The following is a 123028-nucleotide window of genomic DNA, read 5'->3' as shown; positions in this document are numbered from 1 at the left end:
AAAAATAAGTATCTTAAAATGAGTAAAAATGACTTTTCATTATAAGTAGAAAAAATAGATTCCATAATAAATGTCATTTCACACTGATTATCTCCTTCCAACCATCTAACACATCCCACCCTCACCCCTCCCATGACCTCGGTGATCTAGCTATATAGATCGAAGCATAGTCGAACACTCTTTATTGAAAGTTATATATAGAAAATTGTATTGTATATAAGTCATATATATATATAATATATATTAAATTTTGGGCACTTTTAGCAAAATTCTAGATTCCACTACTGAATAAACCCCACCCCCACACCCCTTAGCTCGACCCCAATCCCCAAAGTGTTTGCCTAGATTATAAATATAATATATTTTTGAGATAATATTTTTTATTTACTTATCAAATACAAACAAAGATTTTCTTACTACCAAACACACCCTTAATGATCATGTTTGAAGATGCAAAAAAATCTAAAGGGTTTTTATTTGGATATGGTTGGTCTTTTTAATTAGTTGAAACTTTATGGCTGGAGTCCATTAAATAAATTGATCTTTTTTGTGTGTGTATAAAGCTTAGACATATTCTTGGTCTTCATTTCTTTTACTTATAAATTGCATAATATTTGACTTTTTAAATAAAACTTTATTGCCAGAATGTATTAATAATTGCGCCATTCATGCCAACTACATTGGACGAATTTGGTACCTACTTGAAATATTAATTCATTAACAAAAATAAATAATTGTGTACCTGTTAATAATAAACAAAAACAAATAATCCTTAAATTGTCACAAGTTAATTTCATCTCTCTTGAAAATAAAATTTTGATTCACAAACTAGATGTGTCAATTTTTTACGATGTATTTTATTATACCTTCAATTAATCGAATTGTGCATTTTTAATTTGATTCCCTTTACTTGTGGATATTCATAAACCTACCATAATTATTGACTGGTTCACCACTTAATTACTCATGAGTTATCGTTAAGTTTACACTATGAAAAAATAAATCTATAAATAGTCAAATAAAACATATTTTATGCATGAAGGGACCAATAATACACATTTTAATTAATGAAAAATTAAATATGCTGAGTTATATATAAAAAGAATTAAGGTAAAATTTACCAATAATTTTTCCAACATCTAGTTTTAACCAATAAAAAGAAGCATTAAAAAATTGATCTCGAGTATTATTAGGGTCAATCAACAACCTTTTCTCTCAATGTTTTAGAATATTAATATTGGTGGTCAAGAATAGTAGATACGACTCACCAGATAATTACATCAAGAAGTTACTAATTTTTTGGCAGATGAAATAATCATTTTTAATACATAAATATTGGGGATCCCATATTGTTATTGGGGTTCAACTAATTCAAATTGGGCAGTGTAAGATCCATTAAAGGGAATCATTTCTACGTATTAGGATTTTTCAAATACTCATAATTCAAATCGGAAGGTTCTGATTAAAGATGGATGGATTCTAACCATGCTAACCCTTAGCGGAAAACAAAAATTCATCGCTATTCTATTTAATACTCCCTCCGTCCCATTTTAATTGTCATGTTTACTAAATATACTTGTCCCAAAATAGTTGTCAATTTAAACAATCAAGAGAGAATTAATTTTTTTTTTCAACTTAGCCCTTAACATTAATTATTCTAGAATTAAGAGGCATGTAGATAGATAAAAATTAAAGAATTAATAAGGGGTATATTAATCAAATAATACTCCTAATTAATGTTTTTTTAAATGTTGTGCAAAACTTTATCATCACAACTAAAATGTAGTTAATTTTATAGTTAATTTTTATTTTGAAAAATAAATAAATATCACCTTACTAAGATAGTTGTGGAAAGTCCACAAATAATGGGCCATATTCAAATTGGGAAAATGTCCCCTCAAATGACTTCAATTTCTAATTATTTTTTTCTTGCCTTGGAAAATTAGGGAAACAAATTAAAGAATCAATAAAAGACTTGGAAAAAGTGAAACAATATCTATATATTACAGCTTTCTTCTCATGGGTATTGTCCTTTTCTTGTTACTCCTTTATTACACAATATTAGCTATACTAGCTAGCTTTCATAGTGAAAATTATCTATATATTCATTGATCATTGTTGACTTAATGATTGTAAATATACAATTCTTTTAATACAAATAGCCCTTTAATTTGCATTATAATTGTGGGATTGTTGGGATCTCTTCACTCTTAATTAGTGAAAATAAAATAAATCTTGTTGGAAGCGTCACGCCTCCCAAAAATGAGTGTTGTACTGTTATAATAGGCGAATTAATTTGAACTTAGTCAGATCTTAATATAAGTACTAAACACTAGGTGAAAATCCCAAATAAATAAATAAATCCTAACCCATGTTTTTTTTTCTTCCTTTCTTTCCTTTAATTGTCTAATGTTAATTTAGTGTATAGTAGTCTTTGTGGTTGGATCATGGACAGACAAGAATATAAAGGTGAAAGGTCTCTTTTACTTTTTAAAGGAGCTTACAACACTAACAAATTGCATATCTTGCAATTAAAAAAATAGAATACCTATTTTGAGTTTATAGATTTTTGATAGTTTATTTATATATATTAAATAAATTTTTAAACATAAATATAGAGATTTGAGCTAATACTATTGAATTCTGCCGAATCTATAAGCAAAGGTCTTGCTCCACCTTTGCATATTGTATGTGCAATCTAATTTTAATAGAAAGTTTAAAAGTTTATTCACTGCAACTTGTTTGTGTTTTAGTTTAGGTTTCTTTAGCGTTACACAGCACTTCCACCGTTCATCTATTATCTCTAATCAGAAGAGGTATCGAGTAACTCTATTTGCTAGTTGCTATATATGGCCCAATATCGATCCCACCACCATGATGCCCCTAATTGGGTTACAAGCCCATGTTGTAAAGCTATTAGTAGTCGAGTTTAATAGACGAATCGTTCAAACATATTTTGAAGCGAAAAAAAGAAAAGAAACTTGATCTATTAATAAATAAAAACAATTAACTCTAAATACAATACCACACAAGATATTACAATAGACCTGATTAATATGGTCACTCAATTAACAGAAATATTAATACAACTAAAACAAGTCAGACATTATCAAACAGAACGTAGTAATACATATGATCAATTGGGGAAAAATGCTTCATCTTTCCTCACAATTCTTAGCCTCTTCACTCGATCTGCGAACTCACTGTATTAACAATAAAGATTTGAGTTTTATGTATTCATAATCCAAATAACCAACTTTTAAATGAGTTGAATTCGACAATTTTGAAATAAATTGAGTGACTAATGAATAGATCATTAACTTGTTCAAATTTAAACAGATCAGACCGATTATATTTGCATAGGCTAATTTTATCGTCCTTAATTACCTACATTTTAATAATATGGGGAAAAAAATACTCACTTCCATGGAACATCACCAACAGTCCTCCATTGGTCATTCCTGTCCTTGTAAAATAAGGAAAACTCTGAACCATCTTGGAATAGCCTTAGCCCATCCATACTTTGTTTTCCTACATAAACCAAATTAAAAAATAATAATAAAAATTCAACACTTCATTTATTTTCAAGATAGATTTTTGTAATTAGTGTGATTTAATCTATTATAAAAACTTACTTTTCTTAATTTTCAGGTTACTACTTTTACTTATTATGAATAGCTAACTAAAATTAAATTAGATGAAAAGGTTAGCACAAAAAAATTATGACCTGCACAATATATCCAAATTTAAAGTGGTCATTAACCCACTCATTGCATAACATAATTCATCTAAAAGTTGAGTGATTTGGGTTAAATATGTTAAGTTGACCCATGAAAAAAAATTGTCAAGATATTTTAAACATTTAATTCTTTTGTTTAGTATGTTATATATAGTTATAAAAAAGAAAAGACATTATGAGGTTATTAATTGCCCACCTTTCGGCTACCTTTGTTTTAGGTAGATTTTACTTAAATCTCATAGTGATTCTTTTCAATTACACTTTATTCTTATACTTTTAAAAATTACCTCGAAATTCCTCAATTTTGGTGGAATTCAGACATATTACGTACATCCTGATACATCACGTAAAGTGATGTACCCGACTAATTCATCGCGTAAAGTGATGTATCTGACGTCTTGATACATCATGTAAATAATGTATCCGACCGTTACATTGCATAAAGTGATGTATCTAACGTTCTGATACATCGCGTAAAATAATTTATCTGATTGATACATAGCGTACATTGATGTATCAAAGAATAAGAAAGAGTAGGGATTTTTGTTATTTTTTCAAATGATAGAAAATTTTAGAGAATATGATAAAATAAGTTGTGTATTTAGATAATTTTTTCTTATTTTAGCCCACCTCACACCAATCCAACTCAACCCAAATTTCGTTTGGATGGGTCATTAAACGACTTATTTATTAACTCAATTCGTTTTGATATTCTCAAATTCAATCAAACTCACCTACTAGATATATCTGCCTACAATTACGTTTTAAATGACAATATTGCGTAAAAATAAATAGGAAACTAATTGAAATAACCGTTCGCCCAATAACATAACCGACTGAGATGTATACAACCACAATAATATATTAGTGTAATCCACAAGTGAAGTATGAGGAGGATGGTGTATGCAGATCTTACCCCTACCTTGTGCAGATAGGTAGATTGTTTTCGATAAAACCTCGACTAACCGAAAGTGATAATATATACATATATAAAATGGGTCAAAATTTTTCCCCCCCCCCCCCCCCCGAAGTTTGGATTAAAAATCAAATCCCCCCCCCAAACCAACTTTCAACAATAATCATCCCCCCCCCTTCCTCTTATCCCATGAAATATCTATTTTGCCCTTGATTATCTATCTCCCATCAACTATTTATACAACTAAAAATAATAGGTAATATGTAGCTTTTAAATATATTTCAAAAATAATACAAAAATATTAATAAAAATAAATGTATATCCTATTAGAAAAATTAAAAGATTATCTATTTGTATTGTAAGTAATTTTTTATTTTTTAATTTAAAAAATACTTCATTATTGACAAACAAAAATTGTTTATCTATTCAGACATTTAAGAATAAGAGAGAATCGAAACATGCATTTATATATATATATACATATTAAATGCATGTAATATTAAAATAATAATCATAAATAATAACATAAATTTTCATTACAAACTGATAAAAAAATTATTCTACTTATAATTTTAATGTGCTTAAATAAAAATCTATAAATACTTAGATTAAGAAAGATAAATAGTATACATTAGAGTTTTAATTATTATTAAAATATTTACTTTTTACTCTATTCATTTATTTTCATTATAGAACGTCAATAATTTATATATTCAATTAGGATTTTTTTACTTTAGTTTTTTTGAATAGAAAAAATAATTTTTGTTTTTAATAGAAAATTTATTACCTAGAATAAAAAAAATCATGATTTTAAAGAAGTAAAAAAAAGACAAAGATTGATAATATAAAGGATAAAATAGGCATTTTAAAAAATTAATTAGGATAAGGAAGGAAAAATAATTATTATTGAAAGTTGGGGGGAGTTTGATTTTTAAACCAAACTTAGAGGGGAAATGATTTTGCCACTATATAAAATTAGTGTATAATATATTTATATTGGAACATACCAAACATGTCTTCTAGTTGAGTTGCAAGACTAGAATATCCTGATTGTTGAAGAATGCAAATCTTTCTTCCAACAATAACTCCATCCATGTTAACTTTCACATATCCCCAACTCTCTTTGCTTTGAGCCCCTTCACCTTCATCATCATAATTTTCAATAAAATTTGTAGGATATTCACTTCTTGAATTATTCCTTAGTTGTGGATGCAACTGTTGCCAATCTATAAGTTCATCATACCCATCTGCATTCATGAGTACTTAATAATAATTCCCCTTATTAATTTCAAGGATACAAGCATTTTCACGACTCTACCATCCAGTCAATTATTACTAGAAAACAAGAAATTAGCGACATAAAATTTCATAGCTAAATAACAAAAAATTTATGCTAATTCTATTTTAGCTACAGATTAGCTAGGGATTATCGATAAATTCTGTAGGAATTTCCATGTTTTCTTGTAGTGAATTCTTTTCGATTTTAATTACTTTTCACGGTCACATATCTTTCTGGCTAAGGAATTGAAAATCTTTCTTCTATTACATGAATCCAATTTTCACTTCATCTGAGAAAAACTATCATTTTCGGACTGTACTACAGATATCAGACACACGGTGAAACTAAACAATAGATTAAAGAAAAGATTTGAGAAACAAAAGATGAAATTGGAAGAAATGGAAAAATAAAATAAACATACCGTGACTAGATGGATAATAGGCCTCAGGTTGTAAAGCTCTAAGACTTAGCCCCAAATCAATAAAGTTACCATCATCCTTATTGTTTCCTTGATAATAAACAGAAGGAAGAGTTGTATGGTTTAGAAGATATTCAGAAGAATTTGAATCCATATTTGATTCTTTCACAAAATAAATATTGCTATGTCAATGTAGAGATATATAGAAGCAAGATATATGATTGAAACAAAGAGAGACATATAAGCTCTATATAGTAGTTCTAATTGTGCATGGTGAGTCCAGAATTTAGAAGTTTCGGGTTCAAAATAAGTTTAGACTCATTAATTTATGCATTTTTTTGGGTCTTGGAGTAATAGTTGGTGAGTCGAGAATTTAGAAGTTTCGGGTTCAAAATAAGTTGACTCATTAATATATGCATTTTTTTGGTCTTGGTGTAATAGTGAAGTTATCTATATAGGTCATTAGTTCAAGCCGTATAATTAATTATTGATGTTTGGGTCAGAATAGACTGCCCACGTAGGGGTGTACCTAATCTTTTTCGAACTATGTGTGAACTCATTATGCTTTGTGCACCAAAATATCTTTTTTTATACATGAACAATTTGAAAAAGAAAAAAAAACAATGAATTCAGTTGAAGTCACATAACACACCGCGTACTCCCTTGTACTTTTCATGTCCATGCAAAACAAAACACACTTCTTGCAAGAAAAGAAAGAAATCTAGCTATATGCTTGAAACGAAGAGACATGTAATTATGCTCTATATAGTATATAGTACTATTCATTGGTGAATTCAAAATTTAGACATATCAGATTTACCATAGGTTTGGACCTATATATTATATGTATGCACTGTTTTCATCATAGTTGTATATTAAAGTTATCTATGATCTATATGTTAGGAATTCGAATTGCGCAATTAATCATTGATAATTACGTCAGAATAGACCACTTACATCATCACACCCTTCTTCGAACTCATGTTTTGTGTTCCAAGCTAGCTATCCTTTTTTAAAATAATGAATTTAGTTGAACTCACGAAACGCGTCTTACCTTGTACTTTTCATGTCCATGCAAAACAAAACACACTTGTTGCAAGAAAAGAAATAAATCTAGCTAGGCTAAGAGAAATGCAAACATGGGTGGTGGACATGGAAAGAGAAGGAACTCATTTCCCATAATCAATCATTTAAGTGTTAGTTATTTTTGTATATTTAAATTTTCTGACATTTATTACATGGAAAATCTCAATGGATAACAGAAAAAGAACAAGATATGGGCAAAAAAAAATCCAATAAAAGTAGGGTTCATATGTTTTATACTTCCAACACTTCAAAGATCTTTGTAATATTGGATTTTCACATTAAAATTTTTGTTGTCCTGATTCAGAGACGGATTTAAAATTTAAATTGTTTGTGTTTTATATATGTTGCAGCTAAATCTACTGACCAGAAGTGGAATCACCTTTTTCATTTTTCATCGAAAAATTATACTTGTTGATAAGTCAATTTTTTTAATGTATATATATTAAATTATTAATGTTGAATAATAACCTTAGCTTTCTTGTATATTTACTTTTAATATTCTGGATCGTCTTAGTGAAAATCATAACTTCGCCACTCATATTACTGACAATTTGAATTACTAGGTTCGAAATTTAATATTTTTACACATATTTAATAAATTTCTTGACACATAATATATTAGATTTGAATTAAAGCGACTCAATTTTATCGAATCCGTAGATAATACTATGAATCCACCCCTATCTTGTTTCTCTTTTATCCTTGTTATTTATCGTGTGTTGGTGTTCATTATTATTTATCGCAAATTTTATTTTTGTGTGCTATTGTTTTTCGACATATCTGACACAATTAAATACATATGTATGTCTATGGCTCAACAGGCCTACATGAATCAACAGAATTTGACTAAGATATTATGCAGTATTTCAGAAGAGGATAAACAAAATTAATTAATTCCAGAAATTGTCTGACTTTGGATTTTTATTTTCTCATTTGTTTATTTTTGGTATATATATATATATATATTTCTATTTTTCTTCCTTTTTAATCCTTGTTATTTTCTTCTTATCTTGTGAATCCCAACCCATATTGTATGACCATTGATTTAGTGACACGTCATGGATTGAATGTATGCAACTCAATAACTTTTGATTAAATTTAATTGTGTATTTATTTTAAGAATTCATTAAATATGTACGATGGTTAATCATTTTCACAATTTAAAATCCATAAAAATTAAAATCCTAAATCCGCTTATGTATATACAAAGCCTAACATAAAACCAAGACATCATCACTCATGGCATGTTTTGCCAAATGTTCAAAATCTGTTTATTTTACAAAGTACTTTTTTTAAAATTAAAATATCTTATTTTTTTCAAACTATTTAATTTTTAATTAGTATGGGCAAATTAATTTCAGATAAAAACTTGTTTGTTTTTCCTCTTCTTCTCCCCTTCCTCCTTTTTAACAGGAGCGAATATCTCAAAATTATGATGCACGTGAATTCATGATCTTTAAAAATCGATCAAAAAGATTGAATGGTACGTGTAGTTGACTGTTGAGTTATTTGTTCAAAGAAATAGTGATTGATCCTCACTTAAGATACATAAATGTTTCAAACTTCAGATATGCTAATCTAATATTTGATTATATTTTAAATAAAGATCCGGCCTATATGTGCACTTTCCTCCAAAGTAAGATTATACTTACTTGACACAAAAAATAAATAATTAGCCATCCATAGCCTATTCTTAATTAACTCTCTTAAATGTCCATTCGATCAAAATAAATTACACTCTGTGCTCTTCTTCTAGCGTAGATCCAATTCGCTTATTTGATATCGTCATGTGATACCATCACAGTTTATATATATATATATATATATTGTGATGATATAATTTAATATTTATGTTATTTTTTCTGAATATATGTTATGGTATCATTGAGAAATTTAAAAGTGTCTCATTAAGTATTGAGGATTGACTTGGTGAAATAGTGGTTGTTCCTCATTTATATAATTTCAATATTATAATAATATATAAATGTATCGTGATAGTATCAATCATGTACCATCAATGATGAGACGGAATCTGAAGACAGTAGCGATGAGGATGACATTCGGAATAGCAACACCAGCAAAAGGATTCTCCTAAGATATTTGTCCGATCAAATAATTCTTATGCTATGAAATTCAGTGCAAATCGAGCTATACAAACTGAAGAGTGTCCGTTAATACATTGATTGGTTCGATTTGGTTTTATGTATTATCGGTTTGCTTTATCGATTTTCGATTTTTAAATACACTAAGTTAATAACTAAATCAATAAGATATTTTTTAATCGATTTTGGTCCTTCGGTCTTCGATTTAACCAATAATAAAATGCTCATAAAATAATTAACGAGATAAAAATTTAATAAATAAGTTTAAGTTTTGTGCCCGTGTTCTATTTTTTTAACTTTTTCATACCATCAAGTAATTTTATATTTAACCATGTTTAATACTATACTTTTAGATATACTTCTGATTTTTACAAAAAAAAAAAAAAAAACTTAATAAAGGTGAGTTCTATTTGTACTCTTAACCAAAATCAATTCTTAGTTATACTCATTTGACGGAAATGCCCTTACGGAAGGAAGAAGTGTAAAACGCAAATCACCAATACGATTTACAGTCTCATATGCTTTTCCTTTCCCTTTTCTCTTTTCTTTTCATTTTTTTTTAAGTCTCATTTACATATAAGACTCTATGATGGGTTTAGGAGAGATAAAGATAGGTTGACATAACACACTTACAGTATATTGAGGTTGAGAATTAAGATAGAAGGCTAGTAATAGATAATCGAGCATTGTTTATTTTTTTATTTTTTTTATTTTATTAGTACTTATTGTTTTCTTTCCTTCTATTGTCGTACTATTTTTGCGTTCGACTATGTTTTTCTACTCCCTTCATTTTAATTTGCTTATATGATTTTGATCCGGCACAAATTTTTAGAAGTAAAGAAAGACTTTTGATTTTTTTGATCTTAAATAAGGATATGTAAAATATACTAAAATATGTTTTAATCTTGTGCCGTTAAACATGTAATGGAAAAAGTTGAAATTAAAAATTTACCAAAAAAGAAAAGAAACATTATGTTTTAAATCGACTAAAAAGAAAAGTAAGACAAACAAATTGAAACAAAGAGAGTATACAATTTATTCACTATTGTTTCTCCTTTCAATACTTGATTTTGATATATGTTACTTGAATCGGGGATCTATAGGAGACAACATATTAATTTAACGATAACAACATGTCATATACCATTATGGTAGCATTGAGAATTTAGAAGTTCCACATTAAGGATTGAAGATTGGCTTTGTGAAATAGTGATTGTGGGCAATCACCAGTGGATATGAAGTAATTTCAAGCTTTTTCTTCAACTCAATGTAGACTTTATGCTCATATTATTAAATATTTTCAATGGCAGAAATTCAGATGCATTTACATATTTGATCTTGATGTTTTTCGAAGCAACAATTTTAATTTGATTTGAGATTTGTATGGAATCGAGTGTTGTGGAATCGAATATTGATTTGAATTGGAGAAGAAGAAGAACGAGGAAGAAGGAAAATTAGAAAAGAAAGAGCGAACTAGAGAAGAAGAAGAACTGGGAAGAAGAAGACTTGGGGAACAAGGAGCGAACTGGAGAAGAAGAAGAAAAAAATTGGAGTATGAATTGCAAAAGGATATTTATTTGTAATTATTTTGCTTTTATGGGGGTATGAACTTAGTTTTCCTTTTTTACTACTCCTTCTGAAGAAAACCACTTTGAAGTGTTTAACCATTTTCATAATTAAATAAAAATTTTAAAAATTCCACTTAATTTTTGAAAAGAAATTAAAAAAAACTTAAATTTAAAAAGATTCTAACAGATAAATGCTTCAGATTTTTTCAAATAACGGGTAAGAGATTTCTATTTTCATTTTAAAGTCTTTATTAACACTTGAAATATCTGCTAACATGTTGTTATCCGACAATTTAACTAAAGCTGTTTGATTCACCTGAACAATTAATTTTTAAGTAAAGGGAAAAGCACATTTGAGTCCTTTTTGAAAGGCTTTTAACTCGAACAATCTAAATTAATCAAGGGTTAAACAAAACTTTAGCCAAATTAGCTGATTAGTGAAGAAATGAAGTAAATCAACACAAAAGAAATTAGTTCATCTTTTGGAGAGTCCGATTAAATTTTAAAAATGAAAGTATGTGTGCCCAAAATCAGTTTCTATACTGATATTTGGGCCGATATGCTGCTTCTCTTTTGTAATGTATGGACTTGGTCCATTTTTCTATTAGTGAATTGTGACATTAGTAAGTTTCTATTAGTGAATTAATCTTACAAAAGCAGAGGAATTTCATGGAATAACATGTAAACTATGGACATTTAGTACAAAACTATTATGAGTTCAAAAATTAGAGTCCTAAAGCTGAAATCAATATAAAAAGCAACATGGTCTTACTGGAAAGAAAATGAGATGCAATGTGGCTCGGAAGTCTTCAAAAATGTCACCAGAACCTCCAAAAATAGTGTATTTTTGGAGGATCCAAACGCATGTGGTAGCTTTTTTTGAGAGTTTGAACAACATGGGATGTGGTATATATGTTATGGGCTTATCCCAAGTCAGTAGTTTTGATTCAGAACTTATATATGTGTTACAGAAAATCATGAAACAAATACAAATAGTCGATATCGACCTACCAAATCTACTTTAAAATAATAATATATATATATATATATATATATATATATATATATATATATATTAAAATATTAGTAAAAGTAGATAAATTTGACTCTTCAAAATAAAATGTGATAAGCACTTTCGGCTTCATCATCAATGATAGCTGTACCTCAAAAAAATTACAGACCGTCATTGTATTCGTCGTGTTTTTTTGTTAGCTCATTGTGTTTTTTTGTTTTATTTACCGTTGCTATTTTGTGTTTCAAGGCGGTGGTATTGCACAATCACCGACTTCCGTAATGTCACCGCTAATCTTTTTCGTTTTTTATTCGTCCTTTCAGTTCGTATTGTTTCCGTTCCAATGTGATTTTTGTTCTTTTTCTTCTTCGTCTTTATCATCTTTTTGGGTCCCATATGGGATGAATCTCTCCTTTGTTCTCTCATATTCATTTTCTTAATTTCTTCTTCTTTCCTTCTCTGTTTTAGATGTGACTTTGGCTTGTGGGTCTTCACTTCATGAAATTCAAATAAAAGAAATTGAGTACTAGTAAAAGAAATTGAGTACTAGCATGTATGGCTATGGATGCTGCAAACAGGCTTTCTGCAATTGCTGCCGAAATGGGGCTTTCGTCGTGTCCACGATCATGACAGGACTCGAGGAAAAAGTCCCGGCTAACTCCGTGCCAGCAGCCGCGGTAAGACGGGGGAGCCTAATCGCGTTTGGTCCCAAATCTTAGAGGTTGCTTTAACCAATAAACGCTGGTTACATTTCATTATGTTATTTGTAATAACTAACCAGTTTATGGATGAGTGCTCTTTGAGTAGTTGGTCCGGCTCTGAACCTACGTGTCAATGATTGGGATAGCTGACTTACCTTCTTAGTTAGGACATTCAAGCTTCTAGTCTCTAAAAAGGAAAATGTTAATTGATATATATGTAGAATATAGTGTTCTCAAATCTTATTCAGCATACTGATTAATACAGTTTCTGTTTTTGTGTACTTAATTTGTCTTTGTTTTTCAAGTTATGTTTCATCTTTCATTTCTCAAATCTTATTCCGCATAATTTTTATTTCATGTAGGTGTAGGTTGTGGCGTTTCTGCTCTGGCATTTTGTTGACATTTAGGATGGGTCTACACGGAGAAGATCAATTAGAAATCTCTTCTTTTGTTGATGAAACAACAGCACTTTGGTTTTGGTTCATGTGTATTTTGGCCCAATATGAAGTGTGTGTCACATTCCAAAACGCCAAAGGCATTATATATACATATACTACTGCACATGAAAAAAAGGATTGAATCCAAAGGATTATCCAAAGAAATGTTCTTATAAATTAATCATTTGTTGCAATACAATACCTTGATTCTTGTTCTCAAAAATCTTATTGATAGATAATAATTTTATTAGTTTGATCCAAAGTTCTAAAATATTAGACAAAGTTATATTTCATTTAACTACAAACTTAAACATTTGTTTTTTTTTACTGCATTCCTAATGTCATGACTTGATAAGAAAATAATGATTTTTTTTAAGTATCAATAGTAACTATTATAATACACTAGATACAAAAGCCCAGGTAAGCACGAGCTCAATATATATTATTATGTGAGGAAATTTTCAAAATAATAATATTTTAGTATTTAATAGGGCTCTCTAGCTACATTTTAATATTTATTGAAAATGACCATAATTTGACTTGCTATTTAGACACTTTTTATATATCTTTTGTTTTTTACATAATAAAATACAAGTAATTGAAAATTGATTGGAGAAAATTATGGGAGAGTATCTTTCAAATATGATAAATGCTAATTACGTTACTTATTAGGAGATCCAAATAGACGAATTCAATTATTAGTTTTTTCTCTTCCTTCATTAAGGAGTTTCAATCTTCTTCCTCATCCTTCATTAACGATATTCAATTCTTGTGTAAATGCAATTCGTGTGTTAAAATTTGTGGCTACAAAAAGGAGATCGATCTGAAAAGCACAATAAGCATGCTTATAGAAAATGAATATAACTTGAGAAATGATACATAAAACAAAAAGATGGTCTGATGATAAAAAATTGGACCATAGTTCAGAAAAGATACAAAAATTAAATGAAATACAAAACAGGTTGAATGGAATACAGATCTACTAGCCTATAAATATTCAGAAAGGATACAAAAAATGTAATGAAATACAAATCAGGTAGAATGGAATATAGATCTACTTGTCTATAAATATTCAGCTACAAAAATGTAATGAAATACAAATCATGTATAATGGAATACAAATTTACTTGCCTATAAATATTCAGAAAGGATACAAAAATTCAATGAAATACAATTTGCATGAAAAATATACAATACTAAATGATAAATACAAAATAAATGATAGATAAAGGATATCATTTTCGGTTAAACTATAAATATAATTAAAGGATACAATTACTATTAACAAAAATACATATTTAAAAGACATCAAATTATTATAACTAATTAAATGACATACATTGGGATTGAATACATTCTAATATTGTAGATAAAATTTCAAAATATAAGTGGCATACATCTGGATTGAACACATACTAATATGAATACAACTATAATAAGCCTATATATTGGAATGGATACTGTTTATTAAAGGATACAATAATCCTAAAATCTATAGATATAATGATAATAGTAATGAATACAAAATATTATTAAGAACATACTAAATATAAAAAGAGATTTAGTAGGATGCAAATAATGGAAAATGATAGATAATACAAGTAAATAAAAATTTATCATAATATATGATGAATATGATGTATAATCGCGTGAATTATACAAAACTCAAGCTGATTGTCATTCATTGTTTCAAGCTGAGTTCTATTTGTACTCTTAACCAAAATTAATTCCTAGTTATACTCATTTTCACGAAAATGCCCTTACGGAAGAAAGAAGTGTAAAAAGCGTTTGCAGAATGCGATTTACGCTCTCATATTCTTTTCCTTTCCATTTTCTTTTTTGTTTTTGTTTTTCAAGTCTCATATGTTTTTCTTTTCATTTTTTAAGTCTCGTTTACATATACGACTATGAGTTTTAGGAGAGGTAAAGGAAGGTTGACATAACACGCCTATAACTTACCGAGGTCGAGAAATTGGATGGAATGCTAGTAATAGGTAATCGAGTATTGTTTAGTTTCTTTTGTATTCTTCGATTTTATTAGTATTTGTTGTTTTCTTTGCTTCTATTGTCATACTATTTTTGGTTTTGACTATGTTTTTCTATTCCCTTCATTTTAATTTGCTTGTTTGGTTTTGACCTGATACGAATATGTAGAAGTAAAGAAGACTTTTTAATTTTTTGGTCTTAAATTAAAGATATGTAAAAAGTACTAAAATATGTTTTAATTTTGTGGTGTTAAACATGTAATGGAAAAAGTTGAAATTGAAAATTTACTAAAAAAGAAAAGAAACATGCTGTTTGAATCGGCTAAAAAGAAAAGTAGGACAAACAAATTGAAACAAAAAAAGTATATGGTTTATTCACTATTGTTACTCCTTTAAATATTTAATTTTGATGTATTTTACTTGAATCGGGGATCTATCGAAAGCAACAGATTAATTTAACGATAAATTTCATAACCAATTAATTACTAAATTTTTTAGTGATTCAAGAGAAATATGTATTTATTTTCTTTTGTAATAGAAGGAACACTAAAACCTAAAACATTCTTAGGAAAGATCAAAAATATTTTTTCATCAACCTTCTTAAATTGTTGTGAATTTATGACTGAATTTTTAGAAAGCAACCTTTTTTAAAAAAATTTAAAAATATACTATATGATTTGTGGATTTAACCATGTTCAAATGATGTTAGCTCATATAAAGGAATGAAATAGACTTAAAGTTAGTTATTATAATTATGAATTCAACTCCAAAATAGTACTGAACAATGACTAAATTGATTAAAGATGTTGACAGCAAAACCAAAAGGTAAAAACAAATATAATTTAGGTTCACTTTTTTATATTTAAGCTAGGTCGCGAAATACCTCAATTTATAACCAGTGACAAATACCTAATAATAATAATAATTAAAATATATATTTTTTATTAATATTATAGGTTAATATCCTTCTGTTTCCCCAGAATTCAAATTTACCTAAAAACAAAGTTGCCAGTCAAGACTGACTTTAGACAAAATATCTCTCAAATAATTATTAAAAAGCGTAAAAAGGCAAGGTGAAAAAGTACAAAAGGAATATTTACAAAATAAAAGTACTAATAATAAAAACAACAGCACATAGAAAAGGACAGAAAACAACTGTAATTTGAAAAAATCAATAATTTTGCCACCCTCCAAGAGATCCAAAATATGAAGAAAAAAAAAAAAAAATTCAATAAAAAACAACAGTTCCATATAGTTATTTCTCCATTTTATTTTATGTGTGTGTTATCATTTACAAAGACATATTTTATTTCTTTGATTATGGCGCTTTTAGTTGTTGGCGATATTTACTTATAGTAAAATTCGTATAATTTTCAAAAATATCAAAATTCATATAAATAATTAAATAATTTAACCCTTTTATTCTAAGCTCCCTCACATTAATTGAACAATCGATTTTATGCAAATGAGTCTTTTTAAGTCACTATTTAGATTTTGTTTATATTTTCAAAAGTTATGTAGACGAAATATTAAGTAATCGTCTAACATCTACATCAATCTAATATTTTCTCATTCAATTTGCTCAATAAATAGGGTTTTTAGACGGTGATCTATAAGAACCATAAATTACGAGAATAAAAATAAAAACGAGAGTCATTTACTAAACAATTGTCAGACACTAAAATTTCCTAATAGGACAAAGAGAGAGGCACCTAAATTCAAATATTTCAAAAGCATAATATACAAATGAACAAAACCATTGAAACAATAATTCATTTGTTCTCCTCCTCTTCTTCTTCTTCACAATGCCAATATCAACAGTTGATCATCAATATTCAAGATTCAAAAATTCAAAAAACAAAACCAACACACATTCTACTCCTAATCATCAATTTTCCAACACAAATGTCTCAAATGAATCAAAAAACAAGAAGAAATTTATGTCTATGAGCTTTGGAGGTCTAGGATGTAAGGGGAAATTAAACTCATGGACTGCGTCGACGCCGGAAGTTATTAGATCAGCAGCACAATGGGAGAGTAGTACTAAGCAAATGAGGAAAAATAGAAGGAGAAAGATGACAATATTGTCAACAAGTACTAGGAATTCAACTAATGTTGTTTGTTGTGCTCCTCCTGGTATTGGTTCTGCTTTTGATGTTGCTCCTAGGGCAAAAACAAGATCAAATAACAAAGAGGTAAATGGATTTAAGTTATATATACTAATCAGTGTAATTTACTTCCTTCGTTTCAAAATAAGTGTCTTTCAGGACCATTATGAAAAACAAATAAATATAAGGTATAGTTTATTAAGTTACTCTTGTTTATTAGATGTTTCTTGAGAATTAAGCACTATTAAGAAGTAGTTTTTTTTTAATATAAGGATATAGTTGGAAACAATTACTATTTTTGTCTTGAATTTCTTAAACCACACTTATTTTGAGGCAATTGTTTTTGCTAAAACGACACTTTTTTTTGGGACGGAGGGAGTATATGTTATAGTAGGTTTCTTACCAATGTAAGTTGTTTACGAGTCGGAGTTGCTTGGGAATGTAGCCTAAATCAGGCAGTGAATTCCGTCCAAGGCTAAAAATAGGCGAGAGATGGATAGTGGGGGAAAACTGACTTATTTAATAGAGTTATTTCTAGTTACATTTTAAAGGACTTTATCGTGTAAGTATTTAATTTACATCGCCAGTGCATAGAACTTACATTCGTTTATTTTATGTATAGTAAATTGTGACTTGTTTAGACAGAAAGAGCCTTTTAAAAGAAGTGAGATTGTCTCCCCTGTTGCCCCTGGTTACAGGTATACGAAAGTCAGTCCTGTTATGGACTTTATAGGTTACAGCCAAAAACGATTCAGAATTTGAACTTTATGGATTTGAGTTTGAAATTCTACCACGCCCCATTTTATTTACTGGCGTGGAAAATCGACTATTCGTACTTTCTCAGTGTCTAAGCCAAAGTTACTGACTTGGAATGAACCCGTAAACTCTTCAAAAATGTTATCATATATGTGTTGGATACTCTAAAAGCACACTACTTTTGGAGGATATGATGACATTTTCGAAGACTCCAAGCAACATTGCATTCCATTTTCTTTCCAGTAAGACCATGTTGCTTTTTTACATGGATTTCAGTTTTAGGATTGATATAACTCATAATATTTTTGTACTAGATGTCTGTAGTTTCCATGTTGTTCCATAAAATTTCTCTGTTTTTGTAAAATAAGTTCATCTCAATGTCATAATTCACTAATAGAAACTTACTAAATTGTGTATGTTTTGTATTTATTGCATTTGAATAGCACTCTCGTGTCATGAGGAGAACTGTGAATGGTGAAGCAATTTCTAGGTTACATCCGTCTAATATGAGACATCAACTCCCTCGTTCTCATCATCGTCCTCATGTATGTAAAAAAAACTTATCCGCACCTAGTGTTTACACCAATCATGTCCTTATTTACTATATGATCAAATTGTTATTTTCGTTGGAGTATTGTAGATTATGATCCTCAGACAGAACTTGCAATTTGCTAGAGACTTAGAAGGGGATGATCAATATGGATCCTGGAGACTAGATGTAGATGATATGTCATACGAGGTTCGTCTATTAAATATACTGATAGTGTAAAAATTCTTTATGCTGACAATATATATAAGTTAATTTCTCTTTACAGTATACATTATATGCAAGAATAGAACTAATTTGGCCTTTTATTTTTGCAGCAATTGGTTGAACTAAGTGATAAGATTGGGTATGTGGGAACAGGTTTAGCAGAAGAGAAGATAATTCAATATATAAGAAAGTTTAAGCTCTCAACAATTGACTTATATTCAATGCTCATATCTACTGATAAAACTTGGAGATGTACCATTTGCCAAGTGAGTTACTATTCCAATTTTTCCCCTGCTTTTGTTTATTTTTAAGTAACAATAAGAGTTGTCGTCCTGTGACCAAGAGGTCACATGGTGTTCAAGTTGAGGAAACAATCTCTTTACAAAAATTCAAGGTAAGGTTGTGTACAATCGACCTGATCTGACCCTTTTCCGGATTCGTACATAGCAGAAACTTAGTAGACCGGACTACCTTTTTTTCCCTCCTTTTTATGCATTGAAAAGAGTGGTCGGTATGTGACTCAGAGGTGACGAGTTCAAGTTATAAAAATAGTCACTTGCAGCAATGTAAGGTAAGGCTTTATACAAAATAGACTCATTGTGGTCCGACTTGCCTGAGATCCCCCACATAAAGAGAGCTTAGGGCACATGTCTGCCCTTTGTTTTATTCTTTACACAATGATAAGAGTTGTTGCCGTGGTACATAAGGTCACAAGTTCAAGATGTAGAAACAATCTCTTGCAGAAATGTAAGGTAAAATTGTGTACAATAAACTTGATATGGTTCGACAGTAGGAGCTTAGTGCACCCCGTTACTCTTTTATTATTGTTTACGCAATGATAAAGAGTTGACTTCATTAGGTTCAAATCATGGAAACAACCTCTTACAAAAATACAAGGTTGCATACAATACACCCAATTATATGGTCCCACCCTTTTCCTGACCCCCCACATAACGAGAGCTTAGTGCGCCGAGCAGCCTTACTACTTTTCTGAAAAAATTTAGAATACAATAACAGAAAACTACTGACATTAGCATACTCATTTACAAATTACAATAAATATCATCTTTGCAGGAAGGATACAAAGTTGATGATGAAATTGGGAAACTAGAATGTGGACACTACCATCACATTGAGTGCATAAAGAAATGGCTAATGCATAAAAATGCATGTCCTGTTTGCAAAATTGCAGCTGTCCATGAAAATTGATTCTTGACAAAGATTTCTTTCGCTTTTCTCTATTTATATATAGTCAAGAACATTAAATTTCAGAGGCATATATTGATTTTTTTGTTTTAATTTTTTTCCTATTTTTGGTTTGTTATGAGTGATATTGAATGATGTTCCTCTACTTCAACTATATATGTTGGTTTTGGAAATTTTTATTGATAAACTTGCTATCCAAATTCCCCTTATTTACTTAGAAGTTACTATGAAATAGTCATATTTGATGAATATTTGTTAATGTAGTTGTAATGAGTCAATTTTAATCCAAAAATGGTATTGAACGTGTGTAGTCTTGCACTTTTGATCTCACTTGCCTCATGAAAAAACTTAGAAGTGTAACAACTTGTGATTTTTTGACCTTGAAAGTTTACTATAAGCGGAGACAAAAAGTTCAAGACCACTCATTTTTAAGATCATTGTACGTGATTTCCCGAATGAACGGTGTGCCACTTCTCTAAATTATAGCTATTTTCAAGCTTGGGTTATATTCTAAATAGAACTCTTGAAAAGCCAATGGTCCATAGAGATTTTGGGCTTACAAGCTTTGGGCCTATTGTACTTTTGAAAATAAGAACTGTAAGCTCTACTTGTCGAGTGGCCAAATGTGTAACTTTTCCTAAAAACCTAGCCTCGTTATTCCCTCTATTGAAAACAAGGATCAAGCTGGCCCTCAATGTAGAATTTATTTTTTAAAAATAAAATACTTACTTGTCATATATAACAGGTGAATATGATTTAATAATATAAACTTTTATATGGTGGGGGTCGAGGAGGGTGTAGGTTGGAAGTCCAAATCACAAGGATAGTATCTATGCTACTAAGTCAATAAAAGCAAAACAAAGACATGAAGATTTAATTATTGATAAAGATATTCACAAAATGCACAATGATATCGAAGGTTTCACGTTAGGAGTAAAGTGTTTCTTAACAAAGATGAATATACATAGGATTCGAACCTGATTTCTAGTTACGAATAAATGAATACTTATCATTTCATCACAATAGTTCGTGGTGCACAATGAAGATCACCTTTGGTTGTAGTGCAGTGTGATAACTACTCATTCATCCTTTATTAGAGGTTTCGTGTTTGAATTTTGGGTATGAAATCATCTTTGATAAGGAACAATTTACCTTCTAAATAGATCTTTTCAATGCGAATTCAAATTTAATCGGACTCCGAAACGAATACCAAAAAAGTCAAATTTATCATAATTGCAATTCAAAAGAAGTAGTTGAAAAAACAACAAAAGAAAATGGTGCTGGCTGTGCAATGGCAAGGAGTCAGCAACAAGGACACTTGATGGCTAAGGTTAGGGGTATACATGAATCGGATTGATTCGGATTTTTTACAAACTAAACCAAATTATTTGTGTCAGATTATTAAATCTATAAACCAAATCAAACCAATAAAAGTTGGGTTTTTTTATATCAATTTTTCTCAAGTTTTTTGAGTTTTTTTGGGTTTCTCGGATTTTTCATAGTATCTAATAAAAAGCACAGAGCAGTGCTTCTTAAAAAGAGTTCTAGTACAAAATATCAACATATAAGATGGAGGCAGAACATTATTTGAAGTTTTAACTTTATAATATAACTTTATAAGATGAGCTTTTTTGTATATTATTTAGATGGGCTTCTCAAGTCCAAATCGAAATATAAGAAAGAAAATAAAAATTATGAAAAAAATTTAAAAAATATTTATAAATTACATTTTAATAAATATTTTTATGTATAACATAATTTAAAAGTAGTATATCTATAATCGGATCAGTTTGGGTTTGGTTTGACTTTTTTTAGTTAAAATCAAACCAACCTTATAATGGTCGGGTTTTTTTTTCAAACACCAAACCAAGTCAAATCAAACCACTAGTCGGGTTTTTTTTCGGTTTGGTTCGGTTTGTCGATTTGGTGCGGTTTATCGATTTGCCCTGTACAGCCCTAGTTAAGGTTAACAAAACGTGTAATCAATGATGGATTCAAAATTTTAAATTTTTTGTTGATTTGTATTCAAAAGTTTATCACATTTCGTTTATAAATATTTGAACGTGAACTCAATTGTTATTATTATATATGAACTTTTATTAATATAAATAACTTTAAATTCTGAATCCGTCTATGTCAAAAATTATTTGGTACCAATCTCATACAAAAGTTGCAAAAACCTCCTACTGTATACCATTTAAATAATATACACTTTTGATATAAGTAATTTTTATATCATTATACGATCATAATTACGTGTTAAAGCAGATAACTTATCTTACTTTTAAGATTATAAATCTCACATTTTTAAGAGTCTTATGCAGATTACTCACTCTTTTTTTTTTAAAAAAAGGAAAATTTAGGGATAAACGATCTACTACTTCAAGAGCACTCATTCTTGAGTTATTTTTTAATTACAAATATTAGCTTTATCATTTTGGTCCGCCAAAATGAAAGTTGAATAATAATATGTTGAATTTAATAGGAATAAAATGTAGAAATGTTAAATGTACAATTGATGTTGACTCAACATGTGTGTCTTTTTCAAGAAAAGGAAAGGTGGTGGACTAGAATTGTAGTAGCATATTTATGGCTAAACCAAGGGTGCTTCATTGTGTTTTTGTGTCTTATACAAATAACTCTATGGGTTGATACCGATACGAGTTGTGGTAGGATAGTTGAGATTTCTTCATTGTAAATTAAATGTTCGGTTTCAAGTAACTAGGAATACAAAAAGTCATGTTGGGAGCATCGCCGCCTCCAGAAATAAACTTTACAATGTACGAATTCGAATTTAGTCAGGCTACAATGTGAACACCGGATGAAAAAACAAGAAAAAACTCTATGGCCTAATACCAACACGGGTTATGGTGAGATGATAGTAATCTCGATCTTCACTATTCACCAAAGATCTTGGATTCGAGTCTTAGGAAATAGAAAAAATCATGTTGGGAGTATCGTCGCCTCCAGAAATGGACTTTAAATTTTGTAATGTGCGAGTTTTAATTTAGTCGAGTTCTAATGTGGATATCAGATGATACCAACATATATAATAATGGGATGGTTATGATCCCTTCACCCTTAATTAAATATCTTAAATTTGAGCTTCTTAGAATGAAAAAAATTATAATTAAAGTGTCATTCCCAGAAATAGACTATACAATATGCTATTTTAGTTTAGTCAAATATAAATATAAATATAGAATATTGAGTGAGAAAATTGTGTAGTGAGAAATCAAAAGAGAAAACTCTATGGGCTAAATAAGTCAGAGTTACCATTTGATGATTTGCAGTGGCCACAGTTGTGAACATTTAATACATATACATTCAATGTTGGACCATTTATACAGTCATGAATTTATTTTAACATAAAAATATAATTTTCAAAGAGGGGAGAAGTCTTAGCGGTTCATATTTTAAATAAAGATTGTCTCATAAAAAAATATTATTATTTTGTTTCGAAGATTTTAATGAAAAAAATTTATAATATAAAAAAGTAATATGTAAAGAACTAAGAAAATTCGGTATCAATCATTGTTTGGTTGATGAAATATAATATAAATTTTTTGTATAATGTATATATATATATATTAATACCCCTAACGTCAATCATTGCATTAATGATAAATCAATTATTTGTGTCATGTACGAAAAATCAAATACTATATTATGTTAGATAAAATTTTATATTGAGTTTAATTTTTTCAATACTTTTAAACAAATAAGTGAATAACCCTTAATAAATTATGATAATGATAAGCAAGAAAAGAATTTCAAATTGGCCTCAAAACTATAATATGAATATGAAAGAACAAATAAGAATAACAATGACCAAAAATTTAGCCATTTTGTCCTGTTAGGCATTCGTATAAATTTGAATTATTTTTTAATACAATTATATGATATTCAATTCACTAGTTTGATTAATTTAGATTTGTATTGAATAAAATCTATTAAAAAATAATTTTTTTATCAGATTTTTATTAATTTAATATCTTGAATTCAAATTTTTTTAATTAACAGTAGAATCGAAAATACATTTTTTTATTAGAGTTTCACCAAATTGACATTATCTTTATTTCTTTATTTATTTAAAAAAACATTTTATTACCTTTGTCATGAGTATTTAGAAATTGGAAAGGGTCAAAAAAGTATTCTTAAACTATGTAAAATTGAATAAAAATGTACTTAATTAATAGTTTGGTCCAAAAAATACCCTTATTATTACTATTTAAAAATCAAAATGACATATTGGATAAAAACAAAATTAGGTTTTAAAAAATTATTAAAAAGGGAAATTAAAACTTTGAAGCATGGATAATAAACTTGTAATATACTATATAGTTAATTTGACTCCTTGATCAATAATGGCTTGAGGAATAAATGTTCTCAATTAGTAATATGAACCTTTGGTTGAAGCAAAAAGATCAAGATGACTGCTGACCAAACTCAAAATTAGAACTTCACCTAACTATCTCATGTCCAAATTTATTTATTTTTTAATTTCTCGGTGTTCAGTACTTATATTAGAATTTGTATTATTGATCATGCCTAAGTTTGTTCTTTTCATGTACTTCATTTGTAAACTTATTTGACAGGAAAAGAAGTTCTAAAGAGAAACAAAAACTTATATTAATTTGTATTAAAATACTTTCAAATTTTAAAAAGTAAATAGAGTCGTATAAACTGAAACAAAAGAGCAATTTATAGTAAAGGATAGGAGGTGGATGTGTTGGAAGTGAATATATATATATATATATATGTATAATATTTAACTGTAAACAAAACTATTATTATTATTATATATTAATTTGATGTTATTACAAAACGTCATATATTTTAAATTTTAAATTTGCCTCATATAATTCAGGATAAAAGCATATTCACATCAAATGTTTTACATCAAAACACTTTAACTTACTATAGATAATTAATTTAGTGAGATGTTACTATATAATTATATATATATTCCTTCTGTTTCAGTTTATATGACTCATTTTTTTTAGTCAGTTTTTTTAAAATGTAACATTTCTATATATAATAACAATTTAATTTTAAAAATGTCTATCTTATCCTTAATAAAATAATTTATAGTCACACAAACATATATGACTTCTTCTACACCACAAAATTTTAAAAACCTATCCTTTTTTCTTTCTTTCTTGACTCGGTATCAAGTTAAATACATCACATAATTAGGACGAAAAGAATATTAATTAACCTGATTTATGAAAAGACGTATATGTAAACACATCAAATTTGTATTAATTTGATATAAACATCTAATGTGAATAAACTTTTACCGTTCAAGTTATAGTTGAGAACACATAGAAGATGAACCATAAATGACCAATAAGAGTTGTAGAGGAGTGGTAAGTATTCCTTCATCCTTAATCAAGAAGTTCGGGTTTGAATCCCTTTGGGTATGAAATCACATTTGTTAGAGAGCGCTCTACCTGTTAATGTAAATGAAATTTTCCAACGTGAATTCAAATTTAGTCGGATTTAATGTGAATATCGCAGGTGGAAAAAAAACCCATAAATTAAGATTCCCAAGAAGGTCAAATTTGTTATAATTGCAGTTTCAAAATGAGACATAAACATGTGCTGGCTATGACATGGCAAGGACTCAACAAACAAAACTACTTTGCCTAAAACTTCAACTAAAAATAAAAAAAAATTGCCAACTTTTGACACACAACATTGGGAAAGACATCCAAATCTTGCATAAAACTGATTGGCACTAAACAGACAATTATGTCATAAACCTTGTACCATTTTTAAGTATAATATAATCTTAATTAACTATGTTAATGAAGATTAAAGAAACCAAATGAAAAATAACATGAGAATCAGTGAACAAATATTATTTTTATGTGATTCATTTGGAGCAGGTTGTTTTGTTACACATGAGGAACTAATCAGCTTTCTTGAAATGCAACATTATTTTGATAATTGAAAAATTCACAAAGTTCGGAGCACAGTTCGAAACTCGATGTATAATAAACTCGTCCCTCTACTTTGCATTGCTTAAATATCAGGTTTTTGTCTGTGGCAATACTTGAATCTGTGACATGTACGTAATCTACATTGCGCTCTTACTGCTTGACTCAATAGCATTTTTACAATTAGAAAAAGACAAGAATGTGACCTCGTGATCAATGAATTAAATTGAGAATCATAAAGTCTTGAGTACTTAATCTCAACGGAGGCAAGAAAAATAGGTCTTTTCTTCCCGTTAGACTAAGTATTGGGGGATAGAGTTCTCCGGTGCCTGTGCTTTTGGGTGATAACAGATATCCATGAGGTTAGTCAAGGTGCGTGCAAGCTGGCCGTGACATCATGGTTATAAAAAAAATTGTGCAAGGCATCTTGGTTAAATAAAAGTTAATAAATAATGGCCCGTGTGATGATGCTTTGGTTTATTTCACATCTCAATCCCAAAGAAACAAGGGATTGATTTATTTAAAAACACTATTAGCATAAGCATATTATATTATCAAAAGAACTAACACCTTAGAACATGTAATTAAACAGAATAATGATACTAATTTGGTTCTTACTACCATAACATGAAAATCAGTGTACAGAATACAGTTGCTAAAAAACAGGAGGACTTTAACAGCCCCAGGATTCAAATACCACCTTTGTAAACAATAATAGACTGAAAATGATGCTGCAGAAATCACAAATCACGAGATAATACAGTCAGACCTATCTTAGGTCTATAAGAATATTTCTTTTTGTAACCGACTTTTCTTGTCATGTTATATTATATAAACTTAATAAGAACATTTCGCTATGGTAGCCAAAGAATATCCGGATGAAAACACTGTTATAGAGAGGTTTGACTGTATATTGTAGAATGAGTTATGTCGTCCTTCATGAACAAAGAAACAACAAGATTCAGAGGAGTGAAATCAAGAAATCCCTCAAATCACTACTTTATATTTGTTCTGAGAATCATACATAGAACTGAGGATGTACCATGAGTTTGAAATTTTACAGCAAGATCTTGTAGCATTATGCTTTCATGGGTAATAACAACATTACTTACAGAAGAAAAGAAAAGAAAGACCCCAACTTTCTTATTACGTATAACTTACACATTCGACAAACCAATAACAATAAGAATTCAAACATTTAACAGAAAATTCAAGACAAACCGAACCAACATTTCAAAATTGCTTCTTTATGATCAACTCACAATTTCATGCCTGCGAAGTTCTAATTTGCTGCTTCGAATTCTCCACGGGGAGCTGAGAGGAAGTTTCTGTGAAGCTAACTGCAGGGGCAGATGTCATGGTTTGATATTGCGCAGCCAATTGGGGAGCAAGAGGCTGACTATAGTACATCTTAGCATGTGCTGGATCAGCAAAATCATAAGCATAATTGGCGGTAGTGGCTGAAGTAGGACGGATCGACTGAGAAGGATAATGAATCTGAGAGTAGTTCATGTATTGTGGCTGATGTTGCCCTGGAGTGATCTGAACCAATTGTGGAGCCGCTGCAGCTAAAGTTCTGTATGTACCAGCAACCATTTCAGGATTGGATGACGGAGGATTTCTAGGTGGATTATAAGCTGCTGAGGGATTGACCATAGTAGGAGGTGTTTGGGAACAAGTGGGAGGGACTGTTTGAGCAGGCTCAGTATAATTTGTTTGTTGCAATGGCAAACTGTAACCTTGGCCAGGCCTAGCAGGAATGAAGTAAACGGGATACTGGTGCTCAAGATTCGGATGTTGCATATGTGTTTGGTGCTGTGAAGGGTACATAGGATAGTAGGACGTCACAGGCACATGCCCGGAAGGTGTACGTTGTATATACTGCCCAGCATGAACATATTGTTGGGGTTGGAGCATTTGAGGGTGCTGATCATATTGTACTGGCAATGCATATCCACCACCACCATCCTGAACCTGTTGTTTCACCTGAACCCTTCCGATCGAATCACTCATATTCAGATCAACTGAATTACCTGAAATCCTACCGCTCCCCGACTGGAAATGAACCCCTGGTTCTTGATAAAAGTAATGTCTTTGCCTACCACTACCCTCACTGCACCAAATTAAATCAAGATCTCAAAAACAGTCCAAAGCTATCCCGAAAAAGAATTAACGGAAGTACAAGAAACAAGAGATAATAAAAAATAGTAACAAAGCAGAAACTACAACAAAATAATACGATAATCTAGATCCAAGGAACAAAATATAGCAACAGAAATCGAAGGACAAGATACTACAAGAGCAATACTACTAATATGAAAAGACAACAAGACAACGCCCTACTTCATGCTAACCTTCTACACTAATAATTTGTATCCTCCACACCCTCCTATCTACCTCCGAGATAGGTAGAGACTACACTAGGTATGTTGTTGTCGTTGTAAACTTGCATAAAGTAAATACACCATTTCTCAGTCTCAGGCAATTGATATGTTTCGACAAACATATATATTATGATTCTTGCAAAAAGATCAGCTTTTTTTAAAAATTTTTTTACCTTGAAACTGAATCAGGGGAAGGCAAATCAGATGGAATAACAGGATTTGGCTGCAATTGCTGAGGCTGCTGCTGTTGCAGTGTCTGCTCAACCACCGGCACGCCGGAAACAACAGTCGCCGGCACTACGACAGTCGGAGCTGCCGGAGACGAAGCTAAACCCAAAAATCCTCCTTCCTCATTCTTCTGCTTAACCCCAACAGTCATCTGTGAAAATTGCTCCTCAATTCCACCTCCCTTTTGATTCTCCTCAACATGAACCCTTATCGGCGGCAAATTCGCCAACGACGGCATAGACGAACCCGACCCAAAAGACGACGTCGTTTCAACCATCGGAGAATCCGGCACTGATTGAACATCATGTATATTAACTTTCACATTATTCCCACGATTTTTCATATCTAATTGTGGTTCTACTTCTTTAAAATTCGCATTTCCTAAATCATCGTCTAAACCCAGAAGACAATTAACTGAAGAAGACTCAGAAAATACCTTTGTTGAAGCAGTAGAATTATTCGCCCCATTTAAAATATTAACAAACCAATCTTCAGATTTCACTGAACTATCTCTAATTAACCCACCAATTGAAGGATTCCATGAATCGATTTTACTTGGAAACAGAAATAAACGAAGACGACTAATCTTAGAAGATGAACTCATACGGTCGTATTCATCAATCATGTTTTCCAGGTCTTCATCGGAAGTAACGGAGATAAGTGAATCAAGGTCCTCGTTCTGAAGCTGATACTTTAAGCAAAATGGTTGGCCTCCGAGTAGTGTTTTGGAGAGTCGATCGGAGAGCTCAGTGAGTGAGGTGTTACGATTGGCGACGAAAATGCGGGTGTCACCGCCGACGTAACAGAGAGTTTTGTCGTGGGGACGAGGGAATATGTGTCCTCCATAGCTACACATTAACCGGAGTTTTCCACCGGTGCCGGTGACGGCGGCGGCTGTGTGTGACGGCGGGTGCTGATCGTCCCAGGAATCAGTGTGGTGGGATCCCGGTGAGGAATCTGCTGAGTCAGCATAATTGACGGTTCCCGACGGTGTCACGGCTGCTGTCGCCGCCGTGATTGGTCCGCCGGAAAACGGTTGAGTGTCCATATATATATATGAAAGAGACGAAAAAAAGGAAGAAGAAAAAAAAAAAGATAGTTTTGCCAAAGAAGGCTGTTTTTTTCCTTTATAGTTCTCACACAGCTGTTTTTAATAATTTTTTTATTTTTTTATTTTTAAAAAAAAATTAATTACTTCTACTTTTTAATATTTTAAAGAGATTAAAAAATATATTTCTATATTATTTTTAGTATGCTTAATACATGTTTTAATTAAGAACTTGAACATTTGTTCCTATTCTCGCACGTTACGTAAATAAATTAATTACTTAAAATATTCAGTATTGACTTTAATTTACACCTCAAAAATCTGGTAGAGTCTAATAATCTTATCCCTTATTGATGTGGTTTCTTTTTCTATTTATCAATACGTATTAGCTTTAGTAAGTTATAAAACTTAAAAACTTGCTCAATTATGACTGATATATATAATTAAAGTAGATAATGTGCTTAATATGATTAACTTAATTACTTAATAGATGCTTGAAAATGTGCATAATTTTTTAGTGTCTAAAAAAATACTTATCATTTTTCTTGTTAAGGCAGAATCCATAGGTCGTAAAAAAAAACATCAAAATGACACATCGGGATTCAACATAAGGTGTTTGAAATGAATAAACATTAGTTGAGGTATCTAAGCGAAAGTTAATATCAATTTTAAGTGTTCACCAATAAATTTCGCCTTAATTAAAATACTAGTATATTTTGCAACTTGCAAGTTTAGACTTGGGAGTTTACCTATATAAAAAGGTACTAATAATGTAAGTTATAGATATTAAATTGTGCAAAGATTTAATTTATTATTTAATTGTGATCGAATAAATGAGATTTCTTTATATATTTAAGATTTGAAAATGAAGAAATTCTCATATATCTTGATTTTTCCTTTAATGAACCACACACTACTTAAAATTGGACCATAATTCGTTTGACCAATCTTTCAAAATCAACTTATTTTGAAAATTATTATTTTGTCACACATATATTTAAAAAATTATTGGTCAAGCTCTCAATAAGTGTGTTGAATAAGCTATATTTTTCTTTTCAGCTTTTATTATTATTTAATAAAAATATCTTTTTTCTTAGAAAGGTCAAACTTGCTATTAATCAGCCAATAATATTCTGATACTAGAGAATTATAAGTGGAAAATGCATGAAATTTTAATTATTAATGTAGTTTAATAAATTATAATAAATTATCACTCTATTTCTAATAGATATCAAACTTGATAGGTAAAGTTATATTTTGAAAATTAATTTAACTTGGTTAATGTTAAAAAAAAAAAAGATTACACTATCGATGCCCGAAATATATGAAGTCCATTCATATGTCCCACCACCTTCAAATCCTGAATCTAATATTTCAATTTGGGTTTAAACTAAAACTCATATAGACTAATTCGATTCCACTTGCATTTATTCTCAATTTAGTAAAAGTTAATCAAGATTACGTGATAATATATCATTGATGGCATATACCCCCCTCAGTTCTTCATCATTACTATTTGAAGGATTAAAATAATTCTTTTTATGACTATGACTTTTTTAAAACATGAAAATATTGACTTAAAATAATTTATGTTTTTAGAAACAAACTCAATGTGGATATATATAAAAGGCTCTTTCTTAAATATGATAAATAAAATCCAGATTTCTGATACATAGGAATGATGCTGATACATTGCGATTTGATACATAAGGTTTTTACATGATACATCGCTAGTTGATACAAACCAAACACAAAATGTATAGCTGTGGAGCACAGATGACCATTTCTGTCACTATTGAATTCCAACTTAGAGCTCCTTTCCTTACAATCAAGTGGTCATATTTTTACAATATTTGACTCTTCTCAAGCATTTGTTTTCTCTTAAAATATTCGAGGAAAAACAGAAAAGATAGTAATAATTATATTTCAATCTCAAATAAATTGGAATCAATTATATGAAATCTCATTAATCATAAAAGAAAAATCAGAAAAATATATTATTGTCTTAAAAAAAATAAGCTAACTAACTTACCACTAAAATTATAGTTTCTTGTGTGTTTTAGCATCTCCAAAAATTGGATTACCTACATGCATGTCCAACAACTCCTTGGTAAGACCTATAGAAAATATAATTTATATACATTGACAATATTAAAAAATTTATACATTGTTAAGTGTAATTCGATCAATAATTTATTTAGCTTTTATGTTTTAAGAAGTTATCCATCCACTTTTTTTAACAAAAACATTTCATGTTGGAGGTTGGTATGAGGCCCATATAGATTGGAAGAATCCATTTGTTGTATTGGTCCCACTAAGAATAATAACCAACATTACCTAAGGTTGATCTCAACAACATGTTTTAGGCGTAATGGATGAGTTAGATTGAATTTGAATAGACTAAAACAGGAAAAACTATATGATATAGCAAACATGTGATATGTATTAGAGTGTCTAGCTATAGTTTATACATGGATATCTTAATTATAGTCACATTAAACAGATTTCTTTTTTGACTCTGATTCTCCCTTCTAAACTCTCTCTCTAATCCCTAATTTAAAGGGATTTTTTTTCCATCTTTGATAAATTGTATTTGTATAATTCATTTTTTAAAGTTCTATAGAAGCTTGTGTTTTCACCATTACATATTTCTTTGCAAATCTCCTTGTAGATCACGAATTTTTTGCACGATTTCAGCCTCTAAATCGTGATCCTATACAGTTGAATGAAGCTATAAATACAGTATTCCATATTGTAACAATAGGTGTATTCAATGTATGTATATACACTGTAACAGTAGAGATAATCACTGTATTGTATTCACTATAATAATAGTATATTCACTATATATGTATTCATTGTATTTGTTGTGATTTTCATCAATATGCTAACTGTATACATAATACATTCTTTGAATAATACTTAAATTAATGAGCTAACATATTTATCAATGAATTTCAGTAGCATCTATTTCTAAATATCTGTATCAATTATGACAAAGAATATTAGAGAAAATTGAACAATAAAGTATATTGCATCTCAATTTTTGTTAAATCGATAAGAATTTCAACAGGAGAAAGTGTTGAATGAGTAATTTTTAGATGGTAACTTGGTTAGTGGACGTGATTTAAGGACTTAACATTTTAAAAAGGGACTCTACCATGTTTAGTGCCTTAAAATTGAATATGTATACTAGTATACAATAAAAACAAACCTTAATACATTAAATACTACAAAATAGCTACTGAAGATATAGTTACGTAGGGTAATTAACATAATTATAGCTATTAAAATCTATTAACCCTTAAACTATAGTCATTCTTGTAAGTTTCTCATTGAAATATGTTAAGTTAATAAATGAGTCGGTCAATGCTAAAAATTACTTGAAAGTTGAAATAAGTTGGGCTAAATGAACTAAAAAATGGATCATAGTCGTCTATTCCGTTCAATTCTTACTAAATTGTAATTTATTTGTTTGTTCTTTTATAATTTTCTAACTACCTAGTAAATATTTTTCTCGTCATTATGATTATATATAACATATCAATGACAATTGACAAAGTTTTTCATTGGTCAATAACTACATATCAAACTTAATATTTTTGATGAACTGAATTGGGCGGATCAAATGAACTGAACTTATTAATGAGCGGATCATGGATTGATCCAAACTTGAACGGTTTGGACAGGTCATGTTTTTATGAGCAAATTTTGACACCGCTAACATAGTAGAGAGTAGAAATTCATAATTGATCATGTTGTTAAATAATATTCGATCTTCTAATCAAAGGGAGAACCAAATATACTTAGTTTACATAATGTGATTATTGACAGGAAATAACGTGCAACACACGTTCATATCGACTAGTTACTATTACTATGAGCATGTATCTCGAGGCCTCTTAGTAGCCTCGAGCTCCTTCACAATCAGGGGCGGAGCCACTATTTTAGCTATGGGTCTCTTAGTTGCTATTTGATATGTATGAATAATTTGTTCATACATAAGAGTACAATGTCTATGTCTTCACATTCTGCCATACTCCACATCCTCAGTAGAATTGGTAGTTGTACCAGATTGCTGATTTAGTTGTACCTCGGGACGTTCTACCTCTACTCCTCCGTTAGTAGGCTGGACGTGTTGTCTGCTACTACGGACCTCCTCCACTGCCCGGAAATATGCATATGGCCCCCATCCTGAGAACAGCGAAAAAAATGAACATATCAAGTTCATTTCAGAATTTTATCTACTATAACAGTAAAGTCACGTAAAGGAGATTTTCTGAAATGCCTTCTCCTAGATCATTAGCAACGAAAAGGAAAAGAACTCGTAGGAAATTAGAAGAAAACGCGATTGTGCTTCTGGACTTCTACTGATACAATATGTAGCCAAAAACAAAAGCCTATTAATCTGAAATGTATTGAAGCCTAAGGTACACTAATTGACTACGAGTGTAATAAGAACATCTGTTGACAAAAGGATCACTCTAAGATGATCGGAGCTTCCTTGTTTAAAGAAATGCGTTGAGAAAGAGCAGATGAACTATAGAACCTTTCAACGAGATAGTGCTTTTTCAACTCTCTCAAAATGGAATATATTCTAAACAAAAGCTAGATTAGTCGAACATTAACAAGATTTTTTTTGTAACGAGTGATTTTGTTGGTTGGTGACTTAACTTGGTATTAGTCTGGATACGACGAAATAATTCTAAGTACCTTCAGTATGGTATGGAGCTGGGAAGAACTGCAGATAACAGAACGTTGCAACCAAAAGACCTGAAATGTTAAAGACATGGAGTTAGTATTTATCAAATGAAACGCAGCCCTCGTTTACTTCAAATTGTAGAATTTCAAGATGAACCTATCAGTCCTCCGGCGAACACATCTTGCCAATGATGCCAGTAGTCATCCACACGTGAGATCCCAACAAGAGATGCCACTAGGAGAGGAAGAAGAACTATGCATAGTTTAGCCACATGCCCTCGTCGATCAAATGCTTTAATCTTCCCTGCTAAATACAACGATAGAAACCCGAGACCAGCAAATGAACCTGCAAAGAAGAACCCGAATTCTGTTACATCAAAACTCTCTCATCACACTAAAGAAAGAAAGGTTTCACAAGAACTCAGACCACTTGTATGCCCACTTGGGAAACTCTTATGTCCTTCCTTAATATCACTTTCTTTACCATGACATTTCACGTTTCCCCACCGATCATACTCCTAAAACGAGAACAACGAACTAATCAAGAAACATGTTTTCACTATCAGATAAACGTCAGGATACATACATCTTTACCATCAGGAAAGCAACGCCAGAAAAAGTCTGGTCGAGGACGTCCTACTCCATTCTTGATGGCTTCAGTTATTACAGCTGTAATTAGCATGGCATATAAGAGCCCTGCAATATTTGGACAAAGGCTTGACGCAATTAGTAAAGTTACTTCTACTCGATATTCCAATCCGTACTAAAGGGGGAAAATAACTCTGAAATGAAACTTACCTAAAATGCTGTGGTGCAGATCATAAATGTCCCTCTTCCGAACATAGATGAAAACGAAGATGATAATAGGCAATACAACTGCATATAGCTGTTCATGATTAGAGAAATCTGTTAAAAACACTAGAAACTCCGGGATTTCATAACAAAAATTTGAACTTATTGAAATTTGCAAGTGTAATCAGCATATATCCTTACAGGAATGGACCACCCTGGGACTGTATTATCTTTCATTGGATATTTCAGATCAGTCAACATATCCTTCCCAACAAACCGATGAAATGGACCGATGACATAAAGAACTATACATATAACAAGAAGCAGAAGCAATATAAGCCAGTCATGGATGTGAATTCTTGCAACTGATAAACCATGAGACTTAATAGTATGTCCACATCCGCGCTCAATCTCATTTGTATTTCCCTGTTCCACACGCGTAATCAGCAGAGATATTGGGAATATAGCAACAACAAACATCTACGCCTCAAAAACAAGCAACTTTGGGTTGGCTATATGAATTCTCGTTGTCCATATCAGTCCATTTAAGCTAATCTTAGTCTAGTTTTGTATAGGAGAAGAATTAAGTATAAAGTTAGTAATATTTTCAACTGGCAAATCAACAAAAATGAGAATGTGTAACATCAAATATCACCACACCAAAATGATCTTTAGCAGCAATTAATTAACGACAATAGCTTCATTGCCACTAAATATGTTTTTTTAGAGGCATTACTAGTGACGATTACACTTTATCACTGTTTGTAAATGTTGCTAAAACCTATAGCAACATTGGATCTAATGACAATTAACTAATATCAATAAGACTTTAGCACTCGTAAGGCTTTGTTAATATAGATATTTATTGCCGTTAAAAGTTATTTTTGTTGTATGTATGATGTTCAAAAGTTTTCATCATAAAATTTCGATTTTTTCTCCTAACCCCATACAAAATTTGAATTTATTTCATCATAAAATCCGCAGATTGTGCTAAACAACAACATATACTCATTGTAATCCCACCAGTGAGCTATGGGGATTGGGGAGCATAGAATGTACGCAGAATTTACCCCTACCTAGAGAGGTTGTTTTCAATAGACCTCGGTTCAAAAGAAAAGTTGTTGAAGTAGATTTGCAAGAAAATATGACAACAAGAGAACAACAGCAGCTAAACAAGACAATCAAAACAATTAAGTACCATACACCATATAAGTAAAGGACAATTGGAACAACAACATACATAGTGTAATATCACGAGGGGGTCTGGAGAGAGTATAGTCTACACAGACCTTACCACTACCTTAGAAAGTATACCTTAGAAAGTATAGAAGGGTTGTTTCCGATAGACCATCGACTAAATATAATTGCAAGAGAGTGAAAATAGAAAGAACAATTCATAAGCAGAACCAGAAATCAAAAACTAGATATATATAGTATCATGAAAAATAGGAAAAGATAAGACAGGAAAAAGGCCAACAAACCTGAAACAGAGTCCTGATCTTATCTTTCCAACCCATTTAAGCACTTTTGATACTTCAATTACAAAGAGCAGAATCCAAACTCACAAAGAATCTTGAAGGACCTAAATTAATTAAGGAAACAAGATTTTTCAGCCAAAATAAAATAAAATAATCTAGATATGATATCAAGACTGACTAGTAGCATCATAATAAGAACAAATTTGACTTTTAGAAAACAAATTACCTTATATATATATAGAGAGAGAGAGTATCTATATTGAAGCTCCATTAAAATTCTCATTCGAGTGTAGCAAGGCCTATTTCTAGGGCAACAATCCTTCCAAATAAGATTATTTTATTTGGAGGAATGTCGGATGTTAATCGCCCACCATAATAATCCAATTCCACAAAGATCAAATTATTTAATGTTTTGTCAAACATGTTAAATTACTTGGTCAAATGATGATGGCTTGGTTGTTTGGTTACGGGGAGCTTTAGTGTAATTGGTAAAATGGTTGATTTTAGCTAAGTAATTGATAAAAAAATTATAATTCGACCTTTCTTCGAATCTTGCGTATAACAATAGGTTATTAAACTGACTTTTTTTTTTATACATTATTTACCCTAAATATAAAAGATTATATAATCTTGTATACCAAAAACATTTGGCTATATAAGTGTAAAACTTAATGAAAATGATTGGATAAGAAAGTTGGGGACAGGTGACGTCTAAGCTTTTCTACTTATTGGAGAATAGAGACACATTGCTATTTTAATTTTTGGATTATATCTTTTTCTCACTTAATAATGACAAACAGAATTATGATTTTAATTTTATAAGCTCTGAATTTTAGAATAATAATCTCGTGTAGTAATAATTTGGTTTTTACTAAATTTAATAATTATATATATTTAATTTTTTAATATAAATATATTATTTAAGCAAAAAATTATTAAATTTAATTGAACCCGTATTAGGATTTCTACCTCCACACCTGTTAATAATTGATATTCCATCTTTAATCATCCATGTTGAGTCATTGCCATTTTTAATTAAAATAATAATAATAATCCATTTTTCAATCAATTGATAGCTAAAATGATGAAAATAATAATTGGTCGAGTAGCCTACTAAGGTCACCAACATATCCTCAATTACAACAAAGGAGAGATCTTAGACTATGTATTTAAGAGAGGACTTCTCTCGTTACAAAATTCTAAAAATACATAAATGAGAGAGACTCTCCCTTTACATAAAGCGACTCTCTATTCCTATTCAAATAAGCGATAATCTAACCAAGGCATAGCTAAAATGAAAAAGGAACAAGTATACATCTTAGGCATAAAATAATTCCACAGAAATAACATATGTAAAGAGCTCACAATGTTGTAGAATAAGAGTTCCAATGGATATACTCTACTCCACTGCAGTCCGTTTCCCATAAAAAAACAAAAAAAAAAACACAATAATTAAATAAATTGTAAGAAGAATTTGCTTATGATTATGTTACTTAAAAGTTTGACACATGTTTCCTCAAAAATAAATATAACATAAATCGAGGATTATGGTGGGACAAACATGATCCCTGTGAATACAGATTTGGATTTTAAAATTTATAAATTTCTACCGTAACCTAAAATTAATACTATAGTAATAAATAAGTTTATAATTAAATATTTATATGCAGTTAGTAAATCTATATATATAATAAAGTTAGATATAGATCAGGTGATATGACACATCTCTATGACCTTCATTTCTATTTATCTTTTTTCTCCTTTTTTTGAGTATTCATTAGTTTTTCTCCTCATTTTAGTGTAGTTATTATTTATAAAATTGTTGAATAATTAATATTTTGTTGTAAATATATTATATTAATGTTGATGTCCATAACTTCAAGGTGTAATTCGATCATTATGTGTAATAATACCCACACCTCCACTACCTCCTCATTTATTTTCTATATACACCCCTTGATCTTCCCTACATTCTTAAGGATTAATGTCACGTTTATTGTTATCTTTTTGTATGCATCTATGTAACAATATAAATAGAGGTCTTGAAGATTTTGTTATACACTTGAAGATTTGGGAAACACTTGAACATAGTTGGAAGAATAAAAAAACTTTCCTCTCTTGTCTCTCTTCATTTTTTTTGTAAACTGGTATTACTTATGATGCATTTCTCATAGTTATTGGATATTGTTAATATTTTTTACTTTTGGTTTAAAGTTTCAATATGTATTTATACTTTTGTAATAACTTTGAATAGTGATTGTTTTCTATGTTGAATTGAGACTATGATATACGTGTGTTTTTGTCGTACATTTATTATTTTTGTATAGAGAAAAATTTTATATGCTCTTGCTTTGCCTTTATTTTTTTTCTTAAATAATTTCTTTGTAATTTTTCATGGTTATAATTATTTTCTATCAACTCTTTTGAATTTATAAATTTTTCATCAAATAAGTGAGGTAAATTTATAATATATTAATCTCAAAATATTTTTTTCCTCAAAATTTTTAGTTGCTTTCCATTTTTTCATTCATAATACTTAATAATTTATTTTTTCAATAAAAAAAACCTAATCTTTTTCATTTGATTTTCAAAAAAAAAAAGGAAGGAAGAAACTTAATAATACGAAAAATATCAAAAGACGAATGCTTTCAGAGAGAGAAAAATATATCAAAACAGAAATAATGACAATTTCATCACCATCCATATCATCATCATCTTAAAACTTGACTTGTATTAGAAAGGCTATGCCAACACATTCCTATTAATAAGCCAAATATATGCATTGACAATTTTCAAATATTTTTAAGTTAATGCATAATCTTATATAGATAGGCATAGATAAGATGATATGATACTTCTCTATAAATTAAAATATCATTACACCCTCCGTTCACTCAACACTATAATTATGAAACAAATTGGTACTTAATATTTATAATAGAAGGTTTAATTCAATTTATTTTATTAATATGCCATAAAATTCTTCTACTAATTTGGATTAATAACTTATATACCGAGTTAATGAAGCATATATATCTTGCCCATTGCCTTTTCTAAAATTCCTCAAATAGATTGAACATATTATTTTCTTTATAGTAGTAAAAACTTCATAACTTGATCAAAAATTTTGAACACCGCTATATTTACACCTACTCACTAAATGAATATCCACATTTAACGAAACATCTTCATTTAATCTGTTTATGTCATAAATTCATAATATTAGACAAGTGAATATGAGTAAAAAACTAATGAAAATTTGTTGTGTTTATATTTTTTGGGGGGTGATACAATGAGGTGTATTTTTTGAGAAATTTTTGATATCATGTTTTCATTCAATTATTTCTTGAGTAGCAAAGGCTAAATAAACAGGTAATTTGGATGGACAAATATATAGACAAAGATTTGCCAACAAGTTATTTTTATACATATTATGTCATATTTACTTAAAATAAAACATTGATAATGTTTTTATGTAACTATTGGTTTAATATTTGAAAATTTAAAATTCGGAGAAGACTTTTGGTGGATGTTATGATTTCTTCTATTTGGATAACACGTTTGAAAGAAATATTTAAAATAAATTGATTCTAATAAAAGTATATTTTTTGATAATTTTAATATTCGAGTATTAGAAAAAAAAATAGATCATGAATTTGATGGGGGCATTTGTCCATATATAATTAGAAATCAAATATTTTTCACTTTACAAGAAATTTTTAAAATTGGTGTTGTGTTTGGTTATACTTTTTCACAAATGATAGAAAATAGCAATTTATTTGAAATTCTGAATATGGAGTAGTTGAAAAGTTTTTCAAATTCATATTTCAACTTCAAGTTTAATTTGAAATTTTCATGGTCAAAATTAATTTTCAAATAACGTAAAAATTATTTCAAAAAGAAGGTTAATTTATAATTTTTATGGACAAACGGGTGATATGGTTCTTTTACTCAGTGCGAAGCGCGAATAAATTCACTAGCTTTTTATATTTAGTGAATCTGTAACCGGCCCTCTAGATCCGCATTGACCCCCTCCACCCTTAATCACAAGTATTAGATTCTAAACTTAGAAATAAAACATTTATAAACGCAGCATGATTTTAATTTGTTGTCATCATATATTATCTAGAATTTTTAGAAAATTACTGCAGAAATTAATTAATTTATAATATCCCACCAATATTGTGCTAAATTTTAGCATGTGCTATGTTCACCTACTCCAATGGCTTAATTGATAGAGTCGACCCCCACCCCATACCAACAATAATTATAAAACTAATATAATTTTATAGACGGAGTTTGAAAAAGATAGAATATATATAGATATTATCAGTATCTTTTATAGGCAAGAGACTTTTATGAAAAGATTCACGATTCATATAACGTATATAATAAAATATACACGAGTATATATTAAGTTAAAGTCTTTTACTAATATCACAAATATAACTTTAGTGATTCCTACTTTTTTTTTACTTTCATAATTGTGGTGTTTGAGTTACCTTACACACTTTGATTAATTTAACACATTTCTATTTTTTACTATCAAATATATGTATGAGGTAAGTAATTCATATTATAATGAAATAAAAGAAAAAAGAAGAATTTATTTTACATCTATTATGTGAAAGTCTTTTGATACTGATATAAATATTTTTATTATAAATTTATTATTTCATATGATAGATAAAATAATTTGCAAATATTATTTCAAAATTCAAATATTTGACACAAAATCTTTAAACTTTTTGGCATTTTTTTTTTGGTAGACTAGTACAACAAAAAATATTTTCAAATACAATATTTTACAATATAGGAGTATTATTTTAAATAACTTTAAGACAACTAATTAAAAATCTAAACACATATTTTAAGGAAACAATTATTATACTTTAAAACGAAAATTCAACTACGTGATGACCTCGAGCAACAAAACTTAATTATGTTTCAAAATGCTCTACCTAACCTTTATTTTATTTTATTTTTTCTAGATTAGTCAAAGGAATTAAACAGAAAATGCCACAATATTTTTGTTGACAAAAGCAATTGTTCTAGAACTTATTTGAATTCAATTAGCCATAACATTTATATTTAAAGGATTTAACTCTCAATTATCGATCATTTAGAATTTCAAAATAAAATTAATAAGTTTTTTCTCATTTTATCATTCGTAGAAATTATTCTTGAAAACTATAAATACGTTAATTATGAGGTAATATAACACATAAATAAAGTAGATATTCAAGAAATATATTCTACGACGCAAAATCAGGAGAAACGAATCTAAATTTCTCTTAATTAATATTTTGAAATGCGTAGATGAAAAGCACCACATAATTTGAGATATATACTTAATAAACTCAAAAAAAAATACTAGAATTTATTGGAAAATGTGGAAATGAGCTGGACCAATTATTTATCATGTGTGGGTCCCACACGTATCGACAGTTATAGCCTGGAAACCCACAATAACCAACCAAGCCATCATCATCTTACCAAGTAATTTAACATGTTTGACAAAATCAAATAATTTAATAGTTATCGACGTGAATTGTAGTGAGATAATTTTTATCGATTCACAAAGTCTTGTGTCGAAATTTTTTTAAAAAAGAAAAAGAAAATCCTTTTAGAAAGGTGTGGACTCCAGAAATAGGTCTTACAAGACTTTAATTGAATTTTAATACGAATATTAATAAGGAGTGGAAAATCGAAAAAATGGTTTGATCATTGGGATCTCCTTCCATATTTTAAAAATTCAATTTTCAAAATAAAAAGGTTGTGCACTTTCCTTCTACCTCGGCACCATCTTACATATAGTTGTTGAACTTTTTTTTTTTTTTAACTCTTAATAAAAGCTGTCTTCTAAGAAGAATCCATTATTCAAAATTCTTTTCATACTTTTCTTTTTTCCTCTTTGCCTTGTGTAGTTATGGTCTGCCATTGCTAAAGATTGAATCTTTATCTTCTTTTGGGGGGACCCATTTGAACTGTTCTTTTGCTTCCCCACAAAATCTCTGCTAAAAAGGGTATCTTTCAGTGCCTAATATTTGATTTAACACCATTAATTTCTTTTTAAAAAGTCAAATTTGTTCTTATTATGATGCTATATTAGTCAGTCTTGATATCATGTCTAGAAGGGTTTGTTTTGGCTGAGAAATCTTGTTTCCTTTCTTAATTTTGGTGGGTTTTTTTGTTTCTGTTTATTTTGAAGTGTACTGTATTTTGTTCTCCATTTTCTTGCTGAAAAATTGAATCTTTACACAGAAACTTGATGAAGAATTGAATCTTTAATTAGTCAAAATTGTTCTTATGAGTTATGATGATAGTATTAGTCAATCTTGGTATCATTTCTAGAATGAGTATTTGCTGAGAAATATTGTCTCCTTTCTTGATTTGGGGGGGGGGGGGGGGGGGGTTGGAATTTAGGTCCCACGCTTCTATGTGATTTTAATATTTTGAATCCGGTGTCTGGTACCCACAATAGAGTCCGACTAATCCGGATTCACACTGCGTTAGCCTCATCTTTTGGAAGCGCTCCCTATCAAAGAATTGTATATACCCAAGGGTACTGTTCAATGTTTAATGTTTGATTTACCACCATTAATTTCTTTTTAAAAGTCTAAATTGTTCTTATGATGAGGCTACTAGTCAGTCTTGGTGTCATATCCAGAAGGATTTTTTTTTCCTAATAAATGGTGGGGTTCTGGGTGAGGTCTTTCGTAAACAACGTGTCGCTATCTCCACGAAGTAGGGATAAAGTCTACGTACACTCTATCCTCTCCGGATCCCTCCTGCAGGATTTCATTGGGTACGTTATTGTCGTCGTTGTTTCTATCTTGAAGTCTTTTATTTCATACTGTATATTTTTCTTAATTTTCATGTCTTTTATTTCATACTTTATATTTTTCTTAATTTTCATCTTTCTTGCCTTATGTTCTTCCATTGCTAAAGTTTGAAGCTTTCTCCTGTGGGGGACCCATTTGAATTATTCTTTTGTTTCCTTAGAAAATATCTGCTAAAAAGGGTACCTTTCAGTGCTTAATGTTTGATTTAACACCATTAATTTCTCTTAAGAAAACTGAAGTTGGCTGCAAAATTGAAGCTTTACGGCATAAACTTGAGGGAAACCATATAAAAATCTTGTCTTTTTTGTTAATTTTAGTGGGTTTTTGGATTTTAGGTCCCAAGATTCTCTGTGAGTTTGGATTCTGCTCTTGGTAATTGAAGTATCAGCAGTGCTTAAATGGGTTGGAAAGACAAGATTCGGACTGTGTTTCAGGTTTGTTGACATTTTTCCTGTCTTCTTTTCCCATTTTTCATGATATATATTTTTAGTTTTTGATTTCTGGTTCTGCTTATGAAATGCTGTTTCTTGCAATTGTCCTTTACTCATATGGTATATAACAACATACCCAGTGTAGTCCACAAGTGGGATCTGGAGAGGGTGGTGTATACACAGTCTTCCACAAGTGGGATCTGGAGAGAGTGGTGTATACACAGTCTTACCCCTTCTTTATGAAGGTAGAGAGATTGTTTCCCTGGGCTCAAGTAAAACAAATCAAAATAGTAAGAAAAAGGAAATACTGTAGTGAAGAAGCCATGTAAAAAATAATGGAGAAAAGAACAATAGCAACAACAAATAATACAATAACCAAAGCAAAGGAAACAACAGGTAATAATGAAAATGAAGAATAAGAAAATAGGAGAAGTAATAATATAATATGTCCTTTACTCATATGGTGTATGGTGCTTAATTCTTTTGACTGTCGTGTATAGCAGCAATCTGCGGATTTTATTTTGAAAAAATCCAAATTTTGTATGGAATGAGAAGAATTGTGGGGTTCTTGATCTTGATTCAATCAGTGCAATTTAGTGCTCCACTAAGATAATCCGAAATTATATTAACGAAACCTGTAGTGATGCAGATACTGTTTCTTTCGTTGGTATCTTTAACCATTTTTTCCTGCAGGATCATAGTTTCTCGAAATCTCAGCATGTTGTGGTCAAAGAGGTCTCGTTTTCTCCTGAAAACGTTTGAACACATCATATTTGATTAACAATTTTTTGTTACTCATTCCTGTTTCTGTTGATTTGCCAGTTGAAAGTACATTAAAAAATTATGTTTATTCTTAATTCTTCTCCGATACAAAACGGGACCAAGATTAGCTTAAATGGACTGATATGAACAGTGAGGATTCATAGCCGACCCTGACTTGCTTGTTTTTGAGGCATAAATGTTTGTTGTTGCTGTATTCCCATTTCTGAAGATTATGTCGTGTGATTCAAACGAAGTGCTTATTCATTCTGTTTTGCTAACTTCTAAATACTTTTGCTTTTTAGAATGTTTTATCAAATGAATACTAATTTGGTTTTGCAACAGTACATATTAATATTTCCATTTCAAATGAAACAGGGTAATAGAAATGAGATTGAGCTCGGATGTGGACATACTATTAAGTCTCATGGGTCATCAGTTGCAAGAATTCACATGCATGACTGGCTTATATTGCTACTGCTTGTAGTTATAGAGGTAGTCCTTTATATCATCGGTCCATTTCACCGGTATGTTGGAAAGGATATGATGACTGATCTGAAATATCCCATGAAAGATAATACGGTCCCAGTGTGGTCTGTTCCTGTGAGTATTCCTTTTCTTTTTTAGCATATAGAGTCGAGTATCAATGTAATCTACAGAAAGTTCAATTAATTGCTCTACTAGAACATTGTAGCTTCTATTCTACGATAGAATAGAGGTGTGGGTGGAGTGCTAATTACACTGTGCTTGCAAATTTCAAAAAGCTTAATTTTTTGTAATCAAATCCCAGAGTTTCTAGTGTTATTAACTGATTTCTCTAATGAACAGCTTTATGCAGTTGTATTACCTATTATCATCTTCGTTTTCATCTATCTTCGGAGGAGGGACGTTTATGATCTGCACCACAGCATTCTAGGTAATTTCCATTTCAGAGTTATTTTCCCCCAAGTACGGATTGGAATTGTAGAAGTGAATTTTGTCTCTGTACTTTGTTTTCATTGTTGTAGTAAAAGGAATGTTTTCCTTTTTGTTTTGCCCAGTAGCTTTACTAATTGCACTAAACTTGTCTGAAAATTGCAGGCCTCTTATTTGCTGTACTAATTACGGCTGTAATCACGGATGCCATCAAGAATGGAGTAGGTCGTCCCCGACCAGACTTTTTCTGGCGTTGCTTTCCTGATGGTAAAGATGTATGCATCTCACCCTCCCTAGTTTTCTTCCTCTAAACGAGGCAAAGTTTTACCGTTTTCCTTTCATTTCCTAGTTCCCAACAAAGAGTTAAGCATCTTTGTGCATTTATACTCAATAAGAGTATCCGTACGTTTATCTGATAGTGAAAGCGTTTTTCTTGATGATCATAACTGTAATACACTTACAAGCATATTGCTTAAATTGGTGCTCAACTCCATTGTAAGTCGATTCATTTATTTCGCTGTTCTCTTTTCAGGTGTATGATCAGTGGGGAGACGTGAAATGCCACGGTAAAGAAAGTGATATTAAGGAAGGACATAAGAGTTTCCCAAGCGGGCATACCTCATGTATGTAGCTCAACTTTCTCCATTTCCACTATCCAAGTACATTAAATCAGGATTTCCTGAGATTTTAATTAGTTGAAACCTTTAATGAAGATTGTTTATAGACTTCAAAAGGAGTTTGCTCCAACAAAATTTGGGTTCTTCTTTACAGGGTCATTTGCTGGTCTCGGATTTCTATCGTTGTATTTGGCAGGGAAGATTAAAGCATTTGATCGACGAGGGCATGTGGCAAAATTATGCATAGTTCTTCTTCCTCTCCTAATGGCATCTCTTGTTGGGGTTTCACGTGTGGATGACTACTGGCATCATTGGCAAGATGTGTTCACTGGAGGAATGATAGGTTCGTCTTGAAATTCTACATTTATCAGTAAACGAGGGCTGCGTTTCATATGATATATACTAACTCCATGTCTTTCACATTTCAGGCCTTTTCGTTGCTACATTCTGTTACCTGCAGTTCTTCCCAGCTCCATACCATACTGAAGGTAGAGGTCTTCACTAATCTCCTCTCGCTTTCATTATATTTTGTGTGTTAGTTCCTCGCGCTTAAACAAACCTTCCTCCAATTTTTTTGATTTCATTAGCTCCTTTTGTACTTTAGTCTATAGGAAACAACCTCTCTACCTCCCAAGGTAAGGGTAAGGTCTGTGTATACTCTAGCATTCTCAGACCCACTCGTGGGATTACACTCGGTATATATATTGTTGTTTTCTCCTTAGTACTTTAAAAAATAGAATTATTTTGTCATATCCAGACTAATACCAAGTTACGCCATTTCATGAATAAAATGTGACCAATTAACTAACCAACAAAACCACTCGTTACAAATAAAATCTTGTCAATGTTGACTCATCTGGCTTACGTTTGGCATAATTTTGAGAAATTTGGAAAAGCACCATCTCGTTGAAAGGTTCTATACATCTGCCCTTTCTCAGCAATCATCTTAGCATGATCCAATCATAAGGTTCTATATATTCCAATCGCGTTTTCTTCTAATTTCCTACGGATTCTCCTTTTCGTTGCTAATGATCTAGGAGAAGGCATTGCACAAAATCTCCTTTACGTGACTTTACTGTTATAATGCACAAAATTCTGAAATTAACCGGATATGTTCATTTTCTCCGCTGTTCTCAGGATGGGGACCCTATGCATATTTCCGGGCAGTGGAGGAGGTCCGTAGTAGCAGACAACACGTCCACCCTACTAACGGAGGATTAGAGTTAGAACGTCCCGAGGTACAACTGAATCAGCAATCCGGTACAACTATCAATCCTTTTGAGGATGTGGAGTATGGCAGAATGTGAGACATAAAGACACTGTACACTTATGCTTAATCTTTGTTGAAAGTGCTCAATTAGCTCAGTTTGATATTTTCTTGTGAATACTTAAGGCTGTTTTTGTTTTTATGTTAAAAGTATTTTAGCTTTAGGAACCCTATTTGATTGCTGAATTTGTTTAATCAGTGTTTTATTTTTTGTTGTGTGTAAATTGCTGCATAATTAGCTCAATTGGTTGGTGATTTTTGTCATTATTTTTCATTCTTGGAGCTAAAGATCATTTTGCTAGTTTGGAGAATTGACTCATCTCATCCCAATGTTTCAACTTAAGTTGCAGTCTTCACTTTGGATGCAGCATTCTTGTTGGATTCTCCAAAAATACATTACTTTCGGACAATCAACACATGTATAATGTGTGTTTATGAATTTTTACGATATAGCCTAGTAATTAATAAAGCTAAAAGAAAATCGTGAGATTTTACGTTAAAATACCAACAGAAGCAAAAATGTGAAATATAGTAGTAGGTGATTTCTTTTATCTGCCTAATATTTGATGGATAGAGTCTTGATACCTATGTAGGACGAGAACGTCCTCTTCGGACAAGCACTACTCTTATTAGGGGGCGAAGCTAGAATATATGAAGTATGATCAGTAGAGCTCAATGATTTTAACTTTATATTTATTTTTAAAAAATATTTAATATGCCTAAATTATTAATTTAAAATCAAATTCAAAAGAACTAAAATTTGAATTAATAAATTTTATATTCTTACTTTACCACTCTTATAATTGAAAAAAGGGAAAAACGTATAGTGGCTAAAGAAAAGCAGAAGGCCAAACACACTAAGAATAAGCAAAGAATCAAGAAGTGGTCTTGACAATAACATAAACTAGATTTGTTTACTCATCAATTTCTTATTATATGAAAATGTTTGATTGGACACGAATACTCAATTAGGTAACGATAGATTGTTACTCAATTTTTTGAGATTGTCATTTTTTAATTGACGTGTTTAATTTCGTATGTGTGAGCTTGTTCGCTTTATCAATTCTAAGCTCGAATAAAGGAAGAGTGTTGCTGAAGATCGATATAATCTCTTTATTCAATAAAGGTAAGAATAAGATAGCGTACATCTTACACTCCTCACACTTCACTTATGAGATTATGTTTTTTCTTGTTATTATTGATGGGTTCGTAAACTAGATATTAAGAATATGAAACAGGCAAATTGAATTGAATTTAGACGAGTTAAAATGAGTTGAGTCTATAATAAACAGACGAGTCAATGACAAAAAATTACTTAGACTGAAATGAGCTTAATAATGGGTCATAGTCGAACTCGTATTTTCTTAACTCCTGATTTTGATATGTTTTATTTGAATCGAGAATCTATCATATATAATTTTTCTATCTTCACAAAATAACGATAAACCGTGTACATACCACCTTCCCCGACCTTATTTATGGAATTATTACACTGAGTATCGTTGTTAAATACTAAACCTTATATTAAACAATATAGTAAATTTATATTCTAGAAAAAAAATTCTTTTTTATTCGAGATATACCATTTGCTTAGGGGATATAATTAATAATTGTTCCTTTTTGTCTCTTTCTTACTCAGCTCTTTCCTATTTTACCAAAAATCTGAGTTCAAATTCCGTTTCACTTTTTTTTATCACTCTCTGCTTTTGACGCTTCCTTTGCTTTGCTTTTTTCTCTCCATTACTTCACCTTTATCTCTCCAATTATTTGAATTTCCAGAAGAATAACGCTCCCAAAATACTGCATTTTCTTCTCCAGATCCTTTTTCAGGTGAAAAATTCTTCCATTTTTAGGTATTGTTATCAATGTACTTTTTGATGTATCTTCAGGTTTCGCTTTCGTTTTTGCAGCGACGGAGTGTTTCGTACTTTCTCTGTTTATTATTGTTGTTTAACAACTCCTTGCGTAGCGGAGGAGAGGAGGAGTAACTTGTGATTTTGCTGGTTTGTATGTTTTGGTTTAGTTGGAATAATGCGAAAAGTTGTGGAAATTTGAGTGTTGTTGTTATGAAAATGAGGATTTTGAAGTTCAAATTGAAGTACTAAGGGATAAATTAGAGTTTAATTTGTGAGTGACATTTTTATGTATAAAAAACACTTTCTAAACCTAACCGGATACATAAACATGACCTTTAACTTGGTCTCAGTTGTCATCTATGACTTTGAATGTGCATATGACTTTGAATGTGCATAAGTAGACACTTAAACTTGTATAAAATTGAACAAGCAGACATACGCATCCTACGTGGCATAATACACATAGAAAGTAAATTGGCCACCTAAGAGGATACATAGGATGCATGTGTATGTTTGTTCAATTTTATACTAGTTTAAGTGCCTACTTGTGCACACCCAATGTTGAAGGACATAGATGTAAGCCGAAGCCAAGATAAAAGGCACATTTATCTATTATGCTTTTTAGTTTAGTTGGAATAATGAGGAAGTTGTGCAAGCTTGATTAGTGTACCTAAGCATTGTTGTTAAAAAAATGAAAATTTGAAGTTAATATTGAAGTATTAAGGTATGAAATTGGAGAGTAATTTAGTGGTTGAGGTGCTGACTGGTAACTGGTAAGTAATACCGAGAACAATGAGGAGAGGGGAACTAAGTTAAACAACCAGATGGCAAATTCTTTTATCAAAGTGAAATTTCCTTAAAATTGTCTTGATCAAAAGAACAAATTCTGCTTAAAAGTGGAGAGCTTACTGTTACTTGGATTAGTTGAATTAGAACTACATTGTGAGTATAGTTGATGTGTTTAATCATAGTTGAAATGGTCAGTAGCATGATGAAACAATAAATCTAATGCATAAGTTTGGTAGAGGATGCAACTGATCTAATAAGTATCTTTTGAATTTTTAGGTGAATCGTTTCTTAGGTTCATATCAGCTCTATTATTAGCTTTAAATATCTTATGCAATCTCTTAGCTCCTTTTTGATTAATTTGTACGACTGCTTACTAACCTTAAATTACAGTTTTATATTGTCTGTATCTTTATGTGCTTCTTGGGTTGGACAATCTAAATTATTGACTATTGGTAAGATATGGGACTAAATGGAAGGAAATGGATTGTAAGGATATATATAGTGGAGCCCGACTAGCATCGGATTGAGGCTTAGTTATGATCGTCCTTAGATTTGTATATGCTTGTCATTAAAATTTAAAACACTATAGCTGTTATCTGTTCTTTTAGTGATTGGGTTGTAGTCACATCATATCTTTTTCTTTTTCCAACCCCCTTCCCCCCCCCCCCCCCTGCATCTGTGTTTTCCCATCTATGTCTTAGTACAGTAGAGAATATATTGAATCGCATTGACTATAAAGAGGACATGATTAATCTTATTACGTCTCCCTCTATAAATGGTACCAGAGTCGATCTTTGTTTTTTGTTACTTATGTATAAATGACATACAAGTTTACTGACTGTATTTGTCAAAAAAGTTTTACTGATTGATATTTTTGTTCTGTTAGTTGGTAAAATGCCAGAGATTCAGTTGGGCGCCCATACATTCAGAAATCAGGGAGTGGAAGTAGCAAAATTTCACATGCATGACTGGCTTATTCTCTTCCTACTTGTCGTGATAGATATAGGTTTAAATGTGATAGAACCATTTCACCGTTTTGTTGGATCTGAGATGATGACAGATTTAAGATACCCTTTGAAAGAAAATACCATTCCCTTTTGGGCTGTTCCAGTAAGTGCAATCTTTAAGACAAATTGTGTTTGAGACAGTACATAGTTACAAAGGAGTACACGTGTTTTTTGTGCTTCTATGGTGGGCATTTTATAATCCACATGTCTTTCCTTGTAAACAGATTGTTGCTATAATCTTACCTTTACTAGTCATACTTGTCTTTTACTTCATCAGAAGGGATGTCTACGATGTGCATCAAGCTATATTAGGTATTCTTTTTCCCTTATGTGACTATCAGCTTTTGCCTGGTGGCAGTTATATTGGCAAGTATATATAACTGGATCAGATTGATCACTTCACGTGCTTTGTTCAGGATTGCTGTACTCTGTACTCATCACCTCTGTTCTCACTGATGCAATAAAAGATGCTGTTGGTCGACCCCGTCCAGATTTCTTTTGGCGGTGTTTCCCTGATGGAAAAGGGGTATGTTTATTCATCTGGGAATCTCCCTTCTGTATCAGAAACTAACATCATGTGCAACTTTCAATTATAATTTTCTGTGTTTAGGTGTTTGATCCAGTCACAAGCAATGTCAAATGTACTGGCTTGAAAAGTGTTATCAAAGAAGGACATAAGAGTTTCCCAAGCGGACATAGTTCTTGTGAGTATAACTATTCCCTATCAATTACATTGTTGACATCAGAAGTTTGTGATTATGTCCTTTTTGGTACTTGACCCTTTAAACAAAATCAGCTACCCTTTACTTTCGTTCCTTTTTCCAATGAAACTTTCTTAGTGATGTGAACTGTTCCCTTTTCCTCTGTACTGGTATTCTTATCTTCTCCCATTCAACATAGGATTTCACTGCAAGATTTTAGATTGCTTTTCCTTGTAACTAGTACAATTGATCTTTAAATAATTATATATAAAATACTGGAAGAATGAAACATCTGTGCTGTGTTGTCCAGTACAATTCAGTCAACTACCTGTTGAATTTGTGCTACAATTTGTTAAAATGCCAAATGATACATTTTTGTATTTATCACTACCCTATCACTCTTTTCCCCATATTTTTAACCTATAATTTTTTGATAGTAAAGTTTTCACCTCAAATGGCTCAGCCATATTAGTTAGCTGGTTCATAGGTGACATTGGCTTATGCTTGATTAATCTACGTAAGTAGACATCTGGCTTGTAATTCGGAATTCGTGCAAGTGCATAGGCGACTCTGGCTTTTGCTTCAGTTTTCACCCAGATATGACAATATGAAATGTTATGTTTCTTTATGTGTCTGTAAAGATGTTTAGTTGTTTTATCAAAGACCTTGGCTTGCTTTGAGTAAATTTTGGGTTCTTAGAGAAAACTGAAGCATGTTGGCATTTGTTGGTATCATGTGAATAGGGTCTTTTGCTGGTCTTGGCTTCCTCGCTTGGTACCTGTCAGGGAAAATCAAAATATTTGATCGAAGAGGTCATGTTGCTAAGCTCTGCCTTGTTTTCCTGCCCTTACTGATGGCGGCATTAGTTGCAGTTTCCCGGGTTGATGATTACTGGCACCATTGGCAAGATGTATTTGCTGGAGGTCTCCTAGGTCTGTATATTATGGATGAACATGTTTTTTTCTAGTTCTTGTTTCTTGTTGCCTTGTATGGAGAACTTATTGTTTATTTTCTTTTTGCCATTTATGCAGGATTGACTGTGGCTTCAATTTGTTACTTACAATTCTTTCCCCCTCCATATGATGTAGATGGTACTTGCACGCTTTCTTCAAGTATCTCTTTTCACATTACTCCTACTTCGAATTAACAAATACAAAGAATTAGCCAGTTTACTAGTTAAAATCGTTAACTGTAGTGAAGTAAATAGTACATCAATTTGACTGCCACATGTGTAGTGAGTTTGTATCTGATGGCTGACAGATAATAAAAAAGCTATGTACATGAGTTCCTTAGTTGAATTCTCACTTTCTTGTAAAAGCGCATAATATTGCTAGTCATTACACATTTTCTGTTGTTGCATCTATTGTTTGGGAGAATGGGAACAGCTAGAAATGTGCAATGCCCAAGACATGGCAAAGCACCTTTGAGAAAGCCGGCCCACTGAATGTTTTCTCTTCTGTTATTTTATCTTACACACCAGCATCTAATAGAGGAAAGACGGCCCACTGAGTGCTAAATTATTTTTGGCTTTCCAAATGCTGTTAGATGCAGCCTTTGCCCAGCTGAAGGAAAAACATATGTAAATGAAAAAGTTTAAGGGCCCAATATAACTTAGCCTATTGCTGATATTTCATGGTTGGTAATGCAAACCACAAAGGTTTACAAGGCTATGTTGTTGTTATTGTTCCTTTTCTGAATGTTTTGTATTGCTTTCCTTATTAGTTTGTTATGTTTTCTTCTCTATCTTTTTTTTTCTTTTCATAACTATTTTGATTCGCTGCACTTGAGCCAAGGGTCCTTCGGAAACAATCTCTCTACCTCCACGAGGTAGGGGTAAGGTCAGCGTACATTCTACCCTCCCCACTTCCCAGATCCCACTTGTGGGATTTCACTGGGTATGTTGTTGTTGTTGTTGTTGTTGAAGGTTTACAAGCTTTATAGTCCTTCCATTCTTAGGTTGGCAATTTTCTCTTGCATTTTCTAAATAATGCCCTGCCTTATTGCTGTTTATTTTTCTGAGTTAAAAGATTTCACATTTTCACTGTTGCTAGAAATCCTCAGTTTAATTATATGAAGACTCGAAAGAAGAAGCTGACATGCATGTACTTTTAGTTGATCGAATTCGTTATGGAAATTTTGATACACTGCCTATTCCATGTCCAGGCAGAATGCCCCATGTGCATTTACAAAGGCTGGCGGAACAGCGAACTGGTACACAATCTATGTCAAATAATCCAGGTTGTCTTACTATAAGGCAACCCGAAGTTGACAGTATGTATGTTCAACCTGAACATGGCATCGCCATATCAGAACACAGTGCCCGTGAGACTGGACCAATCTTTGATGACAACGTTGAACATGGCAGATGGAGGCATTGACTACATGTTTCCTCATTCATGCATTAACTGTATAGATCAGAATAGGTATTCTGCACTCTGTTAGTCCTCATTAAACAGGTAGATTTTTTAAGAGTTGCTTGTTTTTCCACTTCTGTGAATTTTTCTACCCTTGTAATTTTACATTTGATTGTTAGATTTGATTTCAAGAACTCGACATGCTAACTGGTTACTACCAAGTTCTCAAGTAATTTCCGTGATTTCGTTCATTGACGGCCTTATGGCCTGTGTTTATGAGCATTGGTTTAAGGGAGGGATACAGGCTGAGGTCCTTTTGTTAATAGTTCATGAGTTCTCCTTTTACTGAGTGTGGAATTTTTCAATATATGCATATGTGTCTGTGCCATTGTCTATAGTTTCTCTGAAAAAGTTGTTTCGGTTTATGTTGGGAACTTATTGGAATGAGGAATCTTAGTAGCTCGATTGATTGACTACCTGAACTTTCACCTTGTTGGTAAGGGTTCGATTTCCTACCTTGTAATCCCATCCCCCATTTCTCCGACCCCTAACCCCATTTACTAAAACCTCAATTCTCAATTGTAGTTTTTTCCCATCAATTGTAATGTAAAACTCGAAGGGGACTCATGAAGCAGCAGTAAAGTTATTTTGATGTGATTTATAGGTCATGTGTTCGACCCATAGAATCAACCATTGATGCTTGATAGACTATCTATAACACACTCTCTTGAGGTACCCTCTTTTTCCGAATCCTGGCTGATCGGAATGTCCTTTTTTAATTGTAATTTAATATTCACCTTTTGCACATAAAGTGTAAGAAACGGCAATCTTTGGCAGCAATTGGTAGTGATTATAAGTGGACCTTTTCAATTGTCTTTAACAGTAGACGGCCTTGTAATTATTTTTCTGTTTTTTTGGTCAAACTAATTCGGATTCGTATTTAAAAAGGCTCACTGGGGGTTGGGGTGTAAATCACTCTTTAACAAAGTGTTCTTTATTTTCATTTTCAAAGCTCAACTAGACCTCTGATTAAGAAAAAAAAGATCTTAATACCGTTTCACTATACCTTTTAATGGTATGGTGTCAGTATGTCATTTGTCATTATTCACAAGTTGCTACAAAATATCAATGCTCATAGCTTATCTACTCTTGCATTTATTTATTTTTCTTCCAAATTATTTCAAAAAAATAATTCTTTTTTTTTTTAGCCGATAGTCTATTGTTATTGCTATAAAATTTTAACTTGTTTGAAACAGTCAAATATGAATTTGGCTATTATCATCTAATATGTTCCTTTCAAATAGGATCAACAGTTGATAGTCAAGTTTAACTTTTTCTATTCTATTTTAGTAGTGAAGTTTAATTAATACCAACTTTTATAGTGTTTAAACTATAAATACATCATAAATATTATGTCATTTTGTTAATGTTTGTACCTTAATAACATAATCAAATGAACTTCATCATTGTCTTTATCCAATTAATTCTAACCTTAACATGTCATTCTTGTTCTATATAAAGAGTCCTTCTCACACTTAGAAAATCCACACTAATTCTTTACACTCCACTTAACTAATTATCAATGGATTTCATTCATCAAGTTCTTGTTTGATCTGTCGTTGTTAACAAAATCTCATCGATGGGAAATCTTGTTTTTTCGTATTTGGATAACTTAAAGAAATTTTGGGGGACGCAAAAGTACCAAAGATTAGGAGATGCAAAAAGGGATAACAACAAGAGGAAGATAAAAGTTCTTAAGCTTGGAAACAAGAGAAAGATGATTTTTTCGAAGATGAAACGAGCTCAGATTAAGCTCCAATGGAAGCTATTTTCACCATTGAAGCTAATGACAAAGTTTCACAATGCTTATGTTAATAAAATGATAAGTTTAGAAGGCTACAAGAAAATTAGTACTATTTGTGAAGGGAAAAAAGTTGCAATTGGAAAACCAATTCCAATGGTGGATTCTTCAACCAATGATGTGGTTGATTATAGGATGGTTTTGGAAATTTATAAAAATATAATGTCTTCCAGGGAACTAGCACAAAGATGTAGTCCTTTTCTGAATCTTTCATAAATGTAGAATGTTTTGTGCATCGAGTTGTTCTCATCATTAATTTTTATTTAGATAACAATTAAACTCCTTCCTTCCAAGTTGATTTTTGTTTTGATTTCATGATACTATTTTGTATAGAAACAATTTTATAACGACGTGTGGACCTTCATTTCCCTCCAAAATCAAATAGTTTTTAGGTAATTCTTATACATTGGATGAATTGATTAATCAATTTTCTTAATTACGACTTACAACATTCAGTGAGTTCTATAAATTTCACTTGATGAATACGATTTATTACTAACTAACGTTATCTCTCATAGGTTCGTCTTTTTGGTCAAAAGTGCTCATTTTAGGCAAAAGTCCAACAAAAAGGTTTTCATTTTCGAATTGTAGTTGTAAAAATTGAAAAAAAAAAAATATACAAAAAGTAAACAAAACAAATATGATGAGAAAAGCTAATCTCAAACGCAATTTCATAAGTATGATTTTTGTTCCATTCTCTATAGGTGAGTTTAATTGTCTAAAGTTTAAAAAATCAGCCCGACGCACAAAGTATCTCGCCTTAATTTTAGTTTATTATTTTTGCATTTTTCTCTCTGTATTTTATTTTTATTTTTCTGGAAAAAAAATGTTTCTTGTGGGTCGAATTCCACAGGAAAATGATGATTGGAAGGTTCTATTGAATCATTCAACATGTAAAGCAACTATTAGTGCCAAACATTTCAAACCTATATTTTTAATATAAGAATTAACCAAAATATATCAATAGTCTGTTAAATTTGCTACTAATACATTTCATTGAAAAATTTGAATTACGAAATGCATGTTTTAATTGAGCATCTAAACATATGACAAAGTATTTTTATTACACTTTCGACTCAAAATTTGAAAAAGCTTTTATCATGTTCTCAAATATCCATTATCTAGACAAGTTAACTATTTAAAATATATCACTTCATTTAATTATACGCATTGACTTTAATGAACAGTAAAACCTCATGCATGTTCCAATTGATATTGATGTGTATAATTAAAGAATGAAACGTATTTTATATAATTAACTTATTTATATGATTATTGTTTCTATACGCACAGTAACTTTTTCAAAATATGAGTAGGAAGCGTTTAATAAAAACTTTTTATGCTTAGGTACTCTATTGCAACACGTCACAATTTGAGTTTCTAAATAAAATTCACTAACAAATTTAAAAAGCTATTGATATATTCAACCTAAAAAATAGTACTTTACACTAACCTAATATAAAAGAAAGAATTGAAACTAATTGCAGAAATAATTTCTCAAAAGAACTAAATGAAGAAATAATGAAAGTGTGTCCTCCTATAGATATAAAAGCTCTTAGATGAAAGTCACATACTTCAACATGATAGCAGAACATTCAATGGTCTTGATTCTGAATCTCACATCACCGCTACCCATTATCAAGGGGAAATCATGTATTTATTTCATAAAAAAAATAATCAAATTTGCGCGTGAAGATGCATATTAAAAAACATAATTAAATACATAAACATGCTCTCCCTAGTAACATAATTTTTTACGTGAGACGATCACAATACCATAGAATACATTTAAGTTAGAACTTTATTTTATATCTATATAAGGTGCACTTATTTCCACCTATACAACATTTACTATTTGCTATTTGAGAAAATTTAGTAGTTGTCTAAACACAGCCACTGGCTCCCCCCTGCCTTTCTCTTTGCAACTTCTAGGCAGGCAATGGGCTGTCAAATACAAAACATTTATGACTAGTCATAAATCAATTGATGGAATATTCAATTTCCAACAAGAAACAACACCTAAAAAATTTATGCTCGGACTCTTCAAAAATATCGACAGGTGGATACCGGATCCTCCAAAAGCAGAGCATTTACAGAGGATCCAATATGAGTGTGGCCGCATTTCCGGAGATTCAAAGCAACATAGCCTATATGAAGAGATTCAGCCACTTTAGGCTTCAGGGCCACTAGCAAATAAGTTAATAAGCCCGCGACATACTTGAGCTGAAAGTTGATGAGCTTGAAAGAGCTCGCCATCAACGTTCCATATACTCTCCTTGCCGAAAGAAGTGAATGTGAATGCTGGAGTCTGCTTAGAGGAATGCGGAAAATGTCATGAAAGAATAGCTTCATAGAAAGATTAGCACGAGGAGAAGAGTTTTTCGAGGAATTCTTACCTTGTGGTGCTCGACGAATTCAAAATCTAGTGGATTGCCATCCTTCTTTGCTAGCTGGAGAAGGTGACTGCATAAAATAGACAAACATCGTGTGGACGTCAGCAGGGCTAAGATAGGTAATACCCATGCTAAGAATACGGACACATCCAAGTCGAATCATGTTGGTCTCTTTCTACATTTTCAAGTCATTAAAATCCAATGACTAAGCATACATATTTGAAGTTTATAGATTCTGAACTTGCCACTGAATTCATAGCTCATTTTAGTTTCTAGGTTCGCAACTAAATATTTATTCATATTTAATGGATTTTCTAATATAAATACAGGGTATAAGCAGAAGTTACTAGTCCGAACCCACACCAAATATGCTAGCTCTGGTCATGAGTTTAGACCTTAAGCTTCTAGGTTAATTTAGGGAGGGGGAGAGAGAGAGAGAGAGAGAGAGAGAGAGAGAGAGAGAGAGAGAGACGATTACCACAAATAATATGCGTGAGGGCAGTCCTTAATTAATATAAGATGTAGAAAACCATCTGAAAGATGTGCATCAGCCACCAGACCATCGGGCGCTTTTTCATTTCTGCAAGAGATCACAGCAGCTCCAACACTAAGAAAATGCCCTTTCGACTTTAACCATCTTGAATCTTTTGAATAGGGCTGCAAGCTAGGACATTTTGCCGATGTGTGGCCTGCTTTCGTTTTGCAAATATTGCAGTTTGCACGACAAGCTACTCTTTCAGACTTTTTGAGAAGGGACCACAATCCCTTTGTCCATCTGCCCGTCGACTCTTTCTCAAGACCAATGTTTTTCTTTTCTGATTCAACTTCCAAATATGCAACTTCTGCTTCATACGATCTACAGAAAACATGAAGTTGTAAAATATACCACATCAGTAAGAAGCACTCCCTCCGTTTCAATTTGTTTGTCTTACTTTCCTTTTTAGCTCATTCCTAATGAATGTCTCTTTCCTTTTTTGGCAACTTTTTAATTCCAACTTTAAACATGGCATGTTTATATTTTGCATATCTTTAGTTGAAGACCGTAAGATTCAAAAGTCTTCTTTACTTTCTTCAAACTCCATGTCACGTCAAAATCCGACAAACAAATTGAAACAAAGGGAGTGTATGAAATTGAGTGATCTAGGGAATTAAGCTTAGAGGAAGTATAGAGTAGCATGTGAGATCATTGCCACATCCAAGATGCAGTACAAGGCATGGATCCAGATTCAAGTTGGTCTTATAATCAAAGGTGGATTTGGCATTTTAAGTTTATGGGTTTAGGACCTTCACCCTTTCTGTTTACTGGATTCTTGTTGTATTATTATTGATTCGGAACTCTTAGTCGAGCACATGTATTTACACATATTAAGTGAAACTATCAACACAAATTTACAAGGTCTGGACTAAAAAAGCTGCTGGTTTTCTGCTGAAACCGTAACTTCCACAGTGGATCCGCCACTGCTTATAATAAAATCGATTCCATCCTCCACCCGGGAGGTCGGACGTGCCCTGGGAGGAGCCTTGAGGAAAAAATAGAGAATCATGAGCAGTGACTATTTTGGACCCGTTTGGCACCAGACCTGTCAAGGTCCTATGAACACCGTCCAACCAGCTCAACCACAGAAGGTCGAGAACATGTTAGAACGTGTTTTCACATAGATATAATCAAGCATCTACTCTAGCCTCCCAATATTACTAATCGAAAACCTCATTACTGACAGCAATATCCATGAGCTAAGAAGTAGGGATGCTCAGTAAGATGGTGGACAGTGGGTAAAATTGCGAATAGAGCCTACTCTGAAACCATTTTTGCACCAACAAATTTGGTCAACAAACCATACCTGTGACGAAGAAACACCTTTGTTCCCGCATAATCATATCGCTTAGGGCCCATCCACCTGTACTTTTCACTCTCAGTGATTACATCTCCATAAAACCCGTACCTGATAAGTAAGCGAATGATTATGAAGGAGGAGAGGAATTTAATCTTAAGTTCACAAAGAAGCATGCATTGTCCCTGCATGGACTGCTCATAAATGGGCAGACGGCTAACACAATGTATAGTAAAAGGTAACTGAAACTAGGTGAAAAAGAAATAAGGTGCGGGAAATAATACGATCTCCTGAACAGAGTATAAGAAGAAAGCCATTTACCAACTCAAAAATTTAAAAATCTCATGAACATACTGTAACACCCAGTCTGTAGGGGACCATAATTTGCATGGAATACTTTTGAGGCAATGATTCAGTGCAACCATGACCATCCAATATCAAAGATAATATTTTTTATAAGTATGAAATTTTCAAGGGCCAGTAGCGCAAGGTTTTGAAATTCGGTGGATAATTGGTCCCGCCCTTCTACCCTTCTCCATTAAAAATCAGATTTTTATGTGCAGTAGCGTTCAAATCCGTGACGTAAAACCATAGATTATGATAAGAATACCAAACCAAAGCAAAAAAGGAATCGATAGAATAAAGCCTGCAAATTTGATAATGTATCGCTCACTTTTCAACTAAATGCCACACATATATACCAACAAGTTAAAAAAAAAAAAAGTAGGCTCTCTACACCTGGATAAACAACAACACCACACCCAGTGTAATCCCACAAGTGGGATCTGGGAAGGGTAGTGTGAGTGCAGGCCTTACTCCAACCTTGGGAGGTATGGTTCAAGTAAAAGCATTACAAAGCAGTTCGAAAAACGAAAGACAATGGGAGTGAAGAAGCCAAGACAAAATGCTTAAGAATGCATGACAAAGCATCCTAAAAAAAAAACATTCACTACAACAAAATAATATGATAATCGAAGTGCAAGAAACATTAAATAGTAACAGAAATGGAACAACAAGAACTCCCTGAGTAATACTACGACTAGTGGATATTGTGGTTCGAAACAAAGCAGAAGAAGGCAGAAAAGTGTGCCACACACTAACAGTGAGTATCTAAAACAGAGACATTCAAAGAGCTGCTGGTTTGAAACAGCATATGAGTGAACCAATAATAGATGAAAATTACCCAGCAAAAGAAGCTGCATAACGTACACAGGGTTCATCCTTAACTGTAGACGTCTTTTTCCATCTTACAACTTGAGCTATATCAAGGCACACTACTTTACCAAGGATGATCTGCAACGCAGAAGTCATAGCATCCCTAGCCCCTGTAGTACTGCAAAAATGAAAGTCAACTAGCTTCTCAAAAAACAATAATGCAGCTAGCAATGTATAAAAGATTGTGAAATGCTAAGCATAACATACAACAACATACCCAGTGTAATCCCACAAGTGGGGTCTGATGCTAAGCGTAACATAGGATTTTAAAAACGAAATCCACATGCATATTAAGTTATACTCCCCTCGTTCTACATATATATAGTTTAAGACCACAAGAAGCCAAAGTTACCATTCAACTATACTAACAAGAATCAATATAGGACCTTACCAAATTACAATGGCATCTGTTGATCCTGCTGGAATAAGTCCAAATCTGAATTTTTCATTTGGGAAAGAAAACTCAAGATCTTCTGCTGCTGAGATGGCAAAGGGTAAATCAAAGATATTGTATCATTTAAAAAAAGTTACTCGCAAGAGTAAAGCATCAAAGGAGAGGAAAAAGAAGGGAAAAAATGATAATGTTTTCAAATACAATGTTATCAATCATATGTCTCTTTTCCTTCCTATCATTCTGGTTATGTCCATCCAAACAATGCTTTAACTATCAGATATGCGACACTTTTATTTATTTATCACAACACCCCCACTCTCTTGTAGGCCCGATTCTTTTTCTTGGGTCAAGCAAATGAAAACATTTTGTAGTGTGTGGTAATGAGACTGGAACCTGGAAACCCTCTACCAAAGCTAATACAGTAATACCATATTGAATGTGTGAACCGTCTGATCTAAAACTTCAAAATTTTTAGAGGATGGGCATTTTTAGAGATCTATTTTAGGCTTGCAACACATAAGATACAGATTCTTAAGATTATTAATCATGATTATAAAATTAACTAACCTGTTTGGCAGGAATCATCTCCGGTTCCTGTAATTGCGGATACACTGTTCATAAGCACACTTCACAAATATTGATTATGCAAAGAAAACAAGTTACGGAGAGAATTTACGTGTTTACATACTGAGATTTGTTGATTGCTTTAGAAGAGGAGATTCATCTTCACCGCTATCACGTGGGTCCCTGATATCCACATTGGTATCAAGAACAGGCCCGTTACCACTATTCTCAACGGGATGGTTAAGTTCAGAAGGGCTCGGTGGATATGAACATTTGTGCCTCGACAAGAGAAGACCATTCAGTATTTCATTGAAAAATCCATCACCACCCTGAAATGATGTCAGATAGTAGAAGATCTCAGAAGCCCAAGCAACTTGGTGGTAAAATTGTTAGAAGAACTACAATATAAGCTGCTAAATGGCTATGTAATGTATCTTGTATTGATGCATACATGTCTACCCATATGTTTTGATGGAAACAAAAGGATCATATGGATCTTTTAAGACACTCTTATTTTGCTAAAGATGTACCCATGTTTCTTGCATAAATATGCATTAATGACACGCTAGTGAAGCATTACTACCGCGTTTAAGTACACCCTTAGCATCCCTTCCCCCCTTTATTGTTTGAATCCCCACTTAAAGAATAGCAAGAACTAGCAAAAGCAGTGAAATCCTTGCAACTCCACCACATTGGTAAAACGAAGAACAAATGCATCAAAACAAAGTTTTATCAACATTATTAATAGGGAGAAAACCTGACAAATTCAACTCTCCCTTAAACTCATCAAATGGCTATGAAAAAGGATTTGAAGCATTAGACAAATACTTTTTTATCAGTGGACTGAGTTACATTTCCTCTACGCATCTCCTAAAGCAAATTAGAGCCAAAAGCTGCAATCCTCAAGTATCGTGTTACTGATATTTATACACTTCAAAAGAGTACTCAACTTTGACACCAAATAGAAAACTTCATGGTCGAAAATCCCCCCTACCCCACACCACCCCCCACCACCCCCAAAAAAAAACCCATAGATATCTCTCACTACTTTGTACTTACAACTGCTACCACGCCATCATACAAACTGAGCTCTCTATTTGTAATGTAAGACATTATGTCCAAAGCTTGTCCTGCCCTTTCTGTCACAGTAACCTGATGAAAAGAACAAACCGAACTTAAAAAGAGTACAAACTGGAATATAAACAATAAACGTATCCACTTTAAAAGCTAAATTCTCCAAGTAGTTTGCAGATAGTGGATAGAAAAGTTAGGAAAATAAATCCTATTACCACAAGATTGAAGAGTAACCCCCATGAAACTGTTTGTGTCAATGTGAACAATTTGTCTGATCAATAGCCACTACTCATGAAACTCGTATAAAACTCAAGAAGCAAGATAAAACTGGATAGAATTCATATTATATCTTTAAGAAACCACAAAGAGCTTTGCAAAAAAAGTCTTGACATGTTGACTATTTACTGACAGCCATAATATATCAAAGTGACAAAGTCCAAGAATAATCATCCTCAAACTAACATAATGAAACAACAATTCTTTTCTGTTTTTGATGACCGAAAAATCCATTTAGGGACAACTCTTAGGACAAACCTGCAGCCTTTAAAACTCGGGGATAATGGGTCTACCCCTCTAGCCTTTTCCACTTAAATACCATGCTTAATTTGCATGGCATAGGGCTCAAACTTGTGACCTAAGTCACAGGTACCTCAACCTTTTGCCACTTGAACCCGGGGAGGGGGGAGCAATTAAACAATGAATTTTAATTGACCTGATTGACTATTTTGCAGATAAACAGAAGAAAGCTTGAATGAGTTTCAGGTTTTCACTACATAGATATATTATGCTTCTCCTAAGGTAAGGGATTTTGCTACTTTGCAGCACATGAAGCATGTTTGACATAAGTAAGACAACAGAAACGAAGCATTATTTTATGCAGTAGATGTTCTATGTGTGCTGCTACTGTGGAAGATGTAATCACCTTTTGGTGCATTAGCCAGATAGCAAGTCAGATCTGGATCATGCTAATCCCTAGGATAATTAAGGAATTGCTGATGAGTTGGCGAGGGAGAAAGCTAAACGAGGACAGGAAGATGTAGTTCACCATTCCAGCATGTATTTTTGGGTAATTTGCCTAGAGAGAAATAAAAAGATGCTTGAGGGTATTGCTGTACATGTGCGTAGTCTCAAATACAAATGTTTGAACTTTATGGCTTCGTAGTGTTACATGAAAGATGTATATGACATGGATGCATCACCGGAATTCCTCAGTTCCAGACATTTATAAGGAGTAATTGAGTACTTCTCAAACAAATAAGGGGGCAACTGAGCTTTTACACAATGAAAATATTCTACACCTTCTTGGTGCTGTTTAGTCAGATAAATAAAAAGTTGCAGACTTTGAGCTTAGTAAGACATATTTTAAGATGTCAAGAGTGTATAAAGCTGATACATTAAGCAACCTTCTGAAGATAGTAATAATGCCATTTGACAAAACAGGCCACCATTTTGGTCAAGTAATATTTAGCATTACTTACTTGAAAGAAATGCTATAACATAACGGTCTTTCTATTTATAGCATTTTCAGAAACTTTTATCTCGAGTAAATTTTAAACAGAATTTAAATGAAAGATAGAACCTAAAATCATTCATTTTTTTTTATTCTTCTGTTGCACTAGTTCTTTTTACTGTAGGGATGAAAGCAAAGGCGAATACCAGTCCAAATAGTATCTTCGGGAAAAAAACAAAAATTATTAATGTTGACTGGTTAATGCCCATAGAGTAGCAAACTTTATACATATTTCACTTTTTCTGGAGACGTTTAATTGAATGAAGGTTGATAAGGGAAACAAGAATGAAATAAAATAGGGTCAAGCAGCAGAGCATCATTCTCATAGACTATCTAGAATGAAATGCACATTCAGAACATCCCTTAATAATGAAACACAAGCTACCAGAAAACTTTACCTTCATTTTCACTTTTGCTTGAGAAAATATCGGAGCCACTGCTTCCCAAACTTTACATCCGAGTCCTTTCCCACTCTTTGGGTTAATAAAAACCTACTAATCACAAAGGAAAAAGTCTGAAGAAACTTAAACTTAAATCTGAAGTTAATTTCTGTCACCATTTAGAGAGTATCAGCACTACCAGAGCTTCAGCAACTAACAAAAACGCCAATTGGTAATGGATAACTTACTAAACGTACCAGAAGGTTCTTTGGCCGCTCAGCGTCCATGTTTAGAAGATCATTAATCCGATTAACCCACATCTGACATGTTTGTGAATCCTTATGTCCAAAAGTGTAAGAAGATGGAACCAAAACAGAAGGTTGCATCTTTGATTTCTGGACTCCGCGTATAGTAAATCGGTACATCTGTATCAACATATGCATAGTGTTACCTCTTGATTGCAGTAGACATAGTTAGATCCTTAACTGTTGTTAAATAATTATAACCTCAAATGATTGGCCCAAGAAGGAAGCTTCGTGTACCAACCCCCAATCAATAAACTCTGCAGAGTATATATCACTAAAACACAATGTGGTTTCACTTTTAGAAATGCCAAAACAAGATGATGGATCCTGCCCCTGCCATACATTGAACAGTCGACATCCATTTCCTTAAGGTCAGCAAAACATCTTTAATATCAACAATCCAAAGGAAGTAAAGATTAAAGAACAACAACATACCCAGTGTATTCCTACAGGAGGGGTCTGGGGAGGGTAGAGTCTAGACCTTACCCCTACCACGTGGAGATAGAGAGGTTGTTTCCGAAAGACCCTTGGATCAAGTAACACATAACAAGAAGTTTGAAAAAGACAATACATAGGTAGAACAAGGCATAGCAGATAAGACATAGCAAATAATAGAGAAAGCATAACAGACCATGCAGAGCAGAATAATGTGATAAACGAAGCACAAGAAACCACAAGTAGTAGCAATAATCGAAAAGTAAAGAGTTAGGAAAGTGAAGAAACAACATTTTGTTACAGCTAAAGGTTAATTCAAGGACTACAATTCATAAAGCATAAATAGGGAGTTAAATTAGCTTCATCTGCAAGATTATAAGGTACCCTTTCCTTTAACTTCCCTAGAAAACTTAGACATTGGCAACCTCAACTTACCAGAGACTACATAGCATGAAAAATTGATGTTCTAGTATTTTAGTCGATCAAATTATTTGGACCTTCGGTGGAGAAGAAATTGGTGTACTAGGTATCTAATTCAACAAATTGCATAAAAGTTAAAACAAGACATCAAAACCACTTGAACTAAAGAGAGCTGTAATTTCCACTATCAAAAAAAGAAGAAAAAAAGAAGAGAATTTCAGACAGTAGACTTCACTTTGTTTTAGATATCATACATGATACACCAATAATATTTTCTCTGAGCCTGTTAGATTTATATACACTAATTCTTTAGCACCTTAATCTAATACCACCATTTTTCTTGAAAGTGCTGAAGTTTTCATGCCAGCTCACAATACTTCCTCTTTACTACCTCTACTTTTCAATGTACAATGATAAGATATGACTTTCCCTCGTCAATTATTTAAAACATGCATTTCAGGCGTATCTTTGCAAAAAGCTGGCGAGAACAAGATGCATGGTACCTTTAACTACAACATTGTTCTATTTGGTTAGTTACAAATATATCAAATCTCACTTCAAGCTAAATGCACATCAAAAGCAAAAAAAAAAAAGTGAAATTAAACGATAAAAAAAGAATCTTTGTGCCGGAAGCGTATCGAAAACAATCTTTCTACCTCCCCAGACCCCACTAGTGGGATTGTACTAGGTATATCGAGCCGAATGTTTATCGGAAACGGCCTCTCTAGCTCACAAAGATAAGGGTAAGATTTGTACACTCTATCCTCCCCACGATCCCACTTGTGGGATTACACTGGATATGTTGTTGTAAAAAAAGAATCTTTGCAGGGTTCATCGGAAACAGCCTCTCTACCTCACAAAGGTAGGGGTAAGGTTTGTACATTCTACCCTCGCCACCCTCTCCAGACCCCATTTTCGGGATTACACTGGATATGTTAAAAAAAGAATCTTTGTGCCGAGGGTCCATTGGAAACAGCCTCTCTAACTCACAAAGGCAGGGGTAAAGTCTGTGTTCACCCATCCTACCCTTTCCAGATCCCACCCTTTCCAGATCCCACTTGTAGTATTACACTAGATATGTTATTGTAAAAAACGAATCTTTGAGCTCCCAAAGCTCCAACCTCCAAACCCTTTCATGTCAACCAAACAATAAAATGGCATATATTCCCAACACTGCATTGTAACGGACAACCCAATTCACCAATAACTAACAAATCCAACAGATTATTCAGAATAACAAAACTCTCAAAAAGTGATCATAGAAAAGCATAAGTTAGCAAAATACACAAAATATAGGAAGATGGGTAGAATACCATTTAACAAGCTCACAATCAAAATAATAGGAGTTTCAAAAAAAAAACATAAAAAAAAACTTACATTAAGTACAGATTCAACAGATTTCCAAGAAAATCTATCAAAAGTTTGAGTAAGAATAACTTCTCCATCACCATCCAAGAACAAATTTGAGCTAAAAATTGAATCTTCAGCATTAAATGGTATATTTTCTGGAAGATTGTTTTCCAGAAAACCATTTTCATTTGGGGTTCTTCTCTCCATCATATAAAAAAAAAAAAAAAAAAAAAGAAGAAGAAGAAAAAAAAACCCAAATTTTTCTTGATTCAAAAAAAAAATCGTCAACGAAGAACCCTATTGGCTAATCCAAGAATGCCCATATCATCCAAACACTAAAAAAAGAATTTCAATTTGATAATCAAAACTTTCCAGAAGCTGAAACATTTTTTTATTTTTTTCGTTTTCTTTTCTTCTTTTTTAGGATTCTTTTTTTTTCTCTCTTTTTTTTTTGTGTTTTTTGTACAGCTGAAATTTCAGAATTTCATTATTAAAATCTTATAAAAGTCTATTAAGACTGCAAATTAAGAACTTTCAGCAAGCGTGATGCGTGGTGGGCTAATGATTTTTTATTTTATTTTTCTTAAATTGACGAGTTGAATCAAATTTGAATGAATAATATGTTAGTATGATCTAATTCGTAAAATTTATTTGGGTCGAAATTTTCAACCATAACTTATCAGTCTGAATTGTTTGGATATAAGTTGTTATAATCATTTATAATTTGTTGATATGATTAGAGTTTGATTTCGAAGGAGTTTGGACATGTTTGAACAATTATAGTTTGTAAAACATTATTGCATATTTAAACGGTAGTAACTATTTAAATTATAATATAATTAACGCAATTCAATTATTAATTTATATTTTGTTTTAATATTGAGCTACAAAATACAAAAATGACAACAAAATGAATGTAAAAAGAACGTACCACAAAATAAAATTGTCACATTTTGTTCACTATTAACGTTAACATTTGCAACAAAGAGAACTCGAAAAGAAACCAAATAAAAATCTGAAAATTCTTGTTAACATTTGACAAATCATATAATAATCAAGTGTTTGATATGATTTTTTCTATGAAAAATTTTCTTGGGAAATAAATGGTACTTATTTTTTTGATGTTTGGTTAGTAAGAAAAAAATATTGTCCCAAAAATATTTAGATGTAGTTTAGGCAAATATTATGACATTGAATCTCACCCCGACAACTAAACTCGACTCCCGTCATTGAATTGGGACCCAACTTTCAACCCTGAACACTTGAACTCTTGGCCTGAATTCCGACTCTCAATTCTATCTGAATTCAAAACTCACGAGACAATCCTGACACTAGTCAGGAGTTTGGTCCTAGGTCGAGGTTGGATTCGGGTGAGAATCGTATCTCGGATTCTAAATAGAGATTGGATGGTGTAGTCGAAAGTAAAGTTCGAAAAATACTTTCAATCACATAATGTGTTAATAATCCAATCAATCTTTTCGGAAAATAAGTTAATATTAGTATTATGAGATTACATATTCAAAAAGATCTCAAAGTGTAATTTACATTAATAAAGTTTAACATATACTGCATGTGATGATTTGAAATTTTGAAGTTGGATATTTCAATTGATTCCTTTTTGTTTTCTTTGGAAAATGTATTCTCCCCCATACTTCAAAACAAATTAGTTGATTTTGACAGTATGCTTAGGTAGAAGAAATTTCTTAATATATATACGTCTATACAGAATATAAATAAAAATTATTAAATTCACGTGAAGTCGATTTTATATTCGCCCTTAATAGTATTAAAATTATTTTCTCCCATTTAAAATTGCTAAACAAATATATTGAAGCTAGTGAGAGTTTCACACTTTTTCTTTAAAAAGAAAATTAAATTTCGGACGATCCTTATTTAACACTTAGGGTCATTTGGTGTGAAGGATAACACCAAATAATCTCGAGATTAAATTATAGTGACACTTAAGTTGATGTTTGGTTGGCAAGTCCGGGATAACTTATCCCGGTATTAATAAATAGTACCGGAATAAGTTATCCCTCTTCTTGGGTGGTATACTAATCCCGGAATAACTTATTCAGGGATAAAATAGGTAAATGACAAATATATCCTTTTAAATGTTTTTTATACCTCACTTTTCACATTCATATATATTTACATTATTTTTAATACCATATATAACAACATTCACTCCTTATTTTTATGATAATTCTTCATATTTTTTCTATTAAAACATTACACTATATAATATAATTTATAAATTTATTTGACTAATTCTTATGTTTATTTATATTTTGATTTCTCATAAATTCTTTTTTACTTTAACAAACTTAAAATGAAAATTTTATTTTGAAATTAAATAAGAAGAAAATTTTATTTTTAAATACATACGGACATCATGGAAATGCACACATAAAAATATTTAAGGTAAAGAAGATGAAAGTTTTATTTTATTAATGAATATTGAATAACTAAAGCTTGCAAAGAAAATATAAAAAACTAAATAAAGTGAAGGGTATTTTTGTAAACAAACAACTTATTCTTAAAATTTATGCAATGCATATCATTTTGAATACAACAAACTAAACACTCAATAAAAAATAATCTCAGCATAACTAATCTCAATATGACTTATCCTATCATAACTAATTCCATCATAACTTGCATTCAAACCAAACGACCCCTAATGTATTTCAAAAATAACTGATGCTAATTTATTTGATGAGTGATTTGATGCTAATTAATCTGATATCAAAATTAAATGCATTGTTCCTAAATTATAACATATCCCACCAAATTTTCCTTCATTGGAAAAGGAAAAAAGAAATTATTGAACTTGAAACCAAGTTAAAAATAGTAATGAATATATAATTTTTTTGGTAAAACTTAGATTAATGCATAAATTAAAGCAGATAAAGTCAAAGCAAATGTTATCAAAATCCAACTACATTTTCAAACTGAAAAAGTCAAAACTACCCATGTGTCTGTCTACCTTCATAGATCAACTGTCAAATTTTAGTTTAAAATAAGGTACAAATTACAATGTAAGAAATATGTTATATTAAGCCTGTTTTAGAATTATATTATTTCAACTATTGAGTAATAATACATATTAAATATGACGTATGAAAAATTAAATAGTAGACAATAATAATAACATATTTAATGTAATTTTACAACTGAGTTCTGGAAACTGGGGAGAGTAGTATGTACACAAACCTTATTCTTATCATGAAAAGTAGAAAGATTATTTTCGATAGATTATTGGCTCAAGTAAAAGCATAACAAAGCAGTTCGAAAAATAAAAAAACGATGGAAGTAAAGAAGCCAAGACTAAATGCTAAAGAATACACATGACAAAACACACTAAAAATAAACAGTTACCACAACAAAATAAGATGATAATCAAAATGCAAGAAGTAACAGAAATAAAATAACAAGCTGAACTTAATGAGTAATGCTACGACTACTAGCATGGAAAAAAAAAGTGAATCAACTCCCAACTGCCTAACTAGCACTTTATATTAGTCTCCTCCACAATTTCCTATTTAAAATTATGTCGACGGTAACCTGAGGTTGCATCACGTGAAAAACACTAACATAAGGGTTACAAGTGCATCACTTGAGTTAATTAAAGATTCAAAATACTTAATTAGATATCACAAAGAATAAAATTATAATTTACCAATAACCCAGAGATCAAAAGTATTATTTATAAGAATAAAGAATATCCAATAAAATCTAAACTATATTTTTACATGGTAGATGTAGGGGTATTATTGGCATTTTGATAATTGACATTGGATTTAGAATTTGATTACACTTGCTTTTAATTATACTTTATCCAAATTTACTAGAAAATTAAATCTGTTTTTAGTCATTAATGCTCAATATTTAGTATATCTTTGAAATATTTTTGACCTTTTTAATAAAAATCTACAATTGATAAGGTAGATGTAGGATATTTTTGATTTTTACATAAATATCTACAATTAACAAGGTAGATGTAGGGTATTTTTGACTTTTCAACTAAAATCAACAATTGATCATAAGAGGGTAGAATGTATGATATTTTTCTTACCTTTTTACTGGACCAATTCTTGTTTTACTTAAAAGGGAGAAAAGAGAGCACAATTTGTGCACAATGTGTTTTCTCGTTTTAATTTTTGTGATATTTTTTATATTTTTTCAGAGTTAATTTGACTAAATTTTATAATTTAATTAAATTAGATTAATTTAATATTTTTTAAATCAAAATCAAAATATTCAAAAATTATATAAAAGTACTATAAATTATAATTTTTTCTCATATATTAATATAATGAAGAAGTATATCATAAAATGCTTATTCAACAATACATAGTTTAATCTTTCACGTAAATTGAGATAAAAAGAGTAATACACATACTCCTACTTGGTAGCACAATAAAAATAATAGAAACTAACTTGATATTATTAAAATAACATGAAAAATCTTTTCAATTATTCAATTAGTGCATATAACTTAAATCTGAACAATTGAAGTTGTGATCGAATGATAAATACTCCTCAATTATTAATCAAAGATCTTAGGATCAAGCCTTAAGTAATGAGTCCATCTTTACTAAGGAGCACTTTAGCTCCAATATAAAAAATTTCGATACAAATCCCAATATAATCAGGTTCAATGTGGATACTAGTAATACATGGATAAACAAAAGTAAAGATAGAACTGTCCTTAGTACATCGAACTAAATAATGGATAGAAAATAATCTCAGCATAATTAATTTCAACATAACTAATTTTATCATTATTAATCTCAACAATTATAACACAATTTATTTAATATTATTCTTATACACTTTACTAAACAACTCTCCGTAATCATAAATCAAATGATCCATTACAAATTTTAGTACTCAAAAAGTCAAAAACACCCTCACATCTACCTACCTAGATCAATTGTACATATATATATATATACAAAAAGTCAAAAATATCCCTTTACACCTATTTTCGCCTTTTTGAGTACTAAAATTTGTAAAATTTATATACTTTACCAAACGACCCCTTAACAGTCGTAGATCAAATGATAAATTTTACAAATTTTAGTGCTCAAAAAGTCGAAAATACCCTCACATCTACCTACCTAGATCAATTGTACATCTATTATACAAAAAGTCAAAAATACCCCTATACCTATGTTCCTATTTTAGATCCAGAATTTCTTCAATTTGGAGATTTGTAACGTGGACTTATTTTTACGGTTAAACCCCCAACGGGACTGAATACATACAATACATTACCCAAATTCTCTTTCCTTCTTCAAATTCATGCATCACAACAACAACAACGCACCGTGAGTTGCAGATCGGATCACGCTCTTACGGCGGAACACGGCGGAGCACAGTCGCTGCCGAACAACATTGCCGTTTGATACTTCCATTCTCGCTCAAGGTGATTTTTTTTTTGTGATTTCGTTGAGGTTTTGATCTGTTACATCGATCTGAGGTTAATTCAGTTTAAGTGAATGTGAATGTATTAGAAATCGCGTTTTTTGATGTTGAATTTTGTACATGCATTGTTTTACTCAGTTGTCGGTGTAGTTTTTTGTGTTTGAATTGGTGGAGATTGGTGATCCGTGTGTTCAGTTATGATCTGTCATTTTTGAAGTTGATGCGTGAGGTGAATTGGATTTAACTTTAGTATTTCATTTGTTTTAGGGGTGAAAATGAGTGAATTTTTGGTAAATCATGTTTTGCTGGCGCTGCAGAAAAGCATTTTTCACTGTGAATTCGTTTATGAAATTGAAAGATATGATTTTAAGTTAATAGCATCGGTTCAAAGTTCGATTTTGACATGTAAGAGTTATATAATTTATATGTCAATTTAGCAGAAAAAGAAAGCTCTAGGAGATGGTCTGAGTAGAATGTTTTAGTAAATGTAGTTCTTTTTTTGTTTTTGTGTGTGATCTCAGATCTGTTTCTGTATGATCTGTGCTTTATGAAGTTGGCGCGAGAGGTTGATTGGATTTGATTTAGCATTTCATTGTTTTAGGCGTGAAAAAGATTGAATATTTGGTAAGTCATGTGTTGTTGGTGCCGCAGAAAAAGCTACTCCATTGTGAATTTGATCATGAAACTGAAAGATACGATTTTAAGTTAATAGCATTGGTTCGAAGTTCGACTTTGACATGTAAGAGTTATATAATTTACATGTCAATTTAGAAGAAAAAGAAAGCTCTAGGAAATGGTCTGAGTAGAATGTTTTAGTAAATGTAGTTCTTTTTTTGTTGTTATGTGTGATCTCAGATCTGTTTCTATATGATCTGTGCTTTATGAAGTTGGGCGCGAGAGGTTGATTGGATTTAATCTTAGCATTTCATTGTTTTAGGCGTGAAAAAGAGTGAATATTTGGTAAGTCATGTGTTGTTGGTGCCGCAGAAAAAGCTACTCTATTGTGAATTTGATCATGAAACTGAAAGATACGATTTTAAGTTAATAGCATTGGTTCGAAGTTCGACTTTGACATGTAAGAGTTATATAATTTACATGTCTATTTAGCAGAAAAAGAAAGCTCTAGGAAATGGTCTGAGTAGAATGTTTTAGTAAATGTAGTTCTTTTTTTGTTGTTATGTGTGATCTCAGATCTGTTTCTATATGATCTGTGCTTTATGAAGTTGGCGCGAGAGGTTGATTGGATTTAATCTTAGCATTTCATTGTTTTAGGCATGAAAAAGAGTGAATTTTCGGTAAATGATGTGTTGTTGGTGCTGTAGAAAAAGCTACTTCATTGTGTATTTGATCATGAAATTGAAAGATACGATTTAAGTTAAGAGCATTGGTTCGAAGTTCGATTTCGACTTGTAGGAGTTATACAATTTATGTTAATTTAGCAGAAAAAGAAAGTTCTAGGAGATGGTCTGAGTAGAATGTTTTAGTAAATGTAGTTCTTTTTTTGTTGTTATGTGTGATCTCAGATCTGTTTCTGTAAGATCTGTGCTTTATGAAGTTGGCGCGAGAGGTTGATTGGATTTAATTAGCATTTCATTGTTTTAGGCGTGAAAAGGAGTGAGTATTTGGTAAGTCATGTTTTTGTTGGTGCCGCAGAATAACCTACTCTATTGTGAATTTGATCATGAAATTGAAAAATATGATTTAAGTTAATGGCATTGGTTCGAAGATCGATTTCGACATGTAAGAGTTATATAATTTTTATGTCAATTTAGCAGAAAAAGAAAGCTCTAGGAGATAGTCTGAGTGGAATGTTTTAGTAAATTTAGTTCTTTTTTTTGTTGTTATGTGTGATTCCAGATCTGTTTCTTTATGATCTGTGCTTTATGAAGTTGGGCGCGAGAGGTTTATTGGATTTAATTTTAGCATTTCATTGTTTTAGGCATGAAAAAGAGTGAATTTTCGATAAATAATGTGTTGTTGGTGCCGCAGAAAAACCTACTTCATTGTGAATTCGATCATGAATTTGAAAGATGCGATTTTAAGTTAATAGCATTGACTCGAAGTTCGACTTCAACATGTAAGAGTTATATAATTTACATGCCAATTTAGCAGTAAAAGAAGGCTCCAGGAGATGGTCTGAGTAGAATGTTTTTAGTAAATGTGTTTTATTGATCATTTAGTTCTTTTTGTTGTTGTTGTGTGTGATCTCAGATCAGTTTACTTATGATCTGTGCTTTTTGAAGTTGACACGAGAGGTTAATTTTGGATTTAATTTTAGTATTTCATTTGTTTTAGGCGTGAAAAAGAGTTAATTTTTGGTAAATAATGTGTTGTTGGCGCCGCAGAAATGCCCAATTCACTATGAATTCGATCATGAAATTGAAAGAGTACGATTTTAAGCTAATTGTATCGGTTCGAAGTTCGAGTTCGACGTGTAAGAGTTGTATGACTTACATGTCAATTTAGCAGAAAAAGAAAGCTCTAGGAGATGGTCCGAGTAGAATGTTTAGTAAATGTGTTCTATTGATTATCTTGTACAGTTCTTTTTTTGTTGTTATATATGATCTCAGATCTGTTTTTTCAGCAAATCTACTTAAAGTAAATCTTAGTAGTTATCCAGAAATAAGACTTTAGTCTGATGTGATTCTTATTGTTTCCTTTTTTATTCTGGCTGGAATACATTCTAGTGATTTTCTGAAAATGTGATAGTCTTAAAGCCTTGTATTTTACCTTACAATATTTCAGTAGATTTTCCGCATATGAATATTATTGTTTGGTACATATAAAAAGAACACGGACAAATATTAGGTGAACTTGCTTAGCTTTTCCTGGTTGTTTCAATTATGCATGACGGAACAATGTATTTCTGACTATTGCTTAAATTCAGCCTTCTATATGATAAATACTATATTTCGTAAGCCTCCATCAACACAATCTCTCCTTTTGGGGTTTGCAACATAACCTCTAGTTCAAAGTCGGAATCCCCGAACCAATAAAAATGATTTCTACTTCAGTATACTCATGCTAAAAAGTTATTATCTTATTCATGTGATGAGAAAGATGAGAATTTAAGAGAAGCAAGTATCACGTTCATAGCAATTTTGTTTCCTAAATTGTTTAGAAATCCTTCTATTTTGGTGGGGGATTGTTATTTCTCTGGGACAAATCTATTGAGACAGTCAAAGAAGCCAAATGGGAAACCTTTGTCAATGAATCTGAGCATTTCTAGTACCTGGGAGTGCACTGGTTATTTAGCTCCTTTAGTCTCTCTCACCTATTTTTATTTATAGTCTTTCATTTTTTCTTCTGCATTTTTAACTTTGTCTATGGTTTACATCTGGGGGATAAAGGATTTGAGCCTAACATTATTGTTGTGGTTGTAGGATGTCTGTTGATGCGGAATTTCCCAATGGTCCATTCATCTTAACTGATGAAAAATTGCCTGAAGTGGCGAATTCAGCTGTTGCATGTGAAAATGCATCTAGCAGTGGCGCTCTTGTGTCTACAAAAGAAACTTTGAACTGCCCTGCTGATAAGGGTCAAATGGAACATAATCCAGTCTCAGAGATAACGGGCATTGAAGAAATGAATGGCGAATCCGGTGGTTCAGACAAAAAATATGATGACGAAAAATTAAGTAACGGGAGTGCAGAAGCTGCAAATGCAGGCAACAGTGGAGACAAGTTACAATGTGACCAAAGTGTGACAACTGAAAATGCAGACACTGATGGTGGTCAAGGTGCACTGAGCATGGTCGCTGAAATCACAGGTGTCAATGAAAGAGGAGGTGATTTTAATGGTGTTGTTAATTTAATATGTGAAGAAAGTGCAAATACTGATAAGGTAGAGAGAAATGGCCATAAGGTACCTAGCACAGAGATTAAAGCCTTTGAAGAAATTATGGGTGAATCTAGTGGTTCAAGGGAAAATGATAAGAGCGTGGATGCTGAAAAGGGGGATATCAACAATTCAATGGATATCGACCCTGTTACTGAGACAATGGAAGAAGGCATGGAAGGAATGAGAGGCGAATCTAGTGGCCCTCACAGAAGTAATGATGACGGAAGATTAAGTGAAGAAAGTGCAGATACTGAAAAGGTAGAGAGCGATGGCCAAATTGAACCTATCACTGTTACAGAAATTAAAGCCGTTGAAGAAATTAGCAGTGAATCTAATGGTTCAAGTAAAAATGATAAGAGTCTGGATGATGAAAAGGGGGATATCAACAGTTCAATGGCTATCAACCCTGTTACTGAGACAGTAGGCATGGAAGAACTGAGAGGTGAACCTAGTGGCCCTCACAGAAGTAATGATGACAAAATATTAAGTGAAGAAAGTGCAGGATCTGAAAAAGCAGACAGCAGTGAAGACAAGTCACTCTCTGACCAATGTGAGAATGCTGGAAATGAAGACAGTAACAGTCAATCGGCACCCAACATGATCACAAAAATCAAAGGCATCAATGAAATAGGAAGTGATTTTAACTGTGATGTCAAATTAGTATGTGAAGGAAGTGAGGATACTGAGAAGGTAGAGATCAATGGCCAAAGGGAACCTAGCACTGTTACAGAGATTGGAGAAATTAGGTCTGAATCTAATGGTTCAAGTAAAATTGATGAGAGCACAGATGCTGAAAAGGCTGGTAGCAACAATTCAATGGCTACCAACATTGTGACTGGGATCAGTGGATTAGAAGGTCAGTCTAATGGTGTAGAGAAAATTAAGAATAGTTCTGAGATCACCGCAATAGACGTTGAGTCTAATGGTGCAGAGGAAATAAGTAATGATAAATTAGTACACCAAGAGAGCACAGAGATTGAAAAAGCAGACAGCCAATGTCAAAAGATTTCCAATAGCACAAGTGAAATCCAAGGAATTGAAGATATAGAAGGTGAATCTGATGTCACAAACAAAAGGACTGATGGAAACTCAACATCTGAAGATAGAAAGGATGGTGAAGTAGCGAATGATAGCCCTCCAGCTCATAAAGGGTGTGTTCCTAACCATCTAAATGCTATTATTTCTCCTTTATCCTTCTTTTGGCATGACTTAGTGAAAGCAGTCTCCAGTCCTGCCCCCTGCCCCGCATAAAAGGACCAAAAGTATTTCCTTAGACTTAATATTTTGTAGGTGATTTCATTAGACTCAATATAGTTGATAAGTATAGTTGTGAGCAGATTTATATGAGCAGGAAAACATCTGTTCCTTTTGCTGCTAAAGAGAGATCTGTGGTCCAATTAAAAAAGAATATTGATCAAATCAATATCTTTACTTTTTTTTGCTCTGCCATTATTCCAGTAGATATGCTACTTATATTCAGGTGGTAGTGGAGTTTACATTGCAACTGTAACCTATGCCCTCATGTTTTTATTATGAAGAATTCATATATTCTCTCTCCTCTGTCATGAACACAATATTTGTCTGATTCATATCTGATTTCATAGTGAGAGGTTCATAGTCTGCCGACAGATAATTATGGTTCTATCCTCAATCACATTTTCTATTAAGAGATGTACCAGTGCAGGGAGGCAGATGAATATGCGACATTCCCATTTATGTTTCTTCTTGGATGTATGTGACTGATATCTTATCTTGCATTTAGTGGCGGCATTGTTTTCATTAATGGAATGTATATGGATCAGTATCACTGGAACTATAGACTTGATTTTTGTTTAGCAGCTTGATATTTATCTTTTTCAAAGTGTGTTAAGAGATTAAACTGATTAACCAACTTGAAGGGCTTCATGTTAATTTGTCCGACTGCTGTAGAAGTGATTCTATTTACTAGGAAAACATATTGATGCTGAATTTTCCATGGCTCTTCTATTTTCTGACCTAAATTCTGCTTCAAGCAGTGAAATCCTTTGCAGCATTGATGCTGTCGCATCTGGAAAGGAGAGCGTGAATAGCTTGGATGATGATGTTCAAAATGTGTGCAACACAGTCTTCGACACTATATGCAATGAAGAAATTGCAAGTAAATTTGATGGTGACAAAGATATAGATGGCAAAGTGATGCACCAAAGAGATGAGGGTTCCGGAAGATTGCATGCTGATGGTCTAGCTAGTGAAGGGTGAGTTCCTAACTTCTGAAGTTCCACTGTGCCCTTGGTTAAGGATGTGAAAGTAACCCGAAAATATCTCAACCCCGCATTTTGGATGGAAGGAAATTAATTCCCTTTGGATTTAGTGCGTACAGTCTCTGCTTGTTATTAGACACAAAGATTGAAATCCAAGTTAACTAAAAGTGACACCTACTGAGTCAAGTAGATATAGCTTTTATGGTTAAGCAGTTGATGAGAAAACTCGATTTAAATTGATTATTCCAATCAGTGCTCTTCCCTGAAGACAAATCTTTTTCTCCTCACTGTAGTGAACTTCTTCTAGAATTTCGGCATGAAACGCACCCAATGATGTTACCATGAACCTAGAATAGCTCATTGGAAACCAGTCTTCGAATCTCGGAGGAGGCAAACAGTGTCTCTAATCTTGTTTCCTTTCACTCGTGTCGTATTCCTAAATCTACAGCACTCCTTCCAAAAGTTACGTCGTGTGACTGCTGATTAATTTTGGTTGCCCCAATTTGACGGTTATGAAGTTAGTAATATGTTATTTGCTGCTTTTACTATCTTAGGGCCATCTATGCTTCACCTAATTGGTAGATTTCTGGATAGCTATCTGAAGATCCGTTTGTATTATGACTGCAGGAAGTCCAGTGATGCTGAACTTTCACGTGGCCCCTCTGTTTTGGCTGATGCAAGGTTGTCTGAAGTAGAGAATTCTTTTACTTCGATCAGCAGAGATATGTCTAGCAATGATGCTATTGCATTGGGAAATGAAGCTAGTAATAGCTGTATTTCTCATGGTCAAAGTCCAGCTGATATGGTTCAAGAGATCATTGGTAAAGCAATAGGAAGTGAATCTAATGATGTGGACAGAAGCAGCAATGACAAATTGATGTGTGAAGACTTTGAGGATGACAAATGTTTCACTTGCAGTAGTCCAGCTGCTGAAGGGTGAGTATATGGATTTTAAAATAAACTTTGTTTACTTCAATTGTACTATATGGTTGAGGATAGAAACTCGCCAAATAAAGACACATCTTTATAGAATAAACCTTTCTGGGTTGATGGTGACTTAAAGTATATAAGTTAGTAAGTTAGTTTTTTCCTCCTTTTTCTGCTCGGAACAGTCCGTCCCATGCAATTAGAGAAGTATTAACTAACAAATTTTATCTGTTGTTTATCCGTAGTTATACAATTTAAAGTCTTTAATGCACGTATAAATATAGTATGTATATATGATTGATGTGCAAATTAGTAATTAGGTTCAGAATGGTGAATGAGTATATTCAATAATGGCTGTTACATGTCAAATTGGACATGAACGAAGTGGAAAAAGGCAAGTTAAAAAGAATGACAGCCCAAAACCAAAAGAGAGAAGAGAAACAGTCTTCTTGTCTCGTGGGGGTTGATGAATTTGCTGCTTTCTGCAAGGAAGAATACAATCAGGGGTGAGTGTGCATGTTCCTGTGTGTATTTGTAGATAGGTTAATGGGATAAGGTCATATACTACCACATTGTCACACCATTAAAGCTCGAGGCCATCCCTCATCTGTGATGAATAATTCACATAGACTATAGTCCAAGGCTCTGAGGTAACCAAATTTTCCCACAATCCTAGTTGAGCAAGAAAAGAAACAAAATTTTGGGTTGCAATTCAATCTCTGAATTCTCAACTTATTCCCGGTGTAATTGGCAGATAAATGTGTTCTGTTCTAGTCAATGCTATTCGAAGAAGAATCCACTCTTCCTCGTTTAAAATCGTCTTCATTTTCAAATAGTTGTTTAGAGTAAAAAAACTGAAGTCTTTGACTATTTGGTCCTGTGATGTAGGATGTCTTGTAATGCTGAGTTTTCCCAAGGCCTATCTACTTCCGTTGATTCAAAAATTTCTGAAGTTGGTAATTGTTGTGCTTCAAATACTGAAAACCTGTCTAGCAACGACGCTGTTGTGGATGAAAATGAAGATTTGAATAGCTCTACTGATGACTCCCAACTGCTGGGACCTAACTTGATCAGAGAGGGTAGTGGAGTTGAAAATTTGGAAGGTGAATTAAATGGTGGTGATGACAGTATAAACAACGGAACACTTCACAAAAAATGTGAGGATCCTGAAAAATCACACAACAATTCAGATAATGTGGGGTACGTTTCGAACTATCTAAACCTATTCTGTTTAAGCAATTAAGGATATAAATCTATGCAGATAGAAGAGGCTTTTTGCTGTGTTATCTGTTCCTCTGATCTGAATAAGAAAGTTTCAAAATGGAATGTCTGTTTCTTGTGTGCCATTCATCCAAACTTTTAATAACCTCAATCTTTGTGGATAACTAAGTTGGTCTCTTGGTCTGCGAATTTAAACTTTCAATTGCCCTCAAGTTCCACTTTTAATTTTAATTACACATGGTAAATTGGTCTTTCTACCATACTCCACTTTCCAACTTCCAAAAAGCTATTGAATATTGTGATACTTTTGGCATTGGTCTAACTATTCCGCCATTTTGTCAAGATAAATAAGGGGGATTCTATCATTAGTTGTTTTCCCTAAGAAAAAAGTGCGGCAACTATAAATCCATGAGCTATTATTTGTAAAAGGGCTCCATTAAGTTCCCTATCAGTTATAGGACTAATTCATATAATTATGAAACCCGTATGGGTATCTCCTATGTCTTTTATTTTTCTTAAAGAAATATTGTTTTTTTTTCCAAATAATTTAGTAGTTTATATTTAATAAAAAAAGATAAAATTGATTATTTCAAACATATCCACTCACTCGAGTGTACCTGCATTAGTTTTGAATATTAGTGAGGTGGCGTGACGTATATGTTCGCTGGAATCTCCATGATTTAGATATAAGCCTTTGTTTTCCAGTTATTCAAGTCAAGTATCATTCATACGTTATTTCATGAATGCTCCTGTTGGAAGAAGAAATTTGTTTATTGCTTATGCTTTTTTATTCTTCATTTATATTTAAAAAACAATTATGGGTTGTTACAGATGCAATTATGGTTGATAGTTTGTATGGCAGATCACCTTTCCTCCAATTCAAAATGTGAAAAACACATAGATCACTGGTATAATATTAGTTGTCTCAAGGATGTTCTTTTATTGATCAGCTTATAATGGTTACCATATATACAGTCCTGTGAATTTTTTTGCACTTATAGTGTTCGTTTTAAGGGGAGCCTTGGAGTAACTGGTAAAGTTGCTGCCATGTGACCAGGAGGTCACGGGTTCAAGCCTTGGAAACAGCCTCTGGCAGAAATGCAAGGCAAGGCTGCGTACAATAAACCCTTGTGGTCAGGCCCTTCCCCGGACCTCGCGCATAGCGGGAGCTTTAGTGCACCGGGCTGCCCTATAGTGTTCGTTTTCTCTACCAATACAAGTAGCACAGCAACCAAATTTAAGTTTTCTCTGAAATATACCTTCAAGTCTCAAACATTTTATAGGGTGTGCTTTTTGGTTCATCTATTTATGTGGAAAAATGTTTGTTTCTTTTGGAGAACTCAATATGCTTTAATTGTATTATAAGCTTTTTTCATCCTTCTTTCTTAATGCAATCATATTTTTTGACAAATAGGTACTGTCCTTGTTGATGCGCCCACAATATAGTGTTGTTATATTAAACCAAGGATTCACATTAATATTGTAAATTTTCCACTTCTGAATCTGAGGGGATTTTCTCCCATTACTCACTTTTCATTTTCACCGGAAGTTTTACTTATATTTATATTTAGGTTCCTAGATAGGGAAGTTTTCTTTAGTCTTATGATCTTGTTCTATCCTAATTTCCTTTATGATTTGGTGGTTGATGCTAATGAGTTGTTGGATTTCTTATGTCCTGGAATACAATGATTAGTTAGTTTATCATGTTATCTTGTTGCTTTTGCTTGTAATTTTTTAATATGTAGTATATCAGAATTTCCCTTGATGTATTGACACGATTAAGTAAGCTGTTTATTATTCTTGTCTTTTAGGGTGCATAGTGATGCTGAATTTTCTATCGACCAATCTGTTTTAGCTGATGTGAAATTGTGCAAAGCTGGAAATTCTTCTGCTTCAAGCATTAAAGATGAGTGCCGCGATGTTGTATGTGGAAATAATTTGAATGACCCCATTCGTGAATGTAAAATGGTGCCCAATATGGCTATAGAGTTCACTGACATTGAGAAAGAAGGTGAATCTACTAGTGTTGCGGACCAAATCAGCGATGACAAATTCATACATGAAAGTGAGGATGCTGAAAAACCACCGAGCATAAATATTGATGAAAGGTAAAAGCACCTGACAATCTGTACACTACGCAGAGGATTTCCCTCAGAAAGCAAAAATGATCGCCCTTTGCTGAGTAAACTATCTGGAACGAAAGCCAAATGTTTTTGGTTTCACAGTCCCTTTCATTTTTTATGAGTTGGCAATTAATAAACTTGATCTTACTAATATCCAGGTGGAGTTGAAGTTTAGGTTAATTGGATTACTAAATACAACATGGTTATTGTTTAAAAACTTGCACAGTTTGATGAATCATTTATTTCCCTGAGAAAGCTAATTAATTCTGTTTGGCTGGTGAAACTATTTCGAAAAGGCAAACTGTTTCTTGTCACCCTTTTTCCGTTTTCCATGTCCACCAGAAAAAGGTTATCTTAATTACTGATTAAACAAGAAACTTATGTCCATGTGTGGTATAAGTGTTAAGTTTATTGAATTTCTGAGTCAAGCATGGTTCTGGAATAAATGTATTCAGTTTACTTCATTAAAAACAAAACTCACAGTTCTTCACAATAAAATAAAATAAATAGAACTCAAAGTTTTCGTAATAATAAAACTTTTGCAGTTTTAGTGATTTTGGTGAAAAATGTTCATCAGCTACTCAACTAGTGTTCCTCTCAAGAGAGGAAATCTGTGTCTCATGCTTGTAAACGTTTTTTCCCCTGCGTTTTGGGTTGAAATAGTTGATGCTCTGAGCACTTATCAATGGTCATGGCATCAATGTCAGTCATGATTTCAGTGCATTAATTTTGCAGCCGCACATTGAGGTAGACCAATGTACTTCAGTTTTCAGTGATGAAGGTCAATTTCTTCTCACTTTTTAGTGTTCTTAAAAGTTTTATTTTTATCTGCTTGTTTGCTTACGTTTCTTTTAATATTTGTGATCTTCTTAACTCGATGAGTTGTTTATCATGGTTAGAAAATTTCATATGATCTCATGATTGTAGGATGTCTTGCAATGATGAAAGTAGCCACGATCAGGCTACTTTGGCTGATTTAGAGTTATCTGAAGCGGGAAACACTTCAAGCAGTAGAGATGTTTCTAGCTATGATGCTGCAACATTTGAAAATAAGACTTTGACTTGCCCAAGTGAAATTGATGAAGAGTCAGCCATCATGAGCATAGAGATTGCAGGCACTGAAGAAATGACAGGTGGTTCAGACAGGAGTAATGATGACAAACTAATATGTGAACAAAGTGGGAATGCTGAAATTTCAAGCACTAACGAAGTGTTGGCCACTTCGGCTGAATGTTCCTCTGTGGATGTTGCAGCTGTAAAGGATATGAATGAGATTTCAACAAAGGGATTTTACTTCCTGATCAGGATGCCAAGATTTGACGATGAAAAGATCCGAGAACGCATCAAAGTTGCTGAGCTAACTGTTGACGAGAAAACACAGCATAGGGATGCCTTTAGACAAAAAATCAGAAACAAAAGAGTATGTTTCCTAGATTCAATATTTTTAAATCTCTTTATTGTGGATTTCTTCATAAAACTTAGTAGGAATATTATTTTAATGAGCAGGCCAATTGCCAAACCCATGGTGCTGAATTTGAAGCTGCCAAAGCTCTAGAGAGAGATGCTAGAAAGCAAGTCAGGACAAAGCGTGCAGATATCTCAACACTCCAAGATATAATTGATAAAGCAAAGAATGCAGTTGCTGTTAGTGAAATTGATAATAGGGTATGGATTTGTGACAATGTCTCGCTTCTCTTCAAGTAAAAAGTTCTAATCAGCAACTGGAGGGTTTTGTTTCGTTCTATGAATTTGTTGTTTATGTTGCCTGATATATGACCTGCAGATTTGTAATATGGAGCACATTATTGGACATGAAACTGTACCTCTAAAGGAGGAAAAGCTTCTAATTCGTGAAATCAAGCAACTGAAGCAGCTTCGTGGACAGCTTTCCTCTAACATTGGCAACCAGGATGAAGTGCAGAAGTCTCTGGATGAGAGAGACGTAAATGAAGAGCGATTGAGGGTGGGCCCTCTAAGATGCTTTAATGCTCCTCTGAATACAACCTTCTACTGCTTATCATAATAGAATTGATTGTTATCAAGTGGTGTCATTAACATTGTGCATTCAAGAGTAAATGCTCGACAGCAGCATTTATTCGAACATGCTGTCACTTTTTGATACTTCATGTTATGGTTTTCTTTTCCTTTTAATTTGCCTTAACCTGGAGCCAAATGTGTGCAGGCCTTGAAGAAAGAGCTTGAGAACCTCAAAGTCAAGGTCTCAAAAGCTGAAACAATTGCGATGGCAGCTAGCCGAAAATTTGAAGATGAGAGTCGAAAGCTCAAAGAATTGCAAGCACAGTTTAAAGCTGCAGATGATATTCGCCAAGAAGCATATGAAGAATTGCGGAATTTAAAAAAGGGACTGTATGAGAAGGTTTGTAATCACATCCGAGTATTGAACCTTAAACTCTTATCATCTGTTCTCCTTTTGAGGATCCCATACTCTCTTCTCCTGCCCCCTGTTGGTAGAAAAACTTTTTTCTACAGTTTTACTTCACGATACAGACACAAACATTTTTCCTTCCCAAATTATTTGTAAACTGGGTTAGTCTGTATTTACTAATGCTTGAAGCTGGCTGACTTTTGAATTTCTTTCTTTCTTTTACGTGCAATTTTGTTAGTTAGTACAAGTCTCTAGTCCTGTCATTTATTTGTTTATTTTATTTTCTATGGTTGCATAATTCTAGTGGCTGGTTAATTAATTGCTCAACTTAAGCCAAAAATCATGTTTGATTGAGGACATTCTACCGGATCTCATAATGCCTGAAAATGCAGAATATTCATTTCCGGACGTACAAGGATATAGCGACTTTGGCTAGTGATCATGCACGAAAGAGAGAAATGGAGGCTCTTAATCATCTCTGTGTGAATCAGGTTGGTCAGCAACTTTATTCTTAGATGTCTACCAGAGAAATTCCATGCTTGCTTGTGTCTAATTGTTACTCTGTCAGGTTGAAAGGTACATGGAACTTTGGAACAAGAATGATGAGTTCAGAAAGGATTACATCAGGTGTAATACAAGGAGTACAGTAAGGAGATTTGGGACCTTGGATGGTGGTTCACTTGGTCCTGATGAGGAGCCAGCTGTTCTTCCCAGTTACCGGGTGGAAAGAGTTAATAGGATGGTAGCTAGTGTAGATAAAATTAATAGTGTGTCACAACCTCCGATCTCTCAGCAAGGAAAGCAAGTAGTAGTTCTTAAGGATGAAATTAAGGATGACAATATTGTTCTGCAAGCAGCGGAAGGGGTGAAACAGGTTGAGAAAACGAAAGAGGCTCGCAAACCAATTCAAAGAGAGAGTACGGTTGATGAGCCAAAAGAGGTCGAGCATCTGCAAAATGCTCAGGAGCTAGAGGCTGCTAGAAAGGAGGAGGAACTGAGGAAGCGTGAGGAAGAAGTCAGGTTGAAAGAGCAACGGCGGTTGGAGGAGATTGCAAAGGCTAAGGAGGCATTAGAAAGGAAAAAACGCAATGCAGAAAAGGCCCAACTGAGGGCTGAAATGCGAGCCCAGAAGGAAGAAGAACAGAGACTGAAGGTAAATCTTCAGCTTTTTCAAAGCAGATTTTCAAGTTTTCCGCACACATCCTGTGAAAGTAATAGGTTTCTCTCAATAAACTATTGTTTTATATGCCCGAAGTTTTAAAATCATATCTTGTTTAATACAGGAGAAGGAGAAAAGACTGCGGAAGAGGGAAAGGAAGAAGGGTTCCGTAGGTGAAACCCACAGCGAAAGTAATGATGGTGAAACTGCTTTGATTTCCACCAGCCCAAGAGAAACTGTCAAGGAGTTCGAGGCTGCTGAGCATTCTCAAACAATCACTAGGAGAACTCAGAAACCGTCTCAATATACAAAACAGATGAAGACTAAATCCATTCCTCCCCCGCTTCGAATCAAAAGTAAAAGGAAATGGCAGCAGTGGTTTTGGTTATTTCTTTCTTGCCTAATCGTCATTGCTCTGTTCTTCCTAGGAAACATCGGCTTCTTCTCCCATCTGAAGCCGCCAAAAAAACCTGGATATTAAGGTCATTTCATTACCTTGTTAGATTTGGCTCGGAGTGAAGACGACAGGTTTGCTTTATTATATCTTATAGATGAAGAGATGAAAGACCATTCTTTTGTTCTATATATACATAATATGTTGGTTCATCATAGTTTTGAACATTTTTGGTTCTTAATAGAGTGATAAGATTTTTTTTTAAGTAACAGAGAACGTTTTTATATTGGTATTTATTACTTTAAAAAAAACAGATACTTAATAATCCTATTGTTCGTATTGTGCTTAATGGTAAAGTATTATCCAATTGTAGTCGAGCGTCGACTAGTGTTTCTTAATTAGTACTATTTTTCGATATTATTATTATTATCGGTTGTTTTCTTCGTTTGAGTTACCATGGCTTCTTCACTACTATAGTTCCTTTCAATATTTGTTGTTATGCTTTACTTGAGCTAAGGGTATATCGGAAAAAGTCTCTCTATCTTCACAAGGTAGAGGCAAAGTTGCGTACATATTATCTTTTTTCAGACCCTACTTATGAGATTATACTGTATGTTGTGGTTGTGTTACCATGCAATAACACTTGCTTCTTCAGTAATTATTGGTAGATGATGATTTATTTTAAGTATATACCATGTTAGTATTTGTTAAAAAGATCATTCGTCTCTTTATGTACCCCCTTCGCCCAATGTGTTATAAAAAAATTCCTAATAATAAAATGACCTAAGAGCCTGTTAGCTGCTATAGATAAGCTAAGCTAAGCTAAATAAGTTCAATTATTTTTTTGGATTTATTTTAAGTACTAAATGACTTTAAGTTGGTCAACCAAACACTCAAACAAAAGTAAAACAGCTTATAAGCTATTTTCATCAACTTATAAGTCAATTCAAATGGGCTCTAATAACTTAAGACTTCATGCACACATTTTGTCTTAGTTTAGCCATATCAACGGCACATAAACTTGATCAACGGTCAAGCGCGGTTTAAAACTTGTTTTGATCTAGTTGACAATGTCTAGATGAAATTTAGAATAGGAGGGTCGAGATGTCAAAATGATACAAGTACATAGATCTATTATTCAAGCAAACTACTCTTTTCAGCCTAATCTATCTATCTATATCATACTATACTGAAAGTAGGACACCCTAAGTTGTAATCAATACTATATACAACCAATAATTTTGCTTGTCTTTAATAAAAAACATGGCACCCAAAATCATAATAGGACAATCTTTATTGGATACAATTATTACTAATAAAATTGCAAGTTTTGCAATCAAATGTAGTTGAGAACGTGGTTATTTAGGTCACTCATAAGAAAGAAGTTAGATAACACATCATAGAGATCCACACATTTTATTATTTTTACTCTAAGATCACTTTACAGCAAATCACTTGTCAATATGCAGTTATTTTTTTTAATGATACGACACTTTACAGCAAATGATCACTTTTCAATATATTAATAAAATCAACTTAGCATCTTCATACCATTAATGGAGCAGATTTGTGTTGGTTTTTGTGAAAATCCACGTGCATTTAGATTATTTTCAATTTTCTTTTTATATATTACTCCATACCTTTAGAAAATAAATGTTTCTTTGTAAACAAATCAATTTTTTTAGTTTAATTTTGATAACTGAAATGATTCGTAACCAAACGTCTCTTTATCATAAAGCATCTTGTGATAAAGAATCATACATGGCAAAGCCCATTTGGGAATACCCATGCTTTTGTTGGGTCTTTCTTGTAAGATAGGACTTTTAGGTGGCAACTACCAATGAACTACCCTACATGATATTTTCCACTACAAATATCTTCCTCATAAAATAACTCATAACAAACATAGAAAAATACAAAAAAGTTATTATCTTACCAAAAATATTAGTACTATATTATTAGGTGGAGCTCTGTTTTCTGATTGGAAAGTGTCTCTGTACTTTTCACTTCATATTAATCCAGTCGTGTGTGTTGGTCTAAGAAGCTAATCGAAAAAAAAAATATGGAAGCAGAATCCTCAGCATCAATTGGTGGTTCTTATCATCCACTTGATGAAAATGAAAATAAAAGTTGTACAAATGATGATTCTCGACTTAGAGAATTGGGTTACAAGCAGGAACTCTATCGTGGTCTTTCGTAAGTCCTTCTTTCTTTCTTTCTTTTTGTCTATTTAATTTACGGACGATATGATCTTAGATAAAAGATTATGGAGGACATAGATAATTGAGTTTTGTCTCGTTTACTTTTGTAGTTTCTTGTTCTTTGAGTATTTTAACATTTCGATTATTGTTGTTTCTTGTTATGACTACTGTTTAGGATGACGATTTATCAGGTTGTCTATAGTATTTTGCTATGACCGTCTTCATTTCTTTTATTTCTTTCTCTATACTATTTTGAACTGTTTTTTTTCTTGAGACGAGGGTCTATCGGAAACAACCTATATCTCTAAGATAGTGGTAAGGTCTGCGTTCTACTTTCTCAAACCTACTTTGTGGGTTTATATTGCGTATGTTATTGTTGTTGTCGTTGTTGGTTATAAATTGTAATTTTAATTTTTCATTTTCACTCATAATATATACTCAATCTAGGCACAAGTAGATTCAATATTTTGAATATTATGAGCTCTAGTTCAAAATTTCTATCACAACTTTATTTCATTTTAATGGGTTCAAAATCTATTATTTAACACGCTACAATGGTATAGGGTTTGCACCAAAGCTCTTGGATTCAAATGACCCATAAATTACCTTTTTCTACTATTATACATGCAATCCGACTAGCTATTTGTGTAAAGATCCCGAAAAAAAACTCACATACACCTTTTGTTTTGGGCTTTGTGAAACAGGTTCATTGCAAACTTTTCTTTGACATTCTCCATTGTATCAGTTCTTACTGGTATATCCACATTGTATAATCAGGCCTTAACTTTTGGTGGGCCTGTTACTATTGTTTGTGGATGGCCCATAATTGGCTTAATGACACTCATTGTGGGCCTTGCTATGGCTGAAATATGTTCTGCTTATCCAACTTCTGCTGGGCTTTACTATTGGAGTGCTAAATTGGCTGGAAACAAGTTAGGCCCATTTGCTGCTTGGATTACTGGCTGGTATGGGCCCTTTTCTTCTCCTCTCTAGTTGTTCCATCTTTTTTTGGTTCGTGGGGGTGGGGTGGAATCTTTATACGAATTGTTGAGCAGATTTACTGTTTACTTTTTTTCGTTGTTATACACTCATTATATACAATCATACATGCACATATTATACATATATATTATACTTTTGCCTGCTATTTTTAGTTTAATTCTTTTTTTTATTTCTTGGCCTATTCCTTTATGCTCATTCACATTTGTATTTTCATTTTTCTTCTTTTAATATTTTTAGGAATAAATTTAAGATTTTTCAGGATAGGAAGGTATGGAGATCGATGGTTAGGGTAGAAAAGTAATAGATATATAGTCGAGAGGTGGTGTATTTTTACGGTGGGAGAGGAATGGGCTAGTATGATCTTCTCATCTCCTCCTTCTTAATAGTAGTATTATTTAGTATTCGTGTTATATATTATTCTTTATTTTTACTACTACTTGTTATCTTATTTGCGTTGTATATTTTGTTATTTTACTGTCGTTATTTTCTTTATAATCCTGCTTTGATTAAACTTCTTTAGTTCTTTTGAACTGATAGTCCATCGAAAATAATCTATCTATCCTACAAAGATTGAACGGGGGGGGGGGGGATACAATATGCATACATTTTGTTTTCTCTAGATCTCACTTGTGAAACTACATTGAATATGTCGTTATTTTTAAGAATAAAAATTCAAAAATTAGCCATTTTCAGCCCTTATCATTGAAAAATAGATAATGTCACGTTTCACATGTGAAACTTCATGACATATCTAAACACAAAATTTAATGATAGATAGTATTAATTGATTTAACCTAGGTTAACCTCTCAATTAGCTTAACCGAAAAATTTAATATTATCGGATAATTATAGAAAAAAATATTCATGCCTAGGACATGGATGGGAAAGCCATTAACATGTTAGCTTTGCTATATTCATTGAAATGCTTTAGGGACCACCAAAAGATGTCGTGGAGTTTTTAAATGTTTTAGGGACGACCAAAAGATGTCGTGGGATCTCTCTCAAATTTTAAAAATAACAAAATTCTTCATAAGGAGCTATAGATCTTAATGGCTACGTATGTGGAGCAAATGAGTTTCCAAAGTAATAATAGTGCGAGTTAGTCACTTTTCGGCCTTGTAATTGAAAAATATTCATTATCATAGAGTTTTTACATGTGAAATTTAAAACTTCACGATATGACTATTTTTCAATTATAAGAGTTGAAAAGTGATTATTTGTCTAAATAAATAATTTTTCCATTTGATAACATATTTAAATTAGTTGTTGTCTCACCTTAAAGATGTGTCCAAGAGGATAGGTTACTAATAATATCAAGGCGCGCGCACATATATATATATATATATATATATATATAATTCCAAATTAATAAAGTAGAATCGACAATCTATAGCTTTCACATTATATATGATAATGAATTTTTAAAGTAAACAATTTAATGTCATTAATTCTAAGATAGTGGTTGTTTGCTAAATAATTTGGTATTTAACGATTGATTATTCATTTTTTTTGGTGGTACAAAAACTATGAAAGGACAAACAAACAAATAGACATGTTTGGACGGTAGTTATCTTCTCTTTGGGTTTTTTGCTTTTTGAGGTGTTGTCTATTACTCAGCATGAAAAAAATATAGAACTGTACACTTTCGTGTTTAGATTATTGTCCGATCAAGTGAATATATTGATTTAATTAATTTAATTAATAATTTTGAATTCGAATCATAAATAAATAAAAAATAGTCTTTGAATCATGAATATAAAAAAAATAATCTTAGTCACGAAGCGATTCTCCATTTGATATATAACAAATATCAAATGGAAAACAAACAAAATATTACTAGAATGTAAAAGCATGCATTTTTTACGGTTCATACATTTTAAAATATCTAACACATGGTACAACTAGTACTTTTTTGGGTTTAGCCACAAAGAGAATGATATCAAATATTCACTTTATAGTAATAATTATACTTTATGATAATTATTCTTAGGACTACTAAAGTCAGTTTGGTTGAATTTTTTTGATTAAAATAAGAATTACGAGGTAAAACTGTATAAAATAATAGAGAGCCTATTTAATGATTTTTTTTTCTTTCAAATTTCATATATAACGTAAGCTTACTGCATCGAACTGTTTTTTTTTAAAGAGTAGAATTGTGATATATTTATATGACGATTATGATTTATTAATTAGTTGAGATTTAATCCTTTTTTCTTGGTCAAATGATGGGTTTCGATTACGCTTTTCTTTCTAACAATTAACTAATGCTGGACTTGAATTGTTGGACAACATGTTATATATTTAGCATAATTTTACAAGTGAGATTTGAAAATAATAAGGTATATCGATTTTATTTCTATCTCTCGTGGAGATACTATCTCGTGGAGATAGAAAATTCGTTTTCAAAAAATACATATAAAAGTCAAATATAAAAGAAAAATACAAAAATCAAAGAGGCAGATGTAACATATCAATTTGATCCCATTTTATGATTATGAGCCCGTTTGGATGGGCTTAAAAAAAGTAATTTTTATGTATGAAGTGCTTTTAGAACTTTAAAGTGCTGAAAATTATTTTTATAAATAAGCAGTTGAGTGTTTGGATAAAAGTGCTTAAATGAGGAAAATTATGTGAATTTTAGGGTTAAAAGAATAAAAAGGGTAGTTTGGGAATTTAGTTAAAATATAAGGGATATAAAAGTAATTTTCATGGTCAAAGAAAAAAAAGTTAGGAATCCTAACTTTTCATTTTTGACTGACTTTAAGAACTTTCTGGCTTAAAGTTAGCATTAGGCAAACACGTCCAAAAGCTGAAAAGGGGCTTTAAGTTGGTTTTGACCAACTTAAAGCCAATTCAAACGGGCTCTATAATAACTTATATTTAAATAATTTTGCACGTGCCGTTGAAAAAAAATATAATATTAGAAACGGCAGTCCCTTTTGACTTTCCCACATGCCAACAACCCCCCAAACGAGAATTAATATCATTGATATCTTTTGCATTATGAAATAATATTTTTTTTTTCAAAAAAAGCATTATGAAATAATATCCTAGCCTGATTCACGATTCAATTTTTTTTAGAATTCACATTAGCAGAGGCATTGAGTGATTGGAGATTAATTAAAAAAATAAGTACAAACATAAAAAGTCTGACCTCACGCCTCATCTTTTAAAACACTGATCCAAACAATTCTTTCCTCTCTCCTTCCTCTCACATCCATAGTGACACCCTCCCACATCAATACGACACTGAGCAAGTGGAAATTGATTGAAAGAATAAATCATATTTTTTTTCCTAACTACCTATTTACTTGTATTTATAATTCGATATCAAAAGAAAAAAATAGTATAATGTACAAAATCTATAATATTAGTAAATTTGGAGAAAGACGATACCCACCTCAAGGGGTGTGATAATGACGTTTGGAGAAGGACTGCACTTCAAGAGATGTGATATGTAAGCACCTAAATTTAAGATGTGTGATGTAAATAATTAATACAAATATTAATAGTTATTTTTGTAACTCAAATTTGTAACTTATAGATAATATGAGAATAGCTTCATTGTTTCGCGTAAGGGATAAATTAATCTTTGAATCAAAGACAACTAGGACTTAAGAATATTCATATACTACTAGACAAAATCCCAACTTCCAATAATTCAGATTTTTGTAATCTTTGAAATGCAATTATCATGAGCTTTTACTACTAATATAATACAGTCCCATGTTCCAATTGCTTTCCTTGACCATACTCTGCTCTTTTCACTCCACAAAAATCCATTAAAATACCACCAAATAATACAAATAAAAACAATCAATCAATCATTTTGCACAAAGTTCTGATTTTTTCATGTGAGTCTACAATCTTTGTGGAAAGTCAGCCATTTACAGTGAAGAAAAAAGGAATTTCAACAAAGCAAAGTTGCAGAGGAGAAAAAATCAAGAATGGGTTTTGAAGAAGAAATTGATTCAGGACATGCACGTTTACAGGAACTTGGATACAAACAAGAACTCAAACGAGACCTTTCGTAAATACCCATTTCCTAATTTCTTCAAAAAAGTTAAAAAAAATTCAATCTTTTTGATTATTTTGGACTTATTAGCTTATCGGGTTTTTTGGGTTCTTGGGGCTTTGTTTGTTGCAGGGTGTTGTCGAATTTTGCGTTTTCGTTTTCTGTTGTATCAGTGCTTACTGGTTTGAATACATTGATGGGTACTGGTTTGAATTTTGGTGGACCTATTAGTTATGTTTATGGATGGCTAATTGCTGGTGCATTCACACTGTTTGTTGGAATGTCAATGGCTGAGATTTGTTCTTCTTATCCAACTTCTGGGGGTCTTTATTATTGGAGTGCTAAGCTTGCTGGTCCAAGCTGGGCACCTTTTGCTTCTTGGATCACTGGCTGGTAAATTTTTTGCTTTTCTTGTTTAGTCTTTACTGTTTATGTTTGAGTTAGTTTGTATTATTTGGTGTTTGTAGTATTTTGGAGTAGTCCGAGGCGTAGTTAGGATTTTGAGTTTATGAGTTCTGAACTATATTATTGGAGTGCTAAGCTTGCTTGTTCAAGTGGGGCACCTTTTGCTTCTTGGATCACTGGTGTGGTAATTTGTGCTTTTCTTGTTTAGTCTTTACTGTTTATGTTTGAGTTAGTTTGTATTATTTGGAGTTTATAGTATTGTGGAATAGTTGGAGGCGGAGTTAGGATTTTGAATTTGTGAGTTGTGAACTCTATTATTGGAGTTCTAAGCTTGCTGGTCCAAGTGGGGAACCTTTTGCTTCTTGGATCACTGGCTGGTAATATTTGCTTTGCTTGTTTAGTCTTTACTCTGTTTCATGCCCTATTTGGCCATTCTCTGGTGTTATGATACTACATGTTTCAGTTATTAGACTCAATGAATTCTCGTAGGATTTGAAGTTAATGGGTTCTGAACTTGGGATCGATCCCAGAGTGCACTTTTATTTACTGGTTTCACAATTAAATAGTTAATACATATTTAGTGAATTTCCTAGTACCGATACAAGGTCTAAGCAAAAGCTATTGGGTTCGTCTTAACCAGCTGCTAATATTGTATCTCTGCCCCTGGTTGATATCTTGGAGTTATCAATTTTACACTGTTCTGGTTTATAGAGGAGAGTTTATCTGGCGTTAGCATAATGTGGAGGAGAGCAAGTTGCAAGTCTTCTTAGCACTTTAGGTTTGTAGTTTTTAACTTGTTTGTCTCCTTACTGTTTAGAAGTGCATAGCTTCACTTTCCTTACAAGGATGCTTAGTCAAGTATGTGCCCATTATTCACTGGTCTTGAATGGTGTGCCATTGGCCCTCAGGGATTTGAAAAAAAGAAGAAATTAAGCATCCTTTTTGTGTGATAGGCTAGTCTGAAAAAGCTTCTTGTGTTGATTGGAGGTCATGCTTTTTGCTCATTTTGATTGATCTAATACCTACATGAACTTGTATTTAGATCCACATGACTTGTCCCAAGTGCGGATAAGGGAGGAGCATTGCAATAGGTTGATGGTCAACGTTAAGGTAGTCAAATTATGAGAAATCCTCATGTTAATGAATCCTCAATGTATTGGAATGAAATAGATCCCAATGGAGCCGAATACATAGAGGATTCATGTTGTTCTAGTTGGGTTTGAGGCATATTTGATTAATTGGTTGATTGCTGATTTGATTAACCCACTTCGCATTTTGAAGACAATAACTCGATCTGTAGTTATGCTTGATTTCAGCAAAAATGTTGTTCTTTTGCAATCCGTAGTGTGAGAACTGAGAAATGCACAATCAGAACATGGTTTGACTTTTGTCAATGAGAGTGAATGTTGCTGAAAAATTGCAGCCGCCCTAGGACGACGTACTTTGTCAATAAGTTCCTTAACTTTACGTGCTAATTTCAGTTCAAGGCCGCTAGCCATTGAATTCCTTAGAAGAATATATTCATTGGGTAGGAGCGAACAAAGAGAAAGTAAAACAGGAGGAAACACACACACACAAAAAAATTGGAAATATTGAACTCTCTGGGATGCTTTCTTCATTTTAATTCTTTACTCGGTACCTTTTATCATATACTGATTTTCAATATTAAACGTAACGGAATATGAGATTATTCATATCATGCTACTGGGTTTCTCTGTATCATCAACATATATAGTACGGTCTTCTGTTAGCTCATGCCCATATCCGTTGTCCAACATTCAAGAGCTATGTTGCCCGAACTCTTCAAAAATATTCACACGTGTGTAAATCCTCCAAAAATAGTGTAGACATCGAGTGTCAACATTTTTGGAGAGTCTGAGCAACATAGTTTAGCAATCAGGAAAATCTTAGTAGCTCAGTTAGGTAGACTTTTACCTTATTGGTGAAGATTTGATTTCCCACCTTGTAATCCCCTTCCCCCACCCCCAATTTTGAAAAAAATAAAAAAAATTGTTCAACAGTCATAAGTTATTTTTTGCTAAAAATGATGGCTTCTATATTCATATTGCTTCCTTCTCAATACAATTTCTTTCATTTTCATATTGCAGGTTCAACATTGTTGGTCAGGTATCGTGAAGAATTACTCATATTACCATTCACAATTTTTAGTCTGTAACTGGGCTTAGTTGCTTCACCATATAATATAACTCTAATCAACAACGGAAAATCTGATTGCAGTGGGCTGTCACAACAAGTGTAGATTTTTCATTGGCTGAGTTAGTTCAGGTGATAATTCTTCTTAGCACTGGTGGATTAAATGGTGGCGGATATCAGGCCTCCAAATATGTGGTTATCGCCCTCCATGGTGGAATTCTGTTTTTACATGCTTTATTAAACAGTCTTCCGATCTCATGGTTGTCCTTCATTGGACAACTAGCTGCTGCTTGGAATGTTTTAGGTACACTGAAGTAAACCTCATCTCTATCCTCAACCTCAGTACTTCGGAATTGTGCGTTCGCTCAGCTCTGAGTTAATGATTACAGGTGTCTTTCTTCTTATGATTTTAATCCCACTGGTCGCAACAGAAAGAGCTAGTGCTAAATTTGTGTTTACTAACTTCAATACTGACAATGAGGATGGAATCAACAATAAATTCTACATCTTCGTCCTGGGACTTCTCATGAGCCAGTATACATTGACAGGTTATGATGCTTCTGCCCATATGGTGAGTTCCACATACTTTTCCTCTGCACTGCAATTCTAATTGTTCCTGTTTTTTTCTAAAGTATGTCGACTGGACGGCGTGGTGTGAGCTTATTTTGCTGGATACTCTTTTAAAATTATTAATTATAGAGGCCCTTCAAATTCCCAAATAACTGATGAAAAATTAATGTTCCTTTTAAACTATCGTGGCAGTGTGAAGTTATGGATTTGTAACGAGACGAGGCTCAGATAGTTGAGAATACAATAGAACTTGCTTGTCTTACGAAAATAATCTTGAAACTTAGTTTCCTCCTCCGTTAGGCCTAGTGAAACTTGGGAACTTCTTGTCCAAAGTGGTTGTGGGTAAATTTTTTATTTTGTTCTTATCTATGGCATTGTTTGGCAGACGGAAGAAACCAAAAATGCAGATAAGAACGGGCCAAAAGGAATTGTAAGTGCTATTGGCATATCAGTTCTTGCTGGCTGGGCTTACATACTTGGTATAACGTTTGCAGTTACAGATATCCCGCATCTGTTGAATAAAAACAATGATTCTGGCGGCTATGCTATTGCTCAAATTTTTTATGACGTATTCAAGAGTAGATATGGCAGTGGTGTTGGTGGAATTGTTTGCTTAGGTGTCATTGCTGTTGCGGTATTCTTTTGTGGCATGAGCTCACTAACTAGCAACTCGAGGTAAATATGCTTGATCCGAGATTCTCCTTGTGTAACACAGATTTTTTAGTAGAGCCACTGATGAAAGTATCTTTTGCAGGATGGCTTATGCATTCTCCCGAGATGGAGCAATGCCATATTCGTCGTTCTGGCATAAAGTAAACAAGCAGGAGGTTCCGCTAAATGCAGTCTGGACTTCAGCCTTTATAGCATTTTGCATGGCATTGACGGTACAAACTTTTATACTTTTGCATCTGGAAAGATCACATTAAACAGCCTTAAAAGCGAAAACCGAGCAAAATAAGAACAAACGATTCATATCAGAAATAACACTACTTATTACTTAGGTATAATACATAAACAAACACTCAAACTTGGCCTTAACTGTCAAGTAAACACTCCAACTTTGGGTATGCACATCTAAACACCTCAACTCATCTCCACTGTGTCAGTTGAACAATCCAACTTACGAAATGATCATCTAGACACCTCTAGAATTTAGGTACGTCAGCGTTAGGTGTCAACTAAACACAATTAGGTTGACGTGTCTAGATGCGCACTCTCAAAATTAGAGTGCTTACTTATGAGTACAAGTTTGAATGTCTGTTTATGTATTATTCCTATTACTTATTATGCTTTCTTGATTCATCAGTTTGTTTCGCGTCCTTCCAGTTACTAATACAATCTTTTTTTCGGTGTATTTGAATTATAGTCTCTCGGAAGCTTGGTAGCATTTCAAGCCATGACATCGATAGCAACAATTGGGCTTTACATTGCTTATGCCTTGCCAATCCTGTTTCGAGTGACTCTAGCTCGAAAATCTTTCACTCCAGGTCCTTTTAACTTGGGAAGCTACGGGCTCGTTGTAGGTTGGGTTGCAATACTTTGGGTCGCGCTCATCTCCGTGCTCTTCTCTTTGCCTGTTGCCTATCCTATTACAGATCAAACTCTCAACTATACTCCAGTCGCGGTCGGTGGCCTTGTCATTCTTGTTGTTTCTTCATGGATCTTCAGTGCTAGGCATTGGTTTAAAGGTCCTATTACCAATATAGGTAACTCTAGTGAGGAACCATAAGAAGTATAGAGAATTCTTTGTAGTTAGACAATGTTGATGTGTATGATTATCTTTCGATTTATAGAGGCAGATTCAAAATTTGAACTTTATGAATTTGAGTTTGAGTTCCTAATTCATTTTATTTGTGTCAAAAAGATGTTATGATGTCAATGGAATGGATTTTAAAACTTCGACACATGCATGCACACATAAAATGAAACTTGAAAATAAAATTAGATTAAAATCTTATTTAAAAGGAGCTAATTATGATCTAGAACAAGACAGAGAATCCTACTTCCTAATATTTAAAATTTATTTTTTTAAAAAAACTCATGGCATATACAACAACAGAACAACTTAATACATATAACATATGCAAGATCTAAATATGAACCAACTTCTTCTTATTATAATGTGTAGAGTTGAGTTATTTTAAATTATGGGTTTGATAGAACTAGTAGTTTTGATCCAAATTTTATATTTGTGTTAAGAAATTATTTATCTCAAGTAGTTATCCTTTCCTAAAATTCAGAATCCATATACTTAAAATTCCAAATTCGTCCCCTAAGATTGAAACATTTTTTGTGTTAGGTTTTTGACTTTATGCATGTTTGGTTCATTAATCACAATTATCAGCTTGGTTTTTATATTTATAGCTGCCTCTTCTAATTAATGCATTTGAAAACAACAGTTTAACAAACATCATAAAATAAACAAAAAGGTAAAATAAATCACTAATCATATATATATAGTGGTACTACTAATTAAGAGGCTAAAAGTCAACTGGTTTAAGTAATCCTATATTTTAATTTAATTCAATAGTATGTTTCCTTCCAACAATAAATGACTAATAATTCGCCAAACATATCATTAAAAAAACACAATTAATACTATTTCTACGCCAAAAAAAGACTAATAATTTGATTTGGTACTAAAAAGAATCCTATTTATAATTTGATTTTAAATTGAAAAAATCAAATCTAACCAAAACTATTTATTCCCATTGAAAGAGTCCCAAAGTCAACATAGTAGGTTCCGCAAATTCTCATCCATTATTTGCTTCCCTTTACATATAATAGAAAAATAATGAATCATATAAGCAGTTGTAACTGCCTATATTTTTTTTTAAAAAAAGAAAAAAACTCAAATATATCATCGAAATATTAAAAATGACTCATCTATGTCATCTCCGTTATAGAAAAGGTCATTCATGCTCTTTTTTATTAACGGAAACCATATCTAGGATTCTAAAACCATTTATGTGACGTGACCTCTTATTAGAGGTCCACGTCACCAGATTAAACCCGCTCAATTAATTAAAATCAAAACAAAATCAATCATATTATTTTATGGATTTAATTTGTGATTTTAGATGTTTTATTCATGATTTGAAAAATAAAAGGATTGGTTGACTTTCAAAATTTTAATAGTGTCACATAGGTTTGAATGATGAAGATAATATATATTATGTGAAAATGACGTAAAAAAAGTATTGTAAATCATAATAATTAGCAATTTAAATTAAAAATTTAAAAAACATAAAAAATTTGATTGACTCTCGAAATTCTATCAGTGTCATGTAAATTGTGACATAGGGAGTAACACATATTATTTGAAAAAATCACATAAATAATATTACAAATCACAAAAAGTAACAACTTTAAAAAATTTAAAATCATATTAAAAAAATTTGATTCACTCTAAATTTTATTCGTGTCACATATATTGAACCTGCGTTAGTACGGACTTTTGTATCTATTATATATATACACATAAGACTTATATATTTTGGCCATTTTAAAATATACCTCGTGTTACGTAGAGTACTATATTAATTAAATTATAAATGGTCATTCTCATTACTTGCTTGGCTTTCAAATTTATGAAAAGGACCAAATTAATGTAATACTGCATAAGTTGTTGGAACGTGAGGTGAATTATTATTATACATTCATTTAATTTAGCTATCAACCAGCCACTAGAACTTATGATTTATTCAAAAATATGATAAATAAAGAAAATTGTGACTCATTGTTATATATTTTATTAATTTTCTATTCGATGTTCGATATTTATTTTGAAGTTTTGATTAGTTTGATTTGCGTCGTGTAAGGCTCATTAAGCATTCTCAATCATAAGTTTTTCATTCTTAGGAATTGAACCCGAGATATTTAATTAATAGCGTGGAACAATTTTATCAATCTCACTACGGCTCTCAAGGGTCATTGTTAGAGTAATTTCATGGACAAATTTCACTTATGGAGCTAACATAACACACTTTGTTATGCAATTAGTCTTTCAAGATGACAACACATGGCTTTGATGATCTATAAACCGTTCCTAATGAACAATTTGCTCATGCTTGAGAGTGATGAATCACTTTGTTCTAACATGTTAGGTATATATATAATAGTGACATATCAAGAACTTTCTTTACGCAGATTCATAATGTAAAGAAGTAATCACATGAAATAGGAATATATAGTAAAAATGAAATCGATTGCTAGGTGAGATTCAAATTCTAGAGAAATCACAGTGCGCGGGTATATATGAGGGTTGGTGGTTGAGAATAAATTAAATCAATAAATTGAACGATAGATAAATGGCCAAATAAAACAAATAGATCTACAGTATGTGCAAGAAGTCAAAAGAGAACAGTAAAAAGAAGAAGAAAAAAAGCGCAACTTTTGACAAAAATCTTCTAGAAAAGTTGCCAAAAGTTGGCAACTTTTGACAGAAATAAAAGCTGGCAACACGTTTTCTGAAATACAAAGCGCGTAAAAGAAATTTTATGCGTTTTGTTTCTCCTATAAATAGAGGACCTAATGCCCTCATTTATATCATCCAGAAAGAGAGAGTAAGAATACAAAGAGAGTTATACACCAAGATAAATATTGTAGTCTTGAGTGTCCTCTTTAGTAATTGTTCCTTTTACAAGAGAGAAGTGTTAATTGTTGTTTTCTCCTTATATTTGAGAGCTGTGTACTCTATATTAAAATAGTGAGATCCTTTTACCCCATGGTTTTTCCCCTCTATCTTTTAGAGGGGTTTCCACATAAAATTCTCGTGTCTAATTTATTTTCATATTTATTGTCATATCAAACTTTAGTTGTGGTGCTTCTTCACCCCAACAGTGGTACCATAGCCCTCAGTTATTCTGTCTGTTTTATGCGAAGGTACTATTCGTGAATAGTAAATTTTCGTGAATAGTAAAATTCGGTGAATAGTAAATTTCGGTGACAGTACAGTTTGTCACGATTGTTCGCAAAAATATTCAAAAACGATATAGAAGGGTGTGAAGCAAATAAAAAATCGAGTACAACAAAGTTTGATGTTGAAAAGTTTAATGGGACTAATTTCTCATTGTGGAAAATGAAAATAAAAGCGATATTGAGAAAAGACAATTGCTTAGCTGCAATTGAAGGCAGGCCCGCAGACTTTGCTGATAACAGTAAGTGGAATGACATAGACAGCAACGCAGTTGCTGATCTATACTTGGCACTAGCTGATCAAGTATTGTCTAGTGTGGCGGAAAAGTGGACGGCGAAGGAAATATGAGATACTTTTACAGGGTTGTATGAGGCCAAGTCTTTGCATAATAAAATTGTAACGACCCATTATGTCGTTTTGAGAAATAGACTTTTTTATTTCATAAAAGACGCATTTCGTATATTTTTATGAGTACTTTAGACTATTCGATAACCATATTTATTTAGTTGAGAGGTAAATTTAAATAACTAATTTAATTAGTGGGTTAAAGTGTTAATTTAATTAATACTCTATACCAATTATTAAAGGAAAATGATAGAGTTTATAAATTTTTTATACCTAATTAGTTGGAGCAAAAAGAAAGAAAAAAAAAAGAAAGAAGAGAGCAGCAACGACGAACAGGAGCAGAAGTTGGGGAAAAAAATACGGAGGAAGAAAGAAAAGAAATGGGAAAAGAAAAATAAAGGAGAAGAGAAAAATATGCATTTTCAATCCAAAGCGTCAAGGTAATTATTTTCATCCTTTCTATTAAATTTTTATGTGATTATGAACATATTTTTAGGGTCTATTGGTGGAGAAATAATGTTGAAATAAGAAAATATGACCATAGGATTCTTCACATAAAATCTTGATTTGGGGGTCGAATAACGATCCGTTTTAGCTGAAATTTGACATGTGAATTTATTTTATCATGAGTGAACATAATCGAAAAGAAAATTCCAGATTTGACTTCAATGACTCGATGTGACTTTTTGATCCAATTTTTAATCTGAAAATAAATATAGCTATATGGGTGTCATTGGATTCGTATTCTTATGAAGATTATGTATTTGAATATATTTTGATCATTCGAAAGCGTTACGAGAGGCTCAAGTTTAAAAGTGATTATTTAATTTAATTAAGGTTTAATCCTAGTTTTGAAATTCATAAAATATAGGAGTTGACATGTTAAGTGGCATCAAGATTAGGAACGTGTTTATAGAATTGGGTGAGTTATTGGGGCTGGGTTAAACATATATATAATATTGGCGTTTACAGATTAGTTTACTTATAAATATTATATATTTGATAGATTGAGATTGGTCTGAGGCATTGAAGAAGGGGAAATACATTGGTGGATTAACTTGTTTTATTTCAGTTCTTCGATTGAGGTAGGTTATGATTTTTTTTATTCTATATCATAGATAGACTCTTAATAGTGATTGATATTCATTGAGTAATGTGTGAAGTTTACTACGTATTTAATTGTTGTGGTTTGGATGGTTGATATGTTGTTGTGATATTGTCTGAAATCCCGAGGCCATAAAATCCATAATCTTGAACTTTCCCTATAAAAAATGGTGCCTTGAATAAAGAAGGCTTGATGAAATATTGTTAATGAAGTGGAATGTAATTATGAAGAATGATAAATTAATTATATTTAGATCGGGTGTCACGTTCTGACACGGTATATTTGGATCGGGTGTCACGTTTCGACACAGTATATTTGGATCGGGTGTCACGTTTCGACACGGTACATTTGGATCGGGTGTCACATTCCGACACGGTATATTTGGATCGAGTGTTACATTCCGACATGGTATATTTGGATCGGGTGTCACGTTCCGACATGGTATATTTGGATCGGGTATCACGTTCCGGCACGATAATATTAAAGAAAAATAAATTAAAATGACTTAATACTACCCAATCTCCAATAACTCATTTTTCAAAAGAGTGTGATATGGAGGCTTGAGTCCTCATGTGTGATCTTAATATTGTTGATTGGTTATGAAATTATTCATTGTGTTGTCACTTAATCTTGATCTTGTTGGTTGCCACCTGTTAAGTGCTATGGTTGATTTCCCGCTATTACTTATTGCATATTGATTCCTATTTTGAGTCGGCCGATGATACCTACTCAGTACATGTTGTATTGTACTGACCCCTACTTGTATCTTTTCTTGTTTTATTTTGTGGGGTGCAGCGAGTGTTCTACCGACTTCGACTCGACCTAAGCTCTAGTCAGTCTCCAGTTCATAAGATTTCAGGGTGAGCTATCCTTCTAGCTGGAGATGGAATCTCTTGTCACGACATGGTGTCCTTAGTTTTCGGATACGTTATGTTATTTATTTATTTGGTGTTTGATAATTCGAGACTTAGTTTTAGAATTTAGATGTCCTTCATGTGATGACTTTCAGACTTTGGGAAAAATGTATTTATTTGAGCTTCCGCGTTATTATTATATATATTAGTTGGGGTTTGTATCGTTGGTTCTCCCACCTAGGAGGTTAAGTGTGGGTGCCACTCACGGCCCATTTTGGGTCCAAAATCTAGGAAATACATTTTCTTAGGGTATGCTGATGCAGTCAAGGGTATCGCTTGTGGGATCGCACAACCCTTAAAGTGGTAATCAGCAGGGATGTTGTTTTTGTTGAAAACAAGATACAAGCAAAACAAGGTAGAACTTCAAAAGAAAAATCAAAGACTACTACAGTTGAAGTTGAAGAAATTGAAGAAGTTCCAGTTTCTTTTGAAGCAGCACCAGAGCACGAAGAACAAGAGCAAGCTGAGATCGAAACTCCACAAGTTCGAAGGTCAACTAGGGTGAAAAGTGAACCAGCTTGGCACTCAGATTATTCTATGGAGAGTAATATTGTATACTGTCTACTAACAGAAGATGGAGAGCCTTCAACTTTTTACGAGGCTATGAAAGGCCAAGAATCATCTCTGTGGGTGGCAGCAATGCAAGAAGAAATTGAAGCTCTTCATAAAAATAAAACATAGGATCTTGTTCAATTACCACAAGAAAGGAAGGCCATTGGAAACAAATGGGTCTACAAGATCAAACGCAATGGTAATGATCAAGTGGAGAAGTATCGTGCAAGATTGGTGGTGAAAGAATTCGCTCAGAAAGAAGGTATAGACTTCAATGAGATATTTTCTCTGGTGGTTCGAATCACAACAATTCGAGTGGTTCTGGCGATGTTTGCTACATTTAACTTGTACTTGGAGCAGTTAGATGTCAAAACTGCATTTCTTCATGGAGAGCTTGAAGAAGAAATTTATATGCTCCAACCAGAAGGTTTTGAAGAACAGGAAAAAAAGAACTTGGTTTGCAGGTTGAACAAATCTCTATATGGTCTCAAACAGGCGCCGAGGTGTTGGTATAAGAGATTTGATTCTTTCATTATAAGCCTTGGATACAACAGACATAGTTCAGATCCTTGTATTTATTACAAGAGATTTGATGATAACGATTTTGTTATTTTACTGTTGTATGTTAACGACATGTTGGTAACAGGCCCCAACAAAGATCGTCTTGTAAATTTAAAGGCACAGTTGGCTAGGGAGTTTGAAATGAAGGACTTGGGACCAACAAACAAGATTCTAGAGATACAAATTCACCGAGACAGAAATAATAGAAAGATTTGACTTTCTTAAAAGAATTACTTGAAAAAAATCTTGAGACGCTTCAAGATGCAAGATAGTAAGTCAATTTCTACCTCACTTCCTATTAATTTCAAGTTATCCTCAAGTATGAGTCCTAGCAATGAAGCAGAGAGGATGGAGATGTCTAGAGTACCGTATGCATCAGCAGTGGGAAGTTTAATGTTTGCCATGGTATGTACAAGACCTCACAATGCACAAGCAGTGGGAGTAGTTAGTCGATACATGGCTAATTCTGGTAGAGAGAATTGGAATACTGTTAAGAGGATCCTGAGATACATCAAGGGTACCTCAGATATTACAATGTGTTATGGAGGATCAGACTTTACTGTTAAAGGTTATGTTGATTCAGATTATGCAGGTGATCTTGATAAAAGCAAGTCCACTACAGGTTATGTGTTTACTCTTGCTGGAGGAGCTGTAAGCTGGGTTTCAAAACTGCAATCTATCGTAGCTACATCTACGACGGAAGCAGAATATGCTACAAGCTAGCAAAGAGGCAATATGGATGCAGATGTTAATAGAGGAGCTCGGGCACAAACAAGAGAAGGTTGCTCTGTTTTGTGATAGTCAGAGTGCTTTGCATCTTGCAAAGAATCCAACATTTCATTCAAGGACAAAGCACATACGAGTTCAGTATCACTTTGTTCGTGAGAAGGTGGAAGAAGGCAGTGTGGATATTCAGAAAATTCACACTAATGATAACCTAGCAGATATGTTTACAAAGCCGATCAACAGTAACAAGTTCATATGGTGTCGATCTTCTATTGGCCTAGCAGAAATATAACATTGCCGTAATTGGGTAGAAAGGATGATGTGAAGACTTAAGTAATTCTCAATTAAATCTTCAAGTGGGAGAATACAAGAAGTCAAAAGGGAACAGTAAAAAGAAGAAAAAAAAAGTGCAACTTTTGATAAAAATCTTCTAGAAAAGTTGCCAAAAGTTGGCAACTTTTGACAGAAATAAAAGCTGGCAAACGTTTTCTGAAATACAAAGCGCGTAAAAGAAATTTTATGCGTTTTGTTCCTCCTATAAATAAAGGACCTAATGCCCCCGTTTATATCATCCCAGAAAGAGAGAGTAAGAATACAAAGAGAGTTATACACCAAGATAAATATTGTAGTCTTGAGTGTCCTCTTTAGTAATTGTTCCTTTTACAAGAGAGAAGTGTTAATTGTTGTTTTCTCCTTGTATTTGAGAGCTGTGTACTCTATATTAAAATAGTGAGATCCTTTTATCCCGTGGTTTTTCCCCTCTATCTTTTAGAGGGGTTTCCACGTAAAATTCTCGTGTCTAATTTATTTTCATATTTATTGTCATATCAAACCTTAGTTGTGGTGCTTCTTCACCCCAACAGTATGAACCTTTAATGGATGTCTCAATCCCCTTTATTATTATTCAACAACAATAGAATGAAATAATGCCATTTAGTCCCTCAACTCTTATTCCTATCTATTTAGGCCCATCAAGAGTGTCCTACATGGCAATTTGTGTGAGATACACTCGAACTGATTTTTATTATGTCATGTAGGACGTGAGTGCGTTTACTTGTTCAACTTTATACAAGTTTAAGTGCCTACTTGTGCATACCAAAAGTTGGAGGACATATATTCCACTTGATGCCAAGTTAAAAGACAGTTTATATATTATGCCTTGTTTTCTTAAACCTTTCCATAGGAACCCCCGCCTTATTTTGCTCCCTTTGTAATTCAAACTCACCACCTTAGCGACCCTCTCATCTGTTTAGGTGTTTGTCATGTTTCATTATTTTCAACAAATATTATGTTTGAACTCTTAATTTCAAAGTCCATTGAGTTTAGCGGCAAGAATTTTAAAGATTGAACTCATCAAGTTAAAATATTTTTTATCGACACGTCTCATAAACTATGAGATGTGCCGATTTTAAAAATAAGGTGAGGTTGGCTTTTTCAATTTTTTATTTCATACAAGCTATACATAAGCATAAATAATGTCATGATAAGAGCATGTACATTATATAATATGTACAATTTCTCACCAAATCACTTTTAAATATTTGCAAAATATCTGATTTTTGATGTTTATTGGATCTTTATATACATGTGAAAAGCCAGCAAAAAGGCTACAACATTCATTCTTCTGAATCTTGAAGTTGAGGAAGGAGAATATTTTTTTTTGGTCTCATTTTATTGTAGACAAAATTTGCACATAGTGTTTGTGATATTATTCATATTTGCAGTGTCCGAAAACTATGAGTAATATTCGAGTAGCAGATGGTGTAGTTGATTCAGATCATGCTCATGTAGTTGATTCAGATAACGCTCGTCTTCATGAGCTAGGATACAAACAAGAACTCAATCGCGAGCTCTCGTCAGTACCTTGCATTTTGAAGTTACTTTCTTGATTGTTTACGTGATATATATGATATCAGTTAATTGATTTGGTCATGTTAGCATGTTTTCTAGGAGTCTTTTTGTTTGATCAACTAAAGAGAAACTTCTAGTACTTTTTGTTTTATACTATATTGGTTTGAAGATGAGGTTAAATGTAAGACGACATGGTCAATGAGGAATTCATATAGTTGACCTTAACTTGGTCGGGATTATGGTACTTTAGTAATAGCTATATATTGAGAAAAAAGGACCAAATTTTGCACTTGTGTTATTCGGAATTGCTCAGTTTTGCTTTCCATTCCACTTTTGGTCCGTTGCTACCTTTGTCGTTAGCAAATTATCTCGTATTTTCTCTTACCATCAACGGAGCTCCAACATGAAAAAGGTGGACTCCAAATGTCCAAATTTATTCAAAATTACACTTAGGTTGGAGCTTTGTTAGGGGTTCAAAGACAAATATGAGACATTTTCCTAACGTTGAGATGACAATCTCATTTTCTAATAGTACAGGAGCAAATTTGACCCTTCTTAGGATGTATCCTTATCCCAATGTTGTTGTTGTTGAATTGCAGGATGATATCAAATTTCGCGATTTCATTTTCTATTGTATCGGTGCTAACTGGTTTAAACGGATTGATGGGGACGGGGTTGAATTTTGGTGGCCCTGTATCATACATTTATGGATGGCCAATTGCTGGTACTTTCACTTTGTTAATTGGATTGTCAATGGCTGAAATTTGTTCTTCTTATCCGACTTCTGGAGGTCTGTATTATTGGAGCGCGAAGCTTGCTGGTCCGAGCTGGGGACCTTTCGCATCTTGGATCACTGGATGGTAATTGATTGTTCTTTTTTTCTGTTCATTTTGTCTTTACTCTGCGAAGAAACGCTGTTTTTCTGCAATCAATAGCACGAAAAATGGCCAATCTAAAAGGCGAGCTGCTCTGGAATTCGGTGTTCTTTAACTGTTATAAAAGAAGTTACTTCACATATTACTTGACATAAAACAAATAGTGAACTTGTTTCCATATTTTGTTGAATCTTTTTCACGAATTGATAGGTAATTTTGTAAGCCAATGAGTATTTTTATGTTTTAGGATATAGTTAACTAACATGTTAACTAATCAATTACGATAAATTGGATCAGATTTTTTTTTCTGCAGTACCTCGATTTTTTATTTTTTTTTTAGTTTTGACAATAGAGTGATAGCCTTGATTGACCCAAAGTTATTTGGTAAAGTTTAGTTCATGGAACTTAACCATTAACTAAAGAATTTAAGGAACAAAAAACCATCTATGATATGTTTTTCATCAGTCATAAGTTATATAGAGATAATTGTCAAAAACACACTTGAAGTATCTCGTTTTTGCGAGTTTTCTATATGAACTATCAGATGTTTGTATTTCGTACCTGAACTATCATCAGCTCTCTATCAAAACACATCTTGAAATTAATGAGTCAGCTTTCACGTGGACAATTTTATGGGCAAATTAAGTTGTCACGTGCCTTTTGGCTAGTTAGATTCAAGGTGTGTTTTGATAAATATTCAGTAGAAAATGCAAACACTTGATAGTTCATGAAACTTGCAAAAACGTGATACTATTAAGCTAAGTTATATTTTCACAAAAATGGTGTTCTTGAACTTCTACATCTTCGTATTGCTTCATGCTTGCTAAAATTTTCGTTCGTTCTCATTTTGCAGGTTCAACATTGTTGGTCAGGTATCACGAAGAATTACTCGTATTAACATTCACATTTTCATAATAAGTATCTAACAACAACTCTAATCAATACTGCGAAAATCTGATTGCAGTGGGCTCTCACAACAAGTATAGATTTTTCGCTTGCACAGTTAGTTCAAGTGATGATTCTCCTTAGCACTGGTGGAAACAATGGCGGCGGATATATGATCTCTAAATACGTAGTAATGGCCCTCCACGGCGTATTTCTTCTAACACACGCTATATTAAACAGTCTTCCTATCTCAATGTTGTCGTTCCTTGGACAAGTAGGCGCTGCAGCCAACTTTTTTGGTATATAATACATAAATCGTCACAATATACAAAACACATTGCTTTTGTAGACAATTTAAATATGCGGCAGCGTATTGTAAGTAGCAGAATACCTTGCTGCTGCGATCTACTAAAAACAGAACACTTTGGTTTCACTCAGCTGTAAGTTAATGATTTACTATTGCAGGTTGCTTTCTCATGATCGTAATTCCAGCGGTTGCAACTGAAAGAGCCAGTGCGGAGTTTGTGTTTACCAACTTCAATACAAAGAATCAGGACGGAATCAACAATAGCTTCTACATCTTCGTCCTCGGACTTCTTATGAGCCAGTATACGTTGACAGGTTATGATGCTTCTGCCTATATGGTGAGTTCTGCTTACTCAAATCTTAATTGTGAGTAAAGGGTCAAAAGCACACTTAAAGTATCTCGGTTTTTTGAGTTTCATAACGTGAACTATTAGGTGTGCAAGTTTCCTACATGAACTATCACCAACTATTCATCAACTCAACTAACTGAACGATGGTGATATTTCAACTAGGAAAAGGGAACAATTGATAGTAGAGACGTGTTTTGATAAAAGTTGGTGATATTTCAAGTAGGAAAAGGGAACAACTAATAGTAGATAAAAGTTGGTGATAGTTGAGGTAGGAAACTCGTATACCTGATAGTTCACGTTATAAAACTTGAAAAATCGAGATACTTTAGGCGTGTTTTTGACCATTTAACTCCTCAATTGCCCCCCAAGTTTCTGCATCAAAGCGATTCCCTTGAATTTTTATCTTCTTTGTTCTCTATTGATGTTCTTGTAGTCAGAGGAAACGAAAGACGCAGATAAGAACGGGCCAACAGGAATTGTAAGTGCCATTGGCATTGCAGTTATTGCAGGATGGGCTTATGTTCTTGGTATAACATTTGCGGTTAGGGATATTCCGAATCTCTTGAGTGAAAATAATGATTCAGGTGGTCACGCCGTTGCTCAAATCTTTTATGAAGCATTCATGAGTAGATATGGTAGTAGCGTTGGCGCTGTGATTTGCTTAGGTATAATTGGTCTTGCTGTGTTCTTTGCTGGTATGAGCTCACTAACAAGCAACTCGAGGTAAAAAAGAAAAACAGGATCACTTCTTATGAACTCGTTGAGAATGATTCTGTACACGATCCATTGAAGGCTTTATTGTTTTTTTCGTAGGATTGCTTATGCATTCTCCAGAGATGGAGCAATGCCATTTTCTTCACAGCTGCAGAAAGTGAACAAACAGGATGTTCCGATAAATGCAGTCTGGATGTCTGGCTTTGTAGCATTTTGTATGGCATTAACGGTACACATTCTCATAACTTTGCAACTCAAAACTGTTAGTTGCATTCCCCTGCTAATAGAACTTTGCTTTTGTGTGAAGTCTCTTGGAAGCTTGGTAGCATTTCAAGCAATGACATCGATAGCAACGATAGGGCTTTATGTTGCTTATGCCATACCGATCTTGCTAAGGTTGACACTAGGTCGAAAATCATTCACCAGAGGGCGTTTTAACTTGGGAAGATACGGGACTATTATAGGTTGGATATCAGTACTATGGGTCGCGCTCATTTCTGTGCTTTTCTCTTTGCCTGTTTCCTACCCTATTACAGATCAAACTCTCAATTACACTCCCGTTGCAGTTGGAGGCGTTCTTATTTTAGTTGTTTCTACGTGGAACTTCAGTGGTAGGCATTGGTTTAAAGGTCCTATTAAGAATATTGACGATAGCTCAAAGGAAGACGCGTAGAAACTAGAAAATGTTGAAGTGTATATTGTATGGTTTCGTATGTACATTCTCCCTCGTTTTTTTCTCTTCATTGTGATAGCGTTTGCTACATATGTTTGCATTTCTAAACAAAATGGGGATGAGTTGGAGTGTTTAACTATCAGTTGAAGTTGAACACTCTCATAGTTAGAGTGCTTATTTGCCTGCTGAAGTCAAATTTGAGTGTTATGTATTATGCCAAAATAAAAAATAGCAAGCAACACTTCCTTCTTTTTCGTTCTTCTTAGTTAATCCCAATCTTCTGGTGTAAAACTGTACATGTTATGAAACAACAGAAGGAACGCAAAGGCTTCTATGCATTCAGAATCAACAAGCAGAAATTTTCAGACTGAAAACGATGCTCGCCAAACTAATTGACATAAGATGAACCTCATCTATACTAGGTCACAATAGTTGTTACAACAGAGAGAAGATGGTTTTAACCAAAAAAAATAGAGTCATAGCTACTGCTACTTAAGTAGAAGAAACATAGTATTCAACTACTTTTTTATATTCCAAGCATGGGATGACCGTGGCGCTGTTGTGATTCCCTCATAGTATTGGCTGTCAAGCTTTCCCTTGTTCCATTCTTTGACAAAGTCGGAAAACAAATCACGTGCAGCCTCAGACGAAAGATCTGAGAAGAACAATTTCTTCTTATCTTTTAGCCAAGTAGCAAATTCATTGTTCTTAGAGAAATAATCATCCTTTGATAGCTCTTCAAACTTGATTTTCTGAGAGAGATGGTAAAACAAAACCATATAAAAGACCAAACATAGAAATGGATGTCCTACTTATTTTCAAAAAGAAAGTCACGGGAAGGAACGAGAGGGGAAATAGTTACTGCTAATGCACACAGTCTAACAAACTTTCAAGCATTTAGAGTTTCAATAGTGTGGATGACATTCAACATACAACAATATCACCTTTCCATGAACCTGAGCAGGTCTGATTGCACCACAATACTCATCAATAGGTTCTTTTAACCACATGATTCCTCCATATATATGAATAACTTGGTTTGTATCACATGGATTACGTATTTGCAATCAAAACATCCATGGTCCAACCAAGATTCAGATATCATGACTGAAGAAAATGAAGCACCAAGTCTTTTTCTCATAACATACTTTTAAGTTTTAAGCATCAACCTGTCACATTTTTAATGAAGACTCACTACAACAATTAACATAGGATAGCTGAAAGCTCACACCACACAAAAAACTATATCTAGCTATAAATTCAAGGCAAACTAGCAGCAACCTATTCAACACCAACTTAAGCCAATACTACTTGCATACAGCTACAAATTAGTGCGAAATATAATAACTACATAAGCAGAGAAAATATTTCTTACATGACATATAATACAGAGTAATCAAGTGAGGAAGAAGGGCAAACAACTTCGAGGTTTATCGGTAGTAAATGGACAAGCTTGAGAAACCTCTTTTCGAAATTAAAAAAAGATGTAGGTGTTAAACAAGAAGGACTCACCAACTTATCCTTGTGTCTGTGGCTTTTGCTTTTGTGCTTTTCGCCCGACTCCTTCTCTGAAGCAATATCAGTGAGTCAGTGTCTCTAACATAGCTTCAAGAACCAAACCAGTAACATAGAGGGAAACCATTCAATTTAAGGGTACACATGTCCCTATGTAGAAACATACATAATAATATAAAATCAGAAATCCACACTAGCTATAATAATCATATAAAATAGATCTATAAAGCTACCCATGACATCACCATGAGTTGCACAAAACAATGAAGGGAGACCTAACAATACAAAGAACAGAGGTTAGTAATATCAAGTAGAACCAGAGATCCAACCTTAGATACTTGTCTTCATTGGAAGAGATCGACTAAAAATATGAGATAATCACTGACATATCAAAACCATATCGCTGGGGCTATTAGTCTCTCCATCACAATACTGCAGGGGCCCAATCTCTATTTGAAGAAAATGTGCACAACAATAAAAGACCTTTTCAGTTATTAGTATAAGATATCCTAGCATACATCGGTACATTGATTGCACTATAGGACCTTATAGTTCAGTAAATAGCACTATTCTAAATGGACGATTGGAACAGAGAACTTGGTTTCCAAGAAGAAGGATTAGGAAGTACCCATCATTTCTAAAGCAAACAGAACTCTACGGAGTCGTTTGGTTACTAGGATGGTATAGACAAGAATATCTCATGGGATTAGCTTATCCCACATTCTATATGGGATAGCTAATCCCGCCATTTCAAAATGGTTCTTGGGGCAAATTATCATCCATAACCAAACGCGAGATAAGATAATCCATCATTACCTCTAGCAATTTTCTCGTACAACAACAACAACAAATCGAGTGTAATCCCACAGGTGGGGTCTGGACAGGGTAGAGTGTACACAAACCTTACCCGTACTTCGAGAAGATAGAGAGTCTATTTCCGACAGACCCTTGATGAATGATAAAAAGTTGCAGTAGCAACATGCATAAACAACAAGAAGATAATAATATAACCAAGACTAAAGGAACAACATGTAATAATAGAAATCTACAATTAATGAAAAACAAGAATAATACTAATACTCAGAGAAAGGAAAAGAAATACGTCCAACTACCTACTAACCTCTACCCTAATTCTTGACCTCTACACCCTCCTATCAAGGGTCATATTCTCGTGAGCTAAAGTTGCGTCATATCTTGCCTAATCACCTCACATCAATACTTCTTTGATTTACCTCTACCCCTCCTCAAGCTCATTACGGTCAACCTCTCACACCTCCTTCCCGAGACATCTGCACATCTCCACATTTTCGAACCATTTCAGACTCACTTCCCGCATCTTATTCTCCATTCTCCATGGGGGGTCATCCCACCTTGTCCTTATTGCTAATCTTATCTCTCTGGGTGTGCCCACACATCTACGTCAACATACTCATCTCCATTACTCTCATCTTGTGGAGATAAGAATTTTTAATTGACCAAACTCCGCCCCATAAACATAATACCAATAAAGCTACTTGCAAGAAGGTACTTTTTTGTTTCTTTTTTTTTTCCTTTTTTGTATGTGTTTGCCCCGTAATTTCTCGCTTAGTTGCTTAACAGATATTATACTTAAAATTAATTACATCGAAAAAAGAAAGAAAAAGGATTGCGGGAACAGCAAGATACTTCCTCATTTCAATTTCAAACTCACTATACTAATTAAGCACAACAAACCCTAACAAAAGTAACAACACCCAAATCCTTAATAGTTCAAACCAATTGATTTACAAAACAAAATTACAAAATCCCTAAATTTTTTATACTAAAAATCAGTAAATTTCTCAACTTTACCTTCATTAGAACGGCGTTTCGATTTATGAGATTTTTGTTTCTCCTTTCTCGATTTTTCTTTCCTGGGTTCTTCACCTCCTTTGATCTTCTGCCGCTTGCTTTTCACTTCATCTGTATTATATGTATATATACATTTGAGAAATTTATCAATTTGGTAGAGCTAAAGAAAGGGAAAAAATTACCTTGTGGAGAAGAAGGGGAATTTCTCTTATGCTTAATCTTCTCCTCCTCCGTCTTCCTATCGCTACCCATTTTTGCACAGAAACTTATGTTGAGTTTCCGTCTTTCTTTTTAGCTACTTAACAAATTTGTTATTGGATGAAGTTGTTTTTATCTTAATTAACGTCTTCAATTTTAGTGTAAAATTAAAAATTAGAAAACCAAATTTGTTGCTATTAGTATATTTATTGTATCAATTTATGTGCTATAATTGAAATTTTGAGTGTTGATCAAATTTTTTTAACGAATTAAAATAATCTGTTAATTATTATGATTATAATACTTTTTTTATTTAATTTTTAAATATATAGCGTGGATCTAATAGAAGCTATAAATATCATTCACTTGGTAATTACAGATGGTCCTACAAAATTTGTAGTCAAAAAATTTTAGACAAACATATTTATAAAAATTCTCAGCGAAAAGCTAAGAAAAATACGAAATTGTTGTTTCGTGACTCTAAACACTAAAAAAGTGGCGAAGATCCTATAGAAGCTATGAATAACATTTACTAGGTAATTATGGATAGTCATACAAAATTTGAAGTCAAAATTTCGGACATGCATATTTATAAAATATTCATAGGCTAATGCTCATGAAAAACTAAGAAAAATACTAAATTCCCATTTCATGACCTCTAGACGCTTAAAAAATGGCGTGAATTCTCTAGAAGCTATGAATATCATTCACTAGGTAATTACGGGTGTACCTACAAAGTTTGGAGTCAAAAGGTTTCGGATGGTCACATTTACAAAATATTCATAGGCTAAAAAACACAAAAAATTTATAAATATTCTGAATTCCTGTTTCGTGACCCGTAAATGCTAGAAAAAGTGGTCTGAATCCTATAAAAGCTATGGATATCTTTTACTAGGTAATTACGAACGGTCCTACAAAATTTGGAGTTAAAAAGTTTTGGACATGCATATTTTCACAATATTCATAGGCTAATTAGCTAACGAAAAATTGAGAAAAATACTAATTCATGTTCTTGACTCCTAAACGCTAAAAACACTTGCATGAATTCTATAGAAGCTATGAATATCATTCACTAGTAATTACGGATGGTTTTATAAAATTTGGAGTCAAAAAGTTTTAGAAGATCATATTTACATACGAAAAATTCAAATAAATAATCTGAATTCTTGTTTTGTGACCTCTAAATGCTAAAAAGAGTGGTTTGGATCCTATAAAAGCTATAAGTATCATTCACTACGTAATTACAAATGATTCTACAATAATTGGAGTCAAAAAATTTCGGACAAGCATAATTACAGAAATAGAGTCTTGTTCAAACATTGGGAATGAGTCTCTAAAAGTTGTGGGTCAATACTGTCCGAACCTAAAACTTATTGTATTAAAAAACTGTCCACTCATTGGTGATCAAGGAATTGGGGGTCTCTTTTCTTCAGCTGATCATGTTTTAACAAAAGTAAAGCTCCAGGTATCATTGGACATTATGGAATTGCAATGACAAATCTAGCTCTTGGTGGTCTGCATAAGCGCTGAAGGCCCTTTCAATAAGTGCTTGCAATGGAATCAGTGATTTGGGTCTTCAAGTTATTTCTAAATTAAACTAAAGTAACAATCCTCAAGTAAAATAACCATCCTCACGGTCATAGCACTTTCAGAATTTTATATAGGAATACTGGCCGCACGGCCCACCAGATTTTTCTGTTTTTTGGTATACTTTTGAACTATTGATAATATCCTTAACATATCTGATGTATGCGTGATCAACCTTGCCAGTGGAGAGAATGAGTGCTTGTAATTGAGTGAGTGATTTGGGTTTTCAAGTTGTCTCTAAATTAAAGTAAAGTAACCATCCTCACAGTCAGAGCATTTTCAGAATTTTGCATAGGAATACTTGTCCCAGGGTCCACCAGATTTTTGTTGATTTTTTTGGTATACTTTTGAACTATTGATAATTTCCTTAACATATCTAATGTATGTGTGTTCAATCTTGCCGGTGGATAGAATGAGTGCTTGCAATGAAGTCAGTGATTTGGGTCTTCAAGTTGTCTTTAAATTAAAGTAAAGTAACCATCCTCACGGTCAGAGCATTTTTAGAATTTTGCATAGAAATACTTGCCCCAGGTCCCACCAGAAAATTTTTGGTATACTTTTGAACTATCCATAATTTCCTTTAACATATCTGATGTATGTGTGTTCAACCTTGCCAGTGGAGCGAATGAGTGCTTGCAATGGAGTCAGTGATTTGGGTCTTCAAGTTATCTCTAAATTAAAGGAAAGTTACCATCCTCAAGTAAATTAACCATCCTCACGGTCAGAGCATTTTCAGAACTTTGCATAGGAATACTTGCCCTGCTTCCTGCTTAGCTTGTTTTTTTTGTTGAATGGATCGACTTGGATTCGTAGTTGACTCCATTCACCATGACTGTTGGTCTATACTTTGGAATATTGATGCAACCTTAGTTGATTGGTTGTAGAAGAGGAATGTTTCAGATGTCAGTAATAATGTATTAAGTTTCAGATGCCAGTAATAAGGTATCAAGTTTCAGATGCTAGTAATCAGGTATTAACCAGTGTCAAAGCTTCAGTCTCACTTCAGAACCTGAAGGCTCTTTCCTTTGATATTAAACTATGCATTTCCTTTGGTTTCTCACTGGAAACTTTGGCTATTTGCAACTGTCCTGGAGTAGGAAATGCTACCGTTGCTGTAACAACAACCCATCGTCCTATATTTTTTTATCAGAGGACAATATATTAGGGCCGAATAACTGACCTACTCGTTGCTTTTCGAGACACTCTCTGATTGTATCATTTGTGCAGCCAAATATAACACCGCCTAGTTGATCTCTTGGCAGTTTTCTAAAACTTGGAGCATATTTTGTCTGGTATGGTGATGCCGGTGCTGAATTACTATGTGTGAAGGCATGTATTCTTTTCCTTTCCCACATCCTACAAAATCCATATGGACAAAACTAAATCAGATAGGCTACGGAAACACTCAGATCTGATACCACACTGGTGAACAAAGAGATCGTCATTGAACCACTTGACGGTTCCCTTAGCCCTCTGCCCATTCTCACTCACAAACAGAAAGCCTAAAAACCCTTTGTGTGTTCCTTTAGGAATTGTCATCGTGACAAGGAAATATGTTGCTGAGATGAGAAAGAAGGACAGGAATATTTGTTCACCTTTTGGATCAAGCAGTAACCCCGCGCGAGGAGCAACTTCCTCTTCTAGGAGTGTGGATGGTGTGACATCTGCATCCGTAAGATTGTAGCTGACGGATGAAAGTGTAGGGGACGAAATTGGTGATGCATCTGTGGTACATTGGCTCTACTAATGCTGTGGAATATATATTGTCAGAGATGAAATATGTGTCAGATTCGCGAAAAGGTGACAAAAGCAAAGCGGTCATGGATGATTCCATAGATACTAGTGTCAATGAGATCATCTTGATAGAGAAACAACAAACTGATGCACAATCTGGCCGGAAACAAGGCTGTCAAAATTGGTATATATATTCTTTAATATTTCTAGCAGAGAGGATTTCATCTCCCTGTAGTGACATTGATAGAAATCGTAAACATCAATAAAGGAAAGTAATCTGCAAGTGGAAGTGCTCATTGTTTCTCAATTACCAGAGTCCTTGAATAGATAAAAACTATTAATAATAGAACACGTCTATTACTCCTAATTATTCTGATCTATACAGTCTCCATTAATCCACATGTGGCCAAAAGAAAAGGAAACACCTTATTTAACTCCTAAACAATAAACAATAGCAACAAAGAAACCACTACCCCCACAAATTAGCTAGTTGCCAACGGACATTATGTAAGTAAGTTTATGTATAAATAAATAAATAAGGTCATTGCAATAATTTGAGATCCAAAAATTGGTATACATACTTAGCAAGTAAGACAATTGTAAGAGGTTTTTACTATCTTTCAGGCAAGGAAATTATTTCAGTTTAATCATCACTAGTTATGTGTCAATTATTTTACATAGCCTCACGGAATGTTATGAGTTGATTATTTCTAAGTGAGACAAATATAATTGTTAGCAATATGCAATTATTCTTGAGATAGAAATACATGTAAAAGAAGAGATTTTATATAATAATATTATCAAGTGAATTTAGTGATTCCCAACTCTTTTCTAAACATAAATCTTTCGAAAGTAATCGTTTTATTTTAAGTTCTTTTAATTTCAAACCTCTCACTTAATCAATTTGATTCTCTCACATTGCAATACAAAATATTACTGTCTGTACTGCGTAATTTTTCAATTTTTGTGGCAACGATATGTTAAATTATATTATAATTTGATAGAGTATGAGCATAAATGCTATACATATTGGCCTCGGCAAGACACTTGGCAGGGAGCCATTTAATAGGTCGTCACCAATGAACCATAAAATTTGAGTTCAAATATATAAATTTAGACACACATATTCCAAAAAATTCATGGAATAAACACACGAAAAATCAAGATAATTCTAAATTCCTGTTTCATAACACATAAGTTCCAAAAAATCTACTTATTCTTTTTGAAAACAATGAGTACCATTTAATAGGCCGTCACCAATGGATTTATAAAATTTGAGATCAAACAAAGTATGTCACACATTTTTCGAAAAATTCATGGACAAATATACATAAAAAATCGAGATAATTATTCAATTCCTGTTTTAACACATAAACTGAAAAAAATGACGTCCGTCTTTCAAAAACAATGGGTATCATTTAATAGGTCATCGCCAATGGATCCAAAAAATTAAACTCAAACATAGTCGATCACAAAAAATTGGAAAATTCATGGCCTAATTACACATGAAAAACTGAGATAATATCAAATTCTCAAATTATTGCAATGGCCTTTTTGTGTGATTACGTGAACTTTTTTATTTTACTTATACAATGTCCGTTGGAAACTAGTTAATTTGTGGGGTAGTAATTTGTTTGTTGCTATTGTAGGATGAGTGGAGTCAGTTTAGATCAGAATAATTAGGAGTAATAGATGCGTTCAGTTATTAGTTGCTCTTATCTATTTAAGGAGTCTTGCAATTGAGAAATAACAACTTCCACTTGCAGCTTACTTTCCTTTATTGATGCTTTCAATTTCTATCAATGTCACCACAGGGAGATGAAATCCTCTCTAATAGAAATATTAAAGAATATAAATATCAGCTTTGACAGTCTTGTTTTAGACAAGATTGCGCATCAGTTTGTTGTGTTTCCCTGTCGAGATGACCTCATTGTCACTAGTATCTATTAAATCATCCATGATCGCTTTGCTTTGGTCTCCTTTCCGCATATCTGACACATAATTCATCTCTGACAATATATATGCCACAACATTAGTAGAGCCAGTGTTCACAAACGCATCACCAATTTCGTCCCCTGCACTTTCATCCATCAGCTACAATAATCTTAAGGATGCAATTGCCACACAGTCCACCGCTTATGTTTTGGAACGTCTAGAGGAGGAAGTTTTTCCTTGTGCCGGGTTACTGCTTGATCCAAAAGGTGAACAAATATTCATGTCTTTTTTTCTTCATATCAGCAATATATATATATCCTTGTCACGGTAACAATTCCAAAGGGAACACACAAAGGGTTTTTAGGGTTTCTGTTTGTGAATGAGAATGGACTGAAGGCTAAGGGAACCGTCAAGTGGTCCAATGACGATCTCTTTGTTCACCAGTCTGGAATCAGATCTGAGTGTTTCTGTAGCTTATCTGATGGTGAGGCCGTCGAGTCCGAGGTCGAGTCCGGTAGTGACGGTCGTACTAAGGCTGTTGACGTGACCAGCCCTGCCTCAGGAGGTTCTCGACAGTTGCTATATAATCAGGTACATAATTCTCGATGATATATGCTGACATCTAAGATTGTCAAGTAGGAGAGAACGTCCGGGTCATGGCTATTAATATCGAGAGTCAAAAGATTACCAAAAAACTCAGCCGGGGTAATCATATATGTGGCACTCCGATCTAATCCAAGGTACTAAACCGAACAACTACCCAAAGCAAGCTTACAGATGATTCAAGACACGGGCATGCCCAAACCATCACACGCAGAACACTAACGTTGGACGTCATGGAAGATTAGGAAACCAGAAAAGTCTTGTGGGCCCTGGGGCAAGTATTCCTATGCAAAATTCTAAAAATGCTCTAACCGTGAGGATGGTTTACTTTACTTTAATTTAAAGCAACAAAATTTGTGAATGGAGTCAAATACGAATCCAAGTCGACCCATTCAACTAAAAAACAAGTTGAATAGGAAGCAGGGAAAATATTCCTATGCAAAATTCTGAAAATGCTCTAACCGTGAGGATGGTTTACTTTACTCTAATTTAGAGCAACAGTCTTGGTGAATGGAGTCAAATACGAATCCAAGTCGACCCATTCAACAAAAAAACAAGCTGAGCAGGAAGCAGGACAAGTATTCCTATGCAAAGTTCTGAAAATGCTCTGACCGTGAGGATGATTACTTTACTTTAATTTAGAGAAACATTTTTTGTGAATGGAGTCAAATACAAATCCAAGTCGACACATTCAACTAAAAAACAAGCTGAGCAGGAAGCAGGGCAAGTATTCCTATGCAAAGTTCTGAAAATGATCGGACTGTGAGGATGGTTACTTTACTTTAACTTAGAGCAACAATCTTGGTGAATGAAGTCAAATATGAATCCAAGTCGGCCCATTCAACTGAAAAACAAGCTGAGTAG

At 32.7% G+C, this 123028-nt stretch overlaps 11 protein-coding genes across 19 annotated transcripts; 6 read left to right on the top strand and 5 right to left on the bottom strand.

Annotated features, from left to right (window-relative positions):
* Nucleotides 1-3136: 3136 nt before the first annotated feature.
* Nucleotides 3137-6506, bottom strand: LOC129874067 (auxin-responsive protein IAA32-like). Its single transcript, XM_055949297.1, has 4 exons — nt 6356-6506; nt 5663-5902; nt 3423-3531; nt 3137-3203 (listed from the first exon to the last, which is right to left on the bottom strand). The coding sequence occupies exons 1-4, from the start codon at nt 6504-6506 to the stop codon at nt 3137-3139; spliced, it is 567 nt and encodes a 188-aa protein (XP_055805272.1).
* A 10397-nt stretch (nt 6507-16903) lies between these two features.
* On the top strand, nt 16904-20240 carry LOC129874061 (probable E3 ubiquitin-protein ligase ZFP1). Its single transcript, XM_055949285.1, has 5 exons — nt 16904-17438; nt 18551-18652; nt 18748-18846; nt 18972-19127; nt 19936-20240. Exons 1-5 carry the CDS (start codon nt 17049-17051, stop codon nt 20068-20070), a joined length of 882 nt encoding a protein of 293 aa, XP_055805260.1. The 5' UTR covers nt 16904-17048; the 3' UTR covers nt 20071-20240.
* A 6742-nt stretch (nt 20241-26982) lies between these two features.
* Nucleotides 26983-29715, bottom strand: LOC129879921 (uncharacterized). Its single transcript, XM_055953667.1, has 2 exons — nt 28570-29715; nt 26983-28125 (listed from the first exon to the last, which is right to left on the bottom strand). The coding sequence occupies exons 1-2, from the start codon at nt 29670-29672 to the stop codon at nt 27279-27281; spliced, it is 1950 nt and encodes a 649-aa protein (XP_055809642.1). The 5' UTR covers nt 29673-29715; the 3' UTR covers nt 26983-27278.
* Nucleotides 29716-33398: 3683 nt separating this feature from the next.
* Nucleotides 33399-37014, bottom strand: LOC129879920 (lipid phosphate phosphatase 2-like). 2 transcript variants are annotated; one of them, XM_055953666.1, is made up of 9 exons: nt 36870-37014; nt 36647-36747; nt 35367-35591; nt 35172-35259; nt 34960-35069; nt 34804-34891; nt 34531-34719; nt 34386-34445; nt 33399-33866 (listed from the first exon to the last, which is right to left on the bottom strand). In XM_055953666.1, the coding sequence occupies exons 2-9, from the start codon at nt 36680-36682 to the stop codon at nt 33697-33699; spliced, it is 966 nt and encodes a 321-aa protein (XP_055809641.1). In that variant the 5' UTR covers nt 36683-36747; nt 36870-37014; the 3' UTR covers nt 33399-33696. The 2 variants fall into 2 exon arrangements, with proteins under 2 accessions (XP_055809641.1, XP_055809640.1); XM_055953665.1 differs by having other exon boundaries at nt 34801-34891; nt 36870-37012.
* Nucleotides 37015-42496: 5482 nt separating this feature from the next.
* On the top strand, nt 42497-47688 carry LOC129879919 (lipid phosphate phosphatase 2-like). Of its 4 annotated transcripts, none has more exons than XM_055953660.1 (9): nt 42497-42669; nt 43824-43922; nt 45057-45281; nt 45507-45594; nt 45759-45868; nt 46126-46216; nt 46365-46553; nt 46639-46698; nt 47348-47688. In XM_055953660.1, the coding sequence occupies exons 2-9, from the start codon at nt 43887-43889 to the stop codon at nt 47515-47517; spliced, it is 969 nt and encodes a 322-aa protein (XP_055809635.1). In that variant the 5' UTR covers nt 42497-42669; nt 43824-43886; the 3' UTR covers nt 47518-47688. The 4 variants fall into 4 exon arrangements, with proteins under 4 accessions (XP_055809635.1, XP_055809637.1, XP_055809639.1 ...); XM_055953662.1 differs by lacking the exon at nt 42497-42669 and adding an exon at nt 42751-42823; XM_055953664.1 differs by lacking the exon at nt 42497-42669 and adding an exon at nt 43065-43451.
* Nucleotides 47689-49161: 1473 nt separating this feature from the next.
* Nucleotides 49162-54383, top strand: LOC129879918 (lipid phosphate phosphatase 2-like). Its single transcript, XM_055953659.1, has 8 exons — nt 49162-49307; nt 51009-51232; nt 51354-51441; nt 51546-51655; nt 51740-51833; nt 52574-52762; nt 52862-52921; nt 53994-54383. Exons 2-8 carry the CDS (start codon nt 51017-51019, stop codon nt 54206-54208), a joined length of 972 nt encoding a protein of 323 aa, XP_055809634.1. The 5' UTR covers nt 49162-49307; nt 51009-51016; the 3' UTR covers nt 54209-54383.
* Nucleotides 54384-57741: 3358 nt separating this feature from the next.
* On the bottom strand, nt 57742-68403 carry LOC129879917 (ceramide kinase). 2 transcript variants are annotated; one of them, XM_055953657.1, is made up of 13 exons: nt 67945-68403; nt 65914-66045; nt 65665-65832; nt 65426-65518; nt 63503-63595; nt 62568-62772; nt 62447-62473; nt 61877-61964; nt 61454-61603; nt 60280-60381; nt 58917-59294; nt 58442-58508; nt 57742-58353 (listed from the first exon to the last, which is right to left on the bottom strand). In XM_055953657.1, exons 1-13 carry the CDS (start codon nt 68125-68127, stop codon nt 58216-58218), a joined length of 1824 nt encoding a protein of 607 aa, XP_055809632.1. In that variant the 5' UTR covers nt 68128-68403; the 3' UTR covers nt 57742-58215. The 2 variants fall into 2 exon arrangements, with proteins under 2 accessions (XP_055809632.1, XP_055809633.1); XM_055953658.1 differs by having other exon boundaries at nt 61877-61961.
* Nucleotides 68404-73136: 4733 nt separating this feature from the next.
* LOC129879916 (uncharacterized) lies at nt 73137-88007 on the top strand. The gene is made up of 13 exons (XM_055953656.1): nt 73137-73351; nt 76734-78341; nt 79206-79424; nt 80058-80366; nt 81246-81557; nt 83390-83686; nt 84629-85121; nt 85208-85366; nt 85485-85664; nt 85884-86078; nt 86480-86578; nt 86656-87240; nt 87371-88007. Exons 2-13 carry the CDS (start codon nt 76735-76737, stop codon nt 87725-87727), a joined length of 4812 nt encoding a protein of 1603 aa, XP_055809631.1. The 5' UTR covers nt 73137-73351; nt 76734; the 3' UTR covers nt 87728-88007.
* Nucleotides 88008-89643: 1636 nt separating this feature from the next.
* LOC129879915 (amino-acid permease BAT1 homolog) lies at nt 89644-99805 on the top strand. Of its 2 annotated transcripts, none has more exons than XM_055953653.1 (8): nt 89644-89836; nt 90546-90806; nt 97372-97390; nt 97502-97721; nt 97807-97988; nt 98373-98662; nt 98742-98871; nt 99354-99805. In XM_055953653.1, the coding sequence occupies exons 1-8, from the start codon at nt 89703-89705 to the stop codon at nt 99714-99716; spliced, it is 1599 nt and encodes a 532-aa protein (XP_055809628.1). In that variant the 5' UTR covers nt 89644-89702; the 3' UTR covers nt 99717-99805. The 2 variants fall into 2 exon arrangements, with proteins under 2 accessions (XP_055809628.1, XP_055809630.1); XM_055953655.1 differs by lacking the exons at nt 89644-89836; nt 90546-90806 and adding exons at nt 94495-94873; nt 94991-95251.
* Nucleotides 99806-108508: 8703 nt separating this feature from the next.
* Nucleotides 108509-112904, top strand: LOC129879912 (amino-acid permease BAT1 homolog). Of its 3 annotated transcripts, none has more exons than XM_055953651.1 (8): nt 108509-108527; nt 109559-109819; nt 110688-110706; nt 110799-111018; nt 111185-111363; nt 111809-112098; nt 112189-112318; nt 112397-112904. In XM_055953651.1, exons 2-8 carry the CDS (start codon nt 109560-109562, stop codon nt 112760-112762), a joined length of 1464 nt encoding a protein of 487 aa, XP_055809626.1. In that variant the 5' UTR covers nt 108509-108527; nt 109559; the 3' UTR covers nt 112763-112904. The 3 variants fall into 3 exon arrangements, with proteins under 3 accessions (XP_055809626.1, XP_055809624.1, XP_055809625.1); XM_055953649.1 differs by lacking the exon at nt 108509-108527 and adding an exon at nt 108675-108963; XM_055953650.1 differs by lacking the exon at nt 108509-108527 and adding an exon at nt 108986-109295.
* Nucleotides 112905-113142: 238 nt separating this feature from the next.
* LOC129879914 (style cell-cycle inhibitor 1-B) lies at nt 113143-116426 on the bottom strand. Its single transcript, XM_055953652.1, has 4 exons — nt 116290-116426; nt 116108-116218; nt 114275-114330; nt 113143-113514 (listed from the first exon to the last, which is right to left on the bottom strand). The coding sequence occupies exons 1-4, from the start codon at nt 116357-116359 to the stop codon at nt 113281-113283; spliced, it is 471 nt and encodes a 156-aa protein (XP_055809627.1). The 5' UTR covers nt 116360-116426; the 3' UTR covers nt 113143-113280.
* Nucleotides 116427-123028: the final 6602 nt, after the last annotated feature.

This window comes from Solanum dulcamara, chromosome 2 (assembly GCF_947179165.1).
Source record: "Solanum dulcamara chromosome 2, daSolDulc1.2, whole genome shotgun sequence".
In the NCBI taxonomy this organism is placed as follows: Eukaryota; Viridiplantae; Streptophyta; class Magnoliopsida; order Solanales; family Solanaceae; genus Solanum; species Solanum dulcamara.
The sequence above is the reverse complement of the archived record's forward strand: the minus strand, read 5'-3'. Positions and strand labels throughout refer to the sequence as shown.

Excerpts from the sequence above, each read along its gene's own strand:
- LOC129879914 (XM_055953652.1), bottom strand. The coding sequence starts at position 116,359 with ATGGGTAGCGATAGGAAGACGGAGGAGGAGAAGATTAAGCATAAGAGA. Across the intron at positions 114,331-116,107 it reads GAAACGCCGTTCTAATGAAG|AGAAGGAGTCGGGCGAAAAG; the intron begins GTAAAGTTGAGA and ends ATATTGCTTCAG. Across the intron at positions 113,515-114,274 it reads ACAGACACAAGGATAAGTTG|AAAATCAAGTTTGAAGAGCT; the intron begins GTGAGTCCTTCT and ends CATCTCTCTCAG.
- LOC129879918 (XM_055953659.1), top strand. The coding sequence starts at position 51,017 with ATGCCAGAGATTCAGTTGGGCGCCCATACATTCAGAAATCAGGGAGTG. Across the intron at positions 51,233-51,353 it reads TTCCCTTTTGGGCTGTTCCA|ATTGTTGCTATAATCTTACC; the intron begins GTAAGTGCAATC and ends CCTTGTAAACAG. Across the intron at positions 51,442-51,545 it reads TGTGCATCAAGCTATATTAG|GATTGCTGTACTCTGTACTC; the intron begins GTATTCTTTTTC and ends TGCTTTGTTCAG.
- LOC129874067 (XM_055949297.1), bottom strand. The coding sequence starts at position 6,506 with ATGGATTCAAATTCTTCTGAATATCTTCTAAACCATACAACTCTTCCT. Across the intron at positions 5,903-6,355 it reads CTATTATCCATCTAGTCACG|ATGGGTATGATGAACTTATA; the intron begins GTATGTTTATTT and ends TCATGAATGCAG. Across the intron at positions 3,532-5,662 it reads TCAACTAGAAGACATGTTTG|GAAAACAAAGTATGGATGGG; the intron begins GTATGTTCCAAT and ends TGGTTTATGTAG.
- LOC129879917 (XM_055953657.1), bottom strand. The coding sequence starts at position 68,127 with ATGATGGAGAGAAGAACCCCAAATGAAAATGGTTTTCTGGAAAACAAT. Across the intron at positions 65,519-65,664 it reads AGCGGCCAAAGAACCTTCTG|GTTTTTATTAACCCAAAGAG; the intron begins GTACGTTTAGTA and ends TGTGATTAGTAG. Across the intron at positions 58,509-58,916 it reads CCTCACGCATATTATTTGTG|TCACCTTCTCCAGCTAGCAA; the intron begins GTAATCGTCTCT and ends TATTTTATGCAG.
- LOC129879915 (XM_055953653.1), top strand. The coding sequence starts at position 89,703 with ATGGAAGCAGAATCCTCAGCATCAATTGGTGGTTCTTATCATCCACTT. Across the intron at positions 97,722-97,806 it reads TGCTGCTTGGAATGTTTTAG|GTGTCTTTCTTCTTATGATT; the intron begins GTACACTGAAGT and ends TAATGATTACAG. Across the intron at positions 98,663-98,741 it reads TCACTAACTAGCAACTCGAG|GATGGCTTATGCATTCTCCC; the intron begins GTAAATATGCTT and ends TATCTTTTGCAG.
- LOC129874061 (XM_055949285.1), top strand. The coding sequence starts at position 17,049 with ATGCCAATATCAACAGTTGATCATCAATATTCAAGATTCAAAAATTCA. Across the intron at positions 17,439-18,550 it reads CAAGATCAAATAACAAAGAG|CACTCTCGTGTCATGAGGAG; the intron begins GTAAATGGATTT and ends GCATTTGAATAG. Across the intron at positions 18,653-18,747 it reads GTTCTCATCATCGTCCTCAT|ATTATGATCCTCAGACAGAA; the intron begins GTATGTAAAAAA and ends GGAGTATTGTAG.
- LOC129879912 (XM_055953649.1), top strand. The coding sequence starts at position 108,845 with ATGAGTAATATTCGAGTAGCAGATGGTGTAGTTGATTCAGATCATGCT. Across the intron at positions 111,364-111,808 it reads ATGATGCTTCTGCCTATATG|TCAGAGGAAACGAAAGACGC; the intron begins GTGAGTTCTGCT and ends ATGTTCTTGTAG. Across the intron at positions 112,099-112,188 it reads TCACTAACAAGCAACTCGAG|GATTGCTTATGCATTCTCCA; the intron begins GTAAAAAAGAAA and ends TTTTTTTCGTAG.
- LOC129879919 (XM_055953660.1), top strand. The coding sequence starts at position 43,887 with ATGGGTTGGAAAGACAAGATTCGGACTGTGTTTCAG. Across the intron at positions 46,217-46,364 it reads CCCAAGCGGGCATACCTCAT|GGTCATTTGCTGGTCTCGGA; the intron begins GTATGTAGCTCA and ends TCTTCTTTACAG. Across the intron at positions 46,699-47,347 it reads AGCTCCATACCATACTGAAG|GATGGGGACCCTATGCATAT; the intron begins GTAGAGGTCTTC and ends CGCTGTTCTCAG.
- LOC129879920 (XM_055953665.1), bottom strand. The coding sequence starts at position 36,682 with ATGGGTTGGAAAGATAAGATCAGGACTCTGTTTCAG. Across the intron at positions 34,892-34,959 it reads GCTTTCCTGATGGTAAAGAT|GAGTATGATCGGTGGGGAAA; the intron begins GTATGTATCCTG and ends TTCTCGTTTTAG. Across the intron at positions 33,867-34,385 it reads AGCTCCATACCATACTGAAG|GATGGGGGCCATATGCATAT; the intron begins GTACTTAGAATT and ends CGCTGTTCTCAG.
- LOC129879916 (XM_055953656.1), top strand. The coding sequence starts at position 76,735 with ATGTCTGTTGATGCGGAATTTCCCAATGGTCCATTCATCTTAACTGAT. Across the intron at positions 85,122-85,207 it reads AAAAAATCAGAAACAAAAGA|GCCAATTGCCAAACCCATGG; the intron begins GTATGTTTCCTA and ends TTTAATGAGCAG. Across the intron at positions 85,367-85,484 it reads TTAGTGAAATTGATAATAGG|ATTTGTAATATGGAGCACAT; the intron begins GTATGGATTTGT and ends TATGACCTGCAG.
- LOC129879921 (XM_055953667.1), bottom strand. The coding sequence starts at position 29,672 with ATGGACACTCAACCGTTTTCCGGCGGACCAATCACGGCGGCGACAGCA. Across the intron at positions 28,126-28,569 it reads TCCCCTGATTCAGTTTCAAG|TGAGGGTAGTGGTAGGCAAA; the intron begins GTAAAAAAATTT and ends AATTTGGTGCAG.